Source organism: Phodopus roborovskii, unplaced genomic scaffold (genome assembly GCF_943737965.1).
Source record: "Phodopus roborovskii unplaced genomic scaffold, PHOROB, whole genome shotgun sequence".
NCBI lineage: Eukaryota > Metazoa > Chordata > Mammalia > Rodentia > Cricetidae > Phodopus > Phodopus roborovskii.
In genome coordinates, this window is record NW_026126588.1 from 19,620,466 (window position 1) to 19,726,414 (window position 105,949).

The following is a 105,949-nucleotide window of genomic DNA, read 5'->3' on the forward strand; positions in this document are numbered from 1 at the left end:
CCAGTCGTGTCCAAATTGCTGCCAACAATAGCATCGAATTCAACACAAAACATCTTAAAATGTCATTATTTTTTTTCCCTATTTCCCTTTTGAAACTCATTTACCCGGAACCTCCCATCAAAACTGAATCCAGGCTGAGCCTGCTGTTTTTCCCAGTAACATCTGGACCTACACTACTCCATCACTAGAATTAGGGCCCGGATCTCACTGGGTGGCAGTGGGGACTATCTTTCCCTACATAGATGGGACAGAAAGCTACAAGCAGCTCCTCCTCCCACTGAGCACGTCCTGAGCTCCATCTTCGTAAAAACTATCCACACAACCTCAAGAAACTTCTAGGTCCTCTCCTTCAAACCCCCCCCCCCCAGCCCCTGCTCACCCTTCCTGGAGTTCTGGGAAGACAAACCCATCTCCACTTCCCCAAAGTGATGACTTTTCCCTGTGGCAGCAGGCCAAGTCTGGCTCCCAAGAGGACATAGCCCTGGTCTGGTTCCCAGTCCCATAGGCACCACTGTGGGAAAGCACTGGAGTTTCAGGCTGGTGCCTCCAGGGAGGGGGCACAGACAGGCGCTAAGACTGCGACGGACCCAGCCCAAAACGTGGTTCCCTCTGGGTCAAGACTGCACACTTAACAAGAACTAAGTTTCATTTTCTCCATTTTATTTGTCAATATAAAAATACTCAAATATTTACAACAAATAAATATGTGGGGGACACAATAAGTTACACTGTTAGGAGCCCTTTTCCTAGAGCTGGGAGAGGATATGCCAGTATCCACAGCATGCCTGCCTTCTCCCTCCCCTCCCCCCAACAACCTTCCCCAGCCCTGTTGGAAGAGCACAAGTATAAAATACCACTGAAGCCAGAGGCCAAGCGGGAGGCCCTGCCCACCCTTCCCCCTGAAGCAGGAGGTTCCATCTCCCTCCCCCCGCCCTGACAACATTCACAGCCCTAGGAGCAAGACTAGGCCCACCCCGAGTCCTGCACTCTCCCCACAGGGGTAAACACCCTGTCCATCCCGTCCCCATATGTACATCAACTGTCCCAAGCTCGGGACAGGGAGGGGTAGGAAAGGCAAAGTGGCATGACCCCCTTCCCCTTCATAGCTCCAAAGACTCACCAGGAGGACCCCAGGCCAAGGGAAGACTGACAGAGATGCACACACCTCCATACACACACACACACACACACACACACACACAAACACGCCTCCATACACACATACACGCACGCACCAACACATGTATGCACAAATACCCACATCTTGAAACTTCTGCCTTGCAAAGTTTTGGCTGCTGGGTCCCACGTGCCTGAAGCTCACAGAGGAAGGCGTGCCTCCTGTGAGGCTGATGTCCTGGTGAGCCACACCCAGTGGCAGTCCCCACGCTGAGCAGGTCCTCGAGGCAGGGCAAATGCCGGGCAGTGTCTGTCCCAGGCAGAGCAAGTGGCCCCGCCGTGTCCCTGAGGTAGCTGGTGCCTGTGCAAAAGAGTGTGCCTCCCAGGGGCCCCCACCCATGAGGTGGGTGGGGCCCCTCATACTGAGGACTCCTCTGGGTTAGAGTCAGGCAGTGGCTGGCGCTGTTGCAGTTTGCGGCGCAGTTCGTCAGCAAGCTCCGGCAGTGGGTGCCCGAGTCCTTCTCGGTCCTCCCCTCCCAGCTGTAAGCGCACATAACCATTAGCGTTTGAGTTCCGACCCCCCCCTAGGTGAAGCCGAGTTGGAGAAGGCAGGGGCTGGCCAGGTATACCAGGAGGCGGGGAGGGGGGTCCACCCCCGGGCTGGCACCGGGCGTGACCAGGCACAATCTTGAGAGAGCCATCTGAATAGTAGTAGCCAACGGGATCCCACAGTTTCTCGTCTGTTTCTGGGCCAGGACGGAAGGGGGGACTGGTTGGTTCCTTGGGCAGTTCTAGGGGGTACACCAATGTCCTCTCGGCCGCCTTGGCACCTTTCTCTAGCTCTTCCCGAAGTCGCCGACGAAGAGACAACACCAGCAGCAGCAACACCAGGCACACGGCCCCCAGAGCCACCACAGCTAGCCATACCAGCCCCAGGTTTTCCAAGGGAGCCCGGGCCTCCAGCGTCACAGACGGGCCGGCCACGACAGTAACACGGTAGCTTTCTGCAGGCAGCCTGGTCCCCTGTTCCTCCAAGTAGCAGCGATAGGGGCCAGTGTGTCGGGGCTGGGCAGCCATCACTACCAGCACCTGGAGTCCTGGGTCATAAAGGAAGGAGCCAGGTTGTCCTTCAGGCAGGTCCTGGCTTTTGAAGGTCCAGCGAGCACGGGCCAAATTGGATGACAGGTGGCAAGGCAGGACCAGGTCTGTGCCCGCCACTATTGTGATGTTCTTGGAGACAGGTCTGACTATAGAGGCGAAAGGTGAGAGAGAACAGTATTAACGTAGGAAACCCAGAGCCAACAGCGGAGGAGGCGCGCCAACTGTGGCTGTGATGCGGGGCCCATCCCCAAAAGAAAGGAACAACAACAAGAAAAACAGCTCACCTTTCTTAATGCCATACTGGTTACACATCTTTGAGGTGTCCAAGTTTGTCACTTGTTGGACCAGAAGGGACCTGGTGGGAGGAGAGGACGTCAGCAAGGCTAACCCCAAACTGCGCTTGCCTCCCCTCCTGGCCCTGACCAGCAGACTCACCCCGGGTGATCACTGGTGGTGGCCACACAGCGGCTGGTGTTGACATTCCAGGCACAGTAGGGGTCCCGGGCAAGGACACAGTCTGCACAGAAGTGGTACTTTGTACAGTCAGCCAGGGGCAGCTGAACCAGCTGTGAGTGAGAGCCAGCAAAGAGCAACTTCTGCAGAAAAACCGGGCAAGGGCTCAGCCTCTGAGAGCGAGCGGGGCACAGAGAGAGGTGTCTGGGATTGGTGCAGAGAGCATGGGCGCACTAGGTACCAAAGGAGGAGGAAGGCAGGAGGAAAGTCCAGGCAGGAGGGAGGGACAAGCTTGACGAGGGCTTAGCCAGCACAATCCTAATCACTGCACAGACGTGACCCCATTAGACAAGGCCAGCAGACTATGAGGCTGAGGTGTAAACACACTTGCTCACACACAGTCCTCCAGCTCTAGGAGCCAGCGCAAGGGCACCCATCTAAGCTGCTTCCCTCTGTCTCAGTGGTGACTGCCGATCTGGGTTTGCTCTAGCCCAGACTTCCCTTGCTGCCATTATTCAACATTCAATGATCGGGAGCAAGTTTGTGTCACAATAGCTGCTAAAAGGCAAACAAATCCAAGTCAGAGGGTGCTACTGTGGGTATGCCAGTTTTGCATGAAGATTTAAACAAACAAACAAAAAAAACCAAATGCTTCATGGGAATGATCCAGGAAATTGAGGGCCTGGCTCAGACACCCATTGGGGACTGATGTCCCTGCTGCATGCGTACCAAAACCATCTTGGAGCCTGGGAGGTCTGGTCAGCCAGAGCTCAGTCAGGGCATGACTGAGAAGAGGTCTCAGGCAAAGCCCCAGACCCACTTGGAAGGGTCTGAAGAAAACATGAGGGTTTTTGCCAAGGCTGGATTCTGGGACTGTAAGAACCCTTGGAGGGCAGGTTCCGGTGCCTAGTGCCCGCCCTTCCTGGAACCCGCAAGACTTAAGTGAGGAGTCCTGAGCCGGCCAATCACATGAACCTGACTAGGGAAGCAGAAAGACCAGGTGTGAGGTAGACGGTGATGCGGAGAGAGGGAGAGAGAGAGAGAGAGAGCGAGCGTGCGCAGTGCGGAATGTGTGGTCCACCCTGCCGCCTACCTCGCTCTGAGACAGCACCAGACTCCCCACTGGCTCCTGGTCGAACACCTGCACTTCCTCTATCACGTGGATCCAGGGCCCCAGGGTCACAGCCTTCAGCAGCCAGCCATCGTCTGGAGAGGCGATGAGGAGGGCGTGTGGAAGGCGAGGCCTGAGGCCTGCCCAGGCTCCCAGCCGGCCTTGGGCACACCCAAAGAGCCTACCTGTGCCGATGAACAGCACTGTATAGGTGGCACCATCCAGTCCAGTGACCCTGTCGGCCGCCATGTGTGTGAAGTTGGTGTCCTTCTTCACCAGCAGGGGGCGGCCCCACCGAGGCCGTACCTGGTCCTCCATCAGGGGGTGCTTCTTGATGAAGTTGAGCGTGTTGTCAGGCAGCTCCAGGGAACTGGTGTAGCCGTTGTGGCGGTGCTGATTGTTGATGCACTGGGGGGGGGAGGGGGGAGGTGAACAGTGGGGGGGGGGGAATGACAGGGCCCTGGTGCTGGGAGCGCAGCCCCGAGCCGATCCGTGCCATGCCGCGCCCAGGACTCACCGAGCCAGGCCGGGGGCTGGGCACCGGGTCAGTATAGCGGGCCCACTTCTGGGCTTGCTCGCTGTATTCTTTGTAGGGGCCCTCGAACACCTGCTGGATCTGTTCCAACTGGTACTCGCACACTGCCGACAGGTCCATGTCACCCCTGGGACAGCAAAGGAAGGACCTGGGAAGTCGGGCCTGGGGCCTACCTGCCCGCATCCCACCCCGCCCAGCTCCCCGCTCCAGAGGCAGCCCTGAGAAGGTAGGGCCCGGCTCAGCCGTCGGGGCCATAAGGTGGCTCTGAGGTTTCGCCTGAGGCAGTTTTTCTGCTCCTCTCCCTGACAGAGCTTTAAAAAGAGCAGGCCAGAGTGATCTTGGCTGCCAGGCACTGACCGGCTGGACTTCCTTCCAGAGACCTGGGCAGGCCCTCACACCCACACAGCCACCCCGGCCGGCCTGACCACCTGCTCCTCCCCACCCCCAACACCCCCAGAGCCACTTACCACCGCGCCTGAAAAACTCCAAAGAAGGTGGTGTTGTGCCAAGAGGTGCCCGGCAGGGTGTGCACTGACCGAAGCTGGTTGAAGTAGACATTCCAGTCAGGGGCCGCGCACACCAACTGTGCTTTTAGGAAAGTTGTCCACTTCTTCTGCAGGGTCCGCGCGCCCCCCATGTCGCCCTGGCAGATGGCAAGGAGACACGGCTGGTCAGCCCCTGCCCGGCCCTCGGGGCTCCCCCTGCCTTCCCCCACACCCGCTTCGGAACTTGGTACCTTACAGACTCGAGCCACACGAGCTACCACCTGCTCAGCATAGCAGTCATACTCCACTGCCCGCTCACTGAAGAAGAAGTAGACCTTGTCATCGTCCCCCGTGAAGCTCCCCACGCTCTCGGGGACATAGGCGGAGCCTACGAAGTGGGGTTCTGGGGCAAAGTACGGCGGGTCAGTGGCACAGTGCTAGGGTCTCTGAAGCCCTAGCTTGGCCACTCTTGGCCTCCCCGATCCCGCCGCCACTCACCATTCAGCCAAAACGCCAGGTACTCTGTTTTGACCGGGTGGTGGGGGCCCATGTTCCGCAGGATAATAGGCTCTGTGCCCAGGAAGTTGTTGAGTGTGGCTGAGAACATCTCCCCGTCTACGAGAGACAAATGGCACATCAGCTAAGCCAGAGGAGGAAGGTACAGATGGCTAACCAAGTCCCAGAAGGGTTACCCTGTCTGTATAGGGGGCAGCCACTCACCCACGAGGAGTCCAGTGTGGCCCTTAGCTGGGTCATAGGGACATTTACCCTTCCCATCCTCAAGTTCTTCACGCTTCAATTTGAAATTGAACTTGTTCTAGGGGCAGGAAGACACGAAAGACAGGCATTAATGTGGGGCCCTGCGCAGCCTGAAAAATCATGGTCTCAAGAGTTCAAGGAAGGGAGTCACAGAGATTAGGGACAGGTGGGTAAGGGACACGCCCGAAGAGGGGAATAACACTCACGATGTAGGTGCACTTGGGCTGGAAGGCGTAGGTACCGCAGACATACAGGTGGGAGGTGTTGTATGGTTGGAGGAAGCAGATGAAGTTGAAGCATTCGGTCTTCAGGGAGAGAGGTACACACACGTCAGTGAGAACTGAGAATCAAGGGCGTGGGCGGGGCCACCAGGGTCCAGAATGGAGAGGGAGGCCGCCGTGGACAAAGCGCCCTGAGCACCCACCTGGTTGCTCTTCCCTTTCCGGGTACACTCCACCTTCTTCTCAGTTGGGGCCCTCCAGGAGATCTGAGGATGGGAAAGGACACATCAGCAATGTCACAGGCATGTGCTAAGCGTGTGCCACAGAGCTACACCGTGCGTGACACCTGGTCCCGATTCTGACACAAGCCCCAAATTATCCCTCCTGGCAGAGCCCCAAAGGGGAGAGCAACGGGGAACCCCGCCACCAGGAGACCTCTGGGCTGAGGGACAGCCTGCCCAGGCCCGCCCCGCCCTTTCCCTGTCCCCCTGTGCCTCCCACTGCCCGACCTCTCACCACTCCGCGAAGGTCCAGAGCCTCTATGCTGAAGGAAAACAGCGCCTCTCGGGCCCCCACATATAAGAGCCCAGAGTGCTCTCTCAGGGTCAAGGTCAGGAAGTCCTGGACGCCCGGCAGGGAGAAGCGCCTCATTACTGTGGCCAGCTCTGTAGACACAGGGCAGGAACAAGGTGGGAATGAGCAAGGGGTGAGTGGCAGCCTCCCCGGGTTCCAGGAGGCCCCCAGGCCTCACCATCACCCATCTCCACAGAAGCTAGCGCCACACACACAGATGACAGCCAAACCCTACTGGCCAGAAAGGACTTTTTCTGAATAGACTCTGGCTCAAGAGCTCCACCCTACCCAGGCTTCCAAAGCCCCTTGTCAGCCTGGGAGGAGACAATCTGGGCTGGTAAAGGGGAAGGAAGGATATCTCAGCCAAAGCTTCCGGCCACAGGAAGCCATCTGACTGATGGGTCAGCGGTACCTCAGGCACGGAGCCGGGCACTTGGCCCACCCTGGTCTCCTCAGCTGCCATTTCTTCCTTTTGCTCTGCCACTCCTGGACCATATTAGAGTCCAGCCAGACCCCGGTGGCAGACCCAAAGGGGTAGGGAGGCGCAGAACGGTGGCGGGCATTCCTTGTCTAAGAAGCCATTCACACCAGCACCAGTAAGTGCCCATCCAGGCTGCCAGAGATGCGAACACAGGTGGGTATGGGCTGGCAAGGTGGCATTGTGGGGAAGGAGGAAGAAGTTAGGACTGGGAGGGCAAAGGAACCAGAGACTCAAGAGATTAGAGATGGTGTTGAAGCCTGAGATGCTGGGCTGCCATCCAGCACACGTAGGGCACTATCATACACATAGTCATGTGATCTGTCAGAAGCCCATATTCCTGGCCACCTGGCCACAGACAGGGTCCACACTTAAGTCAGCCTCAGTCTTGGAGGCAATGAGCAGCCAGAGCTGGGTCGGCATGGGAGGGGCTCCTTTGCCGCTGAGTGCAGCCTGTGGGAGGTGAGATCATCCCATGTCCCAAGAGCCCAAATGGTACAAACACCTGACATCACCTCTTCATACAGGTGTGTGTGCAAGCTCGCTCTGTTCAGCTCTGCCTCCTTTCCCCGTTAAGCACAAGCACGTATATACACCCACCTAGAACCACCAGACAGCTCCAGTGCTGTGGCCGCAGGGGAGGACCATTGGGTGAGTTAAGGGGCTTCTAGGGACAGACAGCTAGAGAGACTGGAGATGGGGTTAGACTTACACTTGCCCCAGGGTTCAGGTTTCTTTCTCTAGGCTTCCAAGCACTAATGACAATTCTAGTGAGGAACGGTGAGGGTGACTCAGAAACTACCTCCCTTGCACACCAAGACAGTCAGGTGTGGGTCGGGGGTGGGGGGCGATGAGAGATTGCACAGAGTTATTCTGGTGTCAGATGGGGGCAAATCCCAGGTCTCCACCTGCCCTGCCGGTTCTGGGTCCCTGGGGCCACTCGCATTTCTTAGAAAGCCACAACCACACATATCAGTATAAAGGTGCATGCTCGGGGGTAATTCCTCAGCAAGCATCATCCCCTTCTTCCCCCAGCATCCAATCCTGCCTCCCTCTGGCCCCGCCTCCCATGCTTCAGGTACTCACCCCCAGAAGATACTGTCTTCCGGGGCACCAGGTTCCACCACACCTCAGCCCCAATGCCCAGACCCCAAAGCCCTGCTGCCGTCAGCCAGACAGCCCAGTGCGGGGCCATGGCAAACACCCCGGCTCTAAACTTCAGTCCAGCAGTCCTGCTGAAGGAAAAGAAACTGGTCAGCATCACAGACCGGAAGAGGGCCCGCACCAAGAGACCGGCAGCGCAGGGCGCACACTTGAACACAACTCCCCCGGAGCTCCTGGATCTCCCCCTGCTCCCCTTTTTTGGAACAGACCTAGTTTCTGCAACTGGCCTCTGCCTCCCAGGGGCCCCGGGGGTCTCCCGGAGGAGCAAAGGGAGGAGCTGAGTCAGCAAGCAGTAGGCGTGGGCAGTCATCAAAGAGCCTTCTATGGCCTCCAGGCCATCCCTACTCCCTCTCTTCAACAGGGAGTTGTGTAGTAAAAATAAGAAAGGGACTCCCCTCCTGTCCTTCCTTCATTTCTAAGATTTTAGAATCATCTTAAGAAACAGGACCTGCTACCTGGGCTCCGGCCAACCCCAAGACCTAATTTGGGGAGGTATACCCCTTCCTTATTCGGCAGAGCAGGCAGGCGGTAGGTAGAGCCAAGACCCCCAATGGGGGACTTGATGCAGGCTACGTGCAGAGTTCCCGGCCCCAGCCTGTCCCCTCCCCCAGCGCAGACAATAGCCGGGCTGAGCCCAAACCCGGTTCCACATCAGCAGGGCTGGAGTAGGAGTGGGGCCGGGAACCAAAAGGGCCCAGCTTCCCGAGGCCCCTTTGTTGCCCAAGAGGGAGGCAGGAAGTGGGTGGGATGGGCGTGGAAACGACCAGGGCCAGTCCTGTTCTTCCAACAGCCTTCGGAGACACCGACCCTCCATCCGAGAGGCGGTCGGGCAACGAGCAGGCTCCGGGCTTATGGGGATCTCCTCACCGCGGCGGGAGCGGGGCCGTGAAATGGGTTTGGGAGGCCTAAGGGGGTTTCTCCTGGAGCACATGATATGCCCACGAATGGCCCTCGAGGGCTGCGCTCCCCCTGGCTCTGACGAACGTTCCTAACTCGGAGATTGACCCCCGGGGACCCCGGCCTAGGCACTAGGCCAGAGGGGCTGGTTTCCACTAATCCAGACGTTCGGGGCCGATAACAGAGACGCAGAATCTTGGGATTTCACCCAAAACAAAGGTTCCATGCCAAGACCCGGTCCAAGTCTTCCTACCGTGGGCTCTCCCCTCCCCCAGCTCCGGGGATTTGAATGCAAACAAAGCGGCAGCAGTGGGAGCGTGGCAAAACCTGGCTTGCGGACGCCCCCTGTCGGCCCCGAACCCCTGCGCGGGAAGGCGTGGGGGGGGGGCTGCCTTTCCCGGGGCAGTCCCCCTGACACACCCTCAGCTTCCCCTCTGCCAATTACCCTACGCTGGGGTCACAACCCGGTGGCGTGCTCCGAGAATCCGCCCGCGTACCGTGACCCAACCCCCAGCTCTTTCCAAGGCAAGGGACACGGACAGCCAGGGGGATGGAGGGGTGCAGGGCCAGGATTGCGCCCCACACTTGCACACCCGGAGCAGCCAGCCGATCGTGGATCGCGGCGCTGGAGCGCGGGACCGGGCGGCCGAGCTCCGAAGAGTGTGGGTTGGTTCTCAGTGCTAGCCCGCCTCCCCAGCAGAACGGGAGGGCGGGGGGCCGCGCTAGGGAAATCCGATCCCACAACATCGGCCACGGTCCAAGCCCGCCCCGAACTTTCCGTCGAGGTGGGGGAACCGGAGCAGTTCGCGAACCTGGCAGAAATCCGGACTGCGCGCCGGACAGCCCGGGGGTCTCCCACTGCCCCTGGCTCCACACCCTAAGGCGCCCGCCTCTCCGGCCACTGGAGCTGCAGACATTGCTTGCCTTGCTGCTTGCTGATCGTCCGCTGGGCAGCCCGCGGAGGGCTTGAGAGGGACCCGGATCGGACAGCTGTCCGCGCTGCCGCCCCGCCCTGCACCCCCAGACGGGTCCCCTCGTGCGCACGCCAGCACCTACCCGAGTCAAGGGGACAAAGCGGCAGCTCCAGGGCCCCAGGGCTCCGGCCTCACTCACCTCTGTCGTGCAGCTCCAATCCCTGGGCGCCGCCCTCGCGTTCGGCTCCGGCCACGGTCCTCCTCCACACCCGCCCCGCTCCAGCCCGCGTGCGCCCGCCAGCACGCCTAGGCTCCGGCGCCACCACCCCTCTGCCCCAGCACCGCTCTCGGCGCCCCAGAGCTCGGGGTCCGTGCTCCACCGCGCCGGGCGCCGGCTCTTTCTCCGCTGCTGCCGCTGCTCTCCGCCCCCAACCCTCTGACGTCAGGCGAGGAGGGTGGCGAGTGGTGGCCGGGGGCGGGACGCTAAGACCCGCCCAAGAAGGGGGCTGCGACCCGCTGCCGTGCTCGTCCAGCTCGGAGGCTTTGGGACCCTGGCGACTCTAGGACTCTAGCCGCCGGGGAGTCAAGGTCTACGCCGCGGCGCCGGCGAGGGAGGGGCGCGGGGAGGGACTCCAGGCGTCGCCACCGGGAACCGCACTCACCTGGTCTTCCCGAAGTGTGCCTTCAAGCCCTGCGGGCGGGCTGGGCTCAGGAAGGGCTGAGGGGCTCCCCCCAAGCTCCAGTTACAGGAACGAAAGGTGCCGAGCCATTTTGGGATGCGTATCCGAAGGGAGGGAAGCAACGGAGGAAACCGATGGCTCTCTCAGGGGTTAATTAACCACAGTGGTCAGCCTGTTGGCTCCAGAGTCCTCCTTTCTGGCTCTAACCCTTGGGCTGGAAGGAGCAGCTAACTAATAGGCAGAGAAGACCCCACACACACACACACACAAGTCTCCAGGCAACTCCTAGTTTTCCGGCTCCAGCAGAACCTACCACCAGGAAATGACTCCTAGTGCCACTTGTTCAGATGAAAGGAGCTGAAGGGAGCTGTGTGGACAACCACTACCACCTTCAGAACTGCCAGCCTCCGCCCACTGTCGCTCCTAGATAACTTGTCGCTTTGGCCTCCTGGGCCCTGCTGGATGGCAAGTCCTCCTGCCAGCCAGCTGGCCCTCAAGCTAGGCAGCAGAGAATCTCGGGGAAGCTGCTCCACCAGGTACCTGCAGACCACCCCTAGCCAGGCTCAAAGAACGGGGGAAAAAGGGAAGAGTAAAGGCCTGAAGATTCTGTGGTAACTTTAAGCCCCAGGGACAGTTCTAGAGGGGAGAAACGCGTGAGATCCCATCAGCAGATCTGGAGTATAAGTCAGTCCGACAGAGGCTTTTGTTCTGGGTTAAAACTTGGCATCTGAAAAGTGGAGAGCAGTGTGGATAGCTAAGAAAGGCAGCCCAGTCTGGTTTCAGTAACAATTGTGTCTTTGCTAGGACACAGAAGGGCCCCTTCTCCCCCGCTGTCCAGGGCCACACTTCCCAGCTCCTTTCCATTAGGAAACAAAGCTGCAGCTCTGGAGATGCTGGAGACAGAAGGCAAGCCAGGTACTGCCAGGGACGGGCAGGGAAAGTCCGGTTGGAGCTGGCCATCGAGGGAGACATGCAGGTCCCTCCTCTGGCTCACACTGGGTTTCCATCTCAATAAGCATAAGCTGCTACACAGCTAGCCTTTGCTCTGTTGTTCTGTGCACTCATTTTGTAGCCAGCTGTCAAATTTTCTGATGTGCTCAGGACACCGTAAAAGCTGAGTATCCTCGGCCCTGGGAGGCTGAAGCAGGACTTCTAAGCCAGCCATCGACTGTCTCTCTCATTTTATCAGAAAGATTAAGCAAGATCTAAAACTGGCTCAAATTCACATAAACAGCAAGGTAAAATTTTTGAATGAGGTCTTGGAGTGATGGCAGGAATCTATAGTTGCTTGGGGAGGCTGAGTTAGGAAAACAGCGAGCCCTTCAGTTCACACCCACCTTGGCACCCTACTGAGACTGTTTCAAAAAAAAAAAAAAAAGTTGAGTTCTGTGATTCCAATTTCTGTCTTTCTAACAGTCACCATGCACAAAAGCTAACGTTCCATTGTCTGTTGTTTTCCTCTCTCTCACCCTTAAGTCTTGCCCCCAGGAATAAGGACGGCTCAGTAGTGATCTGAGCTCCCTGGCTCTGCCTCCAAGGTGGCTCCGGTGGAAAGTTTCACAAGGTTTTGGTTTCACTGGCAGGGACAGTATTTTGTACCTTCATGGCAGGCATTAGGGTCTTCTAAGCCAGGGATGGAGTGGAAATAAGACCAGACTGCTCCAGTAACAGCGCCGGGGAGCCCCTCCCCACTGGGCTCCTCATCAATAGGGTTCCCCCCCCTCATCCCCATCCCCATCCCCATCCCCGGGACAAGCTACCTCTGCACACTCCTGCCTGCCATGCTCTATTTACCACCTCTATTTACTACCTCCGGTCTTCCCCACAGGTGGGTGGGCAAAAGACAAAGTTTCTTCCAATGACTACTTGTTCATGATTCATGCTTTTTAATAAAAGGACAGCTGGCAGAAAAATAAGGATCCTGGACCTTCCATCAAGGAAAAAAAAGATAAGGACATCTATCTGTATAATCTCCCTAGGCCTGCCTAGCACAGCCTAGGGAAGGCAGCACACTAATCCTCATTGGAGCCTGACAGGCCAGACCCCCTTAATGCCCCTTTGGCCAGAGCTTAAATGCTTGTGATCAAGCAGACACGTCAAATGTCCCACTGAGTTCAAGCCCATCCTTATGGAAACCCAATACTGGTCATAGTAGCCTTTCCCAGCTAACTAGTGAAAGGAAGGTGTACAGTGTACACTAGGGACTCGAGTCAAGGCCTCCTTGGCCCGGGACCATTTCCAAGGTAGCCAGGAGCCCACGTCTCCCCACAGGTGGGACCGTGAAAGGACCAGGGTCAGCCATGTCTCAAGGAGCGCTCTGACCACTGCCACCCAGGGACTGTGACGTAGGAAAGGGACTTCCCGGTCTACTTCCTCCAAAGGAGAGTTATCAAAGCTGTCCACCTGGGAAGCCTTTCCCTTCCCAGCCCCTCCCTTCCAAAAGGAAGCAGGAAAACATCTGTCATCGCAGCCCAGGATACTGCTTTTCCAGTGGCTTCTATCAGGATATCCCTTGCCTTCTCCCAGGAGCTTAGGATCAGAGACCTGGAGGGCAAATGGTAAAACAGCCAGCTTCATTCCAGAATTCGTGGCCTTCAAGAGGCTCCGTTTCTGATTGATCCCAACCCAGTTTTAGGACTGGTCAGCTCCCAGTCCGTCCCAGAATAGGACACTTACATGACCCAGGGGACAGTGTCCACCCTTGAGTGACCTCACATTGCATACCTCTGCTCAGGTTGCAGCCAGGCTTCTGGATGGGACTGAGTTGTCACCAAGGCCTGCCTCCTCTCCCCTGTATCTATTTCTCTCAGGAATGAGTATGTTTGGGGAGTAAGGAGCTGGGGAGGATTTCAGATGCCTGCATTGATGGACACCTAGATCCCTTTTCTTAAAACCAGGTAAGGGCAGCTTCAAGAACTGGAAATCCCCCAGTTCAGCCTACCCACCCCTCTTCCCTTGGCAATGAGAACAAGAGAGGGAAATTTCAAGGTGATTTCCAGGTTTCCAGAGCTAACCCAGTTAGCGAGGATGAACGGTCAGGATGTACTGTGTCCAGCAGGGGTGCCCAGAGGCAGGGTGAAAAGGGCTGGCTCTCCAGAGCCTCCTCTCAGAGACCTGAGGCTGGCCTGCTTGCTGCTGCTGGGGTGGGAGGGTATGCCAAAGAGGGTTGTGATGCAGCCAGGAAGAGAAGAAGCCAGAGCTATCAGTCAAGTCACCTGGCTGTGGACGGGTTTCTTCCACTTCTCATTTGGCAGAGGCTGTGACAGAAACGATGTCCTCTGTGGTACCCAGTGCTGCACAGAGCCCATGCCTTGTCACTAAATAATAGATGTCTCTAGCTCCTGGCCTTCTGGGGACCCAGAGAGGGAGGTGACTGTGTCAGAAACAGACCTAGGGAGGTATGGGGTCTTGACTTCAGGTATGTTCTTTTTGAGTGTCTATATCTCCTTCCTAGTCAGTCCCTAACCCTGGAGCACATAAACAGAGAAAACTGCGTGCGACCGGCCATCACCAGCTGAGGCATGGACTTATCCTCTGCCACCTCCTGGCACCTCTTATACCTGCAGCAAAGCTCACTCTAGCTCTGGAAGTGTAGAGGGGACCAGAGATGAGCATGGATTTTGTCAGAGGAGTGAACAGATAAGAAAGTAAACAGGGGCTAGGGGCTTGCTCCCGGAGCTACAAAAGGGCCCAGTCACTCCTCCAGGAATGCAGGTCAAAGACATCCACTTATACAGTTAGAGATCAGGACCAACTGACCCGGGGGCAAGGCCAGGGAAAGGAATACAAGCATCCACCCCCACTCCTAAGTCTAAGGAGTTGATTTCAGAGCTCAAGGATAAGTTGAATTAATCGTAATTACAGCCCTGATCCCCATCCTCTCTGTATAGCATCCCTAGAAGGGGCGGAGTAGTCCCAGGCAGGACCCACACAAATGTTCTTCATCCAAGAGTGCCCAGGCTCCAGCAACTCTGTTCGCAGGGGTGACCGCTCAAGTGCAGGAGGTGGGTCCTAGGCCCCAGTCACATGACTGTCAGAGGTGAGACCAGCAGTCAAGCAGAGGTGAGGCCCCAGGACAGGGGGTAAGGAAGGAAACCGCTGATACCAAAACAAGACTTTAATGGGCACAAAGGAACCCATATTAGTGATGGACAGAGAGGGTGGGGTGGGGGCAGTGACCAACAAGGACGGCCCAGGACGACCCAGGAAGCCAGAGCTATAGAGACGAGGCCCCAGGATAGAAGAGAGGGCTGAGCAGTCAGGGGAGTTCAAGGGTGGGGTGGCCGGGGGGGGGGGGGCGAGGGCCCTAGTGGCAGTAGTCTCTCGCTTCCTAGGCTTCAGCCTCCTATAGTTCTCTCCTTGCTGGAGTCCAGAGCCTTGGGCCACTCTGCCCTTATCGCTTTAAATGTCTTTCCAGGGGCTGAAGTACTGGCCCTGCGAAGGAAAGAAAAGCAGTCTGTAATGGCCTAGCCCAGAACTGCCCTCTGTGCACAGGCCCATATCGGTGGCGTCCATTCCCATCCACAGAGAGGCGTCTTTCACACCAGGTGCTGTGGCACTAAGACTCTTCAGGCTCAGAGACCAGATGCAGTAGGTCAGCAGGCTACCTGACTGAAGTGCCTAGAAGGCTCAGCCAGGTGTTATCTCCTACCACTAATGGCCCAAGGGATAAGGGAGGAAGATGGTGTCTGCGCACACGCCCGGCCAGGCTCCAATCACCTTGCCTCCTCTTTATGACAAGCAGTGTTTCCTGCCAGAGACCAGAGGATCAGGGGAAGGGCTGAGTTCCAGTCTTCTGTTTCTCAGGGACTTGGGAATCTAAACACCAAGTAACAGCCTATGGCCAGTGTGTCAGCCTCAAGTCAGGGTTAGAGGGAATTGTAAGGGAGGAGTCAGGGACAGGCATGCTGGGAACACAAAGTCCAGCTGTCTCCATTAAGGGCTGAGGGGCTCAGGGCCAGCCAGCAGGACATGGGTATTGGAGAAATGGGGTGTGGAAGGGAGTGTGCAGATGGGGACTGCTTTGTGCCAAGGACCGAGGCTGGCTGTGAACCCAAATGTTCGCACTCACTCGAAGCTTACATGACGGGGCAAGCCACTGACCCTCTGGAACCTCTAGTTTGCTCATCTGTGAAATGGACTTGTAACAATCCCTGCCTCCTGAGGGCTCTTCAGGCTCCCGAAGAAAAGGGTCTTCACTCTGTAGCTAAATATTACTACCTAGATGAGCTGAGATAGTTCCAAGAACAGAGCTTGCTCATACAGAATGAGAGTGTGTGCTGTGGCTGTGAGGTGTGGCAAGGCATTGCTTAGCATGAAGGAGCCGCCCCCCCCCCCACAAAACAAAACAAAACAGAGCGGCCTGGGAAATGCTCTTAACAAAGCGCGAAGCCAGCTGAGGTCTACAGGACAAGTGGACAGGGGGTGGACAGCTGTTGCCTCCGGCGGGCGTCCCTTCCTGGCTGTTCACGACTGCGCATGAGGGCTGAGTTTCTCTGCATTAGTTCACGAACAGGCCTCCCTGTGTCCCCTTCTGCATCCCCTCCCTGGGTCCTGGATTAAGAACGAAGGTCCCCTGAGACATCCCCACCCTTCACCACACTGCCCACTCCACCCTGTCCCTGTGGAGTACAGCAGCTTCAGGGGGGGGTGTGCCGCTGGGCCTGCCAAGCCCCCTGACAGGCTACTTCCCTTCCCTCCCAGGACTAGGGCAGCGTGGGGCAGCACCTGGGGCTGACAGTGAGCCAGCAGGTCCTGCCAGCGGATGTAGGTCTGGGTGGCTAGGTCCTTGAGTTTGGTCCGGTGCATGGCCTGGGGGCTCTCCCGGATATGGGTGCTGATGTGGCGGTCCAACTGCATGCATAACAGCTGCAGCTCGCCCTGCAGAGGAGGAGGGGGCCTGTCATACGCCAGGCAGACTCTGGAGGCCAGGGCAAGGAGGACTAAGGCAGCAGGGGAGAGGTCTCTGAGTGGCTGCTGGGAAGCGGGGCAGGAAAGGGAGGGGGGAGGGCAGCTCCTAGGGGACAGGTCAGCATCCCTTGGGAATGGCTCTTGGGACAGGGTGGGCGGAAGAGGCCCTGGCAGCCCTCTCCACTCTACAGTTCCTGATGGAAGGCTGGCTCCATCCTGGCCGCTGAGGTCCCACATTGCTTCAAGCAGTGGATACCACTGGGTACCCAACCCTTCCCTGCTCCAGAATCTTGGGAGACTCACCCATTGATCTGGAGTGATATCCTGGCTACTGACCACCACCCCAGCCAGTGTCAGGAGGCTGTGGCACAGATAGCAGACCTAGAGAGAGAGAGAGAGAGAGAGAGAGAGAACACAGCAAGGGCGCTTTCTTAACTCCATGGAGCCTGTGAAGGGCCTCGCTCTCAGCATACAACAGCTTCCAGAAAAGCACCTTCAAGGAAGGCCTGCATGGACACAACTTGGCCTCGTTGTCTTAGAGCCGTCATTGTCCCAGTAGGCTGTGCCCACATTCCTTGGAACTAACAATTACCCCCAAATGTCTGCCACCTAGAAAGCCATACCACCGCCAAGGCTCCAGAAATGAGAGCCCAGAGGGTCTGTGCACTCCGACCCCTGCACAGCTGTTTGCTGAGTCACCTAGGCCTGTGCTCAGTGACTGAGGTGAAGCTGTCCCAAGTGCAACCTCTAAGCCCCCACCTTGGAAACGTGCCCCACAGTGGATAAGCAACGTCCAAACCCAACGGAGCACTGTCTGACATCAGTCCTGACTACAGACAGGAAGCTGGCGAGGGAAGGGAGGCCAGTGGGAACAGTATGGGGTGAATATCTTCATACCTTCCCCCCCACGTCCGCCCTCACTCTTGCCACCACTTCAGAGATAAAAACCACAGCAAAGTCCAGGTAATCCCTAACTTCGAAGCTAAAGCAGGAAGACCGTAAGTTCAAGGCCAGCCAAGGCTACATAGGAAGACCGCTCCCCCCCCCCCCCCCCGTCAAGAAAACATACAGCAACAATGAACACAAAAAAGAGACAAAAAGAAAAACAAGAGAATTAGAACAAGGGCCAGAAGGGACAGGCATGTGACACCCTTGGACTCTCTACTGGAGGTATTCATCTAGGGAATTTCTGCCTGCTAGCAAAGAAAATGAACTATGAGGTTCCTGATAGATGGAGGGTTACTGACACCAGCAGCCTGCTCTTAGCTTTGTTCTCCTTGCTTTTGTGAGACAGGGTTTCTCTGTGTAGCCTTGACTGTCCTGAACTCGCACTGTAGACCAGGCTGGCCTCGAACTCACAGAGATCTGCCAGCCTCTGCCTCCCGAGTGCTGGGATCAAAGGCGTGCGCCTCCAACGTCCCGCTACTCCTGTCCTTTTGGATAGCCAGATGGTGGCCAAGAAACAACTGCATCATTTTTGCAGGGACCAAGAACCTTCCCTAGAGCCGCTTCTGAAGACACTCAACTTGGCCTGTGCACTAAGACCAATGTCTCCTGGGGAGAAATGCCACCTGGGCTCCCTGCAGCAGCATTGCCTTGCTTAGGAAAGACATCAGCAGAATAGCCAAAGCCTCCAGGAGACCTGACTCCACAGACTGATGGACTGGGGGGTGGGGGGTACGGAGACAGGCCATCGTGGGGTGGGCGGGCAACATCCAAGCTTTCCGAACTGGGCTCTACCTGCCCCCCCACCCCCTCCCTGGGCTGAGTACTGCTGGCCATCCAGCATTAAATAGAGAGCCCTAAGGAATTCAGAGACCCCTTCGTTCTACAGGCTCAGGCCTGTGCATCTCAACTTGACTAAGAGCTTCTACTCAGAGTGAGAAGGAGCCTCAGGAGTCCTTCTGCTTCTGGACAGAGCGTGGTAGGGGCTGCAGGGAGGAAGTGACTAAGCCGGAGAGAAGGGCTGAGGCAAAAATGGCCCTAAGGAGGCAGAGGCAGTAGATTACAGCACCAGACAGACCCTGGGGCTGACGCAGGAGGCAGGCGGGCCTGGCGAGGAGGCAGGGCTGCTCAGCCAGGCAGTTAGCTGGGCTTGGAGGGGAGTAAGGGAGAGGGCAGGCTGAAGAGAGACTGAGGAGTGTGGGGTTGTGGGAGGCTGATTAGAGGTCCTTGGGGTGCTGGTGACCCAGGGTAGCAGTATCTGGTGTGGGCTGAACACACCAGTATGCACCGCCTTTCTGGGACAAAAGATTGCAAGATGTGTCTTTCATATTCTTTTTGCTGTTCTCCATACTGTGTGGTTGGTGTGTGCGAGCATGTGTGTGTGTGTGTGTGTGTATATGAGTGTGTGTGTGGTTGCTGTGTGTGCGTGTGTGTGCATGTGTGTGCGAGTGTGTGTGTGGTTGATGTGCGTGTGCGTGTGGTTGCTGTGCGTGTGTGTTTGTGCACGTACATGCCTGCTAGAGACTAAACTCAGAAGTAAGTGAAGCACACTCTCTTCCCCTGAGCTGCATCCTTAGCCCACATCCTCTTTCTTCCACTTTCAAATATGTGCGGGGGTGGAGGGGTGGCTGGAGAGGATGGCAGCTGCCAACACCAGTTGGAAGGCTCACAACCACCTGTAGCTCCAGCTCCAGGGGATTCCGATGTCTCTGGCTTCCTTGACCGTGCACACTGTATGCGCACATACCCCATACACACATATGTACACAATCAAAAATAGGCAGAATCTGAGGGATGTGATGGTACATGCATTAATAACAGCATTCATGGAAGACAGAGGCAGATAGATGCATTTCTGTGAGTTTGAGGCCAGTCTGGCCTAGTGAGTCAGATTACTCAGGGCTACCCAGCGTGACCCAGTCTCAATAAATAAATAGGAACATATTTGTAATAACAAAGAAAAAGAGACCATGAGGTTGAGGGGAAGCAAGGTCATGGGTAGTACAGGAAAGGGATGGGAAGAAGGAAAAAGTGTGGTGGCACTCACCAGCACTCGGGAGAGAGGCAGGAGGATCTTTGTGAGTTCGAGGCCAGCCTGGTCTACAAGAGCTAGTTCCAGGACAGCCTCAAAAGCAATACAGAGAAACCCTTGTCTCGAAAAACAAAAAACAACAACAAAATAATAATAAAATAAATAATATTTTAAATAAGTAATACAAATCTTTTTTGAAAAAGAAAGGGACTATTTCTGGGGGCCTGGGGATACAGCTCATTTAATATAGTGTTTGCCTAGCATGCAGGTCTTAGGTTCAATTCCTAGTACCATAAAATTGGGCCTGGTATCACATGCCTGTAATTCCAGCATTCCTTAGAGGTGGGAGGATCAGAAATTCAAAGTCATCCTTAGCTACACAGTGAGTTCAAGGATAGCCTGTACTACCTGAGACAAAAACAAAACAAAACAAAAAAACAAAAACAAAAACAAACAAAAAAACCCTGTATAATAAGTATACTTTACTGATAGAGTCAGATTTTCCAACAGGACTCTGCCTACTTTAGTTGATCCTGACTGGGCCCAGGCCCCTTTCTGATGAGGAGAGGTGGCCTAGGGAGCTGGGGGAGGGGCACGTCAGGGAGATGGGAAGTGCGGGCTATAGGGCTCAGAGGAGGGCAATGACCTGTGACCCCTCACCTCAGAGGAGGGCAATGACCTGTGACCCCTCACCTCTGAGCCCTTTCTCCTGTAAATGCCTTTCTCTAACACCCCTACCCCACCTGCACATCCGCCTGCCCCAAGCTCAAGTGTGGAGGTCTTTGCACAATCGGGGCTGCAGGATTTATCTTCCTGAAGGAGGCTTGGTGGGCAGGCCTTAGGCTCCCTGGACCGCCCTGGAGAAGGACTACAGGAGTTCAGGCTGCCAGTGTATTTAATCTGTGCAGTCAGAAAGGCCTGGCTTCACACTCAAGCTCTCACACCCACTCCCGTAATTCAGTCTTCAAGGAAACCCCAGATAAACTTTTATTATTATTATTATTATTACTTTTTGGTTTGGGTGTGGGGAAGAGGAATAGGGTGTTCACATTTTCTAAACCATTTCACCAAAGGAATCACCCTGCAGCCTGGGGGTGGTGTGTTTTCCCATTGCAGAGAGCCCTCAGGGTTAGATTCTGACTCACTTGAGGTCTTAGGACTCTGCCTACTCAGGGCAGGCAGATGTTGAGTCCCTGCCAGTGCTTTTGTAGGGGAGCAGGTGGGGGGGGGGTTGGCTTGGGATGTTGCTCAGAGGTAGAATCCTGGTCTAGCAAAGGTAAAATTCTGAGTTCTAACCTTAGTCTCTCCAAAATGAAGGCATAGTGGTGCATGCCTTTAATCTCTGCATGGGGGTGGGTGTGGGGGAGACTGTCTCCAGAAAAACCAACCCCAAACAACACCAAGTCCCAGTGTGGACATGGGCCATGCCCAGCCTTCTCCTCACATTTCCTCCAGACCGGCAGGCAAAGGTCCCCTTTGTGGAGGGAGTGTTTGGTTCCTCTGGGTCAGTTAAGGGAAACGGAGCATTAGCAGGGACTGGGGTTCTGGGCCTGAGCACGCAGAACCGGAGACCCTTCCTCTAAAATGCCACTGGCTCGGAGAACCCACGGAGGGCTAGGGGCACAGAGCAGGCGTGCAGGGCAGGCCAGGGTCATCCTAGTAAGAGTAGGATGTACATTTCCCTTTCTGTGACAATGACCAATTTCTGAATCTAGCAAGCCTGTTCCTGTCCTGGCTGGCACCACAGAATTAGTTACGCAGGAATGGCCAGAGGACCGGACTTGGGTTAAGTAGTCCCCACCAGATTACCCCTCTGCCCTTTGGGACCACAAAGTGGCCTCTTCCCCAAGCCAAGGATGGCCCCTTCTAGATCTCAGTTTGTGTGTGTGGTGCGCACGGCTTGCGTGCGTGCGTGCGTGCGTGCGTGCGTGCGTGCGTGCGTGCGCAGCTGGGGGTAGGATTGGTATGCTGTCTGCGTCAGTCTTGCATGGTGGTGGGACTGTAATATCCAAGCCGGCCTCATACCTTGTTTGAAGCCGCAGGAGGACCCCAGCTACTTGAGGAGCCCAACCCCTCAAGCACAAACATGAATCCGGGCTGGGAAACCACAGAGGGAAAGAGATCCAGGAAACTTCAGCCAAGGACTCAGAAGAGAGAGGCAGAGGGTGAAGGACAGGACGTGCCTGGACCCAATGCTGACAAGCCAAGGCAGTACTGTCCCCGGGTCACACTGCCAGCAAGAAAGCCTTTGCTTCCACTTCCGGGGACTCTCCGCTGTCTGGTGCACGGCTCTTCCCAGAAACTCAATGTGGCATGTCTGATTCCTGCTCTCTCCCAAACCGGGACCCAGGGGTGAAAGGGTCACAAGGCTGTCACCCAGCAGACCACAGGCAGGTGTACCTCTGCTTCTGCTCCACTTATTTCTGATCTTAGGAATCTCTCAAGTCCCCTGGGTCAAGTGGAACTCATTTGCAAGTTTTGGTCAAATGAGAGACAAAAGGGAACATGAGTGGACAATTTCCCAGGAACTTCATCCTCCAGGAAATCCCCTGCTGGCTAATGCCAAGGGGGCAGGCTGGGTTACTTACACCAAAGGGAAGAAGGGAGAAGGGAGTTCCCAGGGAACCACTTTCCCTAACCGGCAGTTTCTCCCACCTCAGGTCGCCACCAAGGCTGTAGTCTCACCCTGGAGTCTTTAGACGGAGCCCTGGCCTTAGAGCCTGCAGAAGGGGACAGTAGACTTTCTGCGGGCAAGAAGACTCTGAGGAAGCAGGTCCAGCCAGGCTCTGGGCAGCTACTAGGGACCCAGGAGAACTGAGGCTGGCCCAGGAACACTGAGGGAGGAAGATGAGGGAGATGATAAGCGGGCAGTGGCGGTCTAAGCCACACTGCTGAGGCCCGGGCTCATCCTGCAGGGGACAGCACCAAGATGCCAGGGCTGGCTACCTCCTTTGTGTCCGCCTTTGACATCACAGCCCTGGCTGGTGGCTACCCTGGGGAGCTTGCACTCAGCTCAGTCTCTAAGGTCTGGAGGCTCAGCCCAGCCTAGCTTGACAACTGATCCCAGGGGAACCCTGCACTACATGCCACCTCCTGCCACATGTGGGTCCTGGGGGTGGGGGAGGGGAAGAGCACATGTGCCGAAGGTGAACTCTAGAACCATCCAGCTAACGGCTGCAGCTGCACTGCTCACTACATGACCTGTGGTGACAGGTGGACCTCGAAGTGTCCCGGCACCCTGATCCAATGGGACACACAGAGGCGGCCTAGGTCTTGGTGTGTGTAGGAGCTCAAGCTTGGCTAAGATCTCCAACATGTCCAGTTAGGGGAAATACGGCAAGTAGCAGATGTCTGGGTCTCCCCCCCACTTCATCCGGAAGTGTGTGGTGTGCTTGTGTTTGTGTATACGTGCATGCACACACACACATGTACTTGTGGACCTCTCTAAATGGGGCTGACGCTGTGGAAGAGAGCACAGGTCCCTGGGTGTTCTAGCGACCAGGCTATTCCCGGGGTAGATGAGGACATTAGTCTGGGCCCAAGTGCAGGTCCAGGCGCTCCTCCAGGGGTTCTGAAAACAGCAACATCATCAGTCCTGAGTAACCCTGAGGTAGGGCCGGCCACTCAGAGGCCCCAGGACAAGCGCTCCAGCTTATGGAGAGGAGCAGGCTCTATCTTTCATTCACCCAAGCACAGGACATGCATGCTTCCAACCACACCTTTCTGAACGCTGGCACATGGTAGCTGCTGACACTTCCTCCCTGTTTCTAGGGGTAAAATGCACAAGATGCTCCCCACGTTCACGCAGCTCTAGTTAAACTCCCTGCCCTGGCCCTGGCCCTGGCACTAGATTAGCAATGGAGCAGAGGGCTGCCACCAAGGTTTCATCCCAAAAGAAAAGCTGACTTCCAACGTGACTGCCCGGGATAGTTCTGGCAAGTAGGAAATGATGAGGACCCATGATTAAGTGCTCGGAAATGAGACATGTGACATAATGCCCTTTCCTAGACCAGTGTCCCTGAAGACACAGGGTCAAGAGGTCAGGCAGCAGACGTCACAGACGCAGCCTGCCAGATTCACCACTGGGCTGGCAGGGCAGGCCCTGTACTTCATAAATGAAATGATGGGGCCGTGCGGGAGGAACAGAGGTGAAGCCAGTTTTGGGTGACAGGGGACAAGCTGGCAGCACATAGGCAGGAACAGGACTTCCGGATCAGCTGCTGGCCACAGCCACTCCATGAAAACTTTCTCTCTGGACCCAGCTCGGTCAGGAGGCAGGAGGTCTCTCCCCAGGGTGCTGGTGGATCTGAGAGGATCAGGATGTGCCCTCACGCCCTCCACTTCCTCAGAGCATGAGCTCCACCTGTTCTAACTTCCCAGAAAATGAGTGGAGACCCCAGGCCCCTCACAGCAGGATCCTCTTTGGCAAGCTCTACCTAAACTCTTGAGAATGGACCCAAGGGGACTTCTGGGCCTGCTCCAGGGCTGGGTGGGAGCTGGGAAGCTTTGGCACAGGAGGCAGGGTGGGACATAAGGAGAGGTCTGAAGTGCCACTGTCCCAGACAGCTGGAGCAGGGCGGGACTCCAGAGGGAGGGACCACAGGGCTGTGGGCAAATCCTGGGAAGAGAGATCCCACCCTGTCCGCCCTCCTGCTTTGGCTTCCTTTCGGGGTGGAGGTGGGGGCAAGTACGATGACAAGCAGGAATGGTAGCTCTTCCTGCTTCTTCTCCAGCTGGAACCAGAGACCCTGATCCCATGGGAGTCTGGATGGAAAACCTGGCTGTGCCAGGGCCCTGTGGCTACAGGAATCTACGGGTGGGAGTGCGCATCGGTGAGCATGTGGGGGCCTGGAACTGGCCATCTGCAGAGAGAGCCGCTTTCTCTCAAAAGCCATGACAGAAAAACAGGGCGCGCTGTGCAGCCCAAAGTTTCTGGGTACCTAGGATGTACCCCCTCCTTTGTAAGAGTGGCCCAGCTTCCTGTCCCCTACATTTAGGCCAAAATGTTCCATGGTGGTGTCTGCAGAGTGGACTCAAGCAGACTACACGTGACCTGGGCCAGCCAATCGCGGTCCATGCCAAGCTAGCGAGACTTGACTGAGGGACAGAAGCTCTTTCTTTACCCCTGGCCAGGGTGGCCGAGGAAAGGAGGTCAACCTAGGGTTTCACACACACAGGCAGGAGAGAGCCTGTGTGGGAACGCACCGTAGGGTCGGGCCAAGCATTAGGGGAGTAACACTGGGGTTGCGTGAATGGTATATGTACTTCTGGGGGATCAGGGAAGACAAAAGAACAGGCCAGAAGGCGGGAGCAGACAGCAGCTAGGGCTGTGACCCCTGTGGGAGGGAGTAACCCCCCCCCCCAGTCAGCCAAGGCCCAGCTGCTTGGATGAAGCACGCAGCGAGGGCTCCCACACCCAACTCTGGCCTGGAAGAGAGAAGTAGAGGCCAGGCTGGGTGTAGGGACGGTGGGTGCCTCGCATGGCTTACTTCTGCTCAGGCCAGGCATTTCAGTGGAGACCGGAGGCTGAGGTTGACTGGGGGCGGGGGGGGGGGGGACCCAGCCTCACAGGCATCTCTGTTAAAGTTCATGAGGACAGTGGGCATGCCATGGGTGAATTGTTATGGACCTCTGGAGTTCAACAGACAGGAAGATGCAAGGCCAAGGCCATCAGCATGCAGGGTGTTGTGGTTGGGTCAGGATAGAAGCTCATGAATCACCTGCCCACAGACAGGGATCCTAAGGGTCCTCCAGCCGGTCGGGCTTGGATAAAAGCTCCCTGGGCCCCCACCCTGCCTCCTGGGCCTAACCCTGTCACTGCAGGCCCTGCTCATGCTCTTGCAAAGAGGCCGGGTCCTGGGAACCACGCAAAGCTGGCCTGGCCTAGTCTATACTTGCATGTAGTTCAACTCATCTACAGGGCCAGGGGCTCAGAGGCCACCAGGGTCATGACAAAATGCAGTACTGCTCCTCAGGCTAGCCAGGAAGGGAGGCAGGACAAAACCACAGGAAGGACTCAGGAGTCCTGCATGTCTATTTTCCATTTCTCAAACCCAGTTTCCTCCTGGCTCTCCTAACCTCGTCCTGACCCAAGTACTGCACTGGGGGTGGGGGGGGGGGGAGAGGGAGGCAGTGCACTTTCAGGTTAGAAAGGACACGAGAAGAGGCTCCAGAGTCTGCTTGTATTTGAAGATGACACAGGCTCAAGCCAAGCCCCAGGAAACACATAACCCTTTGTTGGGGTTGTAAGTATCAGCAAGAGAGGCCAGAGACCAGCACAGAGATGCCAGGGGGCAGCTAACCCTGTCCTGTGCCTGCAGTGAGAGCTGGCCTCTCCCTACCACAACCGCCCATTAAGGCAGTTCTTGGCAGGGTCAGCCAGCCCAGGGACAGACAGCTGCAGTCTATGGTTGCAGCACAAAAGCAGCAAAACTTGTTCACCAAGTCTCTCAAACACACCTGGCACACACCACAAGGGTTTACAGGGGATGCACACAGGGCACTCACACACAAACACACTAGAGGCCCACGCCCTGGGCACAGGCCAGGCAGACACACACCTCTGTAGAGCAGCAGCTGGCTGGAGCCTATCCCTAGCATCACCCACAGTCAAAAGCACACCCCCACCCCCATAAAATCCCATTTCCACAAACACTGCTTCTCCATAAACAAGCTTGCCCAAGGCCTCTCTGTAGCACAGACAGCAGCCTGGGACCTTACAAGGAAGAGAGCACCTGCAGGAGGCTGACCCATGCACAGTGCTCAGTGAGCCTCAAGCTGTCCACCTTGGAAGGCATCCACTATCAGGCTGGGAGGAGGCAGGGGGCTGGGGGAGGAGTAGGCTCCCTGTGCCAAGTTGGCCTCCTTATCCACAGTTTTCATTTCACAGTGAGAGACAGTTTGACTTCCTCAAATTTAACCAACTAGAGAGACACTCCATCTCATCATCAAGATTCTGGTTCCCTATTCCTTCCAAATCTCTGGGGGGGGGGCAATTAATAGGGCATCTGGGCTGTGCTGTAGATACCGAATCTGGGCTGTGCTGTAGATACTCAGTAGCAAGCACAAGCTTAACATGTGACAGGGTACCATGATATTCAGTAGTATCAGGGGAAAAAAAAGCACAAGTATGTATATTTACATATGTATGTATATATATGTATATGTATAAATATATATGTATAAATACATACACACATGCATATGTATTCACACATCCATGCATAGTAGAGGCATACACACACAGCAATAGACCTGGAAGAAAAAGCAAAAATTATTTGGAAACTGTGGTTAAACAGGAACAAGAAGCACAATGGCAGATTTAACAAGACCAACTCCAAGAGCGGACACAAAATAACTAGGCTAAGTCTGGCCACACTCAGATAGCATCTACTGTAGTTAAAACCAAATGCCCCTGGTAACCCTGGTGCTGGGTTGCAGAGCTGAGTTGGTAGTCTGGAGGAGAAAATTGAGTCACGTTATGCAATGTTTTCCTGCCTGCAACCAGAAGGCCAGTCTCAAGAGGCCTGAGAAGGAGCTGTCTCTGGCAGAATCACGTCCCTGGCCAAGAGGAAGCATTGGAAGGCCAGCCCTAGTGTTACTATACTCACCTCTGTGTAAACGTGTCATCTCCCACCTGGCTCTGACAGACAGGATGCCTGCTCTTGCTAGGAGCTACCAGGGTCCATGCATCTTCTCACCTAGATGAGATGCTCAGACTGGACAAGCCCAGTGCATAGATAGCCAGCAAGGAATCAGCACTAGATATAAATATTGTGAGATGAGCTTCAGGAATGAAGCTCTCTGTGAAACAGTCCTGACTGTCCTGGAACTCACTCTGTAGACCAGGCTGACCAAACTCACAGAGATCTGCCTGTCTCTGCTGGGATCAAAGGCGTGCGCCACCACCACCACCACCAGGCTCAATTTCTTGAATAGCCTGGACTACAGGTGCTAGGCACTGAGCCTGGCACTTTAAGTCGTTAAAACGTTAAATCTTACACCCTAATCTTATAAAGCTCCTTCTCCCCTTTTTGGTGGTACAGAGAACTGAACACAGGACCTCGCACACGCTAGTTAAGCATGCTACCACTGAGCTAGACTCCAGCCTCCCACAGAACACCTTATTTTCCAAGCATGTTTGTATGTGCTAATAGCATGGTAAGAGACTTTGACCCTGCTTGGGAACCCAGCCTGCCCCTGCCTCTGGCCCTGCTCGTCCCTGCCCCCACAGACTGGAAGCCGAGCAGTTGCTTCTTTTGTTAAAGTAGTTGGTGGTTTGCTTTCCCAGGCAGGAGCCTCACTAACTGGTAATTATCAACAATGCCCTGCGATTGGCCCTCTCATCACCAAGGTAATTCTTCTGAAGCGCAGGGTTCCATAAATGCTTGTGGTCTTAATGATACAAGGGTATTAAGAGGCCGGAGGGCTGCCACTGGTCACAGGCGGTGCAGAAGGATGGCAGATTCAAAAATGGGAGCAGGGGAGCCCATAGCCAAAACGGAGTAGACAGGAGGAGAGGGATGAAGTACAATTCATTTGTTCAGTTTTTCCGCTGAGTGGCAAAACACACTCAATGCTGGGACACACAGCCGTGCCCACGGCACAGTGGGACAGACAGACGGCCACAGGCAAAGGACAACAGTGGAGGCTCGTGCCCTCCCTGGGGAAGGGAGGAGGGAAGACCAGGAGAGCCTGCAGAAGTGTTTATTTGCAGGGTTGGAGGAGGGCTGTGACCCCCGCAGTTTAGGGCAGGAAATCTCCCAGACAGGAGGGTATTTAGCGTGGGACAGGCAGGAGCTCAGCAGGGCAGCCTCAAAGGCTGGGAAGAAACTGTCTCCTTCACACATGATCACCTCCAACTGACCTGAACTCTGGCCTCAGTTTCCCCCACTGCATTCAAGAAGCAAAAAGGCAAAGACTTTGAGCTCTGGGGATGAAAGGCTGCCCCATTCCAGACCACCACTCCCTGTAAAATAGGGCGGATGACGCCGCTGCTCATTTTGGCTGGTGAGTAGCCCCATCTCATCTTTGAAGATGAGACATGCTCAGGCCTAATGAGGAGTCAGTTGGCTGAGGTGGAGTGCGGCCTAGTCGCCTGCGTGGCCTGGCCCCTCCCAGCCACCGCAGCACCTAGCCCAGGGCACAGAACTGGAACCATTTCACACTCTCTCTATCATGGCGTCCCACTTGTCACCCCCCACGTCCCACCCCTAGTCCCCAGATTGCCTCTGCCCTTAGCTACCTCACCACCAGAGGTCAAGGTGAAGGGCAGCCCAGAGGCGCTGGTGGGGTCTTGGCTGCTGCACACGGGTTCTGAGAGCAGCTCCATCCCGAATGCCCCTGCTGTTGTCCCCAATGTACCCTTTGCTTGGGGGCAGGAAGCAACCCTGGATGCACAGCTCTCCTCTCCTGCAGGGTCAGGACAACCCTGACCATCTCTAATAGACAACCAAGGAAGGAAGGGAAGCTGTGCTTGGAGCCTTCAAAGTAAAGCACCCCTCACAGGACTTCTACACAGACGCCTTCTGCCCCTACAACCGATAGTTCAGACATGAGGTGAGCCGTGGGAGCTGGGGTCCTGGTAGCAGCCACACTCCTGCTGCTGCGTGAGGCTGTAGCCTGGCCCAGAAGGTTCCTGGAGGCCATCCAGTTTCCAGTCAGCCGGGCTAGGCAACAACCCCTTCTTCCTTTTTCTCGTACTTCTTTGGTTACCCCTAGGCCTCTTGTGTCCAGCCATGACAAAGTACCCACCCAGGGGCCGACCCCAGCTCCTTTCTAGAGCCCCCCCCCACCTGGCTGTGCCGTCCACTCCTGTTTCCTGGGGAGTACTTGGCGAAGGAAAGGGATGTGCAGACGGTCTCCACCTTCCTGGGAGACTGGAGCCGTGTAAAAGCCCAAATACAAATCCCACAGCGAAGGCAAACTTCCCTGCCCGTTCTGAGGGGAGTGTGCACCTGTGCACCTGGGGATTATCCCATCTTCTTAATGGTTCATTTGTGTTCATTAAGTCATTAATTCACTTATCTGATTTTCAGAGTGATGCCCAGAGGTTGGACTTCTGGATTGTTAATATTCGACCTCAGGAACCAGATTTTTGAATCTCTGCCTTGCTGAATTAGAAGATCCCTATCTCCATCCTTCAACCTGAGTCTCTAGGGTAAGACGGGCCTGTGGAAATCCCCCACACCCACCTTAGTTCCTAACCTCAGGGGTGCACAGGCCTCTGCTATTCCTAACCCACAACCCCTCAAACCAGGGTATTCGTTGTCTTTGACTGGTGCCCAAGTCTGGCTTTCAGGAAAGCTTGACAAAGCTTGGAAGAACTGGAAAGGGGTCAAAGGCTAAGCCTTGGTCAACATTAGTGGGAATAAGCAGGGACTCTGGGCTTAGCTCTGTTGGTACCGCCCCGCCCCCTACAGCTTTACCGGCACCTCCACGCACAGGGGGCAGAGGTGCTAATTATAGGCCTGGGAGGGATGCGGAGCACCTCCTCCCCACATAGAAGGCAGCCTGCTGGCCTCTGTCCTAGAGTGGCTTGCGGTTCTGGGTTCAGGAAGGACTGGCAGCCACAGGCCCCTCAGGCTGTGCAATGGGGACAGGCCCTCCTTCCCCGTTAACTGGGGTAGCAGGGTCTTCTTGGTGAAGGCAGGCAGGGGTGAAGAGCTTACCTTGTGGTCTAGCTCAGCATTGGCCTTTGACTCTTGCCCCTGACAGGGTGGCAAGTTCTCAATGCCCAGACACTGCCTGAGGGATGATGGTCTCATGAGGCTGAGGAGCTGGCTGAGCAAGGATAGCTGGAGAGGAGAAAGGAGGTTGTGACTGAGTGTGTGTACACGTGCTCGGGGAGACACCTTTGGCTGGGGGCAGAGGGTCATAACCCCAGCTTCCAGAACCTGGATCCACCTCTCCTATGTGACCTCCCTAAAATGGTCCACGCCCCTTCTTCCTAGGAGAAGGGACATGTATATGGACATGTGTGCATGTACATGGGTGTACACAGGCGCACACACACACACACACACACACACACATACACACACACACACATACACACACACACCACACACACACACACACACACACACACACAGTTTTACCTAGCACAGGGGGAGCCCTTCCTTAACTTGCTGAATTAGGAAGCTCACCTGGAAAACCAGGAGTAAGAAAGAAATTCCCTTTGCCACCTGAGCAGGACCTCGGCCACCTAAAAAGCCATACTATTTTCTTGTCCAACAAAATAACCGATGCTTCACCCTCATCCTGTGTCTATACTCAGTTTTCTCAGTCTCACAAACACCCTTTCAGTTGGTCTGTTTAGCTGGGGATTCCCCTGCGAGGTCTACACAGGCATTAGGTAGATGTGCTAATCTACCGGGCACCCTACCTCCTGCTTAGCTTTGAAGAAAACTGCCCAACCCCTCTGAACAAAACAGGCTTTGAACCCCCTGGGAGGGATGCAACTTGCCTGGGGCCTGACTCTAGCCCCTCCCTCTGGTCATCCCAAACATGGGCTTGGGCAGTCTAGATTGGGTTCCAGCAAGGACCGCCCAGGTTATGGGGTATGGCTGGGTCAAGGTGGGCAGGCCCCGGTTCTAGTCTCTTCAAGTCAGCCATGTGCAACCCTAGGGATGGGGCACGAATCGGAAGAAGGGGCAGTGTCAGGGTAGTTCAAGGGGGCCGATTCCTTAGATCTAGCAGGTGCAGTGTGGCCACAGGCAAGAGGGCTGAGCCCGGAGCCCAGCTCCCGCTCCCAGCTTGAGCCCAGCCAGGCCGCACACCACACCTGGCTTCCTCCTGTGACTCATCCACCAGCACCTGCTCAGCACTTCAGCTGCCCTCAACCTTAGACGCCCTGGAGAGCAGCAGCTGGGCAGGGACTGGAGGATGCGGAGCTAGGAGTCAGGCCGGCTCTGGCTCCTGGGATGTGGGAAGAAGGCAGCAAAAACCGGGAGGAAGGATCTGGACAGAGATAGATTCCATCTGGGGCTGCACCGAGAGCGGCAGTGCCTTGTGCCAGCCTTCGGGATAATTTTCAAAACAGCCCTGCCCTTTCGCACGCTGCAGGCTCACGGCTCACAGCTGTGCAAGCACTGGACTGCCCCGCCCTGCCTCGAAGACCACGCCCCCAGCATGACTTGAAGGCCCGCCTGAGCAGAGCCGGGACCCTCCCGACTCTAGCAGCTGGGGGCAGGGCCGGTAGGGAAAGCACAGGCCAAGCTCACTTGCTCACTCTTGTGTTTTTCCTCTCGCTCCAGAAAGCCCTGGCAATGCCTCAGTGCAGTCTTGCGTTTTGGTCTCAGATTCTCTTTTGTTTCCCGCATCGCCCCGCCCCCACATGCCACCCTCTCTCCGGGCTGAAGGCTTCTTTGGTTCTTGAAGGGTCTTTAAGAGGGAGGGTCAGGAGAAGACGACACCCTTTCCACCCCCTCCCCCTACCTCCTTTACAGAGCGCCAACTCAGCAAACACTCACCCATTAGGGTAGACACCTTAGGGTAAGAAGTGATGATCGCCCAGGACAGGCCTCCACTGGCCCTGCCAGTCTCCTGGCAGGAGGAGATCCTGGCAAAGCAACTGTCTACACAGCATGTGTCTCTTGCTCTCAACTCCTGGCAGTGGCTCCAATTTGCACAGGAGAGGTGGCCATGAGGCACTAGGAAGCCCCAAATGACTGGCTGCTGTGCTCAGGAGCCTGGGCCCTTACAGGGTGGTGTCTGCTGTCACATCTAGCCACAGCACTTGTGCTTACCACCCTTACCGGTCCCCTGTCCTGCACGTCTTTCCTCTCCAGCGTCATTTACCCTACACAGGCATAGAACCCGCCTGCTTAGTGTACTGACTATCATCAGCCCTCTCCCTGGTGATGAGGTCAGCGTAGTCTCCTGCAGGGTCCAGGAGGCCAAGCACCATGCCTGGCACATGGCAAATGCTTATTAAGTACTCATTAGGCAAACACATGGCTGACTAGCATTAGGACTTTAGTTAACCATTTCCTGGGAGAGTCAAACTTTCCCATCCCCCTTAATTTGGGGTGCTCAAAGTCCTTGCTTTCCAATTTTCAAGACATGATTTGAGGCTGAATGTGGTGGTTCATGACTTTAATTCCAGCACTTGGGAGGCCGAAGGGATAGAGGATTTCTGAGTTTGAGGCCAGCTTGGTTTACATGGCAAGTTCCAGGACAGTCAGGACTACATAAAGAAACCTTGTCTCAAAAAAAGACATCTGAGCAAAGTGGCTTGTTAACAGACATGATGGCACCTGCTTCTAAGCTTAGGGGTATGTGAAGTAGAGGCAGGAGGGTCTTATGATCAAGGCCACCTGGCTTCATAGGACATGAAGTTGACAGGACTACTCAGAAGGTAAGATAATTAGCCTCTGCTGCCAAACCTGAATACTTGAGTTTTCTCCCTGCATCCAACATCTTGGAAAGAGAGAATGGGAGAATGGACCCCTGCAGGCTGTCCCCTGACCTCCACGTGGACACTGTGGTGCACCGGGCACACACACTAAATACATATTTACAAAATGGTTTGCTTTGTTTCTATGTTGCAAGCGGTTGGTGTAAGAAACAAACTCTTGGTTTCCTCCCAAGCTGCATCTTGCCTGACTGCTGAGAGGTGTCTCCTTCCCTCCATGTCCGATTCCTGGAGGACTCCTGCTTGCTCTCTCTAGCCCTGCTGGCTGTCCTTGGGAAGTGACTTAGCATCTGCCACTACCTACCTCTGCTGCTGTCACCCCAGGCTAACCACCCTGCAGAATGACAGGCTCACCCTCCTTGCTTCATCCCTCAACACTTTAGTCTCAACACAGCAGCTAGCCGACAGACAACGTTCCCTTCCGTCCCGTCGCTCTCCCCCCCCCCCCCGCCTGAAAGCCCATGGCTTCATCGTGGCCTTGCGGTTCTGGCTGGCGATGGAACCTCCTCTTAACCTGACCCCAGCCTCTGCTATTCTACCTCAGCCTCTCTCTAGCCACACCAGCCTCTTTGCTTCCCCTCCAACCTAACCGTGCTTTACTGAGCCCCTGGGCCTTTGTGCACGCTATTTCCCGTGCGGCACTCATTCTCTGGAAGTTTACCCCAGTGTTATTTCTTTCTTGGTGCCTCTGTTGGCCTGCCTGGACTAGGGCGATCACAGAAGAGGAACTTCATTCAATTCAGCTCTTTCCTGCCCAGACCAGACTCTAGAGCACACTGGGGCCTGAGGCCAAACAGAGACTGCTTCTGAAGTTTTCCCAGTATTCAATGAGACAACAGGAATGACTGGCCCAACCCTGGGACTCTCCGGGAAAACGCAAGTGCACCCTGCCGCCTCTCCAGCCCAGTCCTCCAACTCAGGACTGCTCCTGGGGCTCAGGCTGTGGCCTGGGACAGGGTGGGCAGCTTGGGCCCTGAGAACCCCTCCCATCCACCTTAGACAGTCAACCCGAAAGCTCCTTCAAATGGTACAGGCTGCTAGGAGCCAGGGAAGGGGCTGGAGAGGTTGAGGTGGCGTGCTGCAGTGGCCAACGGCACAATTCCAAGCCTGGCTGCCCCTTCCCTGACTCAGTTTTCTCATCTGTAAAACATGGACAGAGTAGCGACTCTTCCATCCCAAGGCTTTGAGGGAGGGAAGCACAGGAAACGTATTCAGAACAGACAGTGAGCACTGCCTGCCTGGTAGATGCAACGACTGTAGGTAGAAGGAGGGGCCTGCACAACCGGAGCTGTGTGCATTCGTGGGCTGCACCAGAGGCGGCCAAGGAGAGGGGGTATGGGCAGGGGTGGCTGTGGCAAATCTCAGGTGACCAGACAGCAGGAAGAGACTAGCAGCAGAGCATCTAAACACACCTGCCGGCCCTTCCTCTCTCTGAGCCTCAGCTGACTCTGGCTCTTTCTCCTCCTAGCAAGCATGGACTCATCCTCCGAGTCCTGGCTCAGGCACCTTCTCAGAAGCTTATCCTCGGGCAGCGTTAGTCACCCAGGTCACAGCTAGCTGGCTCACCCCTCTTCAGGAGTCATGTGGTGTGTCACACCTGGTGTCTGAGGAGCAGACAGGCACGCGGCTGGGTTCACAGTGGTCACAGCAGGCAGGGGGGAGGACGGCACCTCCAGTCAGGAAGCAGAGTCCAGCTCCACTTGCCTGAGTGGCCTTGGGCCCCTGGGTTGTTGTCTGTTGCAGAGGCCCCCCTGAGCCAGCTCCCTGAACCAAGCAGCGTACACAATTTGCCTCCCTCCATGTGACCCCTCTCCAGGCTCAGGGCCCCCAGAGCTACACAGAGAAACCCTGTCTCAAAAAAAAAAAAAAAAAAAAAAAAAAAAAGAATTCCAGGGAGATCCCTAGTGGAAGCCAGAGGTTTTCAACTTCCCCATGTCATCCTTGGAGCCGCAAGGAGGCCATGGCCTCCAAACTAACTGTGTGAGACCCTCAATCCTCAGAGAGAAGAGTGGGAGAAGCCAGGGCTCCTCCTTGATGGCCCAGGGTCTCTCTGTAGCATTGGAGCCTGTCCTGGAACTCGCTCTGTAGGCCAGGCTGCCCTCAAACTCACAGAGATCGGCCTGCCTCTGCCTCCCGAGTGCCGGGATCAAAGGCGTGCGCCACCACAACCGGCCAAAAAGCTACTATGTTTTGAGTGTGGCAGAATTAAATAAAAAGTGATTAAAGGAGTGAGCCACCACACCAGCCTTGCCCAGGCTGGCCTCTTAAGTCCTAGGCTAAAGTAATCTTCCTGTTTCGGCCTCCCCTGTAGCTGGAAACACAGGCTCATACCACTGTTTTCTTGCCATGCTGCTAACAGAACTCAGGCCTCACACGGCCTAGGCAACGCTCTACCACTCAACTCTGCCCCTGGCCCCAGTAACTGGAGCGAAAGGAATTTGAATGAAGCAATGAAGTCCAGTTGAGGTCTGGGGATGGGCGCTGTGATTATACCTCAGGTGTAAACAGGTAATGGGAAGAGGGGTCAAGGCCCACCACAGGCCTTCCTGGTCCTGCTGAGGCAAACTCACCTGGGTTGTCTCTCCCCAGAGAGGAAGTGCCTCTTGCTGACCCAGCATCCGGGCAATAACTGTGAGGCTCAGTTGACTTCGGAGCTGCCTGGGAGAGAAGAGCAAGGGGCCTGAGTAAGGTGGGCTGGAGGTTCCAGAAAGCTTGGAGAAGACAAGAAAATTCGTTTCCCTTTGGAGCTGTTACCCCCTCGGATCTGTATGTCTCTGTAGATCTGTATGGGTGAAGAGTCTACTCAAAAGTTAACCAACATTCCTACCTTTGCATAACAAATATGTGCAGACCGAGGCAAAACCAGGTGTGGCTCAGTGGCTGAGCTTAACACGCAGGAGACCCTGGGGATTGAACCGTAAACAAAGCAAAAATCTAAGAAGAAAAATGTATCAATGGGGGATGAAGCAACTGAGGAGGAAAACAAGCAGACGGAGGGGGAAGGCAAAGGAAGAAAAGCTCACTCCCTTCTCTTTGTCCGGCCCTGTGCACTGGGTCTCAGATTTCAAAGGACTTCAAGCAGGGTGGGTGCTCAGCCCCTTGAGACCAGGCTTTTTCTTTTCCTTTTTTTTTTTTTTTTTTTTTCCCACCCACTAGTCAGAGAACTTTCCTTTGGGATTCCTCTCCTACCATCCTGACCCTATCCAGGCACCTGGGTGACTCAACCGCTGACCAGCCTTTGGATCTTGTGGTTGGACAGTTAAGAGAGTATAGCTTCCCCGTGGGGCAGCTAATGTGACAGGGGGTCACCTTATAGCGCTGTCCGTCCTCCTGCCTCCCAGTAGGACAGATTTCAAGGGGGACAGCGCCCCAGGAATGCCCAGAGACAGCTGTGACTGAAGCCACCAGCCCAGTTTCCAGACCAGTTGCTTCCTGAGCTGCTCAGGAGCCGGCCCAGGCCCCTTTCCTGCTTCAGTCAGCCATAAGGCTGTGCTTAGTCAATGCTTACTCAGGACTGAGCCATCCTCAGTCAGGAATGAAGGCCCCAGCAGGGCTTCGGATGTTAACGCTTGGGTCCTTAGGCATTTGGGTGTGTAAAGAGAGAGAGGAAGAGGCCGTCGGGTGGGACTAGAGTTACCCCCAGGATCTCTGAGACTAGGTGACAGGACAAACTCCTCCTCAAGTCAAACTCTCAAGTCACAACTCCATAATTAATCACCTGAGCCTTGTTGGGGAGATTACAACATGTCATTCCATGTATCTCCACATGTTTTTGAGAGAGGTTTCTCTTTGTAGCTCTAGCTGATCTGGAACTCACTCCGTAAACCAGGCTGGCCTTGAACTCACAGAGATCCGCCTGCCTCTGTCTCCTGAGTGCTGGGATTAAAGGTGAGCGTCACCACTGACTAATCAGAGTTTCATTCTTATCTCTTCTGAGGGACTTGACACCACACAGAGCTAAGTAACAGGCTCAGAATGGTACCCAGTGGACGTCAGATGTAAAATGAGGAGAGGAAGGGAAGCAAATAAAGGCCTAGACGTGAAGCCCGATGGCACGTGTCTGGTTCTGGGTTCTGAGAGGAGAAGGACCTCTTGACAGGTGCTCTCAGCCACATCGCTGGAAAGACACTAGGGCCAGAGAGACCGGATGTGGGACGCATCAGGTGCTAGGAAATGATTCCTTAGGGAGGACTTCCAGAGGCAGGACTGAGCCTGGTCACTTCAGTTGGTACCGATGGCTCCAGAGCAAGGTCCCAGGGCCACACTTGCCTTAGTGATGGAGTGCTGAGGCAGGCCTCCACCAAGCCTGGTGGAGAGACGGGATCAGACACAGGGCCTGACTGAGCTCTGCACGCTATGTTGGCTTTTCTTAAGTAACAGTCAAAAACCCCAAGGATCAACAACGCAGGGGTTCTTGATTTAATACAAGAGTGCCAGGTGGTGCCAGCCCAAGTAGGAAGGGCTAGGTGGAAAGGACAAATGGCCACTCTGAGGAGGGTGAAGGGCCACCCACTGGGTGCTCACAGAGCTGACAGGAAGGGACATGACCTCTTTGGAGAACTAAACCGATTCCCCATGATTCTCAAGTCCAGCCCTGCTTCAGTGTCCACAGGTACAAGAGAGAGGTACTCACAGCAGAACCCCGATAAACAGACTGAACTGTTGCTATACAGCTAACCCCACACGCCATCGCCATCTTCACTCTGCTGTGGGGGAAGATGACAGCTATAAAAGAAAGTCAGTGTGAATCCTCACAAGTTCCAAAGGACTGCTGGAGGTAGAGGAGCTGTGTCCCCGGTGACCCCGGGTGTGCTCAAGTTGTCCTTTCCCAAACTGGGGGTTAGTTTCATGTGCTTCACTTGGGAAACCACCAAAGAGGTTCAGCAAATTAAAATACAGGATGCCCTGTTAAAGGCAAATTTCAGACAAAGAATTGTTTCTTTGTTTTGCTTGTTTTTTAAATGCTGTTACGTGCTGTATTTGTACTGCATCTGGAAAATGAAGGGGAAACCAGCCATTCCCCCATTTTTTGTCTGGGAACACACTTCTGCCTGGGTTTAGCATTGATCACTTACTGCAGGGGTGTGCTGGTGGCTCCCAGAGCTTCCCCCGAGCTCTGAGAGGCAGATGCGTTCTAGAAAGACAGAACAGGCAGCAGCCGTTTGAGCTGAGCCATAGGATGTGAGTCAGAAGCCCCTGTCCTTGCTCCTCCATGGCCCCCACTCTAGGCCCTGCCTGACTCCCAGCTTCCTCCTCCTCAAGTACTCGACCCTCAGTGGCCTGCCTGTAGCTAGGACCTGTTTTCCAGCTGTTCCTGGGATCTAGGATCCGGCAGCAGCTGGGCCCGGACACAGTGGGAGGTAAATGGCTGCTCCAAAGCTTACAGCCACAGTCAGGAGGCTGCATCTGGGCTTCATTAATCCCCCACACACCAAGGCCTACAGAGGGTGGGGAGGGCCTGGCCGGGGGGAGGGCCAGAGTTGGCAGGCCTCACAGTAGTACTGGGGGTGTATCCAGAAGGGAAGAGGTGGGTGAGCGTGTGGGGTGTGGGAGGGGTCACCCGAGAGCTGCAATCTAGAAAAATAAAACAACAACAACAAAAACCAAACAGCAGGCAACATTGTGGGAGTGAGCGGACATAAGGAACCCACATCTAAGAGCCGAGCCCTCCCCCACCCCTTACCCCCCACCCCCACCTCCACCCCGCTGTCCGCTGCCCACAGCCTTCCTGAAACTCCTTCCTGAATTCCCAGTCCCACTGAGAAACAGGGACAGGGCCCACTTTTTAATTTGACAGATGCAGACTTTATAAAAGCAGAGGGGACCCACCCAATATGCCACCCAGCTGTGCGGGGGGCAAGCAGAGAGCCCTGCCCAGACTGTGGGCTCTTTTTTTCCACAGAAATTGCCTAACCCCACCTGGCAAAACTTTTCCAGAACTCAAACCAGGCAAGCAAAGAAAGATGCAGAAGCCACTGGAGCTCTCCCAGCAGACGTCATATAAGGCGATAGGTTCCAGCACTGTGCTCAGACCAGGCTAGGCCAGTGCTGGCCTCTGTCCCGCCCACCTCCAAGAGGCCTGTGTAAGACCAGGACACTGGATCGGCACACAGAGGCGCCCAATGTTCTCTAAACCTAGAGCAGAGGACTACTACTTTGCTTCTAGACTGCCACGGGCAGGGGGGCGGTTCTCACAAGGGACTGGGAACCCTGCACCAGCATCCGGGAAGGCAGAGAGCACGCCCCTGGGATGTTAGGACAAAGACACACCAGAGTACCCCCTCCACCCCCCCACCCCACCCCCAGAGCTCAGTCTTCACTTCCTCAGAAGGGAACCAGGCCCAGCAGAGGCTAAACTGCCCTAAAAGGCTGCCAGGCATCTGGCCAAAAGCGTGAGCTGCCTTTTCCTAAGTGTCCAGGGCAGCCCAGGATGCAACAGCCTTGGCCTGTTCCTCTGTGGAAATGCTGCCTGACACCTTGCCATGTGGTGTCTGGCATGGCCTACATCTCCAAGGCTACAGACACCTGTCAGAACACTTGCTCCTTTGTCCCTGATGGGAATCATACTTTTTTCTTTTTGTTTTTGTTTTTGCCTTTTCAAGACAGGGTTTCTCTATGTAGTCCTGGCTGGCCTGGAACTCAGAGATCCACGTGCCTCTGCCTCCCAAGCGTTAGGATTAAAGGCACCACCACTGACAGGTGGGAGTTATCTTGAATGTTCGCGAGGGCTCCCCAGGCAGGAAGAAGCAGGTTTGAGCTTAGCAGTCTGTGGGCTCTTTCCTGACGCATGCAGCCTGGACAACCAGGGAGACAGATCACCAGGGATCTCCTTTTCCTTTGCAAAAGGAACCACTGGGAGGGGCTTAAGGGGACTTCTGGGGACCAGGTGACATTCTGCCCAGATGCTGAGTGGTAGTACACAGACAGCAAACCTGCCAGTCCCTGAGTGCCCACCTGTGGTCCACGCCCTTTCATGCATAATTATAAGTACACAACACGGCACCAATAGGCAATGGACAGGTAAGCCGATTGCACACTAGCCTGAGCCCTGGTCTACTGCTCCTGCACTCGGTCATCCTCTAAAAGCCGTGGCCCTGCCCCCCAAGTGTTCATTTCCGTCACATCTGCCTGCCAAGCTGGTCCAGCTCATTCAATGGGTAGACAAAGGAAGTTCGTCCTACATTTTGCCAAAAATCTGCCCTTCTGGGACTCTGCCCGTGTTTCTGGAGTCTGTGTTCTGGGAGCCGTCTGGTCTGGTGGGCAGGGCCGTCCCCATCCCTGGAAGCATTTGCTGTATGCAGCCAGCCCTGTCCCCTGCAGACCTACTGCCTCACCTTTCCATCTTTTTCACCGTCTCCTTTGTGTCCATGGAAGACCCTGGTTGTCTGCACGCAGGACTGGAGGCCGACACTCATTTTCTTGGTAGCCATGGGCTCAAAGCAGTCAACAGATTGAACCTGCCTTTTTTCTTTTCACACATCTTCCTGTCAAACCTCCTTTCTCAGACCCTGTTCTTAACTGTGCAGCCAGGACTCTCCAACTCAACCTTTCATTGCAGCCGATTGACAGGTATCTTCTGGAATCTTCCATTTCAGTTACATTCATGTTGTCTATGAATCTAACCATTGTTTCACTAATTATCTCATTCAAGACATTGGTTTTGTTCCATCCATGAACTAGGAGGCCACAGGAGGCTGTCCTGGTGCTTCTATGGTGTTCCCAGGATGTGATGACAGCTTTATCAAATGCCCTAGGTATCCCCAGACAAGCATTCCACGGTCCCCTCCGCAAGCTCACGCAGTATGATTTATTTTAAGGACACCTAGATACCAGGGCGTCCTTTCCTAAGCATATACTCACCGACCATCCCTAGGATTGACGTTAACGGGACTTGCCTCCCAGAACCTGCCAATGAAGGAGCAGAGCACCCAACCTGCACATCTCCCAGTACAGCGGTGTGTGAGCATGTGTGTATGTGTGTGTGAGCATTGTGTGTATGAGAGCATGTGTGTGTGAGCATGTGTGTGTGAGCATGTGTGTAAGAGTGTGCAAGTGTGTGTGTAAGAGTGTGTGTGAGAGCATTGTGTGAGCATATGTGTATGTAAGAGTGTGAGCGTGTGAGCATGTGTGTAAGAGTGTGTGTGAGCATGTGTGTGAGCATGTGTGTAAGAGTGTGTGAGAGCATGTGTGTGTGAGCGTGTGTGTGTGAGCATGTGTGTGTGAGCATGTGTGTGTGAGCGTGTGTGTGCGTGTGAGCAAGTGTGAGTGCGCGTGTGTGAGCGTGTGTGAGCATGTGTGTGTGAGCGTGTTCATGCACTCCTGTGCTGGTGGGGGCAGAGGTGCTGACCCTCACTCCACACTGGCAGAGCTGCCATGTGTCACTTCCAACCACTTTTGAGTGAAATAGGAAGGCTGAAGTGTTGACGTTTCACTATCAGCCCCAAAATAGCACTCCTACTTCAAAGCCAACTGCGCAGGTGCAGGCCGCAGACAGGCTGGGGGCCCTTGGCGTTCGTTCCCCAGCGGTGCTGACTCTGCGCCAGGGTGCTTGTTTTGTTTAGTGCTCTGCTTTCCAGTTCCACAGCTTTCAGACCTCAGGGCATGGTGAGGAGCAGTGCTAAACTCAAGCCCCACACACACACACAACACACTCACACACACTCACACACATTCACACACACTCACACACTCACACACACAACACACTCACAATCACACACTCACACACAACACACTCACACTCATACACTCACACTCACTCACACACTCACACTCTCACACACTCACAACACACACACATTCACACACTCACACACACTCACACTCACACACTCACACACACTCACACTCACACACACTAGACACACCACACCCCCGCTGTGTCCTTCCTGCCTTATCTGCACAGAGGTCAGTACAGGATCTCGCAGTCCCCAGAGCCACCCAGTCTTTAGAATCTGAGGCCCAACACCCCATTCCCTCTGTGTGCCTTAGCATGCTCACCCAGCCTCAGCAGCACAACCACCAGTGGCCCTTCCCGGGTGAGTGTGAGTGTGTGTGTGTGTGTGTGTGTGTGTGTGTGGTCAGGTGAAGAGAAGGGGGAGGGGAGCCTCTCAGAGAGGCATGCGGAGTGCATCACCTCTGGTGAGGGCAGAGTTTGGGAGACGGGTATGGAAGACTGAAAACAAACGCCCTGCAACTCTGGGCTGGGCTGCTTGGATGGTAGGGCAAGGGTAAGGATTTTTTTTAAATTTATGTTTATGAGTATTAGGCCTGCATTTATGTATGTGCACCACATATATGCTTCAGGACCTCGGATACTGACGCTGGAGTTACAGATGGCTGTGAGCTGCCAGGTGGGTGCAGAGGCGCCAAACATAGGTTCCTCTGCAAGGGCAGCAAATGGTCTTAACTGTTTGGCTGTCTATCCAGTGCTTTATGCCCACTCTGAAAGAAGTGTACTGGAAGGAGAATCTACTCCAGCTGCCATGGTCCTCCTGAGGAGCTATGGAGCAAACCAACGTGCACACTGTGAACCTGAGAGCTGGGCCTGTCTCCTCACATCTTGTCAACACAGGTGAGATGATCCTTCAGCTCTCGGTGACTGTCACGTGGGCTTAGTGACTGTTTCAGTAGGCCTCGATTCACACCCGTCTAAGTGGGTGTCGTCTCTCAGTCTCCCCGATGGCCACAGTGCAACAGTGTCCAGGATATTAATACAGTCCCAGAGGGAGAAGCAGGCAGGTCCCTGGAGCCTGGGACACTAGTATTCAGCAGAGAGTCACAGCCATGGGCTCCTTCACCTTCCTGAAGGGGCTCCTTCCGGTGGCAGCAGGGGTTAGTTCCACACATGAGCACACGCTAGAGTCACTAGCTGAAGGCAGAACAGCATGCTCTTCTTTCCAACAGCTCTGTGGGTCACCCCAGCGGGGTCACCTTCCCCATGCTGAATCCCTTCAAGAAGACCTCTTCCCACGGCCGCGCTTCGGGTGGCTTGCTTTACAGTTTGTTTTCGTTTCTCATGGTTAAGGCAGGCGGTTCGGCACACCCTGGTGCATCCCCTGAAGTCTTGGTCAAGGCAGGAGTACACACATCCACGGGCGTGGACTCCCTGGGAGCTCCTGCTTTGTACTTCACCAGTCAAGCAGATTCAGAGTGTGACGGCTCCTTGCACAACAATCCTTCTTCCTGGGGTCAGTCTGGGCACTGAGCCCAGTGGGGCTGCCCCCAACAAGGGCAGAGCCAGGCAGCCAACAAGCTCCCGTGTGACCACCATCGCTGCATCTCTCACAGCAAGATGTGAGAGAGAATTAGAAGCTCTTTATGAGGCAATTTGGAAGGACTGCCAAAACATACCTCGAAGCGAAAGGAGCCTGCAGGGAGCCTGTGCACACATGGGCACTGAGGCTAGCGATGGCAGGCGGGTGGCATGTGTCAGGGACACCTATTCCTGTCCACTCACTCCTTGGCACCTTCCACCCTTGGTATTACTTGAATGCTCTTAGAAAATAAGTGAAAGACCGCTGTGGCACATGCCTTTAATCCCGACACTCTGGAGCCAAAGGCAGGCGGATCTCTGTGAGTTCGAGGCCAGCCTGGTCTACAGAGCTAGTTTCAAGAGAGCCAGGACAGGCTCAAAGCTAAAAAACAAAAACAAAAAACAAAAACAAACAAGCAAAACAACCAAAAAAGAAAAGAAAATTCTTTAAAAAAAAAATATTACACTGGGAGTTGGAGACACAGGCCTTTAATCCCAGCACTCGGGAGGAAGAGGCAGGTGGATCTCTGTGAGTTCGAGGCCAGCCTGGTCTACTGAGCAAGTTCCAGGACAGGCTTTAAAAGCAATACATAGAAACCATATCTCAAAAAAAAAAATTATTACTATCATTGTGTGTCTACACATGCACCCACACATACACAAGAAGTCCAGAGATCAACTCTGGAGAGAAAGAGGAGGGGGGAGGGAGGCTGAATAAAGGGATGGTTCAGCAGGTGAAGTCTTGCTGTGTAATCATGAGAACCTGAGTTTGGATGCCCAGCACCCAAGTAAAAATCGGAGCTGGCCGCTCTGGGAGGCGGAGACAGAGGAAGGAGGGCCCAACTGTCAAGCTCCAGATTCAGTCAGAGAGTGTCGACCTGACACAGGCTAGCATCACCTGGGAAGAGGAACCTCAGTTGGGAAAGTGCCCCCATCAGCCTGGCCTGTAGGCCTCCCCTCTCTCCTCCTCTCCCACAGTCTCTCACTGTAGTTTGGATTGGCTACCTTTCCATTCCAGCAGTCCTCTGTCTCAACCTCTCCAGTACTCAGATTATAGATCACCATGCCTGCCTTTTTGGTGTGTGTGTGTGTGTGTGTGTGTGTGTGTGTGTGTGTGTGTGTGTGTGTCAGGGTGGGCAAGATCGCCCTATACAGGCTGGGTTTACCCTAAACTCAAGATCATCTTGCCTTAGCCTCTTGAGAGCTGGGATTGCAGGGGTCTGTCACCATGGCCAGCTAACCTAAATAAATAACACTCATCCAAATGAGGAACCTTCTTCCCCAACAAAAACTGTGGCCTGGGGCGTTCTGCTGACACATCTGTGTGAAATGCAAGTGCGGGATGCTCCACTGTACCCACGGTCATTCCAGAGGCACCTGTCATAGGTACAAAGATGCAGATTCGAGATGCTGATTCCCCAGAGCAGTGCTTAAGCCATGGCTGGAAAATGAGCACAATACCTTCAAGTCTATCGAGAAATGATGGGTTATTAATATAAAAACTGGCATTGCATCATACTCTTTTCAGGCATGGGAGTGGGGGAATTTCAGTTAGATCTGTCTTATAATAGGAAAAGTAGATTCTAGGTGGAATTAAGAGATACTGGGAACAAAGTACAAGAAAGGAACTGATTATAGTCAGTACTGGAAGAAAACAATTCTTTCTTCCTTTTTTTTTTTTTTTGGTTTTCCAAGACATGGTTTCTCTGTGTAACCGTGGCTGTCCTGTAAACCAGGCTGGCCTCAAACTCACAGAGATCTGCCTGCCTCTGCCTCAGCCTCTGGAGTGCTGGGATTAAAGGTTTAAAGGTGTGAGCCACCACTGCCTGACTGAAAATAGCTCTTCTATGTGTGTGTGTGTGTGTATGTGTGTGTGTGTGTGTGTATGTGTGTGTGTGTGTGTGTGGTTTTAGGTTTCCCTATTCAAGATGCAAAGATTACATCATCCAGAAGTCCCAGGCAGTGTTCTGTACTGTCCACACCACTTTCCTGCAAATCTAAGTCTGTCCTAAAATTCTGCTCTTGAGGAACAGAAAGCTCAGCTGAGCAGTAGGACACTTGCTCTGAGCACAGTCGTGTCTTAGAGTTGGTCCCTATAAATGGACCAGTCCAATTACTGGAACAATGAAAGCGAAAGCCAGTTCACTGAAAGAAACCACAGATAAACACACACACACACATACACACACATACACACACTTACTTATAGGCTGGGCATGGTGGTCTACACCCGCCATGTCAGCTAGCACTCAGGAGGCTGAGCCAGGTTCTAGGCTAGTCTGGGTTACACTGCAAGGCCTTGTCTCAAATAACAAAATGATAGCAACCACAAAATTTTTAAAATGGCCCAGAAAGATAACTACTGAGTAAAGGTGCTTGCCACTGAGCCTGATGACCTGAATTTGATCCCTAGGTCTTACACAGAGAAAAGAGAGAGATACCTCCCATAAGCTGTCTTCTGATTTTGACACACATGCTGTGGCACACATGTAATTTACACAGATACATAAAATAAACAAATGTAACAAAAATTAAAAACAGGGCTGGAGAGATGGCTCAGAGATTAAGAACACTCGCTGTTCTTGCAGAGGGCTTGGATTTGATTCCCAGCACTCAAATGACAGCTCAGCAACTGTCTGTAACTCCAGCTCACGGGATCCAGCACCTTCTTCTGCCCCCCTTGGGCAGGCATAAACACACTCGCAGGCAAAAACATATACACATATAATAAAACTACATTTGCTTGTTTGTTTCTGTTTTTGTTTTTCAAGACAGAGTCCCTCTGTGTAGCTTAGGAGCCTGTCCTGGACCTCGCTTTGTCGTCCAGGCTGGCTTTGAACTCACAGAGATCTGCTTGCCTCTGCCTCCTAAGTCCTGGGACTAAAGGAGTGCACCACCACTGCCCAGTAAAGCTAAATTTTAATACATTAAAATTTTAAAAAGGGGCAATTTATAACCTTAGGAGAAAATACACTGTAACAAATATGATAAGTACCATGTGAATCAATATAGTTAATAGGATAAATTACGAATAGCAGAAGGTAATTCACAGAGCTGAAAGGCTGCTTAGTTTCATTGGTGATCAGGGAGGTGAACATTAAAAACATGGGATGGCATTTTCTACTCATTAGATTGACTATAACTTAAAACTGAACTGGAAAATATACAGTGTTAATGAGTGTATGTCGGGCATTCACTTTCATAACTGCTTAGCAGTATTAGCACTGGTCCACCTGTTTTTTGCTGCTGTCAGTCAGGCTGAGAGGAACAGCTAAAGCTGCCTCTGTGTTTCCTTCCAGGTTTTATGGGAAAATCAAATGGGGGTGGGGCGGGGCGGGGCAGGGCAGGACTCGATTGCTTTAAAATGACCCAGACAGCAATGCCTGTCATCAAGTTGATACAAACATGCAACCAAAACTAAGGGTTCAGAATTCTGAAGGCAGCAAGCATGAAGGGGGAAGCCCCTGGGATGGCCATCTCCATTCTGTTCTCTGGAGCAGATGTGCTGGGGGATGGCCAAAATCCAGGGGTCTGGGCTGAGTGAACAAGGTGCCTCCTGGGGTATGGACAGAGCTTCCCTGTCAGTAGAGCCTGATGCTGAACCCAGTGTGGCCATGACTGACTCACCAAATCAGTCCAACTACGCTGGCCCCATGGGCACTGGGATGCGCGGTGGGCTCAAGCCCCAAAGGATTGGCTCTTGGGAGGTCACAGGGGAACGATCCCAAAGGACAACTGTCAAGCCTGTTGAGGCCAGGGGGCAGGAAGGAAGGGTAGGGTCTGCGCAGGGCACTCCTTGTGGCCGTGAGCAGGGGGCAGGGGAAGGAATGTGAAGAGAAGAGACAAGGCCAAGTCCAGCCAATAGGTCCTATCTCCTGGGCTGAGTCTGTTTGTTCACTTCGTTCATCATCCCAAAAGAATTTTACAAAACACCAACAGTCTGCCAGGCACGGGCTGAGATTGGGGGTGATAAAAGGCAGTGATCCTGGCAAGGCACCTGTTCTGGAGGGTGACTTGGAGGGAAGAGGGAGTCCAAAAAGGGAAATAAACAGTAAGATAATTTCTGGCAGAGAAATGCTGAGCGGAAAATAAAATGGCGATGGATTAGGTGTAGGGTGGGTGGCGGGGAGAGGAGCTGGTGGTGGGCGAGCAGCTGATTGTCTGAGTGACAAAAACAAAAAACCAAAAAAACCCCCAAAAAACTAGCAAGCAAAGGCAGGGAGGGAGTCCCAAGGAGGAGGAGGCACTGCAGGCAGAGGCTAATTGCATAAGACAGTGTTTTGCTAATAAGATCATGTTAAGAAAATTAGGCTTTTTTCATTTGTAAAGGACTCATTCATTAGTGAATTCTATTTTTAGTTCTTCCTCTGAGAGTTTGGAAACGAGGCAGACGTTTGTTTATTGGGACTGGTGGGAAGATTCTAGGTCCTGGAAGAACCCCATGGGGATGAGCATCGGGGGAGGAGGCAGAAAGGTTGAGAAGTACCCACCTGCCCCGAGGAGTCACGTCCAGAAAGAACTGCACGAGGGCCAACAGGTTGTGGTGGTGGTCCGAAACCCAGCTGAGGGCGCAGCACAGTGGCTGGAGCTGTGGGGACAGGTGGGATGCTGGAGGAAGCTGTCCTCACCCCTGCCCTGCTACCCAGAGTGTTTGGGGGAGCAAAGGGGACCGCTGAAGAAGTTGCAAATGATGCTTTCCCCTTCTAGGGTACGCTAAGGGCAGGGCAGCCCCCAGTGGCAGAGCCCAGGCTGTGTTACCTTTCCCGGCCACTCTTGGATGTTTTCCAGCAGTAGGAGAAGGAGTTGCTGGAGGTCAGTCTTAGGGAATAGGCGCAGCCCCACATCCAGGCCCGCACGACACAGCAGCTCCATCAGGCTCAAGATGCTGGCATCAGGGTAGGACCTTGGCTGGACTAGGAAGCACAGGATCAGGAACTGGAGGGGAAGAGAGCCAAGGATGGGCCAGGGAGACATGGAATGAGGGAAAGGCCAAGGGGACACAGTGAGGGAAGGGACTGCGGGGCCAGGTCCCTGGTGACCTGTGGGGTACCTGTTCTGGGAACCCTTTGGCCATGCTGGCAGTTACAAGTAGACCACAGGCTTTCTGTAGCATGGGCACCAGGGTCACCACTGAGCCTATAGTGGTGCTGAGCTGGTTCACTGTAGGTACCTGGTGATGCTACCCAACTAAACTGCTGAGTAGGTCTGGGGGACACTTGGGGGAGATGCAGGACAGGAAAGTTTTGCTCACCTTGTAGATGTAGCTCAGCTTAATGGCCAAGGTCATTCCCTGGGGAGAATCCTGTGGTTCCCACCAGCTCAGGCTGGCCTCACTCTCAGCCACTCTGACATAAAACAGAATCAGTATCATTATACGTGACAGGAAGTAACAGAAGAGATGAACACGGAGAAAGAGGCAGAGAACACTGTTGATGTAAGACACACAGGCCGTCCCCTTCCCCAAGTAGACGCTTAAAACATTTATTATGGCTGGGTGGTGGCGGCGCTCGCCTTTAACCCCAGCACTTGAAGGCAGAGGCAGGTGGATCTCTGAGATCAAGGCCAGCCTGGTCTAAATAGTGAGGTCCAGAACAGTCAGGGCTACACAGAGAAACTCTGTCTCAAAAACAACAAACAAACAAACACAGAAAACGCATTTATTATGCCCCTGAGATTCTGAGAGCCAAGGGTCCAGGGGCAGCAAGCTGGGGGCGCTTCTGCAGGTCACCCACGCAAGGCTGGACTGGGAAGTGCCTGGTTATTTGCCACAAGGGGCTTCTCAACAGGAGTGTAGCCTTCACACCTGGTCCTGAAATGGAAACCCACCGCTCCTCCTGACAGTCCACAGGCCAGCCTGACTTGGTGTGGGTATGGGCTGCAGCATCCTGGGACCTCCACAAAGCGGGAAGTCCTACCTCTGACCCCTAATGATCTTAACCTGTTCAATGGTTGCTACCCACTAAGAGAACCACATGGTAACTCACAAGGGGGCTCAGCAAGTGAGACAAAACTCAGAACATTGGTACTCTCTGCACACCCACCAAAGACTGTAACAAGTTATCTATGAACAGGCCACGTGTGGCCAGTCCTTCAGTGATGGAGCAGATCTACTCAAGCAGCAGGTGAGGCTGGTGGCTGGGGTGGATGAAGAAATCCCTACCCTGAAGACCAGAGTCACACACGGTCAGGCTGGAGCTGCTCCTAGCAAAGATGGTACAGCCATGAATGGACGGCTCTGCAAACTTCCTCGATTACTAAACTATTCTTTCAGACCAAAGGCAGTTAGCGACTTCAGCCTGTTAAGGGGTCTCAGGTAAAGCTCCCTCTGCTGCACACTCTACCAGCACAGTACTGTTGCTGCTGATCCTGCCCTGCCGTCTCCCTCTTAGGAGCCTGCTTAGACTCCCAGAAAGCAGTGGGCGCTGAGGACCACACAGTTGCTCTGGTGCTGGACAATGTCAGGCACCACATGCAGCTTCACGAAGTTTCCCTTTTCTGCACTTCTTGGCCCTGGAGCTTCACAGAGGGAAAGAGATCTGTCGCCTATTAGGACCAGAGGATGGGTGAGGCTAGGGTTTGCACATCTGGGTGTATACTGGGTCTGCGCCAGTATGTGAGTGGGTGTCTAGGTTTGTACCAGCCTAAGAGCAGGCACCGGATGCAAGCATGGGTGGGCATGTTTTCAGATGTTCACAAAGAGCCGGGCAGCCATGGGATGCCACAGAGAAAACCGGCTTTCACACAACTTGATGCTGGCAAAGGGAGAAGGGGCAAAGAACGTGTTAGCTAGCCATATGTCATTTTAGAACTGACTGAGGAAACGAAGTGTGGCCGTGACACAGCCCTCTCCTCCTGGGGAAGGTATGCCGGACTTCTTAAATAAAGCCTCTTTCCCTTGTGAGTGGCAGACACTTCCGCCCTTCTCTTTCTGGACAGCGGAATCAAAAGGGCCCTTTACTCATCACCGGCGCCTATAATGGCTATTGTAAGTGTGATTTATTTACATATTTGGCAGTGCTGGGTAATGAACCCAGGGCTTCAGGTACCCTGTGACTGCTCTTCTAGATGCAGCATTGGCTAGTTCCCATGACTTCACTTAGTAAGAGGCCGAGGAGCACCAAGGATTCAGGGCCCATCAGTAACCAATCTTCCAGCCTGGACTCAGCAGCTTGGGAGGGAGCTGACAGCTCCCTAGTCACCTTCTACCCTAGACATCTCTGATGCTCCCTGCCTGCCTTAACGACCTGCAGTCTGAGTCTCAGCCACATTGTTTGAGACTCATAAAGTGATCTTACAAGGGGTGTATCAACTGACCTCTCCCTGTACATCAACAGTTTGCTTTCCTTGAAGGGTTTAAAAGACATAATAAAAAGCTAGACGTGGTGGTTCATGCCTGTAGCCTCAGGACTTAGGAGGTAGAAACAGAGATGGGAGGCTTTGGGATTCAAGGCCGGCCTCTACTACATAGTGCATTTGAGGCCCATCTGAGTTACATCTGAGTTACATGAGACCCTGTATACAAGCAAGAGTGAAGGAATATAAAAGGAATAAGCCACATAAGGATGAGAAACACACAGGGCATCTGGATCCTGTATGGTATTTTTTTTTTTGTTTGTTTGTTTTGTTTTTTGAGACAGGCACTTGTGTGAATGCATTGGGAGACAGTCAATACCCACCTCTCATTGCTGTCCACCCTGCTTTCTGGCCAGGAACCTTAGCTTTTCACAGCAAAGCCTCTCTCAAGATGTGAGAACCTGTATCTCACAGCTTTGGCTGGACTGGAGGGCCAGCGAGCTTCCAGGGTCCTCTGTCCCTGTCTCCCAGAGCTGTACCTCACTTTCCCATGGGCTCTGGGAATCCAAACTCAGGTCCTCATGCTTGACCAACAGAGTCACCTGTCCATCCCTCTTAGGAAATCGTGATGCACATTTCAGAACAGAGATGGTGGCAGGAATCCGAGGCCAGGAACAAATGGAACAAGACACGGCTTTCTCACAGTAACTAGAGAAAGGGCCAACTGTGCAGCTGTGTACAGAGGCGTTTCAGCCCAAGCTGTCATGAGACTCTGGGGGTGTCACCAGAGGTGGCTCACAGGGAGCCTAGGTAGTAACAAGTCTAGAAGATGAGAAAAACCCAGTATGAACAAATGGCACAACACCAGCATCTAAGAGCGGCAAAGACCAAGGACAAACAGGGCCATGGGACAAAGGTGGCCCCATTTCTCTTGTCTACTCCTCAGGATGTGTGCCCCTGGTGAAAGAATGCTGGAGTATCTGGGTGCTTCCGGAACTCTGCCGGAGTTGTCTTTCAGCTCCATGATGATATCTGGAGCATCCTCAAGTGTAGCAGCCACTTTACAGCAACCCAAGAAACCGCCCTGGGCACCTATCTTCACACCCACCTGCGCCAGGAAAGATGCACGAAGGAGAATGAATGCATGTAGAAAAATCTCTCCAGTCTCTGGGGCTTGGCACGTGGTCCCCAGGCTGCTCTTAGAAGCCACGAGGAAGAAATTGTCCTCGTGGCCACTGATGGGGCGGGCCTCCAGGCCCACTCTGAATCCTCCCTGGACAAGGTCCAGGGCCCATTAAAGGAGTCGGGGGCGGGGAGCCCGAGAGGCAGGCCTAGGAGTGAGACCACGTGGCACAAGGACTTCCCTCTTCCAATTTGGGGCTTCAGGGCACCTGGTCAAGCTGGAGTCTGTGCTAATGGCTGTGCATGGAAGACTGGAGCCATGTGTAAAGGCCACAGTTTGGATGCCTCTGGGAAGAGCAATGCTGCATATAACCTGGCAGGGAAGGCCTCCAGTGTATTTCCCACCTCCCGGGTGGACTCTGGGGACTCACCAAAGCCTGTGTGTGGCTTACCGCTCCCCTCACCAGGAGGCACTTCCTCTGGCATGCTTTGCTTTTTCTGAGTAATTCAAATCCCACCCCCCCACTCACCCAAGACACAACAGGGGCTGTTAGGAAGCAGCAAGAGGCTTATCACACCCTACACGACACAGAGCGCTGCTGGGCTCCAGAAGGGAAAGGGGCAGGAGCGTGGCAGGCTGGCACATGCGTGGGGTATTTATAGCAGAGCCAAGTGTGGCTGGGTTTGGCAGACAATTACTAAACACAGTCGTGGAACAGGTTCTTAAGAAAGCTCCTGCTTTCCCTGCAGAGAAACATCCGGCAGCTAAAGAAAGGGTCCCAGCTCTGCCTGGTGGAGGGGCTGCTGCCAGACGCAGGGTGGGGGACATCTCAGACTCTTCAAGGAAGTTGGGATGTGCCATCATCTGGAGAGCAGTCTAACACACGACACTTTCATCGCCTCCATCTAGTCATCACCCTCCCAACAGGAGTCATCTATGATTTGTGTGGCTCTGTCCCTAGAGGGCAAGGACGTGCTCACACAACTAGCAGCACTGTCCACCACCACCACCAGGCCCAGTACAGGCACAAAATGGACTCATGCAAAATAGACCTTAGTGGAAACTATGCAAAATAGTGCTTAATGCTGGGGTATAGCTCAGCTGGTAGTTTGTCTAGCAGGCATGAGGACCTTGGCAAAGGGAGCTTTCCTTTCTTTTCTTTTTTTGACAGTGAAGTTTATTACAGATACAAATGGTATTTTTGAGACAGTCTTACTGTGTAGCTTTGTCTGGTCTGGACCTCCTCATGTAGATCAGGCTGGTCTTGAACTCATAAAGATCTGCCTGCCTCTGCCTCCTGGGACTAAAGGATATATAAGGGTTTTCCACTTTAAGGCAGACGTACTGGTGTGGACCTGCAATTCCAGCATGCTAGGAGGCAGAGGCAGGAAAGCAGCCTTGAGTTCAAGGCCAGCCTTGTATACATAGAACATTCTAGGTCAGTTAGGGCTATATAGCAAGATTCTGTCTTTAAGGCAATGGTCTGGGGTGTAGCTCAGTTGGTATAGTGCCTGAGACTATCATTCAGGAAACCCTGGGTTTAATGCCTATCTCTAAGCAGAGCCTGAAAGGTATGAGAGCCTATCTCAAAACACCCAAACAAACACACCATCCTCTCCCAGCCCAACAACAACAGAAAACTGGGTTTGTCTGTGCTATAAGCACTGGCCAAAGAGATTTGAAGAGAGAGAGATCGGAGTCTGGCTGAGCAGTCTGGGACCCACCAGTGGGAGGGGGTGGGGTCTGAGTAAGTGGCAGAACTCTTCAGCCCTGATTGTCCGGATACCCTGAGCTCTAAGGCGGGAAGGCCACAGTCTGTGGAGTGACCCTTGTTCTCACAGGTCGCTAGCCACGGGTGCTTGTGTAGTAGTTCCTGCCTTATTGTGCAGTCAGATGAAAGCAGAGAGAAGGCAGAAGTCAGGAAGGGGAAGGGGCGCTACACACCTCGGGCTGTGCTGGAAGGGCCCCTGCGGATACAGGGCAGGGTTGTAGGCTCCCAGGCTGCGGAACACCTCCTTGACCTCTTGTAGCGAGGGGCACCACAAACGCATGTCCTCATCTGCAGAGACGAAGGAGGCGGCGTTAAGATTGGGAGGAGAGGGTGGCTCACACTTGTGCCCAGGGCAGTGCCCAGCAGTCTTCCCGCGTCCTCGCAGCAGGAGCATTGACTGCACAAGGGAAGCCACAGATGCTCTGCTTTTCAGGGCCTCAGGGGACTTCTGGGGCTCCCGTGTGGCCTCCCTACAGGCATGGGCTGCCTGCATGCGATGGCCGCGCCTGACTGTCCCGCTGGGTTCAGTTGCTCAGGAGACACAGGTGCAGAGCCCCTGCTCCCCACACAAAGGCTAATGTCCTTTGGTGCCCACGGCTGCCACACTGGTTTGGTTGCTGAGCCCCTGGGCCACCAGGGGCTGCCTTGGCTCTCTTTCAGAGGGAAAAACTGTATCCTCAGTGTTTTCTCCTGTCAGACCGTTTAAGGACATGTTCAAAAAACAACACAAGACATGGCTGACCAGTGCTGCGGGGGGCCCTTGGCCCTTCCTCCACACCCTCCCTGGGAGGCCTAGGTTCGGTCTCTGCCCTGTCAGTATTTCTCTGTATTATCTGTTAGTTTACTTGCTTCTGGTCTGCCTCTCCCCAACAGTGTACAAATCTGTGCCGGCTCATTTCTGTAATCCTACCACTTGAGAGGAGGCGGCAGGAGGGTTGCTGTGACTCTGAAGTCAGTCTTGACTGCAGAAATGACACCATCTCTCAAAAATAAAAAAGAAATAAGATTAGAAATACTGTAGAGGAAGGGCCATATCTGCATATCCTTCCAGGGCCTAGGGAAGGATATTCATGGAAGAAAGTGAATGAATGAATGATTGAATGAATGAATGAAGCGACTCCAAAACAGCATGACTAAGCAGTTCACAGGTAAAAAGGAAGCTGTAAACAGCCCCAAGATGAGCAGCTGTGGAAAAGCCACAGGTGTTCTCAAATGTTGAATCGAGACCTTGGAGGCCTTCACCCTAACGTGAAAAGTAACCAGTGGAGGCCTCATCCTCTGTCCTCTGGGAGCACAAGTCCAAAGGCCCTCGGTGTCCCTACAGAACTCCCAGGACGCCTCCCAGGGAGGTGCGGAGCATAGTGGGGTGCAGGGGGGGGCTCTCTGTACCTGCAGTCCTGCACTTGGAGGCACAGGCCTGGTCTACAAATAAACAAAAACAGAGGGCAGGCAAGGTGGCTCCCCAGGTAAAGATGTCTGCAGCTAAGCCCGACAACCTGAGTTTGACCCCCAAGACCCACTCGGTGGAAGGAGGAAGCCAGTTTCCACAAGCTGTCCTCTGACCTCCACACCTAAACCATGACGTGAGCACACCCACACAAAGAAATACACAAAGAAAGAAAGATGTAATGAAAAGGTGTGATACGGAATTGAACCTGTAGATGACCGCAGAGGGCAAGGGAGGAATGGCCCCAGTAATGGTGGGGAACCCACCCCCAAGAGGTACAACCCAGAAAATCACATTAACAGGGAAGAGCATGGTCAGGCCGCCGCAAGGGGAATGGCAGGGTCTCCTGGGCAAGGAAAGGGAGCCTCCTTCCCCAGAAGTTTCTGCAGGCCACACCATCTCCCGTGCTGGCAGAGAGCCCGACCGGGCCCGGGGTCTTTGAAAATTTCCAAGGCCCTTGCTTCTGTGGGCATAGGGTGTCTCCCTCCCCGGCAACGTATACAGGTCAGGAGTAACCAGATAAGTGATTAGACTCCTAGAGGAGGAAAAAGTGTTACCCCCCCCCCCACTCCCCCTGGGCAACCTAACAAGTCAGAGGGCGGTAATGACAGCCCTCACCTCCTCACAAACAAACTGGGAAGAGTAAAGACTCCAAAAGGACAATGTGTTTACCTGGGCCTCCGGGGGCCTCTGCACGTACATGCCGCACACGTGGGCGGGCGGGAGCATGAACTTTCCAGAGAGGGGAAGAGAATGGACCGAGGGCGAGGCCCTGCTGGGCTGGAACATCCTGCCAAGCCCTCAGAGCCCCAAGGGGATGTGTCCTGCCCCACCTTAGCCCACACAGGTGCTCAGGGCTCTAAACCCCTCTGAGGGCAGCAGAGTTAGGCTTGGACCTGGGAGCAATATCCCTCTTGTCCCCACCCAGTTGTAATTCCCCAACACAGTACGAGCAGATCTGAGGTGTCAGCACAGTTTCAAAGGAAGGGGGCCCAGATGTCGGGATAAATCAGTCCCCATCAACAGCCCTGGAAGTTCTTGGATGACAGGAAAATACCACCCAGAGCCCATAATTAAGGCTTCCTAAGTAGGCCATGCACTCAGCTTTTCCTCAGTGTGGTGTCCCAGATGAGGGATTTCTGGCCGGCTGACACACAAGAAAACGCACACTTGCAGCCTCCAGGCTCTGTCTCTCTATCTCTCTCTCCACACACAAGGCAGTCATTTTAGGTGACTCCCAGAGTAGTACTCGGGCCCTGGGGCTTCTCAAATGCCAGCGTGGGCAGCTGGGCTCTGCCAGAGGCCGGGACTGGAGGCAGCCCTTTGAGGGGCTCTCCTGGGATGGAATGTGCTTTGAAAGGAAAAAACGCTATCTGGCCCAAAATAAAAGTGACTTTTCCGTCTGTGTCATGGCAGAAGCCCGGCACCGGTGACACAGAATGAGGAAACCACACGTGTCCTAAGCACTCTTGCAGCTGCCGGGCCAGCCCCAGCAGTTGTGAGCCTGGCTCTGGGCCCCTTTCTGGGCCAGCACAGACAGGCCTAGAGTGAAGCAGACCCTCTCCTCTTGTCCCTGCTGTCTCCTAACCCCAGGTCAGGTGTCTCATGAGTGCCACCATCTCAGCCTGGGTCCTAGTTCTCTGAGGTCCTGGATTCCTCGGGAGAAAAGGAGGCGCCTGGAAGGGGAGGAAACTGACTCAAAAAAAAAAAAAAAAAGGGAGCGCCATCCTCCATCGGCAGGGAGTGCAGCTTTACAGAATCCAGGAGGAGGAGGCCAGGACTGCCTTCCTTCCCATCCCCGCTGGCTTCCACTGCTTAACCTCCCCCTGCTCTTTAGTGCTTAAATTAAACTAGTTTCAGTATCGCTTGCTTTTAGTCAATTAGCTTCAGCTTTAGTGACTGCAGTGTCTATTCACTCAGCAACTGTTAGCTGAGCATGGAGTGGGTGCCGTTGTAAATGTTCCCGAGATGGCAGCTTGGTAGGAGAGTACCCTACCCGTGCACAAACGGGAACCAACTGGGGCATGAGATGCCAGGTGGCTAAGGTGCACGTAGGAAGGGTGTCCAGGGTGCGGTGCATGCCCGAGGAGTCATGGTGACAGAACAGGCCCAGAGACCTGAACTCACCGTAGACTCCAGAAGGAAAGGATCGGTGTGTGGCTCTGGGATGGAGACGGGCATACAGGCAGAAGAATGCCCAGAAATGAAAGGCAAAGGGAAGTCGCTGCTTTTGACAGGCTCACCTGTCATCGAAGGGATCTATGAACGCAATGAAGATGGAAACCCTTCTTTCAAATGAGGACTTTAGTTTTTCTCGTTGTGGTCCTGGAGATGGAGCCCAGGCCCTTGCACATGCTAAGCACATGCCCCACCATTGAACTGCATTCCCCGGGGCTTGAGTTCATATTTTAAATCCCTGTACATTTCATCACTCCAACCACAGTGTGAACCCCGGGTACAGCCGCTGTCCCCAGGACTCACACTGCCTCTCCTCATCCTCCACAGAGCCTGCTGTCCTTGGCATTTCTCCCCGCTAGGCTTGAACTCATTCTTTTCCAGTCTTCCTCTGAGACGGGTGTCACCAGTGCCCTAGGGTGACCTGGAACTCTCAGCAACCCTGTCCCACTCTCCCAGTTCCCTTTCCACCCCCCCCCCCCATTGCTCTCTCCCACCAATCATAGCCTCTGAGTTACTGGGAATACAGGTATGAGCCAGTATGTGCTGCTCTTTGGAACTTTCCATTTCTTCTTTGTCCTTGCAACCAGCTCCAAGAGTGCTTTTAATTTCACTCTTCTCCCATTCATCCTGAGTGGAGGCTCTCCCTTATTGTCCCTAACAACCTCCCTACCTTGTGGCCCATCCGGCCTGCCTTCCTGGCATCTCTGTGGGCCTCTGGCCCGTTTATTCATGGCTCTGCACACAGCATACGTGATGGAGCCCCCAGGCCACCTCTCCTCTGCCTTCTGTAATGCACACCACTGCCTGGTGTCACCTAATACTAGAGTATTCAAGGTCCCCATCACTCAGACTGCACTGTGCCAGACCATAGAAGCACTCACTCTGGCTAGAAAAAACAGACCCAGCAACACACAAACCCACCTACGCTGAAAGTAGCTTCGAGCCTGTTTCTACAGTGAAAAAGGCCTGACCCCACTGTCTGTATTGCCCATTGTTCTGCCCTGTCAATCCCAAGCTCAAGGTCACCTCATGGGCCAAGAGGACAACTACAGGCCCAGTACCACATCTCAGCTCCAGGAATTTACCTTTCCTTCTTAAATTCACTGTGCAAGATACAACATTTTCATACATGTGTATCTGTGTTACACACACACACACACACACACACACACACCCTAGATCTGTATGTGAGAGGAAACGTATTTGTCTTTCTGAGTCTGGCTTAATTCAACATGACAACCTCCAGTTCTATCCATTTTCCTACAAAGTGATATAATTTTATTTTTAATCACTCTGTAGAGCAGGCTGACCTCCAACTCACAGAGATCTGTCTGCTTCTGCCTCCTGAGTGCCAGAACCAGAGGTATGTGCTACCATATCTGGATGTTCTTTGATTTGTTTGTTTTGTTTTTTGGAGTTGTTTTTGGAGACAGGGTTTCTCTGTATAGCTCTGTAGACCAGGCTGGCCTTGAACTCTCGGAGATCGGCCTGCCTCTGTGTTCTGAGTGACAGTTACCCTGACTGGAGCGAGGTGTGACCACAGCTTTAAATTTTGCATCTCTAATGGCTAAGGTCACTGCACTTCTTCTGGGGGCCTTCTGTCTGATCAGGTAGCTGTCTCCTTACTCTGCCATCTGTTCTGGTTTCCCTCTCTCTGTGACAAAACACTGTGCCTGAAAGAAACTTAGAAGAGGGAAGGGCAAGCTTGGACTATCTACAGAGCTGAGTTCCAGAACAGTCAGAACTACACAGAGAAACCCTGTCTCAAAAAAAACAAAAACAACAAACAAAATCCCAAAACAACAATAACAAACTTGGAAAAAAAAATCCTTCAACAGGCAAGGGGATAAATGATGCTATGTCCATATAACAGCGTATGCACCAATAATATAAAACGAGAAATGGGGGGGGGGAATGCGTGCAAGAGCCTTGAGTGCTTATTGCTGAATGTGACAGGAGCCAATATGTAAAAACTACAAACCGTTTCTGCTTTTTGTTTTGCTTACCAAGACAGGATCTCTCTATATCAGTTGTCCTGGGACTTTCTCTGAGGCCAGGCTTTGCCTCCCGAGTGCTGGGATTAAAGGTATTCATTGTAATGGCAGGCATCAAGGATGCTTAGGGGTTAGAACACATACTGGGCAATTTCAACTTTGACATTTGACTAGGGAGATACGTAAGAGCACAGAAGTTGCCAGACACCGGGTACCAGAAGTGAAAACACGCCCCCCTCATACATAATGTGCTCAAGAACAGGGTGGGATGTATGTAGCTCAGTGATAAGGCCTTTACTTAGAGTCTCTCTCTCACATACACTCTCACACACTCACACAACACACACACTCACACAACACACACTCTCACACACACTCACACACACTCTCACACAACTCACAACACTCACACACTCACACTCACACACTCACTCAGTCACACTCACACAGCACACATACTCACACTCACACAACACTCACACACTCACACACACACTCACACACACTCACACACATTACTGCCACCTTTCTTCCACTCCCAGAAATCAGCTGAATTAATCTGGGGTGTGGCTTAGGTTCGGAAATTAAGAAAAATTCCCAAGAGTAGGTTTTTGTTTGTTTGGTTTTTAGGTTTTTCGAGACAATGTTTCTGATGGGAGATGTCATTCTGTATGTGTTTCTCATACTGGTTAATAAATAAAGCACTGTTGGCCAATAGGAAAGCAAGATAGGAGGGACTAGGAGACAAGGAAGAAGAGGAAGTAGTAAGGCGGAGTCAAGATGGAGAATCTGGAGAGACTAGAACCGCCAGCCGCCTCTCGCTGGTAAGACCACGTGGAAATACATAGAAATGGGTTAATAATTAAGACAGAGCTAGCCGATAAGAAACAAGTAACCGGGCCGACAGCATTGTATCAAATACAGAGTCTCTGTGTATTATTTGGGGCTGGCATGGCGGCGGGACAAGATCAGGCGGCAGGCAGAAAAACCGTATTCCTTACAGGTTTCATTGTGTAACCCTGGCTGTACTGGAAGTCACTCTGTAGACCAGGCTGGCCTTGAGCTCACAGAGATCTGCCTGCCTGCTGAGTGCTGGAATTACATACAGGCTTGTGCCATCACTGTCTGACTTTGATTCCACTAAAGCAAATGAAAGCCGCAGCTGTCGTTTCAGAGCAGCGTGTGGGGCGTCTTTCACACACACTGGCACTTTGGGGGGACAGCAGCTCCTAGACACCAATTCTCCTTGAGTATCCAGAGCTCCTGCTCTATTCCTGAGTCCAACTGCCTATGGCCCAGGAAACAGGGGTCTAGTCACTAGAGCCCTGTCAGGCTACAGAGGCATCAGTACTGGTTAAAGCTTTAGCAACACAAAAGAATGGTTTTGGTCAGAGGCAGAATCTTGGGGGAGCTACTAGTTCCCACTGACTGAGAGATTTAAAAAGCCAAGAGTTAAGGGGGATTAGAGAGATGGCTCAGTGGTTAAGAGCACTTACTGCTCTTCCAGAGGAGAGAGTTTGGTTCCAAGTTTGGTTCCCAACACCCACGTCGGGTGGTTCACGACCACCTGTAACTCAAGCTCTAGGGATCCGATGCTCTCTTCTGGCCTCCTTGGGCCCCTGCATTATATGCACACTTATATACACACAGGCATATACACACAATTTTTATTTATTTATTTTGGTTTTTGGAGACAGGGTTTCTCTGTTTAGTCTTGGCTGTCCTGGAACTCACTCTGTACACCAGGCTGGCCTTAACAAACATAGAGATCAACCTGCTCTGCCTTCTGAATGCTGGGATTAAAGGTGTCCCACCACTGAGAGACTCAACAATTTTTTTTTAAAGACAGGGTCCCTGAAGCTTGCTCTATAGACCAAACTGACCTTAGTCTTAGAGATCCATCTTCCTCTGCCTACTAAGTGCTGGAATCAAAGCCTTCTGCTACCATACTTGGCTCCTTTCATATTAAAAATCCTGAAGAAACAGGAATATTATATACATAATAAAAAGTTTAAAAAAAAAGAAGAAGCTAGAAAGTCAAATGGCTGTCCTATCAAAAGCATATTCAATACAAACACATCAAAATTCCAATATCAGTCTTCACAGAAGTAGAAAAAAAATCATATTTATTGCAGCGCAAAAGATCCCAGATAGACAAAGCAGTCCTGAACAAAAGTGTTGGAGGAATCCCATAGCTGGTTTCAAGGTACAATATGGAGCCATGTAACAGGGGTACTGGTATAAAAACAGGTACGCACATCAACAGAACAGAACAGAAGTCCAAACAGAAACTCATGTAGGTATAACCACCTGATGTTTTGACAAAAATGCTAAAAATACTCATTTGTGCTGGGAAACTGCATATTCTCACGCAGAAGAATGAAACTAGATCGCTATCTCTCACCCTGGACAAACATCAACGGCAAAGGGATCAAATACCTTACTTTAATGTAACACCCAAATCCTAAACAACTAGAGAAAAACAGGGAAACACTGCAAGACATGCACATCAGCAATAGCTTCCCGGGAGCCCTAGTTACTCAGGAAGCAAGGCCAACAATTGACCAACGAAATTTGTCATGAAATTAAAAAGCATCTGTTCAGCAAAGGAAATCTGTCAATCATGAGAAGAGGAAGCCCACAGAATGGGTGAAAACCTCTGCCAGATACACATTGGACAAAGGATTAAATTCTGTTAGCAGAATATGCAAAAAACCAGCAGGGAAACAAGACAACCCCATTAAAAACAGAAGCTGTGGAACTGAACAGAGAGCTCTCAAGGGAAGAAACACACACGTCCAATAAACCTCTTGAAGGGTGTTCAACATCTTCAGCCATCAAACAGAGCTCAAGCTAAAGGTACTCTGAGAGCCCATCTCACCCGGGTCAGAATGTCTCTCATCCAGAAAACAAATGGCCGGGGCCAGGGGTAGCGGTGGCCCGCGTCTTTATTCCCAGCATTGGAAGGCACTGCTGGGTATATACCCGAAGGGCGCATGTCTTCCCTCAGAGACAGCAGTCTTCCACGGTCAGTGCTACTCTGTTCACACACCAGTAAGACAGCTCATCAGCTAACTGGTGAATGGGCAATCAAAGTGTGGTATTATCAGCACCGCAGAATTGTTCGCTGTGATTAAATAATCAGAACTGCAGGAAATGGAGTTAGAAAATATGAAAACAAACAAACAAACCCAAAAAACTAATGGCCCAGGACCTGAAAGACAAATGCCACATGTGGATCTTAGCTTTGAATTCTGAACTTTCTGTGTTTACTTGAAGTGAATGTGTATAGAGGCCAGGACAGTAGAGAGGGGCCATGAGAAGGGGCATGGCACGTGAGCAGAAGTGGGGACTACTGGTGTGGGAAGGGTTAAGTTGGGAGGGGTGGAGGGAGGTGGGGAGAAGATGGGGGAGGAGCCTAACCAAAACTAACCATGTAGGAAACCCACTACTTTACAAGCTAATTTTAAAATATATTAGCGGTGATGAGAGAGTGCCTGCCTGACTTCCTGAAGCCCTGGGGTGGAACCCCAGCACCACATAAACCGAGTGTGGCAGTTCATGCCTGTAACATCCACAGTGAGGACTGAGGAGGTGACAGGCAGCAGAAAGGTCAGCAGCACAAAGTCATTTTTGGCTGCATAGTGAGTTAAATGCCAGCCTGGTACACAGGAGACCCTACCTTGAAGAAAAAAGAAAACAGAAGTCCCCAACAACATCAAGTCACAGAAAGTATCTGGGTAAAGACTCTCAAGCTAAAGACAAATCTTCTATCATTGCCTGGTCCCTGTGTCCCTCTAAGAGGCTGGTCCCAGGGAAGGGGTAGAGAGCCTCAGAAGGCAGGGATGGAGGGGTGAGGGAGATGACCGCCAAGCTGAGGCAAAGCACGGTGACTGTCCAAATAGTCCAGCTGGGCCCACAACCCTGACCTTTGAGCACAAAGCCACATCTAGAACTTGGCCAGTGCTCCCACGTCCACAGCTGGAGGACCTTAAAGGATGTCCGTGGCACGTGATGCTTGGGTTAAACTCATTCATTAGATAACTGCCTAAGTCTTGTAATGTGCCAGGCTCATATGGCTGCTGGGAACCCATGTTAAATGTGGTGGCACACACCTTTAGGCCCAGCACTGGGGAGGCAGAGGCGGGTGGATCTCTGTGAGTTCAAGGCCAGCTTGGTCTATAGAGCGAGTTCTAAGGACAGTCAGGATTATTTTATAGAAAAACCTTGTCTTGGAAAACAAAACAACAACAACAAAAAATTAATTAAGCTTTAAGCACTCAACAGCCTTTCCAGCCCAATGTTCTCAGCTCCTTTCACAATCCTGAAAATAAACCTGCCAAATCTGTCACAGCAATAGTCACAGAGCCCTGGGGACCAGGGCAGGCAGGCAGGCAGGCATGATCCTGATACCAATTTCTGTCCTGTTTTGTTTGCTGTTGCTGTGATAAAACACTGACCCAACAATTTGTGAAGGAAAAGATTTATTTAGCTTACACTTTCCCATCACAGCCTGTCACCGAGGAAAGCCAAGGTAGGAGTTCAAGTAGGACAGGACCTAGCGACAGGAACTGAAACAGGCCATGAGGAACTGTAGTCCTTACAGGCTCAGTCAGCATGCTTGCTTGTGCAGCCCCCAGGGGCCCTGCCCACAATGAGCTGGGCCCTCCCACATTAATCGCTAACCATGAAAAAAGCCCGATCATATATACACTTGCCTACAAGCTAATCTGTTGGAGGCAATTCCGCAATTGGAGTTCCCTTTTCCTAGATGCTATCTTGTGTCAAGCCAACCAAAAAAACTAACTAGTACATCCCCCAAAAACTCTTAAGTGATAAAAAATTATAAAACAACATAAAAAAGAAAACAAACAGGACAAGAATAAAATAAAACTTGGTAACACCACCACCTAGACAGCCCCATGTCACTTTTTAAAATTGCACTTACTGATTTATTTATTTGCAGGGACTGGTTCTCTCCTCCCATAGGTATTCAGTCCTGGTGGCAGCACCTTTACTCACTGGGTATCTCAACAGCCCTCCTGTTGTTAAGTACTCCCACCCTAAATTAATTAACGCACTGGAGAAAGGTGCCAAGTAGACCCAAGCCTTCTCCATCCACTCCGGACAACCCATCCTGCTTCACACACGCATTGTAACAGTTCCTTTCGATTATTTCCAGTAGCAAAGTTAATGTGCCATCCAGATGTTTTGTGTGTGCGTCTTTACCTGTCACATAAGCACCCCTGAAATTATCTCCATGTAAAGCCCTGCTTTCCTAGGAGCCTGAAGTTTTATCCTTTGCGGTTCTAGAAAGACCACAGCCACACAGGGGCTTTGTAGATCAGGATTTCTACAGGGTGCTGGGATGAGCCACTGCCATTAACATTTATATTTGCATTTTAATTCGACCTTTTTAAAAAACAAAGTTAACTAGAACAGAGACTTGTCCCCTGAAATCTTAGCCTCTCCAAGAGGCTAAGGCTGGACACTCACTTGCGCTCAGGGCTCAGGGGTTACGGGCCAGCCTAGGCTACATGGCAAGACCCAAGTGTTGTTGTTGTTGTTGTTGTCATTTGTTGTTTGAGACAGGGTTTCTCTGTGTAGCCCTGTCCTAGAACTCACTCTGTACATCAGCGTGGCTTCAAACTCAAAGATCCACCTGCCTCTGCCTCCCAAGTCCTGGGAATGGAATCTTAAAATAAGTAAGTTTTTAATTACTACTCTAGAGCAGAGATTCTCAATCTGTGGGTCTCGACCCCTTTCACGGGGGTCACCTAAGACCATCAGAAAACACATATGCTTGCATTACAATTTGAAACAGTAGCAAAATTACAATTATATGCAGCAACAAATAATTTTATGGTTGGGGTCATCACAACCTGCGGAACTGTGTTAAAGACTCAGCACTAGAAAGGTTGGAAATTACTGCTCTAGGGTAAATGGCTGCAATCTCACTGCAGAAGAAACTGAGGCGGGAGCATCGAGAATTCATGTATGGAAAAATCATGTATATATCAAATACTTGCTTTTAAACAAATTGCTTTATGATTTGTTATCAGTAAAAGTTTTTTTTGGGGGGTGCACCGGTTAGATTTTTCAGGTCTGAGACAGTTTCACGTAGCCCAGGCTGGCCTCAGATTTGCTATGTAGCCAAGGATGGCTTTGAACTTCTGAGCCAGCCACTAAGCACTGAGATTGCAGGTGTGTGCCACCCCTCCCCCCTTTTTTCCTTCTGCACTGGGGATCAAACCCAGGGCTTTGTACTCTACCCACTGAGTGACATCTCAATCGTGAATCCCTTTTCCTAACAAGGGACTCTCTGAACACTGTCTGGGAGTCATGCAGAGACGCTAGGAGAAAGGAGGAGGAAGAGGAGGAGGAGGAAGAGGAGGAGGAAGGCAAGAAAATGCAAGAAGCAATGGTAGACAGCGCCTTCGCCTTCGCCAAGGGAGCCTCTAACACCCAGTAACAATAGTCACAGAGCCCTGGGGACCAGGGCAGGCAGGCAGGCAGGGGAGGATCTAGATACCCTGCTTAGGAAAGTGAACCGATCTGTGCTTAGAGCTGAACTTCTCGCCCACTCTCAAAGTATCCGAAAAATGTCCTGGCCAGGGTCCTTCTGTCTTCTTACAGCCCCCTCCTCCTACACAAATATGATAGATGCTGGGAGAGAAAGGACTGCGTAGTAAAAATGAACCACATTGTTCTAGAGCTGGTGGGAAAGGGCCTGCGTGCCATTTGTCCCTTCTCTGGAGCGTCTGGGTCTCTAGGTGGGGAGAGCAGGGATTTTCATCCACAGCATTCAGTGGTCCTGGGGCTGAGGTAATGCCCGGTCCCACACCTCTGCCAGCACTAAGACCACTCAGCAAAACACATTGTTAAGCAAACATGAAGTCATTACTTCCAAACAGTTAATTGCACAAGGAATGTTTGCTTTCCCAACCAAACTCTACCACAAGAAAAAACAAAAAAACACAAGAATGACTTCAGTTAATAAACAGGTTTGGCAAGGCTACAGGCAGAAAAGCCTCTCATGTTTTGTTAAGAGTGAAAGTTTCAAAAGGGAAGTAAAGAAAACGATCCTACTTATCATAGCATTGAAAGAATAAAGTACTTAGGGGATACATTTTAAAAGTGATTCTATTTATTTTTACTTGTATATGTATATGCAAGCCTGTGTGAGTTTTAGGAGCTCATGGGTTCCAAGGGTGTCTGGCCTCCAGAACTGAAGTTATTGGCAGTTGACTGCCTGAAGTGAATGCTGGGAACTGAGCCTGAGTCCAGCTGTGTCCTCTGGAAGGTCAGTAAGAGCTCTTAGTTGCTGAGCTGTCTCTCCCACCCCAGTACTTAGGAATAAATTTAACAAAAGAAGCACAGCTCATGTACATGGAAAGACATCCCATGTTCATGGACTGGAAGACAAGATTGTTCCCATGGTGCTGTGGTTTGCACGTGTCCCCCAGTGTTAGAGACCTGATTCTCAAAGCCACCGTGTCAGAGATGGGCTCTTCAAGGGTGATGAAGTCAGGAGCAAAGAACTCTTAGGAATGGGCCAATCATCTGGGGAGGAGCTTCCCCCTGAAAGATGAGTTCAGCTGCCTTCTCCCATACAGTCTGGATGCCTTCAGTGACCTCGTGACACAGAAGCATGGGCCTGGCCAGAAGTGGCCTTCAGGGTTAGACTTCTTCAAAACAGTGAGCCAAATATATGTCTATTGTTTCCACATCCTGCACAACACAAAACAGACCAAGGCAGATGGCAAGCACTGTGTGGCTGGCTACAGACCGAACACAACCAAGAATAAAAACTCCAGCTGTTACTTTTCCATAAACTGTCAGGGCTCCCATGGCGGCGCCTCAGATGAGAGGGTGTGTAGTGAGATCTTGTATGCAATTTTCTCTCTGAAATCCTAATTTTCTCACATACTTTTAATGCTTATTGTTGTCTTTCCCTAATGCATACCTTAAAACTTAAAAATTTTACTTTAATATTGATGTGTAACTTTTCCACAAGGAATAATAACGATTCCTAACAGCAGTCTTTGAACTCTCCGAAAAGAAGATGGGGCCCCACATCATCGTTTCCACTTGACTCAACCTGATGCATCTGAACTACAAACATCACCCTAAAACCGGTTTGAGACTGTTTTGCTCGAGACAACTCATGACTAGCTAGCTGTAATGGTGCACCTTTTTATTACACCCTGGCCAGAGTTTCAAATAGAACTACAGTCAAGAATTTTCTGCCACACAGTGACTAGCTACATATGTCACAGCCAGTTCTGTTGAGAAATTTGGTTGCTAAAAATTTTCTTCCTACAGGATCCATTGGAGCAATCATCGTCCCATTTCAGCAGGAAGTAATCTTAAGATAACGACGCCCCCTTTCCCTACCCTTGGAATTTTGGGATAATAGTCATCGTCTTTGGGTTGGTTTTAGTTATTTGGGATTGGGTGATGCTTACACTCGGGTTTATCTTTTAGACAGGAATAGGGAATGGTTGGGAAAGGTATGGTTTAGATGGGATATAGGTAGATTAGCTTATTTTCTTGAGAATTTGAGTAAGAATGAGATAGTATTTTACAGCTTACATTGTTGTGTATTCTTATGTGGTAAGCTATGTAAAATTAAGTTTATATTTTGTTATATTGTGTTAAATATTTCCACTTACACTGTTTTATGCACATTATTTTTTTACCATATTCTATGTATGTATACTTTTCTTGTATTCAAGACATTTTGTATATTGATACAATTTGGGATTTTTATCTTGCTGCCCTTTATAGTTCTACCTCTTGTCTTGACACTTATACTCTACTTCTATTTTAGAGATTTACATGTATGTATATGTAAATAGTTATATTGTTTAAGTATTTGTTCCTGCTTTACTCAGGGAAGTTTTAATCAGTCTTTTTAGCTAAGTTCCCGAGTATTACAGATTATCTTCACTCACATTTCCTGTACCTATGAGATTAGTCAGATATAGATGCTTAATCTTCAATCACTTCATAGACATGCAGAACATGGCATTTAAATGTTTTAATATTAGTACTTCATTGACATGAGGCACTGTTGCTCCTGACAGCACCGTGCACTTTCCCGAAAATATGTTGGACACTGTTGTTGCTCCTGCTGGAGTTCAATCTCGCCTCAGCTAATGGCCTGTTGGGCATAGAATTGCCCCCACCTTGGCCACTGATTTGGACATGCAGTCCTATGTGCTTGCAGGAGACAAATATATAAGACTGCTTGACCTTGCCAAGTCAGGGTAAGACAGCCATTCTACCTCCCTGCTGTTGTTGTGGTCTGTCAAGTTCTCTTGGCCTTAGCCAAATCTGGGTGTACCAACGTTGCTGTGAGACCTAGGGTGACTGTTCAGGTGGCTTGCTGTTTCTGTCCTTGCTGCACCTTTTGGAAGTTGTCCATCCGCATTTCCTGTCTACTCTAGTATTGTTAATTTCCTTCTCAGGTCTTGATGAGGTTGAAGATTAAACTATCACAACTATTATTCTCTCTTCCTAGTTAGATATATTAGGTACTAGACTTACGTTTTCCAGCTTAGGACAACTCTATTGTAAACTCCATTATGCCCTCACCCTAGGACTAGATATGTAGGTCATTTTGTTCTCGATTTTCCTTTTCTTAGAGCACACTTGTTATTCACTGTTTTGTATATAGTTTTGTATTAAGCCTAAATCTTTTCTTTAGACTAAAAGGGGAATTGTAGTGAGATAGTCCTTCTGTGGCACTGACCACGCCCATTGGGGGGTGGAGCCATGGGTGGAAGTGACCTGTGGAAGGAGGTCGGAGGGGGCCAGGTAAGACGCTCTCTTGCTGGCGTGACTCGGACAGGAGAGCATCGGGTGGAATTTCCTGGCGTTCATCTGTCTAGGTTGTAAGTTATTTCTCCCTGAATAAACATCTATTCGGCCTATTTGTTTATCCTGATCCTTATTTACCGCGATAAGGGTGGGTGGGGACCCTGAATGGCTGCAACCGTTTCAGGGAGGGTAGAAGATGGACGCAAGTCATTTCTGAACCCTACAGTCAGCCAAGGGTTTGGACCTGCCATAGGGCAAACATAAACCAATGAGGGAACAGGGATTCAGAAAGAGACCCCTACAGCCATCACCAATTGACTTCCAAAAAGGCTGCCAGGACAATGTCGTAAAAAGGGAATGGTTGGGACGACTACACAGCTCCAATAACAGGATGAAGCTGAGCTGGGCGTCGTTGGCGCATGCCTTTAGTTCCAGCACTTGGGAGGCAGAGGCAGGCACATCTCTGAGTTCAAGGCCAGCCTGGTTTACATAGTGAGTTCCAGGATGACCAGGGCTACACAGAGAAAACAGATCTCCAAAACCAAAATAAATAAATAAGTAAATATGAAGCCAAACCTCTGTCTCACACCTTACATACAGGTGAGGGAATTCAAAGTGGATCAACTGGCCTACACTTATGTTATTTTATTATTTTGTTTAATAGGCTGGCCTTGAACTCAAAGGTCTGCTTATCTTTGCCTCCTGAGTGCTGGGATTAAAGGCATGCACTACCACATCCTAGATTTATTGGTATTTTTTAAGACAGGGTCTCACTATGTTGCCTGACTGACCTGAAACTCACCATGTAAACCAAGCTGGCCTCCAATTCATGGAGATTCTACCTGCCAGTAGCACCCACTTGACTCAAAAGGCCCAAATTTATGATTGACACAGAGAAAACCGTTAAAGAAACCATGGTTGTCAGGATCAGGCAATGGCATGTCTTAAATTTAACCCCAAAGCATAGTTAGAAGGGAAAGCAAACCCAACCAGAATGAAAGCTGAGAGTGTGGAGTTGGGCTGGGGCGGGGGGCGGGGGGGCTGCTCAGTGGACAAGCCTGCCTGTTCTGTAAACACGTGGACCCGAGCTGGAAACCTCAGTACCCACGGGAAAAGCTGGGCATAAGTATGTGTGCTTGTGACCCCAGCACTGTCTGGGAACCTACTGGACAGCCAGTCCAGCCCAAATGAACTGTTTCAGGGTGATAAGGCAGAATAAAGGAGGCATGAGCCTTGAAAACATTTTGCAAGAAGCCAGAGATAAACACCACAGATTGTGTAATATTATGTATACTAGCCACTGTGGCACTAAGCATTTGGGAGGCAGAGGTAAAGGCAGGGGTTAGTCTGAGGTCAGCCTCATCTACACAGCAGGGACCAGGGCAGCCAGGGCTACATGGTGAGATCCTGTCTCTAAAGAAAAAGCATTCAAGGCTAGTCTTAGATACACAGACTAGTCTGGGATGCATAAGATCCTGTCCACAACAAAAACAAAAACAAAAAAGAAACCTAACTATATGTCAAGTAGGCAAAGCCTTGGAGCCAGGAGCTAGATAAAAGGTTGCCAGGGACTGGGGAGAAGGTTGTCCTGGGAAGGGTCTGCCTGCCAATGGCTATACAGTTCCTTTGGGAATAACAAAGCATTCTGTAGTAGACAGCACAGATGGCTGAGCTAGCTAAACGTGCACCTACACCAGCTAGCAAGCTCCAGGTCCCTGCTGACTCTGCCTGACCTACTTCAATGATGGGTTGGGCTGTGACCTACAAGTTTAAGCAAAACTTCCTCCCCAACTTGGTTTTGGTCAGTGTTTTATCCCAGCAACAGAAAGGAAGGAAGGACACTTGAAAACGTCCAGATTTGACAGTGGCAGGTTTGTGGGTGGCTGTGCTGAGGGCCACACCCCTTCTTCCTTGGTAAGGAGGCATTGTTTGGGCTGCTGTCTGCTCAGGACAGCATGTCTGCCCCAGGGGTAAGAGCTAGGCAGGCCTGTGCCTTCCCAGAGGAGCCCAGGGAAGACTCAGTAGCAGCCAGGTCTCTGAGCCACAGTCTGCAGAAACAGCTCCAGCTATTCCAGCAGAAACCAGGATATTTACTGCCAGAGGCCCTACAGAGGAGGCTCATTTAGCCAGAGCTAAGGGTGCCTGTGTCATCACAAGCATTTCCGGAAAGAGATCCGAGGACATCTAGCATTTGCTGTTTCTTTGTACCTTCTTTATTGTTACTGCCCTGCCAACTTTGCCATGAAAGGAGCTAAATGGCCAGATATTAGAGGCGCACATACAGGCTATAGTGGTAACTATGCTCAGACAGTGTAGCCACCCTTGGAATCCTGGGGGTTGGTTCCAAGACCCTCTCCCCAAATCAGAGGCTCTTCAGACCCCTTCTACAAGATACCACAGGACTTCAAAGAACACACACACACACACACACACACACACACACAGTACTTCTTCTCAGCCTTCAAATCATGTACCTAGTCCACCCCTTCCTGGTCTTCAGACCACCTTTGGAGCCCCAGAATACTTAACACAGTGGCAAGGCTGTGTAAACAGAGAGCTTTGTTATACTGTACTCTTTGGGAACTCATTCTAAGAAAAAGAAGACAGAGTATCTGAAAAGAGTTTAGAAACATGGGTTTCTTGGGTCTTGTCCTAGAGGTCAGATTTGTGAGACTGAAAATTTCACACACGGCCAAGATGTTCAAGGGACACTGGCAGCCACAAAACACGGCAAGCGGCCTTTAAGCTGTGGTCCAGCTCTGCACAGTGAAACAAGGTGGGCAGAATGTCCTATTGGCCCAGCGTGACGGCGTCCGCCTTTTAACCCCAGCAAACTGGATTCAGAGGCAGGTGGATCTCTGTGACTTAAAGGCCAGATTGGTCTACACAGTGCATTCTGGCATAGCCAAGGGTATGTACCCAAACTGTCTCAAAAAATTTAAAACAAGCAAAAAGTCCTTGTCAGCCGGCTGTGGTGGCTCACACCTTTAATCCTAGCACTTGGGAGGCAGAGGCAGGTGGATCTCTGTGAGTTCAAGGCCAGCCTCGTCTACAGAGCCAGTTCCAGGACAGGCTCCAAAGCAATACAAAGAAACCCTGTCTCAAAACCAAACCAAACAAACAATCAATCAAACAACCAAACAAAAGGTCCTGGTAAAAAAAGGAAATGCAAGTTGCAAGTTGGCAAGGCTCAGGGGGTTAAGGCACTTGTCACCGATTCTCAGGCAGCCTCTGGCCTCCACTAGTGAGCTGCAGCATGTGTGCAAATGTATGCACACACACATCAAGAAAGGGAGTGTGCGTGATTGGTCTGAAGGAAGGGTGTCCCTTATAGGCACAGGCATTTGGACACTTGGTCCCCGGTGGGTAGTGCTGTTTGCGGGAATAACACAGCTTTGCTGGAAGAGGCCATCACTGGGGGAAGGAGCGGCCTCACGCCATTTCCAGTTCACTGTCCGCTGTGTGCCTGGAGTTGAAGATGTGAGCTCTCAACTGCCGCCATGACAGACTCACCTCTCTGGAATCATTAGCCCGAGTGTAACTTTTCCATAGGTTGCCTTGGGCATGGAATTTAATCACATCAACAGGAAGATAAACAGCACACACACAAACACAAATGCACGCAGAGCAGAGGCCTCTTCTTGTGGCCCGTGTTTTAACTTTGCCTTTTTAAAATTTGAGTGCTGGGGATCAAACTCAGGTTTTGCTGCGTAGGCAGGCGCTTTATCACTAAGCACTGTCTTTTCAGCCTTTTAGCCTGTCTCATGACAACATGTAATGCATGATGATCCTAGGGCAGCCATTGTGGACCCATGAGGTAAAGCAGCAACGGAGAGGGCAGGCACAGAGTGGAATATGCCACCAACCACCCGTGGGTTTCCTGTCACATGCCACTAACAGTCCAGGTGGAGTTTAATGCAAACATGTGTGGCAACAAGAAGGTGTGTATGATGTCATGCACTGACCCGGACCACGACTGCTGTGAGTGGCCCCTCTAGACAGGACAGGCACTCCATTTGGGGCTCACTCGGGCCCCAGACAAGTGAGTGTGCAATCCTGCCCTGTGCAGTTTCCAGAGCTGGTCAAAGGCTTCTGGAGTCCTGGATCCTGCAGGGGCCAGCCACACCCAGCTGGAAGTGCAGCCCCCTCCTCTGCTTGCTTTTTCTCGGATGCTAGGTGCTGGCTCCATGCCCTCCCCTTGGTCATCAGCCTTCTGAGGACAAGGGCTGGCCTGAGTCATCCTGTTCTTTGCTCTCCACCTGGGCCCACTCCAGACACCCATGAGTGGACAGTGAGTATCCCCTGAGGTACAGACTAGTCCAAGTTCAATCCTAGCTGCTTCTCAGCACGTCCTACCCTTTGTCTATCAGCCTACCCTGGAGTGTTCAAGCCTTTAACTGCCATCACAAGACTGAAACTGTACCTAGTCCCCTGACTCGGGAAGTGGCCTGGGATAAAGTCACTGCATAGGACCTTCCACAGTATGGTCAATCAGCACACACCCCAGTGAACAGGAACTAACCTGTGGAAAAGACAGGGGCCAAGGAAAAGACAGGGGCCAAGGCAAGGCAGTCTTGCAGTTTTGCCTTGAGCTCTGCTGTCCTCACAGAGGCCCCCAGGGCCTGCAGACTGTACGTGAACCCGAGAAGCAAGGCCTTTTTTTTTTTTTTTTTTTTTTTTTTAGCCATTCCGGATCTAACTTAACCTTTGATGTGTACCCTGTGCTGGGGTGCAGCTAGGCAGTGTGAGGCTCTGTGCCCCCCTCAACATCTGCCTGTACTCTTCATTGCTGGCCAGCTATCACCCAGCCAAACATGCTGAACAACTCACTGCCTTCTCTCTTCTCAGCCCCTGGTGGCTACAATTCCATCAGTTCCCCTCCTAGAGGGGCTACGCGCTCTCTGTCCTTTTGTTAATCTTTTATTTCAGTTAACACAAGGGTTAGGGTTCATCTCTATTGCAGCATATGTCAGGATTGATTGCCTTCCTTCCATTGCATGCCTATCCTGTCCATCATATGTATGTATTATAACTCATCACACACACACGTCATATGTTGTCTATCTATTCCTCTGTCAGGCATGTAGGTGTGCACAAAGCTGCTTACATTAGTTCTTTCATGTCTCAGGCCTGACTCCCTCCGAATCAGTGGGGATACTGACCTCAGACAGGGAATTCTCCAGGCCAGGCTCTGTTCTACTTGAGGAGGCAGAACCCCGGTCTGGGCTCAGAGGTGACCTCTAAGGACACACTCTGGACCCAGGGAAGCCAGAGTGAAGGGCCCATAACCCAGGAGCTACTTTGCATGCCTTCTGATTCGGGGAAGGGCGAAGGGTGCAGGAGGCAGGCATACCACAGCACGGAGAAGGGCGGACAAGGCAGGCCTCTGTTTCCAAAAGGGCAGGCATGCTGCAGAGGCGGCCCTGAGGCCGCAAAGGGCAACACAGGCCACAGGGGCAGAGGTTACAAAAAGGAAGAACACGCCTGGACTGGGGGCTTCACAGAAGTCCTTAGTGAGGGACCCATGGGGGTGTCTGGAATGCTCTGATTTGACAGATGGCCCTAGCTTGGCAACTCCTGAAGCAGAGGGACACAATGCGGATACTCAAAGGGCCGGGAACTCTGGCGTACCAGGGGCTACAATCTTGGCCCTCAAGCTGTGTGTTTGCGTACTTTGGGGTAAAGAGTAATGGCTGGACAAAGGCGGAGTCCAGTCCTCCCAGAGTCCCTCTCCCAGCCAGCTCTAAGCAACTTCCAACTGCTTACATAATATTTTTTGGTGCCAAAGTGTCTAGGTTCAGGTACCAAATGATGACAGCAGGGGAAGGTGTAACCACTAGCAAGACATGAAATGCTTCTCTGGAATGCTGAGTCAAACATACCCAAAAATGTCATGGCCAAGGTACAGACAGACGGGGACTGTCACTCAAGGAGCCGTCAGGAGCGCATGGGGGTGGAGGGGCAGTTCTGAGGCTTCCTCCTTCCAGGTGATGCCAGCCCAAAGTGCTACTCTCTGATGTCCTGTGGCTCTCCTCCCTAGGGCCTTGGAAGAATCTGGATAATGAGCTGTCGTTTTGAGTCAGAGCCTGCCTGGGGCAAACCCACCATTCTGGACAGAGTAAGGGTCCCAGGAGGTTGTGAAGTCAGCCTGGGTTTGGTCACTGAGAACTGGACCCACAGCTTGGGAGAGGTGCCAAGGAGCCTGTTGGCTCTGCTTATCACTAAGACTGGAGCCGGAGCCAAAGATGTGCTGCCTGATGCTTCCATCACAGGTGATGCAGTCCCCACAGCATCCTGGGCTGGGGTGGGGGTTGGGAAACAGGCTCCCGTGTGTGAGCAGACACCCTGCACCCTGGTACTTACCAGGCTGACGGAACAGTCCATCTATGCTGAGATCCCAGAGGAGAACAAAAGCTCTCGAAGATGTTTCTGGAGGCCATGTTAACAACTAAGAAGAACACAAAAATAATTTATTGCAGAGTAATAGTAGCAAGACTTCATACAAATATATTTTTTTTTTGTTTGTTTGCTTGTTCTCAAAGAACCTCAGAGGCGGGATCTCATGTAGCCAACGCTGGTCTAAAATTCACTGTACAGTTAAGGATAACCTTGGACTCCAGGTTTTAATGCCTCCATCTCCCAAGTGCTGGGATTCTAGGTATAAACCAACAGGAACAATCTTATACATGTATATAATACTATGTATTAAATATATCTCATTTAATGTTTCCAAGTCAATAGGGTGGAGGGCTACTGTCATCATTGTTGCTTTACAGATGCCAAGACTCCCTTCCTCCTGCCCGGAGACAGCAAGCAAAGCGGAAGCCTGTATCTGGAAGGTGATCTTACAGGCTATGCCCGGCTCGACACCCCCATCCTCAACTAGGACAATTCTCACGGGTCACCTGGTTCTAGAGCATAGCATATCCCCGGGCCCTGCTCTCCATCCCTACCACACAATGAGGGGACTGCTGGAGCCTGATTGTAATGTCTCCTGCTCGATGGGGCCTACGGCTTCTCTCCCTCTCAGCCGTGTTAAGGGCTCCTCCCCTGTATTCTAACCTCAGATCTAAAAGCTTTAATGTCTACCAAGACGATATAAATTCACTGGGATGTAGTTGCACCTGTCAAGAGTGCCAAGGCCTGGGCTGTTTACCTGGAGTGTGCAGTGTACCCACAAGAGGCCTGGGAGCAACAAGAGGCAAAACCAGGACCTGCCAAATCCCAGTGACAACAGGGTAGCTTCCCCCCCCCTCTCTACTTTGTTTGTTTGTTTTCGAGACAGGGTTTCTCTGTGTGTAGCTCTGGATGTCCTGGAACTCGATCTATAGACTAGGCTGGCCTTGAACTCAGAGATCCATCTGCCCCGCCTCCTGAGTGCTGGGATTAAAGATGTGCCCTACCACTGCCTGGCAACATTAGGGTATCATTTCCAAGGCAGTGGCCACCTGAGCAGATGTGGTAACTTCTAATTGTCACTTCTCATTTAGAATGAATCCCAGGGTCGCCTGGATAGCCTGAGACCTGACCAATGGAGCTAATTTTGCTTGGACAAGGTCAGCTACAGCCTCCCATTCCTATGTGGGAATGGGGCCTGGTGTCATTCGGCCATGTATCTAGACATGTGAAGGAAGTCTGCCCTGAGCGTCCATCCCTCTCTGTGTCTGGTTCTCCTCCTGCCTGAGGTCTAGGCGTTTCTGACCTCCCGTGAGAACCCTGCAGTGGGTTTAGGGAGACAGAGGCACGAAGCAGGACCTGTGCCCTTGCTGTTGTTCCTTGCCCAGACCCTAAGCAGAGCTGGGGCTGCAGGAGGGGTCAGGCTTAGGACCAGACCCTAGGACTTTCTCATTTAACCCACACTGGACTGCTGGATCCACCACACAAAGCTGACACCAAAGCCTCGCCCAAAGTGATGGAAGGCAAAGCCACAGGGCCTGAGTCTGCCTCCTCAGGTCTCAACTCCTCCCCCTGTGCAACCCCTCTTGGTGAAATGCAGGTAGCACAGCAGATGGAGATGCTTCTCCACGCTGTGCAGGCCTGAATTCCAGAACCCAGTGGAGACGGAAAAGGGGGGGTACTTGTGTGACCCTCTGTGGGCGACATCTTAGAGGGTTCTTTGTGCCTCCTAATGGCCAGTTGTGTGTTTTGTCCTACTCTGTGCAGGGAGCAGGGAGAAACTCACTGTGGGCACAGAATAATGGCTGACTGTTCCCAGCCCCGACCGCCCTGCAGTCCCAATCCCCACACCAGGGACTGGGAGCAGCAGAGTGACAGGTCCCAGGAGTCCAGCACCCTTCCTCTCCAGGACAGTAGCACACAAGGGTCCCGGGAGAGTGCAGGGAGCTTTATCTGGAAGGGAGCCAGCCCGCCAAGCTTGAGAAGTGCCTGGACACTCTACCCTGCATGGTAGCCCTGATCCACAGCTGGGCTCCAGGCCTCAACTGGCAGCTCTGGCACCAGCTGGGACTTGTGAGCAGCCCATCCCAGACAGGGGCAGGTCTGGGCAGGGGCCAAGGCAAGGCAAGTGCAGGACCTCTGGGTGGCAGCAGTAGGTCCCGGGCTGTCTGCTGGCCTTTCACCTACCAGAAGTTTACAAGCCTTGACGCAAAATATTCCTCCAGGGAGGAAACTGGGGCCACCTTCAGCTTCACAGAGCAGCAAACCAGACACTCCAGAGTCTATAGCAACGGACTCTTGAGCTCTGACCTTCAGGGCTGCAGAGGGGCCTGGGAAGCCCCCTCCAGCTGTGCCCCTGGGATGAGCCACTTCATGACCCTGATAGTAGGAGCAGGGGGTGTGGGAAGGCAAGGGGGAAAGGTGGTGTTTATGTGGGCAGTCTTGTTGACTAGAATGGACCCAGTCACTCAGTTCGAAGCCTGTTGAGAACAACTCCAGGCAGCTCAGGAAAGGCACACCCCTAGAGGCATACAGTCTCCGGGTGCCGGGCAGATACTTCCAGACAGACTCCATCTCTGGGGTCAGTTGGCTCCCTGCTCCTCCTGGACCTTGGCGTCTTTACCATTATAGTAAGGATTAATCCTTACCAGCCCTCCTCCATCCACTGGATCTGAAGTATTCCAAGCAGAAAGGAGCTCAGCATCCAGCCAATCTGACCCTTGGGCCTGAGCTAAAGGTCTGCATCATTCCCGCCACCTAGTGGCAGGCCTGTGTTTCTTACCTTGAAGAGCCACTGCAGCAGAGGCCGCGGGTAATCAGAGGCATGCAGGTAGAGGTTGCTCAGGAGACCCTGGTGCAGGAAGGAGAGCTGCCTGGGCGGCGGGGACCTGTGGGGCCGGGCAGGGCAGTCAGGTTAGGGCAGCTCCATCTGCCAGCACAGCAACCTTCCTTAGCAGGGGCCCTTGGCAAACTGGTCTTAGCCACACTTTTGCCATACCAGGATGCCATCAAGCACATAGGATCATTAAGGACAAATGCACTTTTAGAATCCTTGGCATGAGACATCACGGAAAAAAAAAAAAAAAAACTACTCATAATATCATCGAACAGTTTGTCATCTCCAATGCCTCTCACGGACACACTTCATGCTGTTTTAAACCCACAGCTGGCTAGTATCTGCCCTTGTTACTTGACAGAGTGGGAAACCAAGGTAAGGACCCTGGCCAGGTAAGGGGAGAAACGGGGTCAGCCATCGTCGCCTGAGGCCCCTTATGATGCTCCAGCTGTAAGGGGCAGACAGAATTACCCATGGCCACCTGAGTCTGTGGGTCCAGTTACACAGTATTTCCGCCTCGTCTTGTGTTTTTTTCTGACTCAGAGGGTTACCTGAGAGGATGGGAACATAACAGAGAGAGGCCCGGGCTGTACAGAGAGAGAGAGAACGAGAGAGAGAAAGAGAAAGAGAGAGAGAGAGAGAGAGAGAGAGAGAGAGAGAGAGAGAGAGAGAGAGAGAGAGAGAGAACTAGAACCTGTGTGTACAGCCCTGCAATCCTGTCAAACCAGGCTGCTGGTAGGGAGATACGCTCTGGCAGGTCACCTTGACCCGCAGTACCCAGATCTTCAGAAAGCAAAGCAGAATAGTCAGTTGTATGATACACTGCACTCTAGGGCTCTGGAAGAAACTTCACAAGGCTTGGTTGGACTTGGGCACTTTTGGGGTCCTGGTCACTTGAAACTGGGTGTGAACTAGGGTGCTCCTCCCTCTATGCATGCTTGTGCTTTTTCTCTGGAGAAAAGCACAAAGATGGCCAACTTGGATTCCTGGAAATGAAACCATGAAGTGAATATTCAGATAACATCGTGTGTCCCAATCCTTTTCGGCCAGCCCTCCCTGTTTTTTGAAAAGGACATCATACTGCCATCTGCCAGGAACAGGATGCTCCAAACCCAAGCTTTTCCCTTGAGCCAAGCTGCTGTCACTCTGAGCCTGTCCAGGCCATTTACAAAGCATACATCTTTACAGTCATTTAAATTTGGAAGAGAAGGAGACATTGTTCCTGTGGTCACGATGGGGTAACTGCTCTGAACCGCCTTCCTGTGTGCACAGGTCCTACCAGTTCTGTCCCGGATGCCCCTCACAAGGAAAGGGAGGGACAGCAGCCCCCAGCAACGGAAGTCGGAGTGCCTTACCCACTGGCAGGACCTGCTGAGAGGCCACTGGAAAGCAAGGGATTCTGGGAGACACTGGCTCTGGCTTTCCTCTGGGGTGGGGCACGCTGCCAGCTGCTCAGTGGGGGGGGGGGGCAACTGCACAAGCCCCTGCTGGCCTAAAGCAACACATTGTCAACTGCTGCTCTGAGGGAGAGTCACAGCATCTTCCTTCCGCTCCTCCTGCTTCCCAGTGTACTTCCTGCTGGGGAAACCAGGGCTGCCTGAGTTCATCCCTGTCAAGGTTGATTTTATCCATAAGGCGAGGAGCAGGGAGCCAGAGGAGGCCTTAGCCCATAGTGCACTGCAGCAAACAGCTTGCTAGGCATTCTGGGTGTCCAGCTAAGGAGATGCAAGGAGTGTGGTGAGACAGGGGAATGAACCGAGTATATCACTGGATGTGAGGTAGCCGCTGATCACACAACAGGAGGCAAACCAGTGCAGACACGGTCTGACTCCTGGAGACGAAGAACACACCATAACATCCCTGGTCAGGGAGGCCTGGAACATAAAGGAAGGAAGGTATGCCACGGAAACTCAAAAACCTTGGGCGACACAGTCAGCTATCAGACTCATAAAATCCAGTGTCCAATCTCCACACCAAGAATGATGACACGGAGCCAGAGACACAGCTCAGGGGTCAAAGGCGCTTGTGGCCAATCCTCATCATCTGATTCTGATCCCTGGGATCCATCCGTATGGTACACAGGAAGAACTGACTCCTGAAAGCTGTTCTTTGGTCTCCACAGGCATGGTGTGGTATGCATGTGTACACACACACACACACACACACACACACACACACACACACACACACACACACAGAGGTAATAAAAAGTTAAACAACATTAACAAAAACCCAAAATAAGAAAGAACACTGGTGTTGGATCCAGGTTCATGCCTCTGCCAACCCTGAGGTCAGGAGTTAGCTTGAGAATGTCAGAGGACTCTGGAGAAAGGAGCAGCAGCAAATGCCACACAGTCCAGACCGAGCACGAAGCATCCAGCTGTCATCCCTAGGATGCCAGTGAAGAAAAGGCCATGGAAGGCCCTTAGCTCTGACTGGAAATGAGAGGGACAGGGCACAGCCACCCTGTGCACACTGCTAATCCCCAGGCATCACAGCTATGACAGAGGGCAGATATCTACTCCCTCACTGCCGGCTGCAACAGAAGGAGGCTGGCAGGAAGTTGGCCAAAAAAGGAGAAAGGCAGCCAGCAGACGGCCAGTGGGGGACCGGCTTGGATCTTCACATGGTGGGCTTCTCAACAAGCTGCAGCCTCCCTGACCCTGACTGCCCACGGGAAGAGCCTTCCAGATTCTCCTGCATACTCCACTTTATGGGAAGAGTCTCTCAAATGGCGCGAATCCCAGCGACAGCAGGAGGATAAACACCACAGGGAACTATTTATACAGTATCGCTTCCTGGGCCCTTGCCAAGTTTTCAGATGCAAAGTCTCAATAAAACGCCCAAACAGAGCAGAATGAATAACGGTAGAAATGTCTGCCTGTGCCCGCTTTTCTTCTTTGTTTAAAGAGAAGAGAGTGAATGCCGCCTGTCACAAGCCCAGCTTTGCCCCTTTCCCTTCATTCTGAGGGTACCTGCTGCCAGCAGGACGGTCGACATTCCACAGCCAGCTCTAACCTGGCACCCTCTCCCAGGGAAGGCGCAAAGAGTAAAACAGGAGCTTGAGCTGTGGGGGCCAGGGTTAATGTAGGCACGATGTGCCACATAAGCCGAGGACGTTCAGACCTACCCATCTCCTGCTTCCTCCCAACCCTGCAACAGTCACAGAGAACAGCCTAGGCTGCACCTAGGCTTCTGACTGCTCATGTGCCCACACACCAAGAACATGCATGCATATACACATACACATACACATACACACACACACACACACACACACACACACACACGCACACACGCACGCACGCACGCACACACACATTCAAATGTACTCGTGCTGAGGAAGGCTGCTTTGACCTTCCTGGGAGCAGGCTTCTGCCCTATCCAGCATGTGGTCCTCCATCTAGTCCAATGCCCTTCCAATCCCCTATTTGGGAAGAACAAATTTCCTTTCAACTGCTGTCATTGAAGGAGGAAACAAGGTTTGGCTTCTGGGATCTGGGAACCAATGCCTGTCATTAAGGCATGTAACTTGGGTTCCAGGGAACCGATCTTAGGTCATATGTCAGGCAGCCTGGCGACAGGCAAGGGAGGGTGCTCTGGGGCAGCTCTAAGTTGCACATTGGGACTTGGGGCAGGGTTCCTGAGTGAGAACCTGAGAGCCTGCATGAGGACCCCCAGACTTGGAGGCTGAGCCTGTGTCCGGATGGATAGCATGCTTGATCTACAGGCATTTCCGTCTTGGCTCAGAGGGAAACGGTCTCCCTTCATGGAAGGTACAGAGGTGACTCTGCTCAAGAGGTAATAATAGCCACCCACTTCTCATCCATGATGCCTGCCAACTGCAGAGCGTTTGGAAAATGTGGAGTGCGACTTGAAAAATTACTTGTCGGTTCACAAAGCATCAACTTTAAATTGTGTGCACGAATGTGCTCCTGAACATGCATACATGTGTGTGACGTGTGAGTACACATACATGTATACCACAGCTCACAGGTGGTAGTCACAGGACAGCTCCTGGGGACTGACTGGTTCTCTTCTCCCTCACTGTGGGTCTGAGGGGACACACTCAGGACACCAGGACCAGCAGCAAGTGCCCTTCCTGGTGAGCCACTCCAGTGGCCCAGGACTGGCTCTTTGCATGGAGAAGCCTTATAGTCTTATACGTCCTCCTAAGGTGTCTCTGACCAATACCATAGGGTCATGACGGGATGGCTGCTGCTCCCACTCTTATGTCCAGACTGAAGACTGGGGTGTAACACGAAACAAAAAAGATGGTCCAAGGAAGTGACCCTTACCCGTGCCCAGCTTCCTTTACACAGTGTCACAGTGCTATGTCACATAAGGGCATTCCTCCAGAAAGCAAAGAGTCAATGCCACTGATCTGAGGCATTGCCAGCTCCATGTCTATTGCTCATTAGCATATCGGAGGGAGCAGGGTCTGAATTCTTCCTCTAGGGAAGCTGGGCAGCCACCTGGCTCCCTTTGGCAGGGCAGCTCTGATCCCAGATCATTTCTCCTAGGCCAACTCATCTGTCAAACACTTCCTGCCACCAGCCAGCCTGTTAGAGGCAGAGACCTGCCGTTGGTACCCTCCCCACCCTGCCCCTCCCCCACCACTAGTGCTAAGATAGCCTCCCTTTCTCAGACTCCCAGCCACGCCTGGCCACACCCAGCCTGCTGCTTCCCTCACTCCTCCGTCTGTCTCATTCTTTCTTTCCTTCTCTCTTTCATCACTTATTTGGTCCCGTTACTACGGCAAGGGTTACCTTTATCAGGGGTCACACAGACGCCTCATAATTTCATGGTACTTTCTAGGTTTGTAGACAATGATGCACTATTTGCAACAAAGAAAAGCTAAAAAGAATGTGTATTTTCAAAAAACTAGGAAAATGGGTATGTCAGGGCATTGAAACAACATATAGTTACTTATGACAGCATCACACTGTAAAACTGTAATTCTTGGACTTTGTTCTGATACCAATCAGAACAATCTATAAACGTTTATGGGCCGGCAAGATGCTGACATGGAAAAAGTGCTTGTTGCCATGTCTGCTGACCCGAGTTCAATTCCTAGGACCCATGTGGAAGGCCAGAACTGACTCCTAAAACTTGTCCTCTGACCTCACACACACACACACACACACACACACACACACACACACACAAGACAACCAAACTCTGAACACTGAGAATCCTGTGTTTCCAGCCAGGGACGGAGAGAAAAACTGTCCAAGCCTGCTGCAGTTGAGCAATGGCTATGTGGAGCTAGGGTTATACTGCTTATTCAACTCAGACAGGCTTGCAAGCTTCCAGGAGAGAAACCTTTAGGGGCTAGAGAGTTGTTCTTGCAGAGAACCTGGGGTTGATTCCCAGCACTCACACGGTGGCTCACAACCATCCCTAACTCCAGTTAGGAGATCCAGTGTTCCTTTCTGACTTCCAGGCAAGTACAAACATACTGCAGACACATATATTCATGTTTGTGTATATAGTAAGCACAAGCACCCCCCCCCTACACACACACACACTAAAAGAAACACCCGGACGTTCCTGGTAATCTTTAGAGCTGAGATGAACTGAGAACTGACAAGATTAAGCTCATGCGTGGTAGAAGCGGGAGGGTCATGGCCTCCACTGCAGGTGTTAACTGGCTGACGTTAACTGCTCTGAATGCTCTTTATCTTTCTCTTATATTCTTGGACATAAGCTCACAAGTGCCAAGTGTTGCGCATGATTGTGGTAAACCATTCAAAAAAATCCCCTTACAGAACAATTCGTCAGTGACTGTGTGATAATGAGCATGAATTTACTCCCAGAAGAGGAGGGGTAAGGCAGCTGCCCCTACTGTTATCAAGCACGCTTCTGGCTGGGGACAAACTTTGCAGAATTAATGGCACACAGACTGAAGACAGTATCCCCAGCAAATGTTCTAGTCCCCCACTGTCTGTGGGGGAAATGATCCATTAATTCCCAGTAGATAACCAAAATGGTGGCTGACATGAAGGGGTATACAACGTGTGTCCGTGTGTGGGTATGTGCACCCCTAAGTATGCACACAGACACCCGTGGAGTCCAGACAAGTGTCCTATCCACAGTGTACACTCTTAGCCCCCGAGCCACCTCCATCCCTTCAGTCCCAGGATGTGATAGTTTTCTTCCCAGAAGCAAGAACTTTTACCTTCTCACTTGCAGGAAACATCACGGCTTCGCGTTGGTCTGTCTGCATCCCTACTGCACTGCATTAGTGCTCTGCAGTCACTAAACAGAGCACACTTTGAGGTCAACCTGACAATGGAGCTGGCTACTAGGTGAGTAATAGGTGGGGAGCATGCCCAGTGAGGACCACCAGATGAAGGAAGGGTTCATATTCCAGACTGATGGTGTGGGATGGCACAAAATTTCAACATTCTAATCACAATGATACACAATGTAAAAACTTATAAATTATTTCTGGCTTTGCTTATTTAATATGTCCAGATCACAGGTGGCCATGGGTAATTGAAATTGCATGACACAGAACTATGGAAATGGACCCTGCTGTAGGTGACAGTGACCGCCATGGGCTCTGATAGCCCAGATTGGCCCTGTGCTAATTGAGATAAGATCCCCAGGCCATGCATGATGAGTCTGGCTTAAGTTGTTCTATAAAACTGGGGTACTGGGGTAGGAAAAGGCAATACAAACATGTAAATGCATGACCTGGTGTTTACTATAATGTAGACTTTTAGGAAGTTTATACGTCTAGGGACAGGAGAAAGGTCTCAGTGGTTAAGAGCACATTCTGCTCTTCCAGAGGACCCAAGTTTAGTTCCAAGCACCTACCACCGCCGGCCCCAGTGAATCCAATACCCTGTTCTGGCTTCCTCAGACACTGCACACATAAAACATACACACACACACACACACACACACACACACTATATTTTTTAAATTTATAATAAAAGTTTATAGCTGGGCAGTGGGAGTTGTAGCACTTGGGAGGCAGAAGCAGGCAGATCTCTATGAGTTCAAGGCCAGCCTGGTCTACAGAGTGAGTTCCAGGACAGCCAGGGCTACACAGAAAAACCCTGTTTATATGTAAATTTTCTAAGTAGACATGGATGACTGCATTACTGTGGCTGGCAACTCTGTACAAAGGGATACTTAATTGCAGAACCGAACTGTCTCCCTCAGATTGGCTGTGGTCATGTCTGTGGGCACTTTCTCGATTGCTGACTGATGAAGGAGGCCCAGGCCACTGTGGGCAGTGCCATTTCTGGGCCGGTGAGCCTGTAAGAACGATGGCTGAATGTGAGACTGGGAGCCGTAAGGAGTCTTTCTCCACAGCCTTGCTTTAGTTCCTGCTTGAGCGTCTGCTTCCCTTCCCTTCATGATGGCCCGTGTGTTTCATTAGTTACAGAAAGCAGAAAATCATATACAATTACCTCTAATCATAGACGGTTACATATTCATGTTGTTCAAAATACTGCTTTCCATTTTCCTATTTGAGATGCCTCGTCCCTAAACAGACTACATTGTTCCCTGCACTTCCCCTAGTATGTGTCTTAGGCTTTCCCTTGCTCTGATAAAACACTGTGACCATAACAACTTGGAAAGGAAAGGGTTTATTCTATCTTATACTTCCAGCTAACAGTCCATCACTGAGGGAAATTAGAGCAGGAATCCCAACAGGACAGGAACCTGGAGGCAGGAGCCGATGCAGAAGCCATGGAGGATGCTGCTCACTGGCCTGCTCCCTATGGCTTGCTTTGCCTGTTTTGAATAGCCGGAGGATCACCTGCCCAGGGGTGGTACCAGCCTTAGTAGGCTAGGTCCTCCTGAGTCAATCATCAGTCAAGAAAGTGTGTCACAGACTTGCCCACGGGCCAATCTGGCAGGAGCATTTCCTCAACCGAGGTTGATTCTACCTTGTGCCTACTGACATAGAAACAGCATGCTTACCTGAGGAACAGCTCTTCCAGTCGACTGTGTGCCTTCAGACTGGAGGAGTCCAGGGTACACGGCAAGGGCTGACGTCTAGGCAGAAATACAGTCTCACCGGGATGCACTGGCGAAATGACCTGCAGGGATATGGAGAACTTCTCCACCAGCATCCTGGAAGGTAAGGGACAAGACAGGAGTTAGAGGAGTACCCGGTTCTGAAGCAACCTACAGCATGCTAAGAGGGGACTGAGAAGAGGGGCTGTATATAGCTGGGACCAGGGTGGCGTCCAGCAAGGGGCGAGGAGGTACCAATTGACAGGGACCATGAGTGTGGGTCTCCGTGCTAGCTGAGCCAGCGACCCTTGAGCTCCAGGACTTAGTGAGGACCTACCACCCGAGGAGCCTGCTGAAATGCAGATCCCAACCAGCTATCATGCCTGTTAACCTGTTAGGAGATCTGCCCTGGGCACACAGACAGGGAAGGGACAAGGAGAGACTCTTTGCAATTCTATCATGACCCATTGAAACTAGATGAGGAAGGGAAAATAGTTAAGGTCAATCCTGAGAACCAATCGAGTCTCCACAATGAACTGGTACAGATGGTCAATGACAGTACACTGATGGGCGGGGCCAAGGTGAAGACGAGGACGAGGAGTGTGTGTGTGTGTGCGTGTGTGTGTGTGCATGTGTGTGTGGGTGTGTGTGCCTGTGCATGTGTGTGCGTGCGTGTGCGTGTGAGAGAGAGAGAGCTCTTAACAGACTCCCAGATCCTAAGTGGGTGCCTATAATTGCAGCTAGTATTGAATCGTATAACATAATGCCTTTTTCACAACCACATGCCTGTCACACACCATGACTGTAAGTTATGCAGTCTGAAGTGTGACAGGAAAACTCGCACCAATTTCTTTTTCCTTTTCCACAGCGTTGCAGATGGAAGATGGATCTGTTCCTCTGTAATCTTGGCAAACCACAGCAGACAATTCCCCCTTTCTTTAGGCTGGGAATGTTCACCTTTTTCTCTGCAGCCTTTTGCTGTATATCTGAACTCGCTGTATCACTACTCTGTGCTTTGGGACTGCCATTAAGTAAAGCAGGGGTTACCTGAACACAGGCATTGATCCTGTGGCTGCTAATGTGCTCAGCCAGGTTCCAGGTGAGTAATGGGTGAGTAGCGTATTCAGTGTGGATCCAAAGGGCAAAGGGATGCATACTGTCCTGGGCAAGATGGAGCAACACCTTGAGATTTAGTTACACTACTCAGCAGTTTAAAGCTTATGCACTGTTTGGGGGATTTTCCACTTAATATTTTCAGACAGCAGTCTACTATAGTTACTAAAAGAATGACAAATGAAACCAGATAAGGGGTAACTTCTCTACACATATGCAGAACATAACATGCCTAGACATAAGAGCGTCCCCACATGATTGACACTCCCAGCTATGACCCTGGACAGACTTAGGTAGGAAGGAGAGAAGAGTAGACATTTCCTGCTCACTCTATAAAGGTGTGTTAGTGATACAGCATGCACTAAAAAGCAACAAAGAAAACAAGCTACAGACATCATATTCCCTTCTCTAAAGGGAAGGCAGCCCATGGGTTCCAAACCAGATGTGCTTGCTGTGAGACATCAAAGCCCAGAAGAGGAGAAAGTCAGGGTCTATCAGAATCCGGGACATGAGTGGCTGGTTTTGGTGATGGGGTCGCATACCTTGCCACCTAATAGCCAGCCATGTGAATCTGACTCACTTTCTGGCCAACTGATCCAAGGAAAGACTCTGGTGGCATCACAGGGCTGTCCTGAGGACAAATGGCCCAATGGATGGGAGAGATGGTGGAAAGGCTGAAGATTCAGACTCTGGAGGCTTTCATAAAGAGTCCTGTAACTACCGTACAAATAGTAAAATAACGTTGTTTGGCCATTAGAATGTTTTTATCTATCATAGCTTTGTTTGTTACTTTTGTAGCTGGGAAAACTGTGCAAGTTATTTAAAAAACCAGTAATATGTAGGTTCATCTATAAGGAGGTCCTAGCCCTTTCCCCCAAGCCATCACTCAAAGGGACTTTTGTAATATGAACTGTAATGTATGTGTATCATTAGAGATTCTGAGACACTGTCACACGTCTAATTAGGGATTTCCTGTGCAGCCTAGAGCCGAGAATAAAGGACCATGTTGTGGTTTAAATATCTGCCTCTCCCTTCCCCCGCCCTCCCCTGTCTCAGCACACACATAAGGTCTTTTAACTTTTAAGAAAGAGATAATTTAAGATGTCATCCTGCCAAGATTCAAGCCAATTCTTAGTGTATGAGCAGACACCCCGCTCAAGATGATCAGGGTCCTTTCTACCACAGACAGTTGTGGCGCTCACATGACGTCTTGTCTGGCAGATGGTGCCTAGCCTCACCCTTGGCCTTATCCCTCCTAACCCATACTGCCTCCCTGGCCCTCACCACTTCCTCTGGGCCCATTCAAAGATGGAACAGGCTGGTAGTTTTCTACACCAGTGAGTCACGTTTTGATTTTAATGCAGAAGGTTGAATCATCCCCCACCATGACCCTACATCAAAACCAACACCTCAAAGCGGCTGTTGTCAAAGAGGCTTCCTCAGAGCACCCGAGAATATCATGTGCCCAGAAAATGAGCCATGCTCTCAAAGCCACAGACACCTTCTGCTGTAAGCTGTTACACATAGCTCCTTTCTGTGTGGAATTTCCTGACCTTCAGTCTGTGATTCCACAACCCTGTGAGTGCTCGGGAGAAAAGTCAAAAGGAATAAAATTATTCTTACTACTGAGACTTAAAAACCTATTTTATTTTAGTTTATTTTTAATTTTGGGCAGGTAAGATGACTCAGTGGTTAAAGGCACTTATCATCAGACCTGAAAACTTGAGTTCAGTCCCTGACACCCACCCATACGGTGGGAAGAAAGGTCAACCCCTATAATTGCCCTTTGATCTCTGACCTCTACACAGGAGCCATGCGACATGCATAATCCACCCCAAATACACAAATGTAATAAAAATTTAAAAATCTTTGTATGTATGGGTGTATGATGTGTTTGTATACCTGTGTGCTCATTTGGAGGTCAGAGGACAACCTTGGGTACTGGTTCTTACCTTGTTTGAGATGAAGTCAATCAGTCAGTCTCTCTCTCTCTCTCTCTCTCTCTCTCTCTCTCTCTCTCTCTCTGTGTGTCTCTGTCTCTGTCTCTATCTCTCTCATTTCTCTCCAGTCTCATTATGTATCTTGGTCGGCTTGGAACTTGCTCTATAGACGAGGATGTCCTGGAGTTTACAGAGCTCTGCTGCCTCTGCTTCCCAAAAGCTATGCACTAGCACATCTGTTTTTGTTTCTTTTTCGTGTGTGTGCGTGTGCGTGTGAGTGTGCGTGCGTGCATGCGTGTGTGTGTGTGTGTGTGTGCGCGCGCGCGCGCGTGTGTGTCTGTCCTTGGCTTTGTACACTCCAGGACAGCTGGCCAGCCAGTTTCCAGGGAGTCTCCCGACTCTGCCTTCTATCTTGCTTTAAGATTCCTAGAATCACAGGAGCAGTGCTATTCCCAGGTTTCCATGGCTTCTGGGGATTTGAACTCAGGTCCCCATGCTATCTAGCAAGTGCTTTGCCCACTGAACTATCATTTCAGCTAGATACAGAGACTGTACAGAGATTTTAAGAGGCTTCACTCCAAGGCTATGTGTCCTCTGAGTTGAGGGCCCTGAAGCCAAATCCATAGCTGTGTCAGATCCCAGTGACCACCACAGCATTCCTCACACACTGATTCAGCTCAGTCTCCTGTTCCACAGCTTGCTTCCTCAGGGGCCTTCTAGGACATCAGGCAGGACCCGTACCTGCCCTGCAGGGATCTCTCTGGAGCCTGACTACTTTCTAGCAACCCTGAGTCCCCATGCAGCACGCAAAAGGAGTTTGTTGTGCCCATCTGGTGGCTGACCCAGCCATGACATGTTCCCAGACTTTCACAGTAAAGAGAAACAGGAAACTCTTGAACAAAACCTTCAGCTTCACCGGCCTTTAGTCATTGGCTGCTCCCTCCAGTCTCGGGGGCAGCAGCTACACTCAGACCACAGTGGTTCTTTAGGACCTTGGAGCTGATTTTGACCTCTGATCAGATGGAATCAGCTCCTGTCTGTCCGCTCAGAGCTGCTTACATGCTCAATGGGTGACTCTTGTCAGGGTCTCATGCAACCCAGGCTGACCCCGATCCCTTCTGTAGCACAGGCTGACCCTGACCTCTTCTGTAGCAGAGGCTGACCCCGATCTCTTCTGTAGCAGAGGCTGACCCCGATCTCTTCTGTAGCACAGGCTGACCCCGATCTCTTCTGTAGCAGAGGCTGACCCCGATCTCTTCTGTAGCACAGGCTGACCCCGATCTCCTGACCCTCCTTGTCTCTACCTCCCAAGTACTGGGCATACAAGTGAATCCTACCTTGCCCTCCTTGGTGAAATTGTTGATTAAAGGCTCAGGGCTCCCTCCTCAATTTGGCTGCCTATTGAACAAACTCTCCATTGCAAAGTTTTTTCTTTAGTGATTGGCACACTTCTCGGGGATGGGGAGACCATTCATGTTCATCTTAACAAGGACTGATGCCAGTCAGGAGGCAGGATCCTTTAAACCAGAGTCTGCGGCCAGTCCCTGCCTGGGGTCCATTTCCATACCCAGGTATGCCTGGAGCAAAACTCTCCCACTGAACTCGTCTGCAAGGGAACTTTCTATAGGGAGTGAAATTATAACTCCAGAACCCAGACAGAGATGGACTGGCTCCAAGCCTAAAGTATTCCGCTGATGTCCTAATCTAGTCTAGATACAATCTGTGAAAAAAGCAAATGGCTGGTCACAAAGACCCTAAAATCATCTCTGGGCAACTAAAACTGTCATGGTTCCTTTGGGAATCCTGAAGGCAGGGCCCAAAGGATGTCAGTGTGTGACCCATCAAGAAACCCAGAGGGTGGTCAAGGCTGGGCTTGACCCACCATGCCTGGGCTGAGGCTAACCTGTGTACTCAGACTCACAAAAAGCCATGCCTGACATCAACCAAGCGAGGCCGCCTATCAGAGGCTGCCTTCCTCTTGTAACCCCCTCCAACCTGTCCTGCCACAACAAAAGACATCCCTCCTCCTGTCTTCCAACACCTGTTTCTTGTAGTGTCCCTGTGAAAGTAAAAACAATCACCTACCACCACAAAGCTAACCAAGTGCTCAACCAAACCTCTTACCCACTTACCCCTCCAGTCCTGCCCAGCTACTGCTTGCCTTTCTTGTTGGCCTCTCTCCAGCATGCTTGCTCCCTGCAGCCCAGCAGAGCTGCTCTTGACAAGGACACAGTTACTGACATGTCACTACCTGCCACTGCGCCCCTGACCTTCCTGCTCTCTGCACTGACTGCCCGTGAGTCCAGGGGTGCTGGCTCTAGATCAGGGTTCCCCCAGCAACCTCAGGGTCCTTTCCTGCTTCCTCCTCATGGCCTGGGTCCTCTCCCTCTACACTGGCTCCCCACACCATCTCATCTTGTTTCAAGGGTTTTTGTTTGTGGTTGAGCAGGGTCTTGCCATGTAACTGACAGTATTAGTATTATGCAGTCCAGTCTGGCCTTGAACTTTTGGTGACTTTTCTGCCTCTTCCTTCTGAGTACTGAGATAACAGACTTCTTTCAGGCTTTTAGATATCATCTACACATAGGGACTCTGACCTAACCTCTTCCAGTCACCTACCTGAGCTGGACCCTAGGCTTCCCCAAGTAACTCTATTTCTAAGCCAGCCTCTGGTCACTGGATCTTTCTCCATGGAATAAGATATGTCTATGATGGGTGTGATGCTACATGCTTTGTCTTAGTTAGGGCTTCTACTGCTGTAAGAGACACTATAACCGTGGCCGCTCTTAGAAGGGAAACCCCTTAAGTGGGGGCTGGCTTACACTGTCAGAGGCTCAGTCCACTGTCTTCAGAGCAGGGAGCCTGGTGGCATGCAAGCAGGCGGTTATGGTGCTAGAGAGGCAGCCGGGAGCTGCCTGACCCTCGGGCAACAGGCAGAGAAAAAATGACTGGCACTGCCGTGGGCTTTTGAGACCTCTCCCAGTGACACACTTCCTCCAACAAAATCACACATCCTAATCCTACTCAAACATTCCACCAATTTAGCCTAAGACATTCAAATATATATGTGCCTCTGGGGGGCAGTCTCATAAAACCACTACGCGCCTGTAATCCCCCACATTGGGAGGTAGGTGGACGGCATTTTACGTCAGTTGGGAGACTTCAAAAAATAAAAACAAAGGCTGTCCCGGTCTTCCAGCTGCTCAGGCCAAAGCCTCTGGTGTCCCCTGCTTTGAGTCTCTTTCTCCCCTCCCCTCGAACCAACTGACAGTAACTGTCACTTTTACCTGAGACCGCCAGAGCGTGCCTGCCCTGCCCACCTGCCCAGCATCATTTTCCCCAGACGACCTGCTGGGACTGCATGTGATGCTAAGATGCAAATGTCTCCTGTTTTCCGTGGTCTCTGGATTGCAACTGCCTCCTTCAGGTGAACTGAGGAAACTAAAACTCCCCTTCCCAAGGGGCCCCCAAAGTCACAGAGACCCCTGAATCTGCAGAACCCTCCTCTGCTCTGCCTTACTTGACATTAGACATCCTTCTTGCCCTCACCGTAGAAGAGTCCTTCCCTCAGGCCCGGAAGGAATGCAGCAGAGTGAGGCTAAGCCCCCAGCAGGCAGGCAAGGTGGGCGCATGCGAAACATCCCATCAGTGGTAGCTATGCCTGTCTAAGATCTCCAGAAAACCCCAAAGGGCAGATTTCTAGAGTGTTTCATGGGCAGGGCCATGAGGAACGCTCTGTGCTCTTCTCCAATTCACCTGTGTCTCTTTACCTTCCCCAGCGTCTTTTAGGACAAGCAGTGTAAGTGCTTCAGAGCCCTGCGAGCCACCCCAGCGACTTCACTGAGGCCAAGGACTAGGCTGTCTGTCTGTCTGTCAGTCAGAAGGACAAGTGAAACAGTCTGGGCTTGTGGCAGGGGTCTGGAATGGGGTCGGGGTCTCAATACAGGACTCCATTCAGACTGTGTGTCAGATCAGCGGTGGCCGGTTCACTCGGAACAAAACACCCCAAGACCCAGTGGCCTCCTTTAGCTCCCCGACCTGTGTCCCTGAACTCACCCCACCGCCGTCCAACCCCAAAGCCCCAAGTCTGGCGATCACTGCCTCCAGATCTGCTCCACAGTCTCCTTGTGAAAGGCCTTTCCTAACTTCTCATCCAACGACAGCCTCCCAGCATTCCTTGCATCTCCTTCCAGGGCTATCCTCTCCCATCAGCCCTTAACAGAACTTGTCTTGTTTAACGTTTGTCTCACTGAGCTGAGAGCACAGGGCTTGGTACAAGTTTATAATAAACACTGATAGGGAGATGAATGAATGAATGAATGAATGAATGAATGAATGAATAAGCAGGCAAAGACCTGGATGCCTGGTGTTGTGTAGACTGAATGCCTGTGCCCCTCCAAATTGCCTACAGTGAATCCTAATCCCCAATGTGACAGATGTCTCATCTTTGGTTGGAACCTTCATGAAGGAGATTATTGTCATTGTATAAGAGAACCCAGGCTGGGCTATAGCTCCATGGAAGAATGTCTGCCTGGTACACACAAAGTCCTAGGTCCAACCTCCAGTACCAAAAGAAAAAACTCCAAACACACTCAAAACATCTCAGAGAACTCAGAGCGGCCGCTAGTCCTCCCTCTTCCATCCGAGGATACGAGAGCTCTCCTAGAATCTGACAGACTGGCACCTGACCTCTGGTTCCCAGTCTGCAGAATCTACCACGAAAAGTGGATTTCTAAGAGCTGGCTGTGAGAGTGAACGCTTTTAATCTTTCCGCTCAGGAGGCAGAGGCATGCAGAGCTCTGAGTTCAAGTAGGCCAGGTCTGCAGAGCAAGTTCCAGAATTGCCAGGGCTACACAAACCCATGTTAAGCAAAACAAACAAAAAAGAAAAGCAGATTTCTGCTGTTTACATGTGCCCTGTTCATGAAACTCTCACAGCAGCCTAGATACATGGTATATTATTGTTTGTCTATTGCTGTGAAGAGACACTCTCATGAAAGAAAGATTTTAATTAGGGGCTTCCTTTCAGAGACTAGTTCATTACCATCATGGCAGAAAGCACGGCCGCATGTGGGCAGGTGCCGGAGCAGTAGCTGAGAGCCAGATCCTGATCCATAGGCACAGAGAGAGGAGCCAGGCAGAGAGAGGAGAGACAGAGAGAGAGAGAGAGAGAGAGAGAGAGAGAGAGACAGAGACAGAGACAGAGACAGAGAGAGAAGAGACAGAGAGAGAGAGAGAGAGAGAGAGAGAGGAGAGAAAGAGAGAGAAATCCCACAGATTGGGCTTTTGAAACCTCAAAGCCCACCCCAAATAGCACACTTTCTCTAACAAGGCCACACCTCAAAATCTTTCTAATCAAAGAGCTCCACTCCCTGGTGACTAAGCATTCAAATCCATGAGCCTGTGGAAGCCATCGTATTTAAACCACCACATTCTACTCCCTGACCCGTATAGATTTATAGCCACATCAGAATGCAGAAAGGCACGCACTCCAATTTTCAAAGTCCCCACAGTCTATCACAGCCTCAACCATGTTTAAAAAGTCCAAAGCTCAAAGTCTCTTCTGAGATTCATGGCAATTCCTTAACTGTAACCCTCTGTAATATCAAAATCAAAGATCATGCCAGGCGTCAGTGGCACACGCCTTTAGTCCCAACACTCGGGAGGCAGAGGCAGGCGGGTCTGTGAATTCGAGGCCAGGACAGGCTCCAAAGCCACAGAGAAACCCTGTCTCCACATACTTCTAACACAAATGGCACAGACTATACACTGCCATTCAAAAGGAGGGGAGCAGTGATGACTGGTCTTGGTTGTCAACCTGATTACAGCTGGGGTGAACTACAAATCTTCATATATCCAACTCCTTTCAGCTTTGTTGACTAGAACATACTCTCTCTCTCTCTCTAGTTGGTTCCATACCCAGCCTGTAGTTGTTCTCTGAAGGTATCCCATGACTCTGGCATCTCAAATGTCACGGGGGTGTCTGATGAAATCTAGACTTCACCTTTACAGCTGCATGCAATGGCCTCTCTGGGCCCCGATGCAGGCACACCCCTGACACACACCTGGTCTCGGTGGATATCCTTAGCCACAGAGGGAGATTTCACTCCCCCTTTCTTGTATTCTAAAGCCAGAACCTGTGGCCAAAGGTGCCAAGTTCTGCTGCTTGATGGGGCTGGAACTCAGCCCCATCATTTAATTACATTTGCATCAACTTTCTGTTGTTGATGTTTCCTTCACTGATTAAGCTTTTCTTTAAATCCTTTTCACAAGTTAGCAGTTTCGCTGGGTGGGCTCCTGTCCTGAGGCCACCACCACTCACTCCCTTTATTCAGTAGAATGTCATGCTTTTCTTTTTACCTCCTTGAGGGCTGGATTTAGCTCTAGTACATTTCCTAGTGCTTCCTTTCTCCTCAAACTGTAAATTTTTTATTTTTCATTGCTCAATTTGCACCTTTTCATTATAGATCTGCATAAGACTGGCCACTAATAACCAAGCAACAGAGTCAAAACTGGGCTGTCTTGAAATCTCTGCTGCCAATGCCATTAATCCCAAACTCTTCAATTTAGCTTCAGACAAATTTTTTGGACAAGGACAAAAAGCAGCCATATTCATTGTGAAAATATCACAAGAACCGTCTGCAGGTCTCTTGCATAGCATTCATCTGAAACAAGATTCTCCAGCTGATCTGCAGTTCAAATCACGCTTGGCACCGCTGTCTTCTATGCCCCAGTAGGATGGCCCCTTAAGCACCACTTAAAGCGGCCAACCACTTCCTACGTCAAAATACCAAAGTCTTCTGTATTCCTCCAACAAACAGCATGGCCAGACCTGTCACAGCAAAACCCTACTCCCGGAACCGGCTTCTGTCTTCGCCACTCTGCTATTGTTGTGAAGAGACACCATGACCAAGGCAACGCTTATTAAACAAAACATTTAACTGGGGGTTTGCTTGTTTTAGACATTTAGTCCATTATCATCATGGCAGTGAGCTACACCCTGATCCATAGGCAGAGAGAGAGAGAGAGAGAGAGAGAGAGAGAGAGAGAGAGAGACTGGGCTTGGTGTGGGCTTTTGAAACCTCCAAGTCTGTCTACCCACAGTGATGCACTTCCTCCTAATCCTCTAATCCTTTCCAAGAGGTCCAGTCCCTGGTGAGTAAGCATTCAAATACATGAGCCTACAGGGTCCATCTTACTCAAATCACCACACATGGAAAACAGAACATCCTACGGATGTATTCCACTGTAGCCCCCAGGCATCTGAGACCTCGTGGAACAGATGAAATCAGCCCTCCCTCCAACCATAGCCCAATGAAATCTGAGCCAGCAAAGCTAGACAACAGCCATTTTCCTTTCCCCAGTCAGAGTACGCTGAAAATTTCATGTAGCTCTTTTCAGTTAAGCTTGTGGTTTTACGTAGCTATTTCCCCAGGAGATATGGTTCTCTGAACTTGGCTGATAACTGGGCTGTTTTGTGATCTCTGTCCTAGAAACCCTGGGGCAGGTGATTGGCTATGTCGTGAATCAATGAGTGACCGTGGCCATAAGAGGAGACAGTGGCACAAGCTGCTGGTTGAGACTTGGCCCGCACCGTAAGAGGCCCTGCTCCTACCTGTGCTCAGGTGTGAGTGCTGCTTCTCCGTAGTCTTCCTCACACTCACTGAGTTCAAGGTTGGGATGTTCCTGCTGCAGCAGCTGCTTCCAACCCTGCTCCAGGGCCTGCTGTCTTTGGGGGAAATGAGAGCCTGAGCCAGCGGTCAGCACAGCTACCTGCTCTCCACCCGTGTCCAGAGGCATCCCCCACCCCAAGAACACAGCATTGCCACGTTCCTGTGCCCTAAACCCTGGCTCTGATATTTACTTCCTGAGGGCCAGAGCTCTGTCTGGTGTCCAGTGGGCAATGCTGAGGAGGCAGCTTTGTCACACACTGTCACATACACCTGTGGATCCTGTTTTGACACTCACTCATTCTGTACCATCTCCAGATCTATTCCCCAGGTCTCAGCAACACAAGGGGAGGAGGCTTGTTCCCTCTGGTCTCTGGCAGCCACAGCTCACCACTTGACTCTCCAGCCTCAAGAGGCCAGAGCCTTCCCTCCCATCCCCACAGGCCCTTAGTATGAAAAACTCCATCGCCTGCCCAGGCCCTAGAAGCAAGCCTATACCTGATGATTTCTAGCTCCGAGACTCGCTCCTCTTACTCCACATGTCTAAGTCTCCATCCCCTAGAACCTAGCAGCTTAGGACATACGACCCATCAGAAGCTTGGAGCCTGCCCCAGGCCCTCACTCTCTCACACCCGTTCTCCCAGGACAGTCTGTGACGCAGGAAAACACCTTAGCCTCTTAAGATGCCTCCGTGATTCAGTGGGTGCCAGTGTTCACCCAGCTACCACTCACTGCGTTATCTCCATCCACATCCCTCGTACCTGTCAGCGCCCAGAGTTCCCGTCCAAGCCTTCCAGGAGCAGCATGGCCTGTCCTATCTGCCTCTCCAAGGTTCTAAGACAAGGCTGCTATCTGGGGCCCTTTCTTAGCAACTTAACAATATGGAAACTACCAGAACCCAGATATTCCCAGGTGAGGAGAGCGGCACCACCCACTCCCTACATCAAGTCGTCTCCAGCAACAACCACAACCAAACAACAGTTGTGAGACATTGAAAACCGAAGTAACTATGGAGGAAGGAGGGAGACTATCCCGACCCGACCCGACCCGAGGGGACAGCATGGAGAACCCCAGAGAAACCACTGCCCACCCCGTGTGTCCCAACTGTACTGGGCGGCAAGGTGGCGGGGCCTGTGAGTTCCGGGGAAGTCCCTGGAAGGTGGGCATGGGTGCTCCCTTCCAGCACGAGTTAAGAGCAGGAGCTATGCCAGTGCTCAGTGTACCTGTACACGTGTCTGCTTTAGTGTGTGTGCACATGTGCACACAGGGAAGGGATGGGAAGGGAAGAGCTGATCATGAGAATGATGAATAATCATGTTTACACACATCACACAGCAGGCCCGCCAACGGCCCCACACACGAGCAGCTGTCCCTGGTCACGTCACAGCCCGAGGTGTCTACTGTGCATAGGAGCAGCCGACAGCTCCACTCCAAAGGGCCCCTCCACACAAGCCAAGCTCCTCCTGAGAAGTCAGGTGCTGGATGCTGACACCAGCTGCACCCCGAAGGGATGTCTACTTCTGACCAGCATGGCTTTTGCCTTCAGACACTACAGGCAGGGACAGCAGCACTCAGAGCCTGACTTCTCGTGAGAAGCAGCTGTGCTGTGAGGCGGGAACAAGGCGAGCATCATCAGATAAAGTCAGGAGGAAAAGCAGCCAAAGGCGCTTCAGTGCTGGGCAGGCCAGAGGCCAGACTCAGGCGGAACCCCGGCTGTCTCCTTTCCCATGTCCCTCTGATGGGGCGGCCTTGTGCTGGGAGGAACAGGGACCTGAGATGAGGACTTCGCTGCTCATGTGGGTGGAGGCGCCCCTTCCTGACCTGACTGTGAGCCTAGGTTCCTTCCTAGTCAGCCCACGGGGCATGCCGCACCTGCTGGGAGCCTGCTCATGCTGCACAGCCTACATTTGTTCCACGCGACCCCACCCCTCTGACAGACCTCGTGCCACACTCACCTCTTCTCTTGCAGTAAGTAATCTAAGTTGTTGACATAGCACTCTGAGCCCCCAGAGGACATCTGCAAAGACAGGACACAGGCATGGGGAGGACTCTGACATTAATGCCTTCTGCTCGCTTTTCTGAACACAGGCAGCCCCTGTGTGCTTGTATGCTTTCAGATGCTGCTTTACAAGGACAAGCAGGCAGGGGTTTTGTCCGTCATTGCACCTCATGGAATGTGCCACACGCCTCATCCTGCACTCTGCTCTTTCCAACCAGAAATACACTTTGAGTGTCATTTCATATCCACGGCAAAGGGATTATGTAACTTATGTGTGTATGTGCATATGTGTGCATATACAGTATATATGAGTGCATGTGTGTATGCGCAGGTTTGCATATGTACACGTATGTATTTGTGTTTATAAAAGTGTGCATGTATGTATCTGTGTGTTATGCACTCAATTAACATTTGCCAGGGTGTTCTTATACATGACTACAACATAATTCATTAGGCCACACAGGGCTTGCTTGTGGGCAACTAAGAGGGTGAAGCCAAGGTGGCTACCGGCTTACCTTTGGAGTCACAGCCTGCTGGCTCGGACCCGCCATGTCCCAGAACAGTTTTTCCAGCGAGGTCAGCCCCACCTTCTGGTCTGAGTCTAGATGCTCCTTCCCCCAGGTCTCCCGAGGTCTCCTGCAGGCCTGAAGTATCTTCCTGTTCTTGTTTAGGAAATCTACAGGTGGTGGGCTCCAGTCAGTGGGGAACGAGTCTCGGGGCACCTGCATCTTGGGCCTCTTCCACGATTTGGGAGTTAGAGCTGCACAGCTGTTGCACTGAGTATTGAAGAGAGGGCTTTAAGAGGCTGCACTTCAGGTTAGGCAAAAGGGTAGGCACATCAGCGGCTGCTTGGACCCCTGTGAGACCCACTGGCGTCCCAGACAACAAGCCACACTGGGTAAGGAGAGGGACAACTTGGGATTGCTATGTGTGGATTGTGAGGGTAATAATTCTTTCCATCATGGCCGCCTTTGGTCCTACCCCATCATGTGTCTACCTGTGCAGGTAATGCCTACTCCTCCACAGGAAGGCTAGCAAAGTGTTCTGGGGCCTGGCCATCTGAAAGCTGTGGATGCTCTGTCCTCGACAGACTCAACTGATAGCTGAGGTGACCACCAGAAGAAACCTAAAGACTCTACATCGTTGTGTTTCCCAGAAGGCGGGGCCTGGTACCCAGGAGGAATTCTTCTCCAGGCCTATCTCAAGGAGCAGGCACCTTGTCACAGCTGAGACACAAGGGTCTCCTGGCTTCCATTTCAGCAACATAATAGACAAGCAGAAGCTCTCTCTCTGTCTGTCTCTCTCTGCCTCTCTCTCTCTCTCTCTCTGCCCCTCTCTCTCTCTCTCTGTCTCTGCCTCTCTCTCTCTCTGCCTCTCTCTCTGTTGTGTGTGTCTAGTTCCCCTCAGGAGAAAAGCTGTATTCTGAGATGATGTCCCACATCATCTATTCTGAGTTCAGGGGCTCCTATTCCAACTGGTTTCATCCTGTTTGTTATGAGGGTTGGGCCAGGGTAATCTGGTCTCTACCATGTCCCTGAAACCTGCCCAGATTTGGCCCATGGTTAGGGGCCTATACATTTTTATTGAATGAAGGAGCGATTTAAAGGGACGGTGGGACTGGCCAGGAAGGACCAGGCTCTGATAAGCAGGCTCCAAACTCAACAACAGTGAAAACAATACATATAAATACAACTGTGATATATCACTCACAACATTAAATTTGACAACTAATCAAAAAAATCTAAAAATGATTACAATGAATATTGACGTGTGGGAAATGGATTACCACTTACACTTAAAATGGCTCATTTGGGGTCAGCAAGGTGGCTCTGCTGGTAAAGCTGTTTGCCACGTAAATTTGGAGACCTGAGTTGGATTCCTGGGACCCACGTAAAGGCGGATGGAGAGAACCAAGTCCACAGGAGTCGTCTTTGTGTGAGCGCTGCCCGTGACTCAGCCACGTTCACATACACATGATGATAACACACTTTAAAATGGCTTCTTTCCTTTGTTCATCTTTTGTTGTGGTTTTGTTTTGGCTGTCCTGTAACTCACTATGCAGACCAGGCTGGCCTTGAGCTCACAGGGATTTGCCTGTCTTTGCTTCTCAAGTGCTGGGTTAAGGCATGAACCACTATACCTGGCTAAATGGCTTTTTTTTTTTTTTTTTTTTTTTTAAGGAACCAATCTATCAATGAAACATAACCACACACACACACAAAAAAAAATGCCTATACTCTGGAGTGACAGCAACAAAAACAGTAATCCAGAAAAATCCCTAAAATATAGGCTATCATAGGCCTCTATGAATTAAGCAGGTAAAACTCTCATGAACTATGAAGTTTAATTAAAACAAAACAAAACAAACAAACAAACAAAAACCCTGACAGCAGCTAGATGTAGTGGTGGCTGCAGGTGGCTCCCCATTCAGGAGGCTGAGGCAGAAGATCGCTGCTCTTGCAGAGGACTTGAATTCCATTTCCAACACCCACATCAGGGGCTCCTAACTGCCTATAACTCCAGTTCCAGGAACTCTGACGCCCTCTTCTGGTCTGCACAGGCATCTGTTTGCATGTGGTACAAAATAGCCAATCCGGCACACACATAAGTACATTTTAAAATAAAATACTCTTAAACAAACAAAGGAACAAAGGAACAAAGAAACCAGGCCTGGTGACACACGCCTTTAATCTCAGCACTCAAGGGATCAGAGGCAGAGGCAGGCAGCTCTCTGTGTGAATGAGGCCAGCCTGGTCTACAGAGTTCCAGGCCAGCCAGGGTTATACAGTGAGACCTTGTCTCCAAAAACAAAACAAAACACAAATAAAAACGTCACTAGTCATCTGGTTACAGGAATAGGAGAAGAAACTCTACAGTGCAAGTAGTCCCAGGTCCCTAAATGCCGAGGCTCAGGGACTGAACTAGTAGACTTAGAAACCTACGGCTCTAAACCTTAAGAGCTAGAGGGGCCTTTTGTTCCAGGCCAGAGATGTAAGGTTCCAGGCATTCAGGTTAGAGGTTGATCAAAGAAGCTTTAACTGGGGCTGGAGAGATGGCTCAGAAGTTAAGTACTGACTACTCTTCCAGAGGTCCTGAGGTCAATTCCCAGCAATCGCATGGTGGCTCCAGAGCATCTGTAATGAGAGCTGTTGCCCACTGCTGGTGTGCAGGCAGACATGCAGGCAGAACGTGTGTATGTAATAATAAAGAAATCTTAAAAACACCAGTGCCCCAGCACTTGGATGTCACTGTAACCCTCAGTGTCATCTAAACAGGCCCCGGGTGCTGGGATCCTCAGTCCTTGACAGCAGCCCGCAATACAGCTGTCAGGCTCAGGTTGTCTCAGACTCTTGGCCTTTGAGGACTAGCAGCTCCCTGGAACTTTCCCAGTGACCAGGGCCAGGAACTCCTAGTCTCCAAGGTCATGGTCCTCAGGGTCCCCACCCATTTGCCTCTCCTCCCCAGGGTCTCTGACCCAGTCACTTCTGGAGCTCCTCAGCTGCCCTCTTGTGGCTCCTGCAGCAATCTTCAGGGCTGCTCTATGGCCACACCCACCCTCTCTTCATTTTATCCACAAGCCCTTGCGATAGAATAAATTACAAAAGCAGGGCCAGAGATAGCACAGTGGGTAAAGGCATTTACCCAGGGAATCTGATGCAGATTCAATTCCTGGGATCCATGGTGGGAGAAGAGAGCCCAAAGCTGTGCGTGTGCAGGCCAGAGGCACGGCACTGGGTTCCCAGCAGTTGTAGTCACCCAGGGAGTTGTGAGCCACCTGACCCAGGCGCTGGAAACCAAACTCAAATGCTACGAAGAACTCCCGCCCGCCTCGCTGAGCCATCTCTCTAGCCTGCCCGCCCCTCCCTGGCAGTGCACTCTTGAATCCAAGCCAGGGGGAGGTGGAAGAGGGCCTGAACTTTGTCATTCTTGGTTACATGCTGAGTACAAGGCCAGCCTGAGCTACTCTGAGTCCTTGTCACACAAAACCAGATAAACAATCACACCAAAACAAAACAACCTAAAAGAACAACAAAGAAAGAGCAGGTAATTGGAAAAGGCCGGGGAGAGAAGCCTGGGGTTAATGCTTTGACATCTGGCAGCCAGCAGGGGAGTGTCTCCAGAACACCGGTTGACAGGGCTGTGCCATCATGGCAGCCCCTCACGCCAATGAAGGACCACACTTGAACCAAACACATGGGATTTTTCTGTTGGGCCACATGGAGAAATACTCCTGCTCTGGGTGGCTGAGAACAGGGCTACAGGGTCATTGAGGGTTTACAGAGACTGATGGCAAGGAGTCAAGCCAAAGTTGTTTCGGGAACAGTCATGGCAGAGTTAGTATTCTGGAGCTGGCACTACTTCAGCAGCAACTAGCTACAGACGGCTGTCCAGGGCTTACTACTAAAGATGTGCAGAGTTCCCAAAGGCTGGTGTGGGCACTCAGCTGGGGGCTTGACTCACAGTCCTTTGCACCATCCAAGAATCGAAAGATCAAATGCTGTCAATTAGTCACATTCCCTACTCCCTAATGTTGTGCCCTCTTACAAACATTAAAAGGGGCCTTGACAGGGGTCTAGGGAGGCGGCTCAATGAATCAAGTACTTTATGTGAGAGCATGAGTTCAGATCCTCAGCACCCATTTAAAAACCAGTGTGAGCTGGGCGGTGGTGGTGCATGCCTTCAATCCCAGCACTCGGGAAGCAGAGGCAGGCAAGTTTGAGGCCAGCCTGGTCTATAAAGCTACATAAAGAAACCCTGTCTCAGAAAAAAAAAAAAAAAATCCAGATGTGGTGGTACACACCCCAGCTTTTACATAATGTATTAATCACTGAACTAAAGCAACAGAGAGAAGTGATAGCAGCAATAAAGAATAGTCTTTACAAAGCAGTTTAGGAAGTCAGTAAGGACAGCCCATCCCGGGGAGCAGAGACGCTGACAGCGAGAGGCACTGTGTCAGCCACTCTGTAAAATGCCCAGTTGTGAGTTTTGGTTTTCTTTTCATTTTTATGAGACAAAGTCTCTCTACATAGTCCCGGCTATTCTGGAACTTGCTCTGTAGACCAGGCTGGCCTTGAACTCACAGAGATCCTCCCACTTTTGCCTTCCAAGGCCTGGGATTGAAGATATGCACCATAATACCTCACCAAACGTCCAGTTCTCAACATAATATTACAAAGTAATGCAAAAGCAAAACAAACGCTAAGATTATGATCTATTCACAGGGACGGGTAGGAACTACACGAGAGGGAGCCCCGCCCGACATTGGACCTTTTAGACCAAAATGTAATCAATGTTCTTAAATGTGTCCAAAGCATTCAGAGCCCATGACAAAGAGTCAAATGAAGCTAAGAATGGTATGCCACCAAGCAGCGTGTCAGCAAAGAGGCAGGGAGAAAAAAGGGCACCAAGCAGAGATTCTGGAGATGAAAACGTATAAAAACGGAAATAGAAACTATATAACAAAAACATTTTCCAACAAAAGTAGAGGCAGTGAGACCTCAGAAAAATGAAGGAAGAAAAATGAGTTATCAGTGAACTTGTCTTCGCAGATATACCAAACTCAGTAGAATGGGGTGACACTTGCTAGCGGAAGGGGAAGCTGCTTCCCCCAGTGCAGCCTCACTGGGTACATCGGCCGCACCCCAGGGTGGCCCATGCTCAGGGGCAATTGGCCAACACAAATGAACTCAGTACAACTTCTGCCCACTTTTTGTCTCATTTTCCTTTGTTTGGGAATTTTTTTGATTCGCTGGTCTTTTGCTTGTATATTTTGATTTCCATTTTTGTGGCTCTGTGTGTTTCCTGGGTCCTTTTATTTTGTTTGTGGGTTTTTTGTTTTTTGAGAGAGAGATTAAGAACATAAAGTTGGGGGGATTGGGAAGGATCAGAGAAAAACATGATCAAGATATGTTATGTGAAAAATGTTTTCACTTAAAAAGAAGAGAAAGCCATATCTAAACTGAAAACAAACAAAAAATTGGGTGTCAGGAGCTAGAGATAGAGAGATGGCTGTGGTTAAGAGCACTGACTGCTCTTCCAGAGGACCTGAGTTCAATTCCCAGCACCCACATGGCGACTCACAGCCATCGGTAACTCCAGTTCCAGGGGGTCCAACACCCTCTTATGACCTCTTTAGGGACTGCATGCCTGCAGGCCAGATACCCATACACATGAAAAATTATAATAAATGAAAACAGTTAAAGGTAAGTAAACAGATGACTGTAAGACAGTGCGTGGTAACTCCTTTTTCTCTAGTCTGACTTAAAAGATGGGTGTATAGTATAGCATTCATAACCCTCTTGGGACAATACAAAGTTATTATTTATATAAAATAAGAACACAGAGGAGGGGAGTCTATAGCTATATTGGTATACGTGCTTTTTGTGTATTTGCTTTTGTGATGCTTTGAATTTAAGGCCTCTAGCCTAGGCTGGCCTCAAACTCTCTATATAGCCAAGGATGCCGATTCTGCTGAGCCTCCTCTCTCCTTCTCTTAAGAGCAGTTACACTCAAGCGCTACCATGTTTCATTTATAGAGTAGTTTATACAATACTGGGGATGGAACCCAGGTTGGTGATTTGAATAAGATGTCCCCCAACGCTCAGACATCTGGATACTTGGTCCCCACTTGTGGCTCTTTGGGAGGATTAGGGGGCCTTGTTGGGGAGTATGTCACTGGGGGCAGTCTTTTATATTCCTATACTCTGAACATCTTGAGTTAGTTCTATGTCCTGCTTGTATTTCAAGATGTGAGTTCTCAGCTGCTTCTCCAGCTGCCTGCTGGAGATCCAGCTGCCATCCACCATGATGGACTCTAACCCCGGAAGCATACGTCCCAAATAAACTTTTCCTTCTATGGGCTGCCTGGGTCACCGTGTTTTATCACAGCATGAAAAGTAACTAATACCTGAGCATTAATAACTAATTAGTTACTAATGTATTAGTAAGTAACACATTATACACACACCAAAAAAAAAAAAAAAAAAATCTACCAAGTGAGCTTTGTCCTCAGCTCCAGATTTGTGAAAAGTGTGCACTGGTGTTTTGTTGCATGTTTGTATGTCTGTGTGAGGGCACCAGACGCTCAGGAGCTGGAGTTACAAACAGATGTGAGCTGCCACGTGCATGTGGGGGAATTGAACCCAGGTCCTCTGGAAGAGCAGCCACTGCTCTTAACCACGGAGCCGTCTCTCCTGCCCCTAAGACTTATTTTATCACTTTATGTATATGGGTATTTTGTTTGCCTGCATGCATCTGTGTGTACCACATGTGCCCCGGTACTCTTGGAGGTCAGAAGGGGACACAGAATCCTCTGGGACTGAAGTTACAGAACACTGTG

At 51.6% G+C, this 105,949-nt stretch overlaps 2 protein-coding genes across 5 annotated transcripts; both read right to left on the reverse strand.

Annotated features, from left to right (window-relative positions):
* Window positions 1–1,199: 1,199 nt before the first annotated feature.
* Window positions 1,200–10,290, reverse strand: Sema4c (semaphorin 4C). 4 transcript variants are annotated; one of them, XM_051204558.1, is made up of 16 exons: window positions 10,007–10,290; window positions 7,919–8,064; window positions 6,298–6,446; window positions 5,985–6,047; window positions 5,767–5,865; window positions 5,522–5,618; window positions 5,300–5,416; window positions 5,053–5,204; window positions 4,784–4,959; window positions 4,299–4,443; window positions 3,967–4,189; window positions 3,764–3,876; window positions 2,653–2,813; window positions 2,502–2,572; window positions 1,746–2,363; window positions 1,532–1,656 (listed from the first exon to the last, which is right to left on the reverse strand). In XM_051204558.1, the coding sequence occupies exons 2-16, from the start codon at window positions 8,025–8,027 to the stop codon at window positions 1,604–1,606; spliced, it is 2,346 nt and encodes a 781-aa protein (XP_051060515.1). In that variant the 5' UTR covers window positions 8,028–8,064; window positions 10,007–10,290; the 3' UTR covers window positions 1,532–1,603. The 4 variants fall into 4 exon arrangements, with proteins under 4 accessions (XP_051060513.1, XP_051060514.1, XP_051060512.1 ...); XM_051204556.1 differs by having other exon boundaries at window positions 1,200–2,363; window positions 7,919–8,067; XM_051204557.1 differs by lacking the exon at window positions 10,007–10,290 and adding an exon at window positions 9,391–9,521 and having other exon boundaries at window positions 1,200–2,363.
* Window positions 10,291–14,805: 4,515 nt separating this feature from the next.
* Fam178b (family with sequence similarity 178 member B) lies at window positions 14,806–99,373 on the reverse strand. The gene is made up of 15 exons (XM_051204576.1): window positions 99,126–99,373; window positions 98,567–98,628; window positions 96,557–96,670; window positions 85,854–86,006; window positions 77,856–77,961; window positions 75,041–75,125; window positions 53,407–53,521; window positions 48,298–48,391; window positions 47,805–47,981; window positions 47,537–47,634; window positions 35,362–35,449; window positions 30,045–30,170; window positions 16,701–16,778; window positions 16,215–16,367; window positions 14,806–14,921 (listed from the first exon to the last, which is right to left on the reverse strand). The coding sequence occupies exons 1-15, from the start codon at window positions 99,336–99,338 to the stop codon at window positions 14,889–14,891; spliced, it is 1,695 nt and encodes a 564-aa protein (XP_051060533.1). The 5' UTR covers window positions 99,339–99,373; the 3' UTR covers window positions 14,806–14,888.
* Between the last annotated feature and the right edge of the window lie 6,576 nt (window positions 99,374–105,949).

What these genes read in the sequence shown, in the direction of transcription:
- Sema4c (XM_051204556.1), bottom strand. Translation starts at nt 8,027, where the DNA reads ATGGCCCCGCACTGGGCTGTCTGGCTGACGGCAGCAGGGCTTTGGGGT. An exon ending in GGAAAGGGAAGAGCAACCAG is followed by an intron (nt 5,866 to 5,984) that starts GTGGGTGCTCAG and finishes CTCTCCCTGAAG; the next exon opens with ACCGAATGCTTCAACTTCAT. An exon ending in GGAGTTTTTCAGGCGCGGTG is followed by an intron (nt 4,444 to 4,783) that starts GTAAGTGGCTCT and finishes TTGCTGTCCCAG; the next exon opens with GGGTGACATGGACCTGTCGG.
- Fam178b (XM_051204576.1), bottom strand. Translation starts at nt 99,338, where the DNA reads ATGCAGGTGCCCCGAGACTCGTTCCCCACTGACTGGAGCCCACCACCT. An exon ending in TACTTACTGCAAGAGAAGAG is followed by an intron (nt 96,671 to 98,566) that starts GTGAGTGTGGCA and finishes TTTCCCCCAAAG; the next exon opens with ACAGCAGGCCCTGGAGCAGG. An exon ending in TCTGGGGAGAGACAACCCAG is followed by an intron (nt 30,171 to 35,361) that starts GTGAGTTTGCCT and finishes TCTCCTCTCCAG; the next exon opens with CTATCCTTGCTCAGCCAGCT.